General features: G+C 40.7%; 1 protein-coding gene across 14 annotated transcripts; it reads left to right on the forward strand.

Annotated features, from left to right (window-relative positions):
* The first annotated feature begins 55,415 nt into the window (after window positions 1-55,415).
* Window positions 55,416-113,777, forward strand: LOC148041825 (Ppx-GppA phosphatase). Of its 14 annotated transcripts, none has more exons than XR_015691599.1 (9): window positions 55,417-56,221; window positions 56,786-57,891; window positions 82,585-82,752; window positions 83,036-83,077; window positions 83,177-83,257; window positions 83,353-83,472; window positions 83,718-83,813; window positions 113,137-113,277; window positions 113,405-113,777. XR_015691599.1 is itself a non-coding variant. In XM_087682903.1 (9 exons), the coding sequence occupies exons 1-8, from the start codon at window positions 55,723-55,725 to the stop codon at window positions 113,231-113,233; spliced, it is 2,199 nt and encodes a 732-aa protein (XP_087539029.1). In that variant the 5' UTR covers window positions 55,417-55,722; the 3' UTR covers window positions 113,234-113,277; window positions 113,405-113,774. The 14 variants fall into 14 exon arrangements, 8 of the variants coding, with proteins under 8 accessions (XP_087539049.1, XP_087539029.1, XP_087539044.1 ...); XR_015691596.1 differs by lacking the exon at window positions 113,405-113,777 and adding an exon at window positions 91,841-92,147 and having other exon boundaries at window positions 113,147-113,278; XM_087682903.1 differs by having other exon boundaries at window positions 113,147-113,277; window positions 113,405-113,774.
* The last annotated feature ends 30,402 nt before the right edge of the window (window positions 113,778-144,179 follow it).

A 144,179-nucleotide genomic window follows, 5' to 3' on the forward strand; every position in this document is an offset into this window, starting at 1 on the left:
AGTTCTATGCCTAAAAACAATGTATCTACTATGAGAGATAGAGAAAGAACTATGAAGACATTGAAGATGAATACTATGTGATTATTTCCATTCAAAAATGGTGTATTATTTTGTGTTTCTTGTTCTATTGATGGATTTTGTGAAGATGTTGAAGATTATGGTTGATTTTATCAAATCCGTGGGAGATATCTACTATGATGCTGCGCGAAGATTTGTTCTTTTCCTTGTTGTGGTTCTCTAAAGAATGAAACAAAATCTTGTTGATGTTATAAGATATATTTTATTGCAGTAGAAACCCATTTTCCTTAGTGTCTTTCTTGGGGCTCCATGTTTAACAAGCTTTTATTTCATCCTTTAAAGAACCACAACCAGGAAAAGAAAAAATCTTCACGCAGCATCATAGTAGATATCTCCCACGAATTTGATAAAATCAACCATAACCTTCAACATCTTCACAGAATCCATCAATATAACAAGAAACACAAAATAATACACCATTTTTGAATGGAAATAAACACATAGTATTCATATTCATTGTCTTCATAGTTCTCTCTCTCTATCTCTCATAGAAGGATACATTGTTTTGATATATTTGGCTCTCCCTCTCTCTCTCTCTCTCTCTCTCTCTCTCTCTCTCTCTCTCTCTCTCTCTCTCTCTCTCTCTCAATCAATCAATCAATAGTACATCATCTCCTTACTACAAGGCTCAAGAATGGCACTTAATAATCCTTCTTAAGTCGTGGGTACACCTCCCAAGAGGTATGGGAGGTATGAAAGGGCACCAAAGCCGCTATAGTGTCTCTTCATAGCTCACTACTGTCACTGTCACTCTAGTCTTCTCTTCAATCTTCAGCAATTGCTTCTTCCATTTGTTTTAGCTCTTTTGAACTTAGGTTCATCCTTTCCAAAAGTTAGAAAAATTTCCCAAAGTCACACCCTCATTCCACATAACACTTACAGAAGATCTATAGAACATAACAGAACAGAAACAAAGCAGAGACAGAGGCTCTACAGAAGGTTTACAGAGGGTTACAGAAGGTTATCAGAGAATAACAAATCCTCATAACTCATACTAAAACCATTCCAAACTATAAAAAACTATTCAATAAGCTTTCAAAAGACCTCAACCTTCATCAATCATCAATCCATGCTTCATACAAAAAAAATTCAGAACAAAATAGAAGCTAAACAGAAGGTATCAGAACCAATCAAAATCTCAACAAAACCTACCAGAACATCACAAAGCTTCATCTTCGAGTTCAGCTTATGAAAGTCCACACATATTCGAAGTTTCCCATTCTTCTTGGGTACTACCACAATGGGCGAAATCCATTCACTGTTAGCCACAAGATAAATGAACTCTGCTTCAAGGCGCTTCAATAATTTGGCCTTCACCAGAGTAGAATAATTGGGATTTATACGCCTGTGTCTTTGTCTCATCAATTTGGCATCAGGCTCAAGATCAATGTGATATTGGCATACTATAGGGTCAATCCCCTTTAGGTCTTTGTACGACCAAGAAAACACATCTAAGTTCTCCTTTAGTAAGTCTCATAGGACCATTAGTTCTTCTTCTGGAAGATTGAGACCCACTTTTAGGTGATGTTCAGTACCATCAGTATCCAAGAACGTCATTTGCCTTTCACCCTCCACTTCGTAGATAAATGTCCCACGGATTGCTTCTGGATAGAGGTCTGACTCTTTCAAGGGAGTAGTGTCATCATCTGATATTCCACTAGAATCATTGTCCTCCTTCTGAACAATTGACTCATTTTTCTGGTGAGATTACTGAAAGGGTATCAGAGCTTTGTTTGTTTCTGCGTGAGTGGTGATTTCTTCTGGACTTAGGGATTCATCTTCAGAGGATGCGTCTAGGAATGTCACATAGCACGGACCTTCTATAAGTCGTGGCTCTGATGGCTCTGGCTTCTGTTGACAAGGGGCATCATCATCATCTTCTCTTCAGAATGAATGGTCAAGCCGACAAGAGTCATTGGTGAACTTAATTTTTATACTTTTGATCCATTGCTTATGCAGATTTTGCATACATTTGTGGTCCATTGGTCAATCCAAATGGAACCATGGTCATTCCATCCAACACCTCAAGATCTTCGACCTTTGAGATCTTTGTAGGGACATCAACAAGATCGTCCGCTATCAGAAGATCTTCTTCAACTGCACTTCCATAACTTGCTTATTTTTCTTCCTTATCATTTTCATCCTCTTCCTTTGTAGGCTCTGTCTCTACTTCTGTAGAGGCTCTATAGGAGAAGAACATGTCCTCCATCTCTGTGTTTGCTTCTACTTCTGCCTCTGTCTCTGCTTCCGACTTTGCTTCTGTCTCTGCGACTACCATGTAACAAGGAGAACAATACATCCATGCTTCTATCTTGTTGTCAGAGGTGATTTCAGAAGTCAATTCGGGTTGAGGTAGGAGGAATTCTCCCATGGACAAAGACTTTACTTCCTTTGAGAGTTGGCTTACAATGCCCACTATTAGGGACTGTGCCTTTGTTTTCTTGGGAAAGATCTGTTTAACAGTCTCTTCGTCTCCTGATGTACCATCTGCTACTTCATTGGAGGAGTCAGTTATGACTTCGATGGATATGGATCCATTGTCTTTATGCGATCCATACAATTTCAACACCACTTTATTGGGTCCTCTGCCTAGGGTTAGGGTTCCTTTGAACTAGTCCGTCTTGGCTCTTGCTTCAAAAAGCCAAGGTCTTCCCAATAGCAGAGGGTATGAGGTCCCATAATAATTTGGTGTGACCACCAAATATGTCAGCCAATAGTTTCTTCCTGCAAGGGTTGTTTTTATGTATGGGGGGATGCCCAACGGTTTAATTCAGCTTTGGTCTGCCAATCTGATAAGCCATTGTGTAGGTTGAATTCCTTGCAAACCTAGATCCTTCATTGTCACATTCATTATTATATTTACTGATGAGCCTCCATCAATCAATGCATCTAAAATAAAGCATCCTTCTATCCATACACTAATCTCTGGGGTTCAAGGATCTAGGAAGGCGTTAGCCACATCCACTTCCTTCGTAGGTTCTGAGGCTTTATTGGTCTTGGTCGTTGTTGAAGGAGCAATCCTTAATCCACTCTTCAAGTCAAGATGATTTTGAATTTCTTTTGGCAACTGGGAGACAACATCAGCAGCTGTCGGAACGATAAGTTTGGTTTAAAAGTGTCTAGGTCTTTTACCAAGTCATATTCTTTGATAGGATCAACGGGCTTCTCCAACTTGCTGGGGAATGAAGCTACACCCATTTTCATATTTTCTTTTTCTTCTAGCAATGGCAGCATCGGCACTTCCTTTGTTTATGGAGATGCTTCTGTATCGTCTATCTCCTGAGCTTGTGGTCTTATTTCTAGGACAGTCTCTGTGACTCTCTGTTGCATTGCAGTGCTCTGTACTGCACTATTATGTCCTGTACTGCTTTGTCCCTCTGTTGGCGAGTTGAACTTCACAGTCTTGGTAGGGGAGTTGTTCTAATTCTGGACAATTGGTTCCTTCTTCTTGGTGCATGTGATAGCGGCAACTTCCAACTCTACCAAATTGGAGGCAGGCTCTTGTGCCTTCTGCTGGCTATTAGTGGCATTGGCCTTGACAGGGGCTGGACTTGGATAGTCCTTTGTAGTGTGGCCTTCTCCTTTGCATCAACTGCATAAGGGCTTGTAATCCACAGATCTTCTAGGGTTTGGACAATTCGGGGAGATATGACCATTTTCTCCACATCTGTAACATTCCACCTCTGATCTCTGACCATCGCCAGACTGTTGTCCTCTGTAACTTTGAGAGGGAAACCTCCTTGGACCAAAATTAGGACCAAAATCTCTAGGCTTTGGTCCAATGTCCTGCGTTATCATTTTGGATTCTAGCAAGTTGAATCTTTCATTTTTATCTTTCTGTCTTCGTTCGTGCATCTCTTTCAAAGAGCAAGTATCCTCTGTATGGTTCTTTTGCAAACAATAGGAACAAAAGGCTCCAGGAATGGTTGGTTTTCGAGTACATTCAGTGGCTAAATGTCCCGCTTGATGGCACTTTTCGCACCATGTATTAGAACACATCACATCTCTCGCACCTTCCGCAGGAGTGGATATATTGGTAGTATTCACCTTCAGCGTAGCTGCTCTGTAATCACATCCATAAGCTCTTTCTTGATACTTGCGATTGAGTTGAATAAGTAGTCCTTCAGATTTTCACCTCCTGAAGTACTTATAGTAGGGTTTTGGGAAGCTTCTATAATTACTGCATATACAGGTTGGGTTGATCCAGAAGATCCTCTATTTTGGTTCTGATTCAAAGCTCCTGTTGAGACTTGGGGTTGTTGATTCCAGTTGGTAGGGTTCCACTGTTGTTGAGTCACAATTGGAGGAACTGTTTGAGGCCATTGTTGTTGTGGTTGAACCATCATTTGAGGCACTGTCGTTTGCAGCGACCACTATGGATAAGGTGCATTGTACTGTGGCATTGTTTGCATCTGAGGATAGGGGTAGGGAACTGTCCCTGGGACTGCATTTGGTGGGTATACTATTCCTGGCATGGGAGGAGGTAAGACTCCTCTTCTTGGAGTCATTGACAACCTTGCTTCAACTTCATCATACAATCTTGCACCTTCCATTGTAGCTTGCAGATTGACTGGTCTTCTCAATTCCACAAACTTGCAAACTCCTGGTTGTAGGCCTTTAAGGAACACTCCTTTCTGAATGCCTTCATCCAAAGGATGGTTGGTCTATCTCTTCAAGATGGATTCCATTCACGAGACATAAGCTTCTACTCTGTCTCTAGAGGACTGACTTAGGTTCATGAACTCCTCTCGCATCTGCTCTTCAAAACCTTCATGCCTGAATTTATTGAGGAATGCCAACTTCAGGCCATCCCATGTGCCAAAAGTTCTTGCTGCTTGTCTCTCATACCATTGAAACACCACGCCTTTGAAAGTGGCAAGGAAGATTACTAACCAATGCTTAGGGGTTCTGGCATTGTTAGCCACACATGTTACCATAAACTCTGCTACATGAAGATCAGGGTCTTCATTGTACTCTCCCTTAAAAATTGGCAATGGGACTACATTTGCTAGCCTGTCATCAATATTTCCAGGATGAATCTGACTAGGAAGGGGACCTTGAGTCGCCATGGGGACTTTTGTAAAGAGTGCTTTTAGGGCGTCAAAAGAGGCTTCTGGTGCAAGCTCGTTCTCGGCCTTGATTATTGCCTTCTCTCTTCTTATGTACCTTTGGACTCGTTCTAACGCTTGCCTCTTGATTGCGTTATTCATCAGGGGGTTGGCTCCAACCAGTTGGTCTATACTCAAACAGAATAGAATCAAAGAGGGGCTTCAGTCTTTGGAGGATTCTTTGGCCAACATCTCTTCTACTTCCTTCTTTTCAACATCTCTGAATTCAGCTTTCAAACCACTACAGAGGGAAAGATATTCCGTTCTGAAAGTATCAAAACTCATTCTTCTTAGGATCGTTGTTGTGCCATCATCATAATAATACTAGCTTTTGAGGGTTTCAATAGTGTATGTTGTGAAAAACACTCTATCTACCAACTTCCAGTCGGTTGTTAATTGAACAAACAGGAGGTTGTCACTGCACCAAGCATCCCACGTATCTTACTGTTGAGCATCCCCCGCGAACAAATTCCAACTCTTTTCTTTCTTGTTTTTGTGAACCTCCACAGACCACGACTCTTGAAGCTTCTTCACGATCTCCCACTTAATGTTGTATGGAAACTTCTCAATGAATGTCAAATCTTCCATGGATGGTCATTCTTTCTGTTTCTACCCTTCAATTTTTTCCCAAACAATTTGCCACCAAGATGCAAGTTTTTGCTGCTTCAATAGGAAGAGGAAATAGTCCACCACATAAAGCTTGCATCATGATGGTAATATATTTCCACCATTGTGGGATGAACTTCTTGTAGAAAGTGGCTTTGGCAATAAGAATCTCCAACTCTTCAATGCAAGAAGGAACTTTGCAAACATCCATTGAATTCTTCTCTTCTTGACAATGCCATTTCTTTCATTTTCAACCTCTTCTAATGCTTGTTGATGGCAAGTATTTCCCAGCTGCGCAGCAAAAATATGGAGCCCCAAGAAAGACACCAAGAAAAAGGGGTTTCTTCTACAAGAAAATCTATCTTGTAACATCAACAAGCTTTTGTTTCATTCTTTAGAGAACCACAACAAGGAAAAGAACAAATCTTCACGCAGCATCATAGTAGATATCTCCTATGAATTTGATAAATTCAACCATAATCTTCAACATCTTCACAAAATCCATCAATAGAACAAGAAACACAAAAGAATAAACCATTTTTTAATGAAAATAATCACATAGTATTCATCTTCAATATCTTCATAGTTCTTTCTCTATCTCTCATAGTAGATACATTGTTTTTAGGCATAGAACCGAGTTTCTCTCACTTATCTCTCACACATACTCTTACTCTCTCAATAACATATCATAGCCTCACTACAATGCTCAATAATGGAACTCAATAATCCTTCTTAGGTCGTGAATGCACCTCCCAAGAGGTATGGGAGGTATGAAAGGGCACCAGAGCCACTACAGTGTCTCTTCATAGCTCATTACTGTCACTATCACTCTAGTCTTCTCTTTGGTCTTCAGTAGCTGCTTCTTCCATTTGTTTTAGCTCTTTTGAACTTATATTCATCCTTTCCAAAAGTTAGAAAACTTTCCCAAAGCCACACCTTCATTCCACAGAACACTTACAAAAGATCTACAGAACATAACAGAACATGAGCTGAGCAGAGACAGAGGCTCTACAGAGGGTTACAAAAGGTCATCTGAGAACAAAAGATCCTCATAACTCATAGTAAAACCACTCCAAACTATTAAAAACTATTCAATAAGCTTTCAAAAGACCTCAACCTTCATCAATCATCAATCCATGCTTCATACAAAAGAAAATCGGAACAAAATAGAAGCTAAACAGAAGGTATTAGAACCAATCAAAACCTCAACAGAACCTACTATAATATCATAGCGCTTCATATTTCTACTAAGAATCATCATTTGCTTCCAAAACATAATCAATATCATCCAAAACACTCTCAAAATTTTCTAAAAATAACCAAACATCACTGAAAATCCATAACAAATCAACCATTCAGACCTCAAAAACAACAAAAATCAATCAAAAATTCAATCTTTTTCCACCCTCAACAAAGCAATACATTCAGGAGCATATATCCACAATAGACATTTAAACCTGTAAACGGGAAACCATAAGAGCAAATAGCCATTGCAAGTATGTATCCAAAAAAGCTCAAGTCTAAGGCTTAGAGTTCAATGTAAGTATTTATTGGCATAATAATCAATGCAAAGCATCAATACATCCATGTAGCATTCCCAAATCAATTGTAGACATCCAATACATAAGCCTTCAACCTATAAGCTTGATGTCCATAGGGTATAAGAGTAAAGAACCTTTCAATGATAGAGCTATTTAAGCTCTAATAAATACAAAAGCCTTTTCCAAGCATAAAAGCATCGATTGAGCATTAAAATATCATCACATAAGCATAAGTGAAGTAATATGCATCCAAATATATGCTGCTCAAACTGTATACAATATGTTTGTCCTGAATAGTAGGTCAATGACTGATCTTAACCACCCCAAAAAATACTCAAATGGAAGCCTTCAATGCCAAGGATGATGTCAAATAAGTGCCCAATGATCTTGAGCTTAAACAAGAGTTGGAAGAGATTATTCAATTAGAGATTGGGGGAAGCCAAACATGCAAAAATCACATTGGTTATCCTGGGGGTATTGTTAATGCTACTAAAGCACAATGATCACTTGTTGAAGCTTAAACCATCCAAAGAAAGGTCCAAATCAAGGCTAAAAGATGTGTGACTGATTTGGAAAGCAATGGGATTGATGCATACCTTAATGAGTGGCTGCTATGAAAATTGTGAATGAAGCTCTTTTCCTGGGTTGAAGTGGATATCAGTGAAGCTCCTCGAATGCTCGCTTTGATACTAGTTGAAAGGTAGAGTAAGATTGAGAGCATAAGTGGAGTCAAGAGCTATGGAGATTCAAGCAATAAAGAGTAGCAAGGTAGTATGTGGAAACTCCAACAATCACAATGTGTGACATGCATTTTCTTATTCTATTATCATAGAAAGAATAAAGAATAAAGTAATAGTGATGGGTGGCTATCACCTATAGTGTAAATGTATGTGGACATTGTGTACAATGTAAATGCTTTAACCCCTAACAATAAATTCATGGAAGAAGAAAAGGTTTTGAAGATTACACATCCAATGAGATTGTTATGTTTATGTTAAGTTTACATTTGATTATATGTTTTGTATTCGTAATGTTTTATTTTATTATTTACTTTGTGAGGATATTTTGTTACTAAAGGATGTTGAAAATGAGGATGAGGGACTTGATATGGAAAGAAATACAAGCTTTTCAAAGTTATTGTTACATTGTTTATTAAAAAGAGTATATTCAACTAAATATTAAAAAACCATGCAACAAAATATTGATAACTCAAGCAAAGATCATATATATGATTTGTTTTCTTGTGGATACGCATGTTTTCTCATTTGATTACTAAATTTTATTTTAGAATATAGGTTCATACATATAATGATAATTATGAGTATTACAAAAAAGTCAATAAAGCAAAATGTATTCCAAACATAGGTATTGGAATTGATATTTTCAATTATATACAAAGGATAATTTTCTACCTAACTTATGTTTTTATTTTATTGTTATTTTTTGAAATTCTACTATGTAATTTAATATATAGTTTTTAAATATTTTAATTATCTTTATTTAAAATTAGATTACATGAAGTAAATACTTTTTAAATATAGGTTGATATAATGAAAGAGAAAATGGAAACAAGACTCTTAAACTTTCTTGATATGCATGATATTGAAAGGTAGAGCTTGACTGTAAGCACACAAGCACAAGTAAGAGCAAAGCAAGAGCTATGATAGATGGGGCAAGAGAGAAAGAAACAATATACAAGTCACGGAAAGAATAAAGTGACAGTGATGTGTACCTACCACCTACAGTATACAAGTGTGCATGTACAATATATAGTGAGTAAATGTGGTTAGCTAAGAACAAGCACCTTTACCCCTAAATAATAATCTCCCACTTAAAGGTGAATGTGCCTTAGTTTGAGGAATAAAAGAAAAAGAGAAAAGTACAACATATGCATACAGTACAACAAGATGAGGAAATACATAATCTCATCTACACCCATCGACCTCCTAAGCCAAAATGTTCCATTGAGAGATTTTCAGTGAGTAGATCTACAAGTTTATCGTTAGTTGAGATCTTGACAAGTTTAACAAACTTATCCTCTACCACCTCTCTAATGAAGTGGTAGCGCACCTCAATATGCTTTGTCTTCACATTGAAGACCGGATTACAAGCCAACTAAATGGCACTCACACAGAAGTCGAATGTAGTATAGGGGTCATAGATATACCAAGATTTGTAACCAAATGGCCTAACCATAGGGCCTCCTTGCAATCTTTAGTGGTTATAATGCATTGAGCCTTGATAATAGATAAGTTCATGCATTTTTGTGCCACGAATATCCAAGAGATAGCTCTAGCATAGGTAAAGACATATCTAGAGATGGACTTTCTACTATCTGCATGTCTTGCATAAACTGAGTTAATGTAACCCATGACTCTTATATCCTGACTACTATAGCAAATGCACATATCTATTGCACCTTTTAGGTATCTCATGATACCCTTCATGGCATCCCAATGTCGCATGCCATGTGTAGCCATAAAACGTGCCATAACTCCCATTGCAAATGCTATGTCAGGTATTGAGTGGCTATCATAGCATACATCAAAGTGCCTACTGTGGATGAATACGGAACCTTGGCCATGTCAGCCCTCTCATCATCCGACTACAAAAAAAATCATCCTGACTAACCTTAACATGAGAAGATAAAATGATAGCCAATAGGCTTACCATCCTGCATATGAAATTGCTCAAGTACTATGCGTATGCACCTCGTTCGGGACAAGTAATTGCCACAAATAACTTCACACCACCTAATGAATGATAGGGTGTGGAACCACATACATTGGAATGCATAAGAGTTGGAGGCTTAGGCATACACATAGAGCCAGCCTTTTTATGAGCGTTATGTGTTTACTTGCCATAAAGATAATGATCACATGAATCAAAATGCAAGTAATCAAGAGGCAGAAGATACTGCAAACAAGTAAGTACTTTTATTCCTTTCAAAGTCATGTGCCCAAGGCAACAATTCCATAAAGATACATGTGGTAAATCGATATAGCCAATACACATGGTTAACATATCCATATACAAACAAAGGATAGAGGCTACCAACCTTTGCACCTTGAGCAAAAAATAAGGCGACCATGGGTAATCTTCTATGTATACATGATAATTTGCATCATACAATTGTCCAACAAAGAGAAGGCTTTTGGTCAAAGCCAGTATATGATGCACATTATGCAAAACAAAAGAGCCGCTTGAAGCAAATTGTAGTCTAACATTTCCAATACCAATGATATCCAATGAATATCATTTTCTAGTCTCACAGAACTTGTAATGTTGTGATAGGTATGAAACCAATCCCGATTTAAGAAAACATGGAATGAAGTCCCTCAAATCAAGTAGCCAACACTAAAAGCGAGTAGATGAAGCATCAATCAATTGATTAGCTTCAAGAGACAAAGCAACTAAGATATAGTCATTATCGAACTTAGTATGCACTACATTTATCTCTTTAATCTTCATGCTAGACTTACTAGCTATAATGCTATGATCATGAGAAGTTGTATTATCATGCCCTTTTCCCTTACCTTTCTACTCATTGCACCTATCATTACACATTTTATGGCATTATAGGACTTACATCCATGGGACTTACTGTGAGATTTCCCATGAGACTAAGACTTGCCCTTGTTGGCTATAAGTCTCTACCATCGTTATTATTGCCAGTACCACCATTATTGCCTCTAACCGTCAATGAATGAGAAGTGCAATCTACATCAATGTTCTTTTTATTTACGTCTTTTGTCAGTAGAGCACTCTCTACATCATTACATTTAAAACCACCCTCAAGGGTATAAGCACTCATAGTGATACGAAAAGTATCCCATGACTTATTCTATGTAACAAGCAAGAATAAAAACTTGATATTATCTTCAAAATGAATGCCCTGCGATACAAGCTGGCTGAAGATGGAATGAAACTATTTCAAATAAGTAACATCTATATCCTCCTTTATGCAAAGATCCACAAGTTTCTTTAGCTAATATAACTAAGATGTATGACTTTGTTTATCGTAAAGGTTACAAATCTTTCTCCATAATAAGCACCACCCTCAATATCAATGACATTTATGATAGAATGTTAATGGACTTGCATAGCTCATCAAGTTTTTCCCAACCTTTGCTCATAGAGCTTAACCTTTATACCCTCTAACTTCAATGGTTTAACCTATCTCTTCCACATCAAGACTTACGATTTTTGCATCTTTCAGTATTGGAAGTTATTGGCATCAAGCTTTTCAATATTGAAAATAGCACTATCGATTAACGAACTTGCCATAACGATTTCAAATATTTGCAAATGACAACAACATAGGCTATGGTAAATGCAGCAAAACAATCCCAAAACTAATCTAAAAGAGCGGGCAAAAGGAAGGGAATGAATGGGTGTATAGCTATTCACCACAAATTGCAATCAAAAGGAGTGGCGGTAATCGATAGGAGATTAATGAATATGATAGGATTTTATGAGGATCATAAGGATAAATGGAAAAATGGAAATCAAAGCTGAAAAGAAATCTTCATTGAATAAAGGGTTGTTAGCAATATGGTTTAACAATTGGAATCTCAAGGGCTGAAGAATATCTGCTTTGTGAAATACACTATGTCGATGGCAAGGCTCCAAAACATCATCCTCCAAAGGAGGATGCCAAACATAGCCTTTACACCACAATGTATGTTGATGATAATTCTTCATGCCATCAACCAAATTCATTTCAGCTGAATGGACTTACATGACTGCCTGCAAAATCACACCTCCTACATAAAAGTTCATATCCTCCTCACTAGGGATGTACAAATCTCCTCGGAGATATATAAGAGATAATGATTGAGCTTCATGAGAGATCAAGTCATCAACAAATCTATCAAATACTGCTTTAAGGAAATCTGCTAACCACATATTCTGCCACCTATCCCCTCTGGAGGTTCTAAATCCACATTACTCAATGAGATATACAAAGCAAAGCACTGCTACTGATACTGAATCCAAAAGGATGATGGAGGTGACACCAATTCAGCATAATGGGGCAAATCCTCCTGGACACAATTCATGCACTGCTAAAGGCATTTTACCTTTGAAGAAAATCCATCACATAGTTTAGACTTTTGTTGCAAATGATCTAGTTCTTCCGTAGACAACAAAGAGGACATCATGGGGGCTGGAGGAGGAACAAAAAGAATGGCAACTTTTTGATTAAGTTCATCAATAAACTTCTTTTGCGACTCTATAGTCTCTTGAGAATGCTGCAATCGGCCTTCACAAATACAAGCTTGCGAGCTGATTCAATCATTTCCTCAAGAGCAACATCCTTCTTTTTGGTTAAGGGCACATTTGATTCCTCTAGAGTGGCAACCTTAGATTCTAATTCTTTAATCATGGCATGCTATGAATCCATCAAAACCGTAGCTGCACTCATTTGGGTATGAATATCATTCAAAGCAGTCTTTTTCGAAGCTAAATCTGCAAGAGCTTTGCTAAGTTGACTAATCAAAGAATCCATCTTGTCTTGCAATGAAGTATACACTTCCATATAGATGGTCTGAAGGCATGAAGTCATGGAAGTCTCCAAAGCATTTTGAACACCCAAAACTAGCTGTGATAGCATAGATCCAAACAGTATTGCTTGTAAGGATGGAGGAATTTGTGGATCCAATTGTCCTTCCCTTTGTGTGGCAAAAAGATTTATAGATGATAGGAACGAGGGAAGGGGGCTACCAGACATCTCAGGGATCTGAATTTGTACCACAGGGGTTGGAACATGTAGAGGATTAGGACCTTGTGTGCGGTGCTTCTTTCGAACGATTCTGGTAGGGCGGGTTCATCTGCTAGATCTGAGTTGACTTCCATAGGAGGAGAAGGAATAGGTGAGAGGAGGCTGCCGTGGAAGAGGAACAAGATCACACACCGGAATGCCACATGGGGGAGGTGCCAACTAAATGATTTTATGTAGAAAAACTCCATAGGACACATTACTGAGTTGACCTTTTGTGACTCATTGAAAATGTTAATCCATGTTGGCCAACAAAAAGGTTATCGAATTAATTTTAACCCTTTCCAGGATCCTAACAGAGGCCGTGAAGAGTTCTCTAAACAAACACTTTGAAGTAGGCTTACCTGACATGAACCAGTCTTGGAGGAATTGTCATAATTGCTTCCATAAAGGAGAGGTAATATGTGCCATCATTGATACTCCTGAACTAGTAATAACTTTATGTGCTAGTAAACAAGTAGAGGTTTCCTTTTGCAACAAGGCAAGGATCTCTGTAGTGGATAATAATTGATTGCCACTAGGCACATGGAAACTTGCAAAAGGCAAGAACAATGTCTCATTGACAGTAACAGGGGATAGACAAAATCGACATCTATAAACCAAGCCTGATTGCTTCTTGTAAGTCTCTAGGAAAGAATGACAAAGCTTTGTATCCACCAGAGGAAACTTCAAGGCCACAAAAAGAAGAAGTCCAGTCTTTCAAATACATTCAGCATCCAAGAGAAGAGAATAGTCATGAACTGGTAATGGTACATGCTGGATAACAAGAGGGGGAGTAGAAGAAGATGCCATTTAGACCACACCCAAGTATCCATACACACACAAAACTAGGAAAAGAGGAAGAATTCATGCAAAACCCACACATAACACCACTGAGATAGATAAGAGGGGAAACGAAAATAGCAATAACAACACATTGATTGGACTCCACGCTTCCCCAAGCATTTTACATCCTACGAAAAATTCGACATGACCTACATATATATGTGACTGAAAACTTCATGCGATGCATACATTAAGGCACCCATAAACCTCATAAGCAACCACTCAAAAGGAAATAAAATTTAATGCATTCCGTAATCTACATACATTAAGGCACCCATAAATCTCGTAAGCAACCACTTAAAAGGAAATAAAATTTCACGCATTCTGTATCCTAAACATAATACAAAAATCAAGACTAAACCATCATAGACTTCGACCATCACAATAAATATAGACAAGATAAGATCTTTATCTTTGACCAAGAAAAATCCCAATCCCTGTAAACGTAAGGTGTATACCTATGGTGGAGTGAAGTGGGCAAGTGAAAATTACATGACTCATTTTATTAGATGATCAATTAAGCACGGTTCATTATTAAATTAATCTGTTAATGCATGGTGAGCTGTTTGTGTAGCCCAATCCCCCCAACTTATATTGACTTGACTGGATTGGGGGTCTCTACAAATGCAATTCATTATTAAAAATTTATATGATCTGTGCTGCAAAGTGTATGCATGCATGACTTTGGGAGATTCATTATTAATTACAAATTAAGTGTGTGTATAATGCGTGTGTGTATAACGCGTGCGTGTGTGTACATGTGAATGGATTTTAAGTTACCAAATTAAGTGGGTTATGGTGCTATATGCTCGTGCAACGGTAGGGTTCCTTTTATAAATTAACAACTAGTTCTTTTTAATTCAAAATTTAGGATGTGCATTCTGTTAATTTTGTGGATGCAAAGGTCGATTGATTTTTAATTACAATTACTTGTGTGTTATGGTGCATGTGAAGGAGGGAAAGAGGAAAACCTGGTAGCATGCGGACACCTGCAAGGTCCTCGTACAAAACCCCACTCCAAACAATCCAAAAGATAGAAAAATCCTCATACACAGCCAATAAGGCGACCAAGGGGTAGTCGGCCTCCTCGAAGTTACGAAAAACCAAATCCTAATATAAAAAAGAATGGGGACAAAAGAGGGTTGGCATTTGGATAATTATGTATTGGGTTTCTATTTTGTTTTATTTTTTTTGTTTGTTTTTTTTAATGGATTTTCATAAATGTATTGTCATGTGTGATAAGTTGTATTTGGTTTTGTTTTCATTGTTGTTTTTTTTTCTTGATAAATATGTGAAAAAGTCTTGTTTATCAATTTAGGGTTGCTGCTTTTGTTTTTTTTTTCTTAATTGATTTTGATATAGATCTGTGATTAATATTTTTTCTTTTGTCCATTTAGTAAAATATAGATTGAAAGCTAAGCACAAAATTCCAACATATTTTTCAAAAGTTTTCAAAAATTTTCTAGCTATTTTTTGGAGTTGATAAAGAATTTTCCAAGAATTTACGTGTTTAATAAGGATGGATTAATCAATTAATTGATTCTCGATTAATTTTGATGATTTCAGCATATGTGAATGATCCAAAAATGTAAAGGAAAGTTAGTATGATCTTTTGGGAATTTTGGGAATTTTTCTTACTTCTAAAACAAAATTTCAAGAATTTTTAGGTAAATTTTCATGAAAGTGGAGGTTTTAAAAATTTCTCTACTTTTTTGTTGGCATTTTGAGCTAAGAAAAATTTTGAAAATGTTCACAAAGTGTAAAATTATTTCAACAAAAATTTTAAAGATTTTTTATGTTTATTTGGAATTTTTATTTTTATTTTTTGGACTAAAAGAAAAGAGAAAGACTAGAAAAGGAGAGAGAAAGATAGGAAGAAGCCATGAAAACTTGGAGAGAGAGGTAAAGATGAAAGGAGACTTGTATTATTATATGATGGTCAAAAATCATGTTGCCAAGGTTCAATGGAGTGATACTCTGCATTATGACATGGTACATCATATCTATAAGCATTCACATGCTGTCTAGATGTACTTGCATATTGCTCGTGTTCGTTTGCATGTTGCTGCCGTCCATATTCAAAAGATGCATGCAGGTCATAGTATGTACCATCAGCATATACATGTTGGCCATAACCATAAGCATCGGGTGCATAATGCCCATGAGAATTTGCATTAACTAATGGGAAGGTGGTTCTTTCATCATGTACATGTGACTCATCTTCTTGCTATTTTCCCTTCATTTAAAATTCCATCCACTTAGTGAGCTGGGCAGCAAGGGTGCCCATAGTGGTCTTCCTTTGACCAATGCCTTCCATCAATTCTCTATGCCTATCAGCATGCCTTATCTCATGCGAACTGAGGGTGTTAGTGAGCATGCTGAGGCTCCCCATGTCATGAGAGTAATCTTCATCTTCCATTTTAGGGTTGTTCTTAGTCCTTGGTTCTTGTGCATCCTTGATTTATTGTTGAACATCTTCATTGGCCTTGGTTTTTCCCCTATTCCATGTCATGGCTAAGTGCAGTCCCATTAGACTCCTGCTCATTGTTTTGCTCGTAACTTGAGCTAGGGAGCTCCGATTGACCCATCTTTTGGTTCAAATCAAAGCTAAGGAGCCTCGCTTTGAATAAAGCACAAGCACATTGCTACAAGTTTAGTAGAGAAAATTTTGTAACAAAAAATCTGTAGTTGTTTTATGTAGTCATGCACCGTGTTTGAGAGCAGTAGGGGACTGTTTTGGCATGTAATAGAACAATGTACCCATGAGCTGCAAAACCAAGTACAAGAGGAATGAAAGACAAGAAGGATGAAATTGTGATAATGCCAAAGAATGATGCTACATTAGCACTTCTTGACTTTTTATACCAAACCCTAAGTCCTCTTTCTCTTGGCTCAAGTATTTACAAAGTTTTATACTTAGAATAGGCTTCAACTCTCATGTTGATAATTTGCTTCATTAGAGTATTTGTACAAACAAGGTGAGCACAAATTGAATCATGGCACAAGAGCAGGCCAAGGACTTTTGCTTTTGAATTGTGATTTTTGCCAAACTTCACATCAACCATATCACTCAAATTACACGTGTGTCAAACTAGTACGTTTGCACATTTGTAGAGTAATACTTGCACAGTTGTAAAGCTGCAAACAACACATCTCACAGCAAACAAAGATTGTGCCAAACATTCCATCGTGAAAAGTCATTCGCAAGGGTAATGCTCAACTAAAGTGCCAAATTGATAGGGGGGTTACTGAGGTCTACAAACACTCTTTGGGGTCTACTCTTCAATGCTGGTACTCACTCTTTATCTCTATAATTGACTAAAAATGTCTACAACTCTCTGTAGGAATTCAAGAGAGCTGAAATATGGTCCCCCATCTATTGTATGTCTACAACCACTTCTCCCATGGCACCATACATTGCTTCAGCATACATACACATGGTCTACACCATAACATCATTGCTGAGCATGAAAATGAGCGTTCCCAAGACCGTGCCACTCACATATGAGCATCATACATGCACTGTTTGTTGCATTCACTGTCATAATTGCATACATGACTACATGTGTATCTAAAGATACATTTTAGCATTGATTCTCAGTGATAATAATTGAAAGTACATCAATGGTACATTAATATGCCATATACATCAGTGCCATAATCCCACGTACATCAATATGTCATAGACATCAATGGCATCATCATGACATGCCAATTCCCAATGTCCCTAATATATATCTGCACTTGCAAACAAGTTTGGGCTCCGGATCACCGGGAGGTGGGCAAAGTGCCCCCCGGGCCGTTGTGCACCCCTTCAGGGTCTTTGATGGCAGGGGGGGGTTCACCCCTCTTTTGTCTTGCCACCTCACCTGGCATCGGGCTTTTTCCTCACCCGGAATGTACATGGCAGACATTTATTAATTAAACACCCAGCATGAGATGCATTTGGAAGTAGGAATTGAACCTTTTCATGAAATTCATGGAATGGAAAATTGGGGTCAAGGGTAGGGGCTTACCAAGATAGCAGTGACTCACTGTTATCTCACTTCATTTACAATGGATTTCAGAGATTAGTTTATGCTCAAACAATCATCACAAGTCAAGAGATTAGGGTGAGACAATCACTAAATAGGAGTGAAAAATTTCAGCATTCACACAAAGTGTGAGATGGAACTGCATCTAAATAAAGGAGTAAATGAGTCAACATTCCTATTGGTTCCTCAACATGTAGTTTCAAATCTAAGGAGAGCTATGCCAAATGATGGAGTTGTTTGTCTAGACAATGGAATGTACAAGATTTGGTTTGCTCATTGTTACAAGGTGTATGAACCCAACACTTTATTGCTTGACAATGCATTAGCAACCATGGGAGCTAGATTGCCTTCTGCTATTGCAGTGTCATTGCTGTAGCTGCAAAAGAAAGTTGTTGATGTGTGTGGTGATGGTGGAGATGAATTCTTAGGAAATGGAGACAGCTGTTTGCTTGCAGTTTAATCTGACAATCATTGTACTAAATGATAATGCTTTTGGTATGATCAAGTGGAAGTAAGACCATTCAGGCTTTCCCAAGTTTGGTTTGGATTGGAGCAACCCTGATTTTGTACAATATGGAAACAACTATGGAGGAAAAGGTGATCGTGTTACAAAAGCTGATGATTTGCTCAAACTCCTACATGAATGTCTTTTCTTGACTCCACCTGAGGTTAAACTTATTAAATTATGATTGGGTGAACACAATCTTGAACAAAGAGCTACCTAGAATTGTGGCGAAAAAAAATGGCAGCTACCAAAACAACAATATCACCAACCCTATCTCAAGGTTGTGCCTTGGCCATTGCTAAGAATATAGATGCTGCCATAGATGCAGCTAAGAAGGTGTTTCTTGCATTTGCTGTTGTGGCAAGCTTTGAACATAAAAAGGTATTGGAAACTGTTGTAACTGAAGTGCAGAGCCACTTCAATGAATTTGCACATGCTCTTTGTTTGGAGATTGGCAAACCAATAAGGGATGCTCATGGTCAAGTGCAAAGGCTGATCGATATAGAGGAGTGGAAAGTCCTCCTCTAAGCATCATCTATGTAGAGTCTTTGCTATGGTATGATTATTAAACAAGGCAATTTATGGCATTGGTCCACGAAACATGGCACAAATCATCCAAATCAAGTATTTGTCTTCATGAAAGTCCATCAGGCTGAATCTTCTAATAGAAGCTTTGGAAGCTCCCACTAGGGTTTTAGGATGATCTGCATCACCGATGTCACAAAAAGCTAGAGTAGTCGATCTAAAGCAAGGCAAAACAGCAAGGAGCTGTCCAGTCACTCTAGGGTGTTGGGGCAACAACACTTTCAAGCAAGGTGAATATTCTGATGATGAAGATGAGAGTGATGTATGTGCTCGTGAACACGGATGGCCAAAGACAAAGCTCTTTCTCCACAGGCAACCGAGAAAAAAGATAAAGCTGAAAGATGGAAGATGAACAAACACAAGGATGTTTCTTTCTTGTCTTCTTCTTCTTCTTCCTTTCTTTCTATTCAAGAAGACAAAAACCGTCTCTGGCAAAGTTGGAAGGCGCCCATAGTAATGCTGCTAAGGTCCCATCATTTTGTATGAGTGGTGCAGAAAATAAACTTATTGCATATAAAGAGATGGCTGCTAGAGCTTTCACATCATTGCAGAGTCAGTCAGGGACAACAAATGAGAATAGAACAAATGCTGCCGGATTTTGGATCATTCAATGAAACAACTTTGTTTGGACATGGCAGTCATAATGCAAGCAAGCTCTTCCATTTTCTTTGGTGTACCTTGCTCTCCAAGCAAGCGGGATGATGGCAACAGCATGGCCCTATTCCTATACGAGAATATCATCACTTCTTTTGGCAATCCCTTAAAGATCGTAAGTGAAAGAGATACTCACTTCCTTAACAAGATTATGACAGAGTTGACAGAGCTGTACAAGATACGCCATCATAAATCCACATCCTACTACCCCAGAGCCAATGGCCAAGTTGAAGTTACCTATCACATCATTTGCTTGATCTTTACAAGGACGATTGTTGCACATCATCTTGATAGGGACGATCAACTTACATAGGCCCTCTGGGAGTGCAAAACCTCTCATAAGGCTACTATGGAACAAACCCCTTTCTAGTTGGTGTATGGAATAGAAACGGTCTTCCATGTTGAGAACACGAGCTACCCTCTTTGTGCGTGGCTATCAAAGAATACTTGGGAGATGACGATTCCCTGCAACACTGTCTCTTGCACTTGGAGTGTCTAGATGGGACTTGTAGGCTGGCCCTTCAGTGCATGGAAGCCACGCAAGCTCGTAGAAAGGCCTATCATGGCAGCTTCATCAAGCAAAAAGAGTTCAAGGAAAGTGACTTAGTTCTAGCCTATCATTCACAATTTGGCAAGTTTCCAGGCAAGCTTCAACAATGATAGATGGGCCCCTATAAGGTACTTGTCGTTGACCCTAATAGCTCTATCCAAGTCTAGACAGTCGATGCTTTTGATGATCCCTTCCTGATTAATGGCTATTGTCTCAAGATGTATTAACCCTCCCTAGGGATCCTGACAATCACTGTCGATAGCTCCCTCATTCCTTGCACGATTGTCAGTACGACTTTACCTATTGCTCCTGATAGCCCTTTTATTGATCCTGATGAGGTGGCCTCATTCTCCTAACCCCTCATGGCCACCTTCCACCCCTCCATGGTTCCCTTTCAGTCTAATCCAACAAAGGTGGTGAGGATGGTTCTGATACATGGTGTTCCTGCCATTCTTTAAAAAAATAAGAAGTAACAGAACAAAAAGGAAAAAAGAAAAACATATATCAGTCATGGGAGAAAAGGACTTCAGGCGGTCCCTGTCATGCTGACCTATTCTTCAAGAAAAGGTGGAGACACCCTCGCAAGTAGGGTAAAAGAAAAGAAAAGAATACAATTAAAATAAAAAATATTATAGGAGAAAAGGACGAAATTCCCTATCATAATAGGCGGCACATACCCTTGGATGGGAAGGTGACCGTGGAAAGGGTGGCAACACCCTACAATCTAGGATAGCTGAATGACTAGCAGAACTCTTGTAGTAGAAGTTCCAAAGTTGCCTCTCTTGGTGCGTTAATCCTATAACCCCATTAGTGCTTCTGCTTCCTCCAACAGATGATATTTCCAATATGCAATCCAAGTACTGGTCATGTTGACTACCTCCCTGAGTACACTTATTCATCAACCAATCCAAGTTAATATCATCAACTAGACAAAAATGATCTTCATCGACAACCCTTAAGCAAAGAGAGCTATCATCCTAATCGGATGGGGATGTGAGTATGGGCTGCCCTCTGTATTCATTAACAGAGTGTGAGATAGAGGGTGGGGTGAGTGACTAGTCCTTGCCCTTTATATCCAACATAGAGGTGAGATGTATGATTAGAGTGTTGCACACATGGGATGGGCCTCTCAATGCACAAAGCACAAAGTTGTTCCTGTGCACAACACTATAAGGCTCCATTTCCTTTCCTCTCACACCGTATGTCGGCACAAGGTGGGATGCACTATTGCACCATCAATTGCACACAAGGCATACAAGCTTTGCACAAGTGGCAGTGAGGATTCAATCAACGGGATATGAGAAACTCTGTTGCCCTCCTATAATCATCAACAACACATGAGACAGAGGGGGTGCTAAGCGTGATTGATTTCCCTTTCATCAATTGAGAGGTAAGGATTGAGGGACGTTTCGACACTTGAAGACATATACATTCTTGTTTCCCTATGCACACACGGGACGAGCCATCTTTGCTATCACGATACATCTCATTCTATTTGGCACACTACACTATGAGGCTCCTTGGTCTTCCTTCTTACACCTATGCCGAATGGGTTATACCGATGTACCATCAACTGTGCACATTGGCATACTCCCTTTGAACCATTCCCTTTGTTGATTTCTAAATTGGATGTGAGCTATGGGTTTCAATCATTATTCTTCAAGCGATATGCGCCATGCAGTGAGTGATTGATCTATCGTTTCAACATGAATGACTATCGAGATTGAGGCTATATATCTTGCTATCAACAACCTAACCAATGCTTCATCAATAAAGTTACCTCCCTAGGTGCTACTGCATGGTCCTTGCCATGTTGGATGAGTGTAATGTAGTATGCCTTAGTACTTCTTGTCGAAGACTATGATCCTTCACGCGACAATGACGATTTCCCTTGACTATTGGGCAAATCGGGCCAAGTTTTTCAACCCTACCCCTTTTGATTTCACAATTCAGTCATGTTTTAAGTGTGGGAATGTACGTGTATGGGTTATGATCCCATGTTAGGCCCTAGTTGCATCGTCAATCTGATCTATCAAAGTTTTAAGTGTGGGGACGTATCCCTGCATGTCCGCTTTACATCCCGGGGGGTCCACCTTATAGGCCCGTAGGTGTAGCACGTGCACTCAACAGGAGGGGGTTTAATATCAGTTTCACCTACAGATTTAAAATGAAAGAAGGGGGTTAAATATTGTATACTGAGAAATTAAAATAAGGGGTATTTTTATCCATAAATCTTCAGAACTAGGTTGTTAGTATACACACACACACACACACACACACACACACACTACAAGGTATTATGGATATACCGACACGGCCTATCGATGCAAAAATCGGTATATGCCTCGGTATAAGTCTTTCTATACGTCTCGGTATGTGCGTCGGTATACAAAAATACTGAGGCGTATACCGAGACTTATACAGAGGCGTATACCAAGGCCAAAAAAAAGTCCTAACCTTAATCTTTTCCTTTTCTCTCCAGTGATGGGTTTCTACCAGTGTTCGAAATAAACTTATGTGCAAAAGCTTACAAAACCTATAAAAGCAAGAACTAGGATGTTTTTTTACTAAATTTCAAAGGCATTTTTTAAAAAATACACCAAACTCTCCCAACATCATATAACAAAAAGTACTATAAAATCAAGTCAAAAACAAACACGGCATCTTCATCATTATTGTAGTTAGAAAATTCATTTTATAAACCATACACAAATCCCTTTTTATAGAAAACCCCAGCCTGTGGTGTTACTCCAGGTCTTTGATTGCCTTTTTTTCTGTTTCATAAGAGGATTGATTTGGAATTTTGGACTGGAAACCATTTTGAGAGCTACCTGGATTTGGCGATTTTTGGTCACAAGGTGTTGATAACGGGCCTTTAGAAAGAGAGTCTGTACTTAATGTCTTGTGACTTCAGCAACCACACCATCCACACCTTCGACAACCCCCTCACCAACACTCCCTCACTCAACTCCACGCATGTGGGGAGGGTGCATCCTTTAGGGCTGGTATGCAAGGCCTAAAATTGACGGCTGTTTTTCCTATCAAGGGCCATTTTGCCTGTCAAAAAAAGCAATGGAAAAATTTCTCTGTCAAATAACAACTCATGTTTAAAAGTTTTCCTGTCACTTTGACAAGTGTTGAAAAACCTTGCATGTCAATTGACATGCTCAAATGTATCAATCTCCTGTCATTTTTTTGTGTTATTAGTAGTAGTAAAGATAACTAGTCTAAGGAGTGGAGAGCGGGGGGAATGTTATGAGTCACGACTCATTATCAAAGGATTGTCCGGTGCCCAATGTCCATTGCCCATTGTCCACTGGCCCCAGCTTTAGCCCAAAATGAAGATTTTTTTTCCTCCCGTGAGAAACCATCAACAACTAATAAATGTAGTGCCAGTAGGTACCTCCCTCCCTCTCTCTCTCTCTCTCTCTCTCGGTATCTATCGACCACCATACCCAATGGGAACATCTCCCACGACAAGAAGCCTCTCTTTCTTCAGAAAAGAAAGAAAAGAAACACGACAGACCAATTGCTCTCCCCACCCCCTCCCCTCTCCTCTCGTTAAAATTGCCCTCCTTTTATTTACATTTAAAATTTATTTTAATATTTACATTTAAAGTTTTTTTAAACCAAAGGGGGCTTGGTCGAGTGGTTAAAGTGAATGGGTGGGTGAGTAAAGGACTTAGGTTCAACCCCTGGAGGTATCGTCTGTCCTCTGTTGGGGAGGGTATTGCCAAAAAAAAAAAGTGAATGGGTGGGTGAGTTCAACCCCCGGAGGTATCGTCTGCCCTCTGTTGGGGAGGGTATTGCAAAAAAAAAAAATTGCCCTCCTTTCCCTCCTCACGAACACCAGAAGCAGAGACAGCTTATTGCCTCTAATTCGCATGCTACCCTCTTCATCCATTCTTGGCCCGCCTCGTCTCCCATTGCTCCACTTCGGCGCCTCTTACACCACCGCTCCGCCATTACGAGTCTCGCTCTCTCCCCTTCTGGAACCAGCGTCGCCTTCTGCTCTCTTGATCACTCTGTTAAGCTCTTCTCGTACCCAGGTAAGCTTTTTTTCTCTGATTGAAGTTCTCTTTTGGGCTCAGTGTCTCTTTCTACATGGAAACGATCCAGTGAATCAAGTGGACGTTCAGCGGCGCTACGCTCCTTTGCAATGCAGGAAATGTGCTCGCCTGAGTGCATCCTTTTCTCTGTTTTTCTCTCTGATTACTTGATGCTCTCGGTTATTTGTGATGAAAACTTGGATTTTTCTGTTACTGCTTGTCTTAACCAAGTTGCTGCCCTCGTTTATAACAAGTAGGGGGTCTTTTGGAAAAAGCTAGGGCACCATTTATCCTTTAGTAATGTCTCTCACCTTCATGCATAGTTTGGGTTTATGAATCTTTGGGTTCCCCTCATGGGAGACTACACTACAGCTTCCTAAACTTTTTGGATCGTTGAATTTTTATAGTTTGTGAGATGGCTCGTCTAATATTAGAAGGCCTAGCTCCATCAAGTACTATCTTCTTCTACTAACATGTCCAATGCCAGTTTCTGCAAAGCAGTGCCTGGCTACGTTATTGAGTAGGTGCTCATCTAGGTTTCTCCTGTTATGCACCTAACTATGTTCATATCGAGACATCTTGTGGTGCATTTCCTAAACTTCAACGTGTTGGAATAAAGCCATAGGTTGTTCGTTATTTAGCTATGAGTGTTGGCCTCAACTTTAGCAAAGGAGGTTGTGAGAGACTATTTGTCCCTCTCTGTGAGAATAGGCGATTGGAAGAAAGTCTTAGTAGCAATCACCAACTATACACACCCAATAAAATGCCACAAAACTGTTTGCTGATATCATTTTGTGTTATTTTTAAAAGCGAGAGAGGAGCACCATGTAACTCGTAGAACTTGGTAAGCATTTCTTCAATTGAAAAAAGTTGTGAAAAATTTAAGTGTGACACTGTTGTGGTTGGGTAGGCTTTCTTGTGACTCCATTTGTTATTGGATGACTAGTGGAAAAAGACTGGTGAGTGGTTTGAAATCTTTTCCTATTATAGGAATGCTTGAAGCATAGCTATTTGCTTGTCTCATGCTACATCAATAATTGTCGTTTTGTTTATTGGCATAATTACAAGCATAATTTGATGCCTTCTTCTCTTGAAGTTGGTACCTTAGCTTAGGACCAAACTTCATCTGCATCCTGTTTTCCCTCTCCAGGAAGGGTTCCTATATGTAGGCCGTTAGGCAACATATCAAGACGTACATCAAGTCATTTACTGGATTCTTACTGCATGGAAAGGTTTGGATTTAGTTTGTGATTTGTCACTTGTTTTTTATAGAGATATCAAGCCAGACAATCTATTACTAGATCGCCATGGGCACATGAAGCTTTTAGATTTTGGGCTACACAGGTATATTAAACATTATTCTTTTCTTTTATTGTTTTATACTGCATGTATTTGACAAATTGCAATGTCTCATATTTGTAAGGTTTTGTTGGTAATATGATTGCCCTATTTGTAAGGTTTCGTTGGTAATATGAGTGCTCTATTTTATGAGATCTTGTCATCATCTCTTGCTTTCTACATGATATGGTTTTATGGATTCCAGAGTAGATTTGTGCACATATCTGATCAAAAGACCATGGATCTTAACAAGAGAATAGAAAAATCTTCTTCTTCTCATAGGAAGAAGAGAAAGTCTCAGCGAAAGCTGGATGCTTTCTTATCTAAGCGTCCAGCCAGCAATGTGACTAGTATGTTGGATTTCTAATTCTTGATGATATGTTGGATTTCTAATTCTTGATGATATGGTGTACTGCTCGTGTTTGATGATATGCTGAATTGCTCTCTCGCTTTTTAATGCTCTGGTTTTATACCACTTGCATAATATGTTGGACCTCTACTTCTTGATGGTATGCTGCTGAACTGTGCATGTTTGCAGTAGTCCCCAACATCTGGTAAAGAAGTTTCCAATTCCTGAGAAAGAGCAGAGCTGGATTACATTCACCCTGCCATTCACCCGTCATAGCTTTGATTCCCATCTTGGCTGGTGGCAACGATCTCTGCATCCCCCGCATCTACTTCATGACCTCTTGAAAAGCTGGTAATCTTTGATTCTAACATGCACATATTATTTAGGTTCCAGTTTTCCAATTCCCATCATTAGTGTGTGTGAAATAGAGAGATTGAGAGAGAGAGAGAGAAAAAGAGAGAATAGTTTGTGTGTCAATGTCTTTTTTGTCTTTTTTTTTCTCTTCCTTCCTCATTCTCTCTTGTATGGTTGTTTTGATTAGAGATCTGATCATTCATGTCTCTTGTATGGTTATTTTGATTAGAGATCTGATCATTCATGGCATCAAAGACTCACATAAAGGTGTGTGATCATGGGAGTAACGAGAAGAAGGTGCTGGGCTACGTCAGAGTGATGGCAGATTGCACTTATAGTGATATACGTCAAGAGATCATCCAAGATGGCATTGTAAGTGAATCATTCGAGTTTGTTATTGAAGATGAAGACTGTGATGGAGTATGCATATTGAATGCATTACAAGAGGAGCGTTGGAAAATTGAGAATAGCAAGCGAGTTGGCATAAAGAGGTTATCAACCACGGTGGATGATGGAGGGTCCTCAAAGCGTGTTTGTAGAAGCTGAAATACTTCCATGGAAGCTACTGCTATGGATGGGATGGAAGAGGGCGATCAAATAAGGGAAGCGGGTGATCATGGTGGGAGAGTCAACATGCTCAAGAGTGTTTTAGTAACACAAGAAGCACTCAAAATTTGGGAGCTCCAATGTGAGAAGGTCCGCAAGAAGTTGAGTGAGAGAAAGCCATCTAGAGATGATAAATTTCAGCTCATCACGGAAGATGTCAATGACCAACCTTTGATTCGAGTGTGGTGCAATGAATGTGGGAGTGCTTATGGATCGGGAGTGACTAGTGGCAAGCAATCCGCATACTCATGCTTGTCAAACTTCATGAGATTTCACATTCTAGATGGTCAAGCACATCAAAAACGATACTTATCTAACCGAAGTTTGAGGTTTGATGCATTTTCTACTCATGGTTCTCATGGAAGTACTCCAAAAGACGAGAATGATTCTGATGATGCAATAATAATCTTGGCAGCTATTGAGGAGATGAATAATTTCAATAGAACTCATGAAGGTAAGAATCAACTTCTTGTTTTATGTTGTAAATTGTAATATTTTTTTGTAAAAGATATTTGTTGAATCATGTAAGACAATTCTTAGTCCCTTATTTTGGTTCCTTTTTTAAGGATTTTTGCTTGTGCATATCAGATTCAATTGTCAGCTACGTTTCTAAACTCTTATCAAAATTTTGTATCCTCATGTAGGGGCTGATTTTCAGTTGGTTGAAGCAACTTTACATGACTACAAAGATAAAAATAGTGTCAAAGTTGTGTGCAAATATGATGGGAAGTGGCTGCACCTATGTCCTCGAGGTTCAGATTTGCAGACCATCCTAACACAACATATCAATGCAAAATCTCACATCAATGCATGGAGCAAGAAGACCACAATAAAGCAATCATCTTCTCTCTTCACAGGAGCTAGTGGGCGACCTAAAAAGAATTTTGAAAAGGATCCATGTCAACAAACTTTGGGTGCATTCCTCGTATCAACCAAAGAGCATGCGGAGGTGGCTTCCATCCATGCAGGTGATTCAAGCTCTCATTTATTAAATCTGTGTTGGGGATTATGGCAGTGTAAACTTGATGTTAATGGTAGTGAGGTTGATATAAAACCTTTTCTCCAAGACCTAAAGATGGGTGAAGAGTGGTTTTGTGAGCCACATACAAAAGCTACTTTATATGATGGGGATGTTGAATACAGGATAGATGGATGCTTTAGGCATGTGTGCTGTCTTCGGATCTCAAGAATTGGAATTCCGTTTGAAAGTTTCACATGCGAGTATTGTAAGAAAATTCCATCTTGCGCTGATTTTCGTGGCAGAGTGTATCGGGAGGGTAGTGCAATTGAGAAAAGAGGAGAGAGGCAAACAGGTCGAGGAAGGCGATTGGATTACCTTTCTGGTGCAGAGCTTAAAAGCGTTGTAGTTGAGACAAAGAAAAACTTGCGAGAGGCCAAGAGAAAACTATGGTGGTTGAAGGCAAAGATTGTGGTGCTTTTAGTGAGAATCAGGTCTTTAAAAGAAGCAAACTATGAGGCTATTAATAGGAAGGATGTGCAACGTTTTTGCAATAACATTATTGAGGCTCATAGGCAAGGAAAGTTTGGTGGCAAATTAGCTTTATGGGCTTTTCTTCAAGACATTGCAAATAATGCATTAAGATCGAAAAAGGGGCAAAGATATGCAGAATCCTCAAAGACCATTTTTGAGGTTGCAAAGCTATGGGGTGGGCCGCGCTTGCATGATTTTCTAAGTGTAAACCTTGGAGGGCCATCTTTGTCAACCACAAGGAGGCAAGGAAGAAAGGCAACTCAATTTCAATCCGAAGAGCATGAGTATATCGTTGATATGGTTGGAAAGATATACAAGGATGTAAAGTCCAAACATGGAATAGCATCACGGGTGCCATTCATTATTGTTGAAGATGAAACAACCATCAAGCGTCGCATCAGGTAAAAACTTAGTTGAATTTCTCTTCGCTTCAGTTTTAAAATTTATTTATGTAACAAGTCCATGGAAATAAAGATGTTAAAGTGGAGCTTCATGTTTTTGCAGATGGAATGCGAAGGATGACACTCTAATTGGGTTTTGTGGAAGAAAGGGAGAGGATCATCAATGCTCCTCAAATGATGTTATCATTGTTGGAGATGGAGCACAAGGATATGAGACAATAGTGGATGCCTTCCAAAATCACGTAGTGGGACATTATGCAAGACTGCTCATTGTCAACCCGCTTCATGAGAGTCTTCCACGGTTAGCTCTTGTTGTGCATTGCACTTGTAATCGCTTTGATAGCGATTTCATCAAAGCTCAATGGAGTCTTGTGGAGCAAATGTGGAATGCAAAATGGAAGGATTGCCTAGGGCCAATAATTGGACATGCTTCAGATGGTGATAGTAGACGACGCAAGCTTATGCTTGAAGACTATTTAGGAAAAAGTGATAGAAAGTTTGGTATCAAATGGGATGGATGGAAACTCAAAGGCAGAATCATAGGAGACAATGTGTATGGACTACATGATCAAGATTTTGTGCATTGTATTCAGTCAATTATTCAGTCAATTATTGCATTGGCACATTTAACATACAATGAGGCTACTGATAGATAGAGAAATTCAACTAAGTTTTTACCTGATGCGACGCTTGATGGTTGTTTCATCTTCAACAATAATGAATGGCACCCGTGATGCTATTCCATGTTTGGACTTTACATCCTTGTATATCTTTCCAACCATATCAACGATATACTCATGCTCTCCGGATTGAAATTGAGTTGCCTTTCTTCCTTGCCTCCTTGTGGTTGACAAAGATGGCCCTCCAAGGTTTACACTTAGAAAATCATGCAAGCGCGGCCCACCCCATAGCTTTGCAACCTCAAAAATGGTCTTTGAGGATTCTGCATATCTTTGCCCCTTTTTCGATCTTAATGCATTATTTGCAATGTCTTGAAGAAAAGCCCATAAAGCTAATTTGCCACCAAACTTTCCTTGCCTATGAGCCTCAATAATGTTATTGCAAAAACGTTGCACATCCTTCCTATTAATAGCCTCATAGTTTGCTTCTTTTAAAGACCTGATTCTCACTGAAAGCACCACAATCTTTGCCTTCAACCACCATAGTTTTCTCTTGGCCTCTCGCAAGTTTTTCTTTGTCTCAACTACAACGCTTTTAAGCTCTGCACCAGAAAGGTAATCCAATCGCCTTCCTCGACCTGTTTGCCTCTCTCCTCTTTTCTCAATTGCACTACCCTCCCGATACACTCTGCCACGAAAATCAGCGCAAGATGGAATTTTCTTACAATACTCGCATGTGAAACTTTCAAACGGAATTCCAATTCTTGAGATCCGAAGACAGCACACGTGCCTAAAGCATCCATCTATCCTGTATTCAACATCCCCATCATATAAAGTAGCTTTTGTATGTGGCTCACAAAACCACTCTTCACCCATCTTTAGGTCTTGGAGAAAAGGTTTTATATCAACCTCACTACCATTAACATCAAGTTTACACTGCCATAATCCCCAACACAGATTTAATAAATGAGAGCTTGAATCACCTGCATGGATGGAAGCCACCTCCGCATGCTCTTTGGTTGATACGAGGAATGCACCCAAAGTTTGTTGACATGGATCCTTTTCAAAATTCTTTTTAGGTCGCCCACTAGCTCCTGTGAAGAGAGAAGATGATTGCTTTATTGTGGTCTTCTTGCTCTATGCATTGATGTGAGATTTTGCATTGATATGTTGTGTTAGGATGGTCTGCAAATCTGAACCTCGAGGACATAGGTGCAGCCACTTCCCATCATATTTGCACACAACTTTGACACTATTTTTATCTTTGTAGTCATGTAAAGTTGCTTCAACCAACTGAAAATCAGCCCCTACATGAGGATACAAAATTTTGATAAGAGTTTAGAAACGTAGCTGACAATTGAATCTGATATGCACAAGCAAAAATCCTTAAAAAAGGAACCAAAATAAGGGACTAAGAATTGTCTTACATGATTCAACAAATATCTTTTACAAAAAAATATTACAATTTACAACATAAAACAAGAAGTTGATTCTTACCTTCATGAGTTCTATTGAAATTATTCATCTCCTCAATAGCTGCCAAGATTATTATTGCATCATCAGAATCATTCTCGTCTTTTGGAGTACTTCCATGAGAACCATGAGTAGAAAATGCATCAAACCTCAAACTTCGGTTAGATAAGTATCGTTTTTTATGTGCTTGACCATCTAGAATGTGAAATCTCATGAAGTTTGACAAGCATGAGTATGCGGATTGCTTGCCACTAGTCACTCCCGATCCATAAGCACTCCCACATTCATTGCACCACACTCGAATCAAAGGTTGGTCATTGACATCTTCCGTGATGAGCTGAAATTTATCATCTCTAGATGGCTTTCTCTCACTCAACTTCTTGCGGACCTTCTCACATTGGAGCTCCCAAATTTTGAGCGCTTCTTGTGTTACTAAAACACTCTTGAGCATGTTGACTCTCCCACCATGATCACCCGCTTCCCTTATTTGATCGCCCTCTTCCATCCCATCCATAGCAGTAGCTTCCATGGAAGTATTTCAGCTTCTACAAACACGCTTTGAGGACCCTCCATCATCCACCGTGGTTGATAACCTCTTTATGCCAACTCGCTTGCTATTCTCAATTTTCCAACGCTCCTCTTGTAATGCATTCAATATGCATACTCCATCACAGTCTTCATCTTCAATAACAAACTCGAATGATTCACTTACAATGCCATCTTGGATGATCTCTTGACGTATATCACTATAAGTGCAATCTGCCATCACTCTAACGTAGCCCAGCACCTTCTTCTCGTTACTCCCATGATCACACACCTTTATGTGAGTCTTTGATGCCATGAATGATCAGATCTCTAATCAAAATAACCATACAAGAGACATGAATGATCAGATCTCTAATCAAAACAACCATACAAGAGAGAATGAGGAAGGAAGAGAAAAAAAAAGACAAAAAAGACATTGACACACAAACTATTCTCTCTTTTTCTCTCTCTCTCTCAATCTCTCTATTTCACACACACTAATGATGGGAATTGGAAAACTGGAACCTAAATAATATGTGCATGTTAGAATCAAAGATTACCAGCTTTTCAAGAGGTCATGAAGTAGATGCGGGGGATGCAGAGATCGTTGCCACCAGCCAAGATGGGAATCAAAGCTATGACGGGTGAATGGCAGGGTGAATGTAATCCAGCTCTGCTCTTTCTCAGGAATTGGAAACTTCTTTACCAGATGTTGGGGACTACTGCAAACATGCACAGTTCAGCAACATACCATCAAGAAGTAGAGGTCCAACATATTATGCAAGTGGTATAAAACCAGAGCATTAAAAAGCGAGAGAGCAATTCAGCATATCATCAAACACGAGCAGTACACCATATCATCAAGAATTAGAAATCCAACATACTAGTCACATTGCTGGCTGGACGCTTAGATAAGAAAGCATCCAGCTTTGGCTGAGACTTTCTCTTCTTCCTATGAGAAGAAGAAGATTTTTCTATTCTCTTGTTAAGATCCATGGTCTTTTGATCAGATATGTGCACAAATCTACTCTGGAATCCATAAAACCATATCATGTAGAAAGCAAGAGATGATGACAAGATCTCATAAAATAGAGCACTCATATTACCAACGAAACCTTACAAATAGGGCAATCATATTACCAACAAAACCTTACAAATATGAGACATTGCAATTTGTCAAATACATGCAGTACAAAACAATAAAAGAAAAGAATAATGTTTAATATACCTATGTAGCCCAAAATCTAAAAGCTTCATGTGCCCATGGCGATCTAGTAATAGATTGTCTGGCTTGATATCTCTATCAAAAACAAGTGACAAATCACAAACTAAATCCAAACCTTTCCATGCAGTAAGAATCCAGTAAATGACTTGATGTACGTCTTGATATGTTGCCTAACGGCCTACATACAGGAACCCTTCCTGGGGAGGGAAAACAGGATGCAGATGCAGTTTGGTCCTAAGCTAAGGTACCAACTTCAAGAGAAGAAGGCATCAAATTATGCTTGTAATTATGCCAATAAACAAAACGACAATTATTGATGTAGCATGAGACAAGCAAACAGCTATGCTTCAAGCATTCCTATAATAGGAAAAGATTTCAAACCACTCACCAGTCTTTTTCCAATAGTCATCCAATAACAAATGGAGTCACAAGAAAGCCTACCCGACCACAACAGTGTCACACTTAAATTTTTCACAACTTTTTTCAATTGAAGAAATGCTTACCAAGTTCTACGAGTTACATGGTGCTCCTCTCTCGCTTTTAAAAATAACACAAAATGATATCAGCAAATAGTTTTGTGGCATTTTATTGGGTGTGTATAGTTGGTGATTGTTACTAAGCCTTTCTTCCAATCGCCTATTCTCATAGAGAGGGACAAATAGTCTCTCACAACCTCCTTTGCTAAAGTTGAGGCCAACACTCATAGCTAAATAACGAACAACCTATGGCTTTATTCCAACACGTTGAAGCTTAGGAAATGCACCACAAGATGTCTCGATATGAACATAGTTAGGTGCATAACAGGAGAAACCTAGATGAGCACCTACTCAATAACGTAGCCAGGCACTGCTTTGCAGAAACTGGCATTGGACATGTTAGTAGAAGAAGATAGTACTTGATGGAGCTAGGCCTTCTAATATTAGACGAGCCACAAACTATAAAAATTCAACGATCCAAAAAGTTTAGGAAGCTGTAGTGTAGTCTCCCATGAGGGGAACCCAAAGATTCATAAACCCAAACTATGCATGAAGGTGAGAGACATTACTAAAGGATAAATGGTGCCCTAGCTTTTTCCAAAAGACCCCCTACTTGTTATAAACGAGGGCAGCAACTTGGTTAAGACAAGCAGTAACAGAAAAATCCAAGTTTTCATCACAAATAACCGAGAGCATCAAGTAATCAGAGAGAAAAACAAAGAAAAGGATGCACTCAGGCGAGCACATTTCTTGCATTGCAAAGGAGCGTAGCGCCGCTGAACGTCCACTTGATTCACTGGATCGTTTCCATGTAGAAAGAGACACTGAGCCCAAAAGAGAACTTCAATCAGAGAAAAAAAGCTTACCTGGGTACGAGAAGAGCTTAACAGAGTGATCAAGAGAGCAGAAGGCGACGCTGGTTCCAGAAGGGGAGAGAGCGAGACTCGTAATGGCAGAGCGGTGGTGTAAGAGGCGCCGAAGTGGAAAAATGGGAGACGAGGCGGGCCAAGAATGGATGAAGAGGGTAGCATGCGAATTAGAGGCAATAAGCTGTCTCTGCTTCTGGTGTTCGTGAGGAGGGAAAGGAGGGCAATTTTTTTTTTTTTTGCAATACCCTCCCCAACAGAGGGCAGACGATACCTCCGGGGGTTGAACTCACCCACCCATTCACTTTTTTTTTTTGGCAATACCCACCCCAACAGAGGACAGACGATACCTCCAGGGGTTGAACCTAAGTCCTTTACTCACCCACCCATTCACTTTAACCACTCGACCAAGCCCCCTTTGGTTTAAAAAAACTTTAAATGTAAATATTAAAATAAATTTTAAATGTAAATAAAAGGAGGGCAATTTTAACGAGAGGAGAGGGGAGGGGGTGGGGAGAGCAATTGGTCTGTCGTGTTTCTTTTCTTTCTTTTCTGAAGAAAGAGAGGCTTCTTGTCGTGGGAGACGTTCCCATTGGGTATGGTGGTCGATAGATACCGAGAGAGAGAGAGAGAGAGAGAGAGAGAGGGAGGGAGGTACCTACTGGCACTACATTTATTAGTTGTTGATGGTTTCTCACGAGAGGAAAAAAAATCTTCATTTTGGGCTAAAGCTGGGGCCAGTGGACAATGGGCAATGGACACTGGGCACCGGACAATCCTTTGATAATGAGTCATGACTCATAACATTCCCCCCGCTCTCCACTCCTTAGACTAGTTATCTTTACTACTACTAATAACACAAAAAAATGACAGGAGATTGATACATTTGAGCATGTCAATTGACATGCAAGGTTTTTCAACACTTGTCAAAGTGACAGGAAAACTTTTAAACATGAGTTGTTATTTGACAGAGAAATTTTTCCATTGCTTTTTTTGACAGGCAAAATGGCCCTTGATAGGAAAAACAGCCATCACTTTTAGGCCTTGCATACCAGCCCTAAAGGATGCACCCTCCCCACATGCGTGGAGTTGAGTGAGGGAGTGTTGGTGAGGGGGTTGTCGAAGGTGTGGATGGTGTGGTTGCTGAAGTCACAAGACATTAAGTACAGACTCTCTTTCTAAAGGCCCATTATCAACACCTTGTGACCAAAAATCGCCAAATCCAGGTAGCTCTCAAAATGGTTTCCAGTCCAAAATTCCAAATCAATCCTCTTATGAAACAGAAAAAAAGGCAATCAAAGACCTGGAGTAACACCACAGGCTGGGGTTTTCTATAAAAAGGGATTTGTGTATGGTTTATAAAATGAATTTTCTAACTACAATAATGATGAAGATGCCGTGTTTGTTTTTGACTTGATTTTATAGTACTTTTTGTTATATGATGTTGGGAGAGTTTGGTGTATTTTTTAAAAAATGCCTTTGAAATTTAGTAAAAAAACATCCTAGTTCTTGCTTTTATAGGTTTTGTAAGCTTTTGCACATAAGTTTATTTCGAACACTGGTAGAAACCCATCACTGGAGAGAAAAGGAAAAGATTAAGGTTAGGACTTTTTTTTGGCCTTGGTATACGCCTCTGTATAAGTCTCGGTATACGCCTCAGTATTTTTGTATACCGACACACATACCGAGACGTATAGAAAGACTTATACCGAGGCATATACCGATTTTTGCGTCGATAGGCCGTATCGGTATATCCATAATACCTTGTAGTGTGTGTGTGTGTGTGTGTGTGTGTGTGCGTGTGTGTGTGTGTGTGTGTGTGTGTGTGTGTGTGTGTGTGTGTGTGTGTGTGTGTGTGTACTAACAACCTAGTTTTGAAGATTTATGGATAAAAATACCCCTTATTTTAATTTCTCAGTATACAATATTTAACCCCCTTCTTTCATTTTAAATATGTAGGTGAAACTGATATTAAACCCCCTCCTGTTGAGTGCACGTGCTACACCTACGGGCCTATAAGGTGGACCCCCCGGGCATACCTAGGGAGCTTGTCTCGCCTATGGTTAGACCTGTCACCCTGACCCACTTGCACAATTCTCTCTTGCACCCTGCCATAATACCATTGCAATCAATTGTGGTAAGCACCGCATGATTGGCCATGAAAAGTACACCGTCTTCATCACACAAGCCCAATAGCTTCCAGCTCTCGAAAGTGCGGTGTCCCTGTATTCAATTATGCTCCGTCGTGCAGTCACAATGCAAAAGATGTCTCATATATCTTCACGTGTACTTATTCTCAATATGGACAACTTTGCTTCATCCACACATTGTTACGAGAAACTAGCCCATGGTCTTCTAACTACATAATATCTAAGTATGCACGAGCACTCACCCAATATCTGTACCAAAGTATATACACAGTTTGGGTCCTCAAGTGCAGGACAATACTCTCAGCTTGCTTAGAGTTGACCTGTCTCCCAAACTAATCAAATATGTCTTGTGCACGATAAAAGACTAGCACTACCCCTTAGGGAGAGACCACACGAGAGGTTTTCAAATTGCAGGTGTTGAAGACTCCAACAAAAGTGTCGTTCGATCTTCATCAACACCCAACTCTGAATGCTTATCCCTTACCATCCGACAAGCCCACAAAGGATCATCATGTGAAGAATCCCCAACAAACCAACACTTGTGCTGGCCATCAATGCAATCCCCAACACAAAATGGCCCTACCACCAACTCCAACAACCTTCCACCAGGCCCCCAGGACCTTCTGCCACACCACCACCAGCACTCCTCCACGAAAACCACAGGCGTCCTTGTCACCCACGTCTTTGGTGCATGCTACAGCCTGCTACCTACAACGGTGAGTGCCATGGGACTGGCACTCGTCTAGGAGAGGGGTAATGTTAACCCCAACACAAAGAAAGCGAAAGGAAGTGGAAAAGACGCAGGGCAAAGGTGGAAAAAAGGTAGCCCGACTAAAGAAAGAAAAGGAGAAAAGGCCAAAAGCGCAAGGGCAACCTTAAAAGTCCAAGGCAAAGGCAAAAGGGGAAAGGCGCATTTTAAAATAAAAAGGCGCACCCTGAAATCTTGTAAAAGAGCGCCGGGCTCTCACCTGTGAAATTTGTAAATGTAGACGGGCGGTGGACAGGAAGCTAGGAAGATAGAAGGACAATGGGAAAAAGGGCCTAGGCTACGGCCGGCCATGTAAAAAAGGGGAAAAGGGGATGACCGCCCAAAAGGGATTTAGGGTTTTGTATATAAAGTTGAAAAGTGAATGAGAAGCTCATTCTTGTGTGTGGCCAAAAGTGGCTCTCCTCTTCTTCTTCTCCTCCTTCTTCTTGCTTGCTTGAGCTTGTGCTTGAGAGAGGGAGTGTGAGAGTGTGAGGGAGTGAGTGTGTGAGGGTGAAGGACCAAGGAGGAGAAGCTCTCCATCTTCTCCTCTCTTCTTCTCTTCTCTTGTCTTGCTCGTGGCAATGGAGCTTGGAGTGTGGAGCTTGAGGATGGAGCTTGCTTGAAGCTTGCACTAGGATCGTGGAGCTACCGGAGTGCACGAGAGAGGAGGTAACTTGAACGGTATCAAGGTAAGCTCACTACACCCGTAAGGTATGCATTGTGCATCGGCTATGTGAGAGGTAGCCATTAGTGCTCGGCTTGGAACGCTTAAATCAATAAGCGGTCCGTGGGTCTTGGCGATTGAGCGAAAGCTCCTACACCTGTCTTTCTCTCTCTCAATCTAGTCTCTCTCTCCTCGTCACACTTCTTCTCTCTCTTCCTGCAGTCTTTCTCTCTCTTCTGCAATCTTCTCTCTCCTCTTTCTCTCTCCCTGGTTCTCTCTCTGACAGTATTTATGGCATGAGGGGGGTATATGGTCAACTAATTCATTTGAATTAAGAATTTATTTATTTTGCTACTTGTCAAGATCCAATTGAGCTTTATTAAATATTTATTTTGATTGCTCACCTATTAGATGATGGCATGGGAATTATTATTTAATGCTTTCTCTCTCTCCAATCGTAAAAAATGTCATGTATTTTGGCTTATTTTTTCAAAAACGTTTTTTTTCTCTTCAAGACGACTTCTTCTCATGGTTTTTGGCCTAGTTATTTCATGACTTATCTAGTATATAAAGTCATGTTGTTCTCTTTGACACTTAACTTACTCAATATCATGCTCCTTCTTGCACGTTCTTCGTTTACAGATTGAGCTTTTGTGAATTGTCTTATGGTTACGAAATCAATGTGATCCCCGACGCATTAAATGGAATGATCAAGAATGCCAAATCAAATATAATGTAAGGAAATTTATATGATCAAGCCATCATAATATTATTTATGAGATGTCTTTGCTTTTTGTTGGCTAGAAACATTGAGGCATCTTCTCATATCAGATTGCGGAATTGATTTAATACAAGACTCGATATCAAGAAAATTACATGTTGTCACTTATGTGACAACTCAACGAGTAAAATGCCTCAACCCCTCGAATTCATTTCTTGATATGAAGCATTGTAGTAGGAATATTACATCTTCTCCTCCTTAGAGGAATCGAGATGTCCTCATCTCGAAAAGAACTAGGGAAATTGTTTTTCTAGAGCTGTCTCTTCTATCCAGGTGACATCCTCCTCAGGATAGTCTTTCCATTGGATAAGATACTCTCTAATGGCTCTATTTCTCAGAGGTTTCTCTTTAACATCTAGAATCTTATCATGCTGGAGTTCAAGGACTCCTTGACTAGGCATTACAATTTGTTGGTCATCAAGAATATGATCTTGATTTTCCACATAAGCTTTCAAAAGACTAACGTGAAATACATTGTAGACTTTCACATAATCAAGAAGTTGTAGTTTTTTTAGGCATTCAATCCTAGGCATTTGAGAACCTTGTATGGTCCACAATACCTTACTTCATTTTAACATTAGCCACACCACAAATCTTGGTGGACGAAGCACTCTCAACCTTGACCTTAGCCTAGGTGCCAACCTACTCTAGATGGACCTCATCTATTGAGTAATATATAGTGTAATGGTGGATGTATGGTTCATCATTCAAATTATGTAAGGTATATGAATTTGGAAGTCTCATCATTTATCCTAGTTTGCATGTCTTAAGATTTACCAAAGGATGATATTTTCCTAGAACAAGATAATAGATGGGAGATGTTGTCCATAGCAAATCATCACATGAGATTGACACTTTAGATGAGATTGAAGATAAAGAGTTGGATCTAAACAATTACAAGATTCAAAAAGCATGATAGCATGGCCATGTGTGTGCATGAGAGAGAGAGAGAGAGAGAGAGGAATGAAAGTATGTGTATGGGCATGGGTGTGTGTGTATGATTGGTATGACTATAGGCACATGTTTTGGTGTTGTTAATACATGAGATTTACACCTCACCAAAAAAGAAGCATTGGTTTCACGAAAGAGAGTGTGTATGAGCACTAGTATTGAGTGCATACAAACTTATGATCTGCAAACTTTAACATTGATGAGGGTTGTCAAACGTTTGAGGATTAATCAAATATCCTCATTCATTCACACAAAGTTGATTTTATCAATTTCAATGAGATGGGTTGTCAAACACTTGAAGGTGGTGTCTTTTAATGTTATTACCTTCTCTTTTCATTGGTTTGATAAGGTTGTTGGTTGATATAGGTGGAAGCTAGGGTGGCAAAGGCAAAGGTGGTTAGGCACCAAGGGCAATCTTTGAGCGCGCAGAGAGAGGGAGAGAGAATGAGAAACAAGTCTAATGATCGTTGGCTGTGAGAGAGAGAGAGAGAGAGAGAGAGAGAGAGAGAGAGGAGAAGCCATCGTGCTGCTAGTATGACCAATATTCCTTGCAGTGCAGCATGTGGCTGTGAATTTCTTGTAGGCGCAATACCTGCAAAGGTCATTTCTGCAATATAGTACTCTGCTTATATCATCAATATCTGGTTTCTTAATTATATGGTTATGAATGCATGCATAGCTCGTCATCCGTTCCGTGGAGGGGGAGAGCGGCCGGCTTGCACTTCGAGGCAAAAAGCATCCAGTCCATTGGAATTTGGCAGTCGATTGGTGCTGCACGAGTGGGCGGAGCTGAGGGACTTACCTTGATCATCGGTGGTGCACGTCGCACCAGCGGCTGGAGCCGGGAGCGTGATGGCTCTCATGTGCACGAGCGAATCACAGCGCCTGCGCCAGGTACTAATTATATAATTAGATACTCTTAATATCTTGTGCTTATTAACATTTCTTCCTTAGATAATCAACCCGAATAACTTGCGCTTATTAACGTTTCGTAATTTTGATTATACAATTAATTAGATCAGAGCAGCAAGATGGATTAGGACTGGATGCATTGACATCTATCTGTGGATGAGATGAAATCTCCGTTGGATACATGGATGTGCACATTCTTGTGCTTATATGGAGCATGCAATGATGGCAAGCCATGAGACTTTGAGCGATATGTCATGTGGGTGAAGCCTTTCTTCGATGGCATGATGATTATGCTATTAAGTTAGTCGGTTGCAATAGAATGTGGCTTACTTACATGGCAATGATGATTATGTTATTAAGTGAGTTGTAATAAAATGTGGTTGACTTACATGGCGATGCAACTAAAGTTGCAGTTGGTGCTATTCTAAACTGAGTGGACGAGCATCGGAAGGCGAATGTTAACATGGAAGTGGTAGAGTCATTACCACAAAGAAGCCTTAGAGGTTTTGATAAAGCCTTAACTTAGACTTGTGACCATAAAATAGCACTCTCCCATTGCACTGTCCCATTTGAATATAGCACCTTTCAATCAAAGGCTAACTATAGCATTTATTTAACCTATTTCATACTCAAGCGTAAGCATGTTTGTCAGTTGCTGCCCTCTTGAAAGAAAACCCAACAAAAGTATGTGGAGGTTCACATTGTTGATCTTCTCTTCAAAGGCTTAGAGCACTTGAATATGCATATCAAGATATGCTCTGCCTTATTATTGCTTGACCACCAAAGCAATCATGTGCATAAAGGGATACAAAAACATTTTTACAAGCATATCATATTGTTTTTTTTTTTCATTTATGTAATATTAAAAAGCTACAAAACAGAGCCACAAGGTTGGATGGTCTTCCATTCCTATTAGGAGGCCTTTATAAAGCTCTACCTTTTTATTTTCTAAGTACCTTGCAGTATTTGTTAAGCAATCATGTTAATGCATAGATGCAATGATGAGATTTCTTAAAAGGTATCCAGAAACCTAACCTTTTCATCACAATATCTATAGTCAAGCATGTTCCTCATGTATTTCCCATCCCTCATTTCATGTTGAGCTACGTGGGTGGTATCCAAGGCATTACAGCCATTGTTCTTAGTACCGTGACTAGTTCTTTTAAGACATGCATGTAACGTCATGAAGGAAATTATCATAACATATGTACCTTAATTTCTTTTGAATATTCTACTATTCAAAGCTATTTGTTGGCCTTGATTTTAGTTTCCAAACCTTATGTTTATTTGATTAATTCACCTACTAACAACACTTGAATATTGATTGTACATCCACGAATATGATCTAGTTAGTTAGAGTTATTTCATCTAGTCTCGATATACTACAAGGTTGGTTAGACTTCCTTTCGTATTAGTAGGCCTTTATAAAGCTCTCCTTTTTATCTTGTAACTACATTGTATTATCTATTACGCTTGTCATGTTAATGCATAGATGCAATGATGACTTTTCTTATAAGACATCCAAAAACCTATTCTTGGATCCTATCATCACCATATTATCAATAGTCAACCATGGATTTGAATGGAAATAGTTTCCTATGTATATTTCATCTCTCATTTCAAAATAAGCTAGTTGGGTAGCATCCAAGGCACTACAAACATGGTTCTTAGTAGTATGACCGGCTCATTTAAGATATACATGTGGCGACGACTTTTCTTATAAGACATTGAGACATCATTTCTCACATAGGTTTAGTGATGCACATAGTTGTCAATATATAAATGCGAATCTGCATCCATCAATCATGACTTGTCAAATTGGTCACAAGTCTATCAATATGAATGCTCTTATGAGTGATGATAACCTTGCTATGTGCCACGTATCATCTTATTCATTACCTAGACATAAACGTTTATGGTGTACATGTAGAACATATTGTGGTGGTAGATGTTTGGTTTCTCCTTCAACTTATGTAAGACACATGAAATTTGAGGAGAGATTTGAGAGACTTACCACTCATATTGATTTCAATGGCTCTAAAGATTCTGCTAATTCAATTTGTATTGATAGTATAGATCACAAGCTTCTGCTAACTCAATTGTTTAAAGGAGTAAACCATGGTGGATCTCACTCATGTGATAGTACATCTCTAGGAGAGTTCAGATCTTGGGAAAGATTAATAGGTTAAAGAGTCTGAAAACAATATTTCAATGTTTTATATCTATTCATTTTTACATTTTTCTTGATGTACTTGTGATTAATAGTAATGGATGAGTTTATGTTAAAGGTTGAAAATTGTGATTGTATCTTCTATATTAGTTTCTTCTTTTCTTAATCTCTCTATGATTAATAGTTTAAAAAGGGTGAAGCAAGTCTTTTGTTTAAGATCATTGTATCATTTATCTTTCATAGAGACTTAAATAATTGCTAAATTGTTTTCTTCATAGACATGATCAAAGGTTTTCAAGTGTAAATGGCTAGGATTTGGAAAGAAGAGTTTTATTAAAGGGCTAGTTATATAAGGTGATGTGACCACCAATTTCTACTTACAATCATTCCCATTCATCTTAGTTTATATACTTCTCAAGATTTTCAACAAGATGTCGTTCTATAAGGGCAAGACAATGAATTGGATTACGAGGCCCATAACAAGTCTTCACATGAGATTGACAGCTCAAATGAGAGTGCGAATAATGACGTAGATCTAGATCATGATGACTTTGAGATGGATGATATTGAGCCATCATTTTTTGGCATGCCCTATGCCATAGTGATCACTTTGGTTGACAATTTTCCTTGTGACATAAAATTAAAAAATACATTTACAAATATTTTTTGAACAATGTGGTGATGAAAATTTCTATTTTCTCATTCATGTTGCCTCCTCGTATCCTTACAGCACCTTGATTGTGCATCATTGCACCCCTTCATATCCTCACACCTTCATTGTCTCTGTTGATACCATGTAACCATAATTTCCATTATTATCATAATCAATTTCTCCTCCACCTTACTCATCCATTGCATTGCAATTTCTAGTTGCCATACTTGCATTGCCATTTTCAGCTACTGTCGGTCTATATTGCACCCTCTCTATAGATCAAGTAGATATATATATATATATATATATATATATATATATATATATATATATATATATCTCATTGTTGTCTTCATCCGAGGTCTCATTGCCCTTGAGTCCTCATCTCATCATCTCAAGTCCCATCCCTCTTGTCCTTGTCGTGTCGCGTCACCTTGCCATTAAGGAAATGTATTGAAACGTTGTGGTTGCAGGAAGAGTGAAAATGTGTGCCAAAATTTCAATCACCTATCTAATGGGTGAGTCAATTTTGGATGAGAAATGTAGTATTCTCATCATGTTTTGATATCCTCCTATGCTTGCACAACTAGAACTTTTGTGCTACCTATAACAAGAATATGCATTTGTATGGGTATGCATGGAGGACCACTATGCCAACCTCCATACCAAAACTTTGTGAAAACAGTCAAGAAGCCTCCTTGCTAATTGGAAGAAGAATAAATAGAAACTCATTGTAGTGTGTACATGCTTTGAAGGCTACCTAAGGCAGCCTTTGAAGGCCCTCTAGCTAGTGAGATAGGAGAATGTCAAGTTTAACGAGTTTATGACCTTTAATGATATGAGATTTTTTATATTTCTCATAATAAATTCATCAAGTGTTACTCTAATGATCCTCTAGGTATGCGACCTTTAAAATCATACCGATGCCACATTGAATTGTTGGCATTGAGGAATTATTTGTCAAATAAGACTCATTCAAACATTTAGCTCGATGAGATAATCGATATGCATTGTCGTGAACCATGTTATCTACACGCAAAGTGAAGAGCAACAAAGAAGGGTGCATGAAACCAATCAAGTTGAGTTTTCACAATTGTCCCTCTAGTTTGTATTGCATGCTTGTTTATACATTGTATGACCATGATGAGAAAAATCTTGATAACTTTACATGATTGCCCAAGATTATGGATAGAGATTGTCCAAGCAAACACAAGGAAAGAGAAAGTTGTATCATTACTTAGAGGGGTACATAGAGTGTGTCGATTTCAAACTTCTCTCCCCACAATTATAGTAACCCTTCCACCATTTCATGCCTTACTATTCACACTGATGAAACTACACTAGTAAAGGTGCCTAATGTTAATTGTTAACAAGCTACTTTTTTTTGTGCATGAAAAAAAGAATAATAAATCACTCTATTTCCTACTATTGGGGATCATAAAGCCACTGCTTAAAGTAGGTTAAACATGGATATTAGGAGTGGAATGATACCCAAGAGGGGTTTCATTCCAAATGGGAGTAATGTTTTGAGAATGTTTCCTACTTCCTTGTAACCATGCCCAATTTGGCACATGTGAATGATGGTAACTCTACAATGTGGGCCTTAATGCAGCCCCATGTAATGGCAACTCTACAACCCCATGTGATGTATAGGTGTGTCGAACTAATGTTTATGAAAGGATTGAATGGTGAGCCTAATATTGTACAATGTAACTTTGTTGGAAAGATACGATGTCCCTTTGTCTACAACCCTACAACCCTACAACCCCATGCGATGTATAGGTGTGTCGAACTAATGTTTATAAAGCCTCGTTGGAAAGGATTGAATGGTGAGCCTAATATTGTACAATGTAACTTTGTTGGAAATATACGATGTCCCTTTGTCTAGTTGCATCATCAAACTTTCACTTTTCTAAGAGACATGGTTTAGTTTTCCAGTGTCATATGATGTTTATGCACTCTAATTTTCATCGCTCACAATATATTTAATACAATAGCACTAGGTTTCCATCACCTCAAAAGCAAGGTGAGTAAATTTGTGTGTTAGATCAAACTTTGGATTTTTTTGAGATTTTAGAATATGACAACAATTATTGGGGTTTAATGTCTATATATGTATGTTTGTTTGTGATGTGAGAAGGAATATTCTTTGGAGTAGGTATTTTTAAACTCAATGTCTTCTCTATGTTAGCATATTAAACTTCCTCTTGGATTTCAATCAATAGGATTTCACATTGGGATTGCTCTCACTACGTAACTATTGAAAATTTCTATGCCTATTTGGTGCGCTTAAGTTTGAAGGGTATGGAGGGAATACTAATTTTAGATCCACTATATAATCATGAGAAAAATTATTTGGAAATAATGATGCTAGAATCAAATATGAATGGTAGATTCAAGGCAACAAAGTTGTAGGGGTTCATCATCATAGAGTACACACAATAGCTTAATATTTACTCCTTTCTTGGGTGGAGTGGTGCAAAGTATTGGCATTATCTAGCCATTAGTAGAGCAAAGTATTAGCATTATATAGCCATTAGTAGAGAAAAAAATTTCCATGTATTGTAAAATTTACATGCACAATTTTTGTATCATTTACTAGAATGTCTATTCATGTCACCCTAAAATCTAGTTCCTACTAATGTTTGAGTCCATCCACGAGCATCATGTTACCCAACTAGATTCATGTCAGAATGCTTATTCATGTCACACTATACTCTAATTCCAGCTAATGTTTGAGTCCATCCATGAGCATCATTTTGAATATAGAATCTAGCACCTAGCTAGTAAGAGATTTCACTAACAATGTTTTCATAGGTAAAGTGGATTGAAACATGTTTGTATTTTATTTGTGTAAAGGATATTATCTTAATTGATGGCTCCAAGACTACAAAATTTTAAGTTTTTAAATTTTGCATAATGTTTGGGTGGTATTATCAAGGGAACTCAATGAGATTTAATTACTAATTTGCATGAAAGTAGTTGGAGAGAGAGAGAGAGAGAGAGAGAGAGAGAGAGAGAGAGAGAGAGAGAGGTGTCTATATGCATGTACATACATGTTTGTGCCTATGGATATGCATGTTGTCTTTGAGAGGAAGGAGGTAGTTTTGGCAATAATAGTGTTGGTCTTCACTATGTTTATTCATTCTTGTGACTCAACGTTGTTAGGAGTTAGTAGAGACAAGAAACTTGTACCCCTATAGCCGCACGCCTGTACCAGGTGACATATAGTCACAAAAACCCAAAGTCAAAATACTATACAAAGTCAAATTTCTTTACAAGGGACCTAAATCATGCATTACAAGGCTTCTTTTCTATCATGGTTTATTGCAAAGGAGAGGAGTAGGGCAACCCATTTACAATGCATCAACACAAACACAAAATCCATTCATAGGGCAAATTACTCTTCTACTACAATCTCAACACCATATACTGCATTAGGTAATTTGTTTGGAATCCTCACTCTTCACACAAGCCAAAAGCTCTAAGACGAGCATTCAAAGATTAAATAGTTGCATTGATATAGCCTCAGTATAAGGGCATTCTTACACGATAACAACTGCAACTATAGGTAATCACGACAAAATCAAATGCAATGTCATGAACAACAATACAACTTAAGTAGTTTCTAGATAGGGTAGGATGTCAATGATGCCCTTGGGAAAGCTCAAAGGAATTACAATTTTGGTAGAGATATACAACACACTAGACCTCTTGAAAGGAGTGGCTATTTCATACAAAAGTTTATAAGGATCATTCACCCCATGAACATTCTTCACCCTTAAAATAGAAAGGGACTTCTTGCTTTTATGCCTTGTGATGAGACTTCGAATACACCAAACCTTTGAGTCAATGGTTCATCTTCATAAATTTCTTTATTGGGTCCATTGTCTTTGAGCTTCAAGTGGTAGGTTTGAAAGGTGAGTAGATTAGGCATTTCAAGAATATGTTTGCCCATGTGAATGAGTTCATAAGTTTGATAAACATTAGACTTAAGCCTAGAGCTTGATTTTTTTAGAAGTAAATATATCTTCTCAATTCAATAAGGAGAAAGAGAGGAAGGTTTTTATGGCACATCGTCAACATGTTGGCCCTCTTTCCCCTTGTGCTTGCCATTGCCATGCCTATTTATTGGCAAATCCATCATTTGATGTAGTCGACTAGATCCTTGGATCTCAATAAGTGTATAGCATGTGACACCTCCATGTAGGCATTAGATTCATCAATGTCCCTTCCCTTGGTGTTGCAAAATTTAGGTTTTGGAGAATTCTTGGATGGCATTCTTCATCATGGCTTCCATGATACTTTTTGGTTCTATGTATATGAGCATATGATCTCAACATATGGCAATATCAAAACAAAGAACATAGATAATAATATTTATTATGCCAATGATCAAATATAAAGTTTCTTTACATGGATATCGATGCATATTACTAAAGATTAGCTTGATAAACACATGCCACATCAAAGGATGATAAGACAGTTTCACAAAGCTTTCTTACCATCCATAATGGATACTTAGTGGATCATGATAGGTGTGATCAATGTATAGAGTGACATGCATCCGATCTTACACATGTATCATGTGTTGATAGATCAAAAGGATTGTGGAGTTATTTTACAAAAGCCAATGATTGTGTATGCAATACAACTCTAGCAAAGGGAATAGCTGTAAGAGAAGAAATTAAAATATATGAATACAACTAGTGATGAAAAAATATGTATTCATGAGACTTTTAACATGAAGATAGAAAGAGTAATTGAACTTTAAAAAGTATTTCTCAAAGGAAAATTTTATAAAATGTGAGATAAAATAGTAGTAAGATGTGATGAAGGCACCATTGTAGCTATGGATGCTGGCTATTGGAAAGCATGCATATCATCACTTTTCTCATTCGATTGTAACAGTGAAGTGAGACTCTTCTTTGGAGCACATTACTACATGCAATGTATTATGGTTGAAGGTGGCCATGAAAAATTGGTTGTGGATACCATTTCATGCATTAGCATATTGTAAAATGACTTTGTGTCATTTTCATAATATTGTACTAGACCAACACAGTCTTTGTTACACACATTTATTCCATTTCAACATAGAAATTTTATTATCGCATATGAGATATGATTTGAGACTAAGATCATGATTAATCAAGGTAGATTGCATTGATTCATTTCTTCTCAACTATACAGGAGAATGAAATCATCTATATGTGTAAAGAGCTAAATTAGGGGCATATAAAAGGCAAAGGACATATGTATAGGACATCATTTTTTTACACAATAATACAACTTTTTCCTTCTTATTTCTAGCTCCTCTTGTCCTTTCATGGCTTCCAACCATCTCTCTCTCTCTTTCCTATATTTCTCTCTTCGTTTCTAGTCTTTCTCTCTCCTCTATACTCTTTTTTTCTCTTTCATGCAGTCTTCACTCTCCTCTTTATCTCCCCTCTCATGTCCCTTCATAACAAGTGGTATCAAAGCATTGGTCTTTGATCCATTTTCTCCTCTTTTTCTTCATATTCAATCCCAATTTTAATCATAAAAACCTATTTCAAACAAGTACTATAGGTAGAAGACATGGACAATGACTAGCAGTGACTTGCAAGGCACCTACACTTGGAGGAAGTCAAGTTTGGAGATCTTTAAAGTAAAAATGGATAGATATGGTGGTGGATGGCCAAAATAGCAGGTCATCATAAAATTTCATGCAAATTTTGGAGGTATTTGGTAAAAATTAGGGTTACAAGGGTTAGAGCAGACCTTAATCACTATTAGTTTTTTAGAGGAATAGGTTTCTTTCTTCTTCCTTATTCCTTCAAGGTTCCTTGAGGTTCCACGGAGGAAACTAGGCCTATTAGTTGAGAGCTTGTTTTTTCATTCAAATGGCATTTCCAGAAACCTTTTGTACTTCCTAAGCATCAACTCCATAACCTTTTTGTCTTGCAAGCGTTAGTGGTTGCAACATACTTAGCCTCTATAGTAGAAAGGGCCGTGCATTTTTGCACCTTGGACATCCATAAAACAACACCTCCAACAAAAGTGAACACATAGCCAGAATTGGACTTTCTACTATCTACATGTCTTGCATAGTCAAAATCAGTGTATCCCACAACTCATGTATCCTGGCTACCATAACATATGCACATATCATCAGTGCCCTTCAGATACCTCATGATACCCTTCACGGCATCCCAATGCCTCTTGCCAGCTGTAGCCATGTAACATACCACAACACCAACTGCAAATGCAATATCTGGACGGGTGACTATCACGGCATACATAAGACTGCCCACTGCGGATGCATAGGGAATCTTGGCCATCTTGGCCCTCTACTCATCTGAATCGACCTGTGATACTTTCACATGAGAAGGCAACTGATAGCCAATAGGCTTCACATCTTGCATACAGAAGCGCTCAAGGACTTTATGGCTGTACTCCTTCTATGATAGATAGAGTAGTCCTTGAGACCTATCACACGTAATGCGTATACCAAGCATATGAGAGGCCTATTCGAGATCTTTCATCTCAAAGCTCTTCTTGAGTTATACCTTAAGAGCATTTAGCTCATCATGAGCTTTCCTTGCTAAAAGCATGTCATCCACATAGAGTACCAAAATCAGTAATGAACCATTATGGGCTTTTCATCATGTATAAGCATGGATCCATAACACTATGGTTGTAGCCTTGTGACTACATGAATGTATCAAATTTGTGGTACCATTCCCTAGGTGCCTGCTTCAAGCCATAAAGACTCTTTGTCAATTTGCACACTAGGGGTTCACTGCTAGGCTTTGCAAAGCCCTCAGGCTACTCCATGTATATCTCATCATACAAGTCCCCATGTAAGAAAGTCATCTTGACATCCAACTACTTTTCCATAAGCTTATATAGTACTCTCTTGGTGTTGTATTGTATCCGAAGCATTGATATCCTTTTTGCTTTGACTCGTATTATCTATGTGGCTCTCAATGTTCTCAAGGGATCTCGTTTGGATAATTTGGACTTACGTATATGAATGCCATGTTTTTTCATTTTCAATGCCAATGCTATTGTGGTGATGAAACAAGGCCCAACATGCGAATGATAAAACATAGAGCAAAGCGACGAGTGCATTTTTGTATCATAAGGCATCCAAGAGCAGTCAATGTAATAATGAGTTCTTTAACCACTTAGAGTCTTCATAAATTTGAAGAGAATCTAGATAAATTGGTTAATCATACATAAATGACGAAATAAAGAGGCAGAGTGACAAAGCATCTCCTTACATCATAAAGTATCCAAGAGCAGTCGACATAGTGACAACTACATTGATTTTTCATAAAATTGGAGAAACTAGATTAATTGGCTAATCATGTTGGCTATACCCTTATTGTTTTTCGAAGGAAATACAAGCACAATCTACATGTCTACGTGATGTTGCTCAAGCAATAAAGAGTGCACATCTTGTTGTACATATGCCATTAACAAGTTGCACTATTGGGGGTTAAAGGACACCTATGCCTAGCCTTCTACATTTACTTGTATATAAAACCGAACATCTATGCACTATAGGTGGTGGTTGCCCATTACTATCACTTTATTCTTTATTGTTTTTGTGACAAATATAATAAGGGAAGGTAGTCACACATTGTGACTATTAGAGTTTCCACACACTAGTCTCTCTCTTCTTGCTTGAACCTCCATAGCCTTACTCCCTTCTTGCTTATGCTTATGCTTCCAGCTTTTGCTTACCTTTCAAAAAGTATTAGAACGAGTCTTTGAGGAGCTTCATCCATCTTTTACTTCAGCCTATGTCTGAGTAGGTGTATTTCAATGTTTTCTCTATTGAGGGTGGTGCATATGATTTATGGAAGAACATCCTTGATTTTTATGACAAGCATCTCAATTGTATTGATTGAAAAAGCTTATGGACCTTCACATGAAGGAGGGTGGGCCTATGCCTACTCATTTGAATGAGTTGCACTCTATTTTTAGCGAGCTTGTTTCGCAGCAGAACATCAAGTTTGAGAATAACATTAAGTATTTGTTCTTGCTTATCACATTGACTATGTCTTGGAATACTTTTCGCACTATTATGAGTGCTAATCCCCCTAAGGATGGTTTTAAATGCAATGATGTAGAGAGTGCTCTATTGATAGAAGAAGTAAATAGGAAGAATATTGATGCAGACCGCATTTCTCATGCATTAATTGTTAGAGGTAGAAAAATGGTAATAATAACCATAGTAGAGACTCGCAACCCAATAGGGGCAAGTCTCGGCCTCATGGGCAATCTTATAGTAAGTCCCGTGGTCGTAAGTCCTCTTTGAATATCATTATTGTAGGTAATAGGGTCACATGAGGCTGTGATATGCCATAAAATGAGCAATGATAGGAAATGAAAGTGTAATGTCCACTAATATTGTATCTAAGTCCAATGTGGATATAGAGGAGATAAATGTATTGGAGTATAGTTCTAATGATTATATTTTTGCAACTTCATCTCTTGATGCTACTCAATTGATTGATGCATCGTCCGCTTATTCTTAGTGTTGGCTTCTTGATTTGGGGGCTTCCATTTATTTTACTCCGTATCACCGTTGGTTTCATAGCTACCAAACTATTATAGGTTCAGTTAGACTAGGAGATGTCACTACATTGGATATTATTGGCATAGGTGATGTTAGAGTGTGTTTTGGTGCTATTCTATTTATGCTTTATGATGTATACCATGTCTCGGCTTTGACAAATTTATTTTAGCTAGACAATTTGATGATGTCAGGTACCATGTATCTTTTGGTGATTCTTCATGGAAAATTATATGTGGCAGTCTTTTTTTTGCTAGAGGTGCCAAGGTTGGCAGCCTCTACCCTTTACTTATTTTTGGGTTTGTTGACCATGTATTGGTTATGATTGATCTTTAGCATGTATCGTTACGGCATTGTCACCTTGTACATATGTCTTTGAAAGGAATGAAAGTATTGACCTGTTTGTAGTATCTCCCACCCTTGGATTACTCTTGTTTTCATTCATGTGATCATTGTATTTATGGCAGGAAAAGTCATAATTCGCATAAAAAGTCTGATTGTTCTATGCATGTGGGTGAGCCTTTGGCTCTTGTGTATTCAAATGTTTGTGGTCCCATGCCCTATCAATCCATAGGTGGTGTAAATAAGATTTGGGCTTCTTCCATTAAGCTGAAATCAGATGTTTTGCCTACATTTCAATGCTTTTTCACCATGATTGAGAACTAGTCAAGGTATGGTTTAACAATGGGAGTGAATATGTATCTAAGGCTTTTGAGTAGCTATGTGATGAGAGGGGTACTAAGCATCAGTTGACTACCCCATACACCCCACCCTAGAATGGTATTGCAGAGTACATGAACATGACCCTTCAAGAAAGTGTATGTAGTATGCTTAGTTAGGTAGGCTTACCATAGCACTTTTGGGCTAAGGCAATTGCTACAATTGTGCATCTCATTAATAGAATCTAGGCTTACCACAGTACTTTTGGGCTAAGGAAATTACTACAACTGTGCATCTCATTAATAGATCCCCATGTATTGCTTTTGGTGGTAGAGTTGTAGATAAGGTATGCTCTAGGAAACCTCCCTCATATTCATACTTGTGAGTCTTTTTGCCATATTCCCAAAGACAAGCGTAATAAGTTGGATTTGAAGTCTATCAAATGCATCTTTCTTTGATATGGGAATATAGGTGAGATGGGCTATCGTCTTTGGGATTCGTAAGCTTGAAAGGTTATCCACAATCACATGACGTTATTTTCCATTAGGATAAGATGCATATGAGACCAGAGTAGGTGAATGAAGTACACAGGGTCATCTTTCAGGAGGAGCTCGATGTTACAATCTAGCTAGCCCCAATGAGATAACTTGCTATAGTTGTTGATGATGTAGTGGCCCAGGATCTGCCTATTGTGCAGGATCATGATGTTGAATAGAGAGACTTGATCAATGGAGAATTATGTGATGTCTTTTTCTAAAATTTTGAACAAGTATCATTTATGCAATAGGAGATGTTGTCTCTAAAAATATATATTGCTAGATTCAATGGTTGTGTTGATCAAGGTGGGTTGGTGTCTCCATTTTACTTAAGTAATTATACAAGCTTGGTTGTTGATTTCGACAAACGACAATATGTACAAATGTCATGATGACTAGTGTATTTATTTGAAATTTAGTACTTTTGGTTGTCACATTGTGTTTTTGGAGCTTTCTATAAATTGGCTTACAAAATTATTGATGTTTTAATGAGTATATCCAAACTGGTTGTTTCTCTTTCAATTTGACCTTTCTTGCTCTCTTTTAAATCCTTAATGTATTCAATGTCTCTCCTTTTCCGATTGCTTTTTCAGATGTCTACCCTTGCATATGTATATTATCTCGCTTCAAGAATTCAGTTGCATCTATGTGATTAGTTCTCATTTATATTATTAGATCTCATCATGCAGAGGAGCCTTGCTTGCATTGTTGAGCACCTCCATGCACTCATGTACTTGGATTCTTCGAGTCTTGCATTTGTGGAGGTGAAGTATGGGAGTAATGTTCAATGCTTTCACTTGTTGGCCCCTTTGGATGCATTTGTGATATAAACAAACCATTCTTTGGACATCCCTCGATTTTGGGAGCATCATGAGTTCATGGATCCATCACGCTTGGTCAAGGTGCATCAATTGCACTGTGATGCAATTGTGGCAAATAAAATAGAGATTCACACACCTACTTCTAATTTAAATGTGTAAATTTATTTTCTATTTGATTTCATGTCTCTCCTAATGCAAATCTCCTACTGATAAGTGTTTCATGTGAATTTTCAAGTAAATAGAAGTCTATAAAAATGAATGGTGGCAATTGTTTATGTAAAGAAAATGTGCAGATATCACCATTACATAATGTTGTGGAGCTCTAATGCTAATCGATAAAGCCTATTTGCAAAAAAAAGGGGATTTTTTGAAGACGACTTTTATTGATTTGTATAAATACCATGAAGCTTTTTTAATGCTCCGCAAGAGTTTGCTTAGTATCGAAGTGCTTAGAATTGTAATGGTTTTTCATACATTCAACTTTATATGATTGCAATGCATCTATATTACCAAACAAACAGTTATTTGATATTGTTCACAATGGTATTCTTTGAGACATGGTTTGTTTTCCCATTGACAAAGTTGTAATGTCATTTTTATTTAAGATTGCATAGAAAGCTAAAATACATTAAAATATTGTACAGTTTCATTAACAATGGTTTGTTTTCGACTTGTGCAATGTGTGATTTAGTAGATTTTTACTGAGCAAAGGGAAACAATCACACCAATGCAAAGTTAGCGAGGCATAGCTATGTGAGCTTTGCAATGACACTAATTGTGGGAAGGGCAACTGGTGGGCATGGTTGGCAACATAGGCCATCATATCTAGTTTATATACTCCATGGACAAACAACTACAAACTTGCAACGGAAAGCATTAAAGAACTCACATGAATATACCAACAACAACAAAAAAATTTCTATTTATTGCTTTAGGTGATTTCAATAGAGACATTATTAGTTAGAGAAAATGCAAAACTACAAAAAAAGAACTAATAGCTTGTCACTCATCTTGTGTAGAGCACATATATATGAATGTCAAAATTGCTTTAAATCATATAAGAACTATACATTATACGTTTTCCGATCACTCAACAACATATATTTAATTTTCAATAGAAATTCAAAAAAATAGATATTGTAACTAAGAACTATACATTACCCATATTCGGATCATTGAAAATCATGCCTTTATTTTTCAAAATTCAATGAGGGAGGGTCTTGTGATTACATCACCTTCTCAACATATTGTATGGAGTTGAGGTTGTCATACAACAATTTGGACTTGTCGATAAGGAGATTGATTGGCTATAGGCTGACGGCTCCTTGGCCAACCTCCATTCTTCCCAAGGTGGTACATCCGACCAATTCTCTATTTACTAATCAAGGTAAGAAGCTTTGGGGTTGCAAAAAAGTAAGAGATGTTCGTGGCCCCATCTTCTCTATTTACTAATCAAGGTAAGAAGCTTTATTCCGTGTTCGATATAGGAGCCATGAAGAAGCAATGCTTCACTTATTCTAGGATTGTCCCTGTGTTAGGCCTATCTAGGCAAAGTTAAAGAGTTGGCTGCAGGGAGCAAACCTCTAGCGAGCCATCCCAATGAGAATGGCCCTATTTGGTGACATCATTGTCCTAGATGAAGCTACCATGAAACTATGAAATCCCCCGCAATCTATTGTTCTTAACTTTATTTGGTCATGGTAGGAATCAAACTGTCTTTGGTTCGAGAACTTGCGATGATATCGACCCTTAGACGCTATCCATACCTCTATGGATAGGGTATTTGCGAACTTGCGATGATATCGACCCTTAGACGCTGGATGGTGATGCCAGGCCAGCGTGTGAATCGGCCCTCAAAATTCCTACTGTGGACGACGACGCTTGGCTATGGCTCCCTGCATCTCCTTCAATTCTCCCTCCCGTCGATCGACAACTCACAAACCTGTACATGTCAGTCAGGCATTGAATCGAGGGCTGCTGACAGAAAGGCAGGCCTGTAGTACCATCACCATCACCATCACCATCATTGCCATTGCCATCACCACCACCCATCGTCATCATTGGTCGACATGCGCCCCCTGGTTCCGTCCCGGCCCCTTCCCCTTCCCCGTCCCCTTCCCTTTCCTCCTCCTCCTCTGTACCAGCCGGCTGGTTGCGCCAATGTCCTCCTGCGAGATCCCATCATGAAGCGCCACATGGAACACATCTGTGGCCGGCCCCCTCCTCTCCTTCCTGATCCTAAATCACCCGGCCCCCTCTCCTGCCCCCCCTCTTCTTATCCCCCTTCTAATCCACAGGGTCTTCTCCCATGCTATCACCGTCTCCCCGAACCCGGCACGTCTTCCTCAAGAGAGCTTCCGAGAGAGCCTTCGGCTGCTGGCGCTGGCGCTGCTTCTTCTTCTTCAGACTGGGAGAATCATAGCGGTTGCTCTTCTCATAGCTCGTCAGAGCACGAAGAAGAACATGATTGCCAATTCAACGACGCAAGCAGAGTGGCGAGTGAGGAACAGGGGACCTCAGCTGGCGACTCACTCTCGCATTACAATCTGAGATTTCAATGGAAGGATGGTGAGTTCTTAGTATTCAAAAATCAACTTCGCTCTTCATTGCAATGGCTGCGACATTGTCTTATGCTAACATGAGTGCTATCCCACAAGAAGTACTTGACATTTTCTCATGTGGGGAAAGGGGTCTTTTTTCCCTTGTTCTTCCCCATCGTGTTCAACATCATGAACTTCTGCTGTGGGAGGCACTGCACACCCAGCTAGGTGCGGTTGAGGGCAGGGGGCTGCAGGCCCCTGAACTGCACCTAGTGAGGTATGCGGTCCCTCCATCCGAGAGCTCACGATGTTGCCATAATTCACAATGTGGAATTATCATGGGAATTGGAGGCCCTTAGCCCCTGCCCCCAACTACACAAGCGAGGTATGCGGTCCCTCCCTTACAAAAAAGCTCATGATGTTTTCGTTGTTCACAATGTGGAAATTACGGAGGGAATGTATCTAAATTCTCTTGTGTCCCCACCAGTACAAAAGTGGATGTATGACAAGGAATTGGTTACATGCCGTCGCATCTTACCCATGAGGTTGTAATGGCTTGACTGACTGCACCTTGCGTTTCTCTGTGTTTCAGAGGTTTGCACTGGAGACCCCAGGATGTTGGCAGCAGTTGATATGGGCAGTAATTCATTCCATGTCATCGTGGCCAAGGCTGATTCACAGGGCCGATTCCAAGTTATAGATTCTGAAAAAGAGTATATACGGTTAGGTAGTGGTGGTGGGCTGTCTCTTATAACACCAGAGGCTGAAGCACATGCATTGGAAACATTAAAGAGATTCAAGGCTCTAGCATTAGCATACAAAGCTCCACTCAGAGTTGTTGCAACTGCAGCAGTCAGGGAAGCTGGAAACAGGGGAGCTTTTCTTGGAAACATCCTTGAGAAGGCAGGAATTGAGGTAGAGGTTCTTTCAGGGGAAGAAGAAGCCAATTTGATCTACCTTGGGATTCTACAAGGATTGCCAGTATATGACAAGCTTGTTTTGATAGTTGACATTGGTGGTGGATCAACAGAATTTGTGTTAGGTAGGGATGGATCACCTATTTTTGCTACTTCTGTGAAGCTGGGACATCTGCAGCTCACAGAACGCTTTTTGGGTGGTGGGAATGCCCCTCTTCAGAAAAGTCAGCTAGAAGCGCTTCGACAGCACATACGTCTTACATTAAACAAATCTGGTGTTGCAGATCAAGTATGTGCTGCTGGCTATGAACTTGCAATTGGTAGCTCTGGCACAATTGAATCCATTGAACAAATAGTCAATCAAGGGCATGCATGTGATTGCATCTCTACACTGAAGATGGAAGAGTCAGAGTTCGGCCTTTATGGTTTTCGTGATAGGGAATTTACCCAAGATGAGCTGTCAGTAGTGGTAACAAAAGTTTGTCAAGCAAAAAATAATGAGCAGCGTGCCAAGTCTTTTGGGCTTCCAGGCAAAAGAGCAGATGTTTTGGTGGGAGGGGCAGTACTTTTGGAGGAAATATTTGTTGCTTTGGGGGTTCAGAAAATGAGGGTTTCTCCTTATGCCCTTCGTGAGGGGGTTATTGCTGATACATTGAAAAGGTCTTGTGCTAGATACAGACCCTTGGAAAATGTCCGGAGGAGCTCTGTTGTCAGCTTAGCAAAAAGGTTTTACACCCAGCAAAGATTGGCCTCTGCTTCTCATTCAGCACGTCTAGCCAAGGTACTTGCTGGACTGGGTAGAAATTTGTTTTTATCAGTAGGTTCTATTTCGTTTTGTAAAATATCCTTGATGAAATAACATTAAGGCTTCCTTATTTTGCTTTTGTAACATTTTGTTTTTTATTGTTCTTCCAATGGTTTTGGAGAAAATAAGTATTGTATGGATCGGATCTCATTCAATGAAGCCCATTCATTACTGTAAGCTTGATGCTTTTTTTTGGTCATTGTCTCATATGAGTGATGCTTTGAAATTTATATGCTCCATAGGAAATGTTTTTGAGCATATCCATGAGTCCATCCTATAAGCTATTTGGCAATTGTGAAGGGAGTGATAGCTATGCCTTCCATCACTTCAGTAGGAATAAAAATGCTTGCTTTAGCCCTTGATTCTTTGTTTTGTCAAGTGTCACAATTAGGGGTTAGACAAAATACGTTCTTTGTGCATTCTCGTTCAGTAAATATAATTCTCTATTTTTGTATCTTAATCACATATCCTTAGTTTGAATAGAATTATACTCTAGAGCTGGCTTGTGGACCATCACTCCTGCCTAAGCATTTGAAACTTAAAATATACCAGGCTTATGTTTAGACATGTCTTGCGTGTGGCCGAAATCCAATAGATAATATTCTTACAATCAATGAGATGGTATGATCATACAGGCTATAGGGAAGCCTCAGTGTAGGTTTCAGATTATTTAGAAGACGTAAGGAAATAGTTTTCTTTTTGTACAAAGAGGTTCCTAAATTTAGGAATTATGAAATGAACTCAAAATGCCATTCCAAGAATAGGAATCCTATAAAATATTGACAGATAGCTACTATGTTTAGCAAGATTTTATTGATTTGGATGTTTGTGATACCTCACCTCAATATGTTTCGTCTTCGCATGGAAGACCGGATTCTTGGTCAACTGAATGGCACTCATAGAATTCGAATGCAGTGTAGGCATAGCATCTATCATACCAAGGTCTATAATCAAATGGCCTAACCAGATAGCCTCCTTGCAAGCCTCTGTGGTTGCAATATACTCGGCCTTTGTAGTAGAAAGGGCCGTACACTTTTGCGCCCTAGACATCCAAGAGATAGCCCCTCCAGTATAAGTGAACACATAGCTAGAAGTGGACTTCCTACTATCTGCATGTCCTACATAATCAGAGTCAGTGTATCCCATGACTCCTGTATCCTGGTTGCCTTAACAAAGACACATATATGCTATATCCTTTAGGTACCTCATGATACCCTTCACGGCATCCCAATGTTTCTTGCCAAGTGTAGCCATATAACGTGCCACAATCCCAACTGCAAAAGCAATATCTGGACGGGTGGCTATTATGCATACATAAGATTGCCCACGGCTGATGCATAGGGAATCTTGGCCATCTTGGCCCTCTGCTCATTTGTTTGCGGATAATCGGCTTGGAAAACCTTCACATGAGAAGGTAATGGACAGCCAATAGGCTTAACATTCTGCATACGAAGCGCTCAAGGACTTTATGAATGTACTCCCTTTGTGACAGATAGAGTAGTCCCTGAGATCGATCGCGCATAATGCGCATACCAAGTATATGAGAGGCCTGTCCCAGATCTTTCATTGTAAAGTTCTTCTTGAGCTGAGTCTTAAGAGCATCTAGCTCACGAGCTGTCTCTGCTAAAAGCATGTCATCCACATAGAGTACCAAAATCAGTAAAGAATCGTCACGGGCTTTCTTCATGTACTAGCACGGATCCATAGCACTGCGACTGTAGCCTTGCGACTACATGAATGCATCAAACTTATGGTACCATTCCCTAGGAGTCTGCTTCAAGCCATATAGACTTTTCTTTAGCTTGCACACTAGGTGTTCCTTGCCACGGTCTGCAAAGTCCTTAGGCTGCTCCATGTAAATCTCATTATGCAAGTCTCCATGTAAAAAAGCCGTCTTGACATCCATCTGGTACAAGTCCAGGTCAAGCTGTGCAACCAAGGCCAAGACTAAGCGTAGGGTCGTCATCTTGACCACATGAGAAAAGACTCATCAAAGTCAATACCATGCTCCTGCTTAAAACCCTTAGCAACCAATCGAGCCTTGTATGCCGGCTTGGGGTGTCCAAGGATATTTTTCAGCTTGTACACCCACTTGCATGGCAAAGCCTTTTTACCCTGAGGCAAGGAAACCAAATCCCAAGTCTGATTCTTATGTAATGAGTCAAGCTCAGACTGCATAGCTCTCTCCCAAGAGTGATAATCACCCCTGCGCATAGTCTCATCATAAGTGAGAGGCTCTTGTGCATCTGTAACCAGCACATAATCCATAGAGGGCGTCAAACGGTTAGGAGGTCGTCTATCTCTAGTAGAATGCCTCAACCCAGGCTCTGTTGCTTGACTGACATCCTGTCTAATATCAGCATGTCTAGCATTTGGGTCATGAGCATCAGGTGATGTCGCACGCTGTCTAGCTGGCCGTGGAGCGGGTTGAACGGGAGCAGGTGGCTCCTCTTGAAAGATAACTCTGTGTACCTCAACCACTTTCTCAGGCTGCATATGCATTTTGTCCTCATGAAAGATGACATCATGGCTGCGGATCACTTTCCGCGCCTGCAGATCCCATAGACAGTAACCCATCTCTCCTGCATCTCCATAGCCAATGAAAATGCATTTGACACTCTTAGGATCTAGCTTATTGCGTTTGTCCTTGGACACATGGCAGAATGCTTCACATCCAAAGACATGCAAATGATCATAAGAGGGGGGCTTGCCTGCCTATACCTCCTCTGTAACGTGAAAGTCAATGCCACTGCTAGGCGACCTGTTAATGAGATGCACTGCAGTAGTAACTGCCTCAGTCCAAAAGTGCTGCGGTAAGCCAGCCTGGCTAAGCATGCTATGGACCCTTTCCTGAATGGTCCTATTCATGCGTTTAGCCATACCATTCTGGGGTGGGATGTAAGGGGCGGTCAACTGACGCTTAATACCCTGCTCATCACAAAACTGCTCAAAAGCACGTGATACATACTCACCCTCATTATCTGACCTTAGGTATTTGAGCCTTTTCCCAGGCTGGTTCTCTGCCAATGCAAGCCAACGCTGAAATGTGTCTAAGACATCGGATTTTCTCTTTATGGGATAAGCCCAAACCTTACGTGAGTAATCATCTATGAAAGTAACAAAGTACTTTGCTCCACCAAGTGACTGACAGGGCATGGGATCACATACATCTGAGTGCACAAGAGTCAAGGGCTCACCCATGCGTTTCTTACCAGACTTTTTATGCGTTTTTCTAGTCTGCTTGCCATATAAACAATGATCACAAGAATCAAAATGCGAGGAGTCAAAAGGCGGAAGATACTGCAAAGCACAGAGCATTTTCATTTCTTTAAGAGACATATGTCCCAAACGAGCATGCCAAAGGGATACATGGGGGATAGAATCCACATGCAAAACATGATCCAATGTAGCTCCAGATACAAGTAAGGGATAGAGGCTGCCAGACTTGGCACCTCTTGCAAGCACAAGCCTGCTACGAGTAATCTACCATGCAGAGTCTCCAAAAGATACAAAATACCCTGCATTATCAAGCTGTCCAGTTGACATAAGGCTGCGAGTCAACGCAGGTACATGGCGTACATCATGCAAAACAAAAGAACAACCAGAAGGAAACTGCAGCCTAACATCTCCAATGCCCACAATGTCAAGAGACCTGTCGTCACCAAGGCGTATAGAACTAGACATGGTACGATAGGTATGAAACCAATCGCGACAGGGTGTCACATGAAGGGATGTACTCGAATCCAAGAGCCAACACTGCGCATACATAGAATGTATCTCAGAAGTCTGTAAGGCATCGCATGGAGAAGCTGCAAGTATGTAATCATCATCTGAATCAGTGGCCTGCATGACATTAACCTCTTCTATCTTCACATTGGACTTTGGAGGTACAATACTACGCTCAAAATACTTTTCCTGTACTTTTTCTTTTTCCTTTTTCTTGCGCTTATCATCGCGCATTTTATGGCATTGCGGCCTAATATGTCTTGCTTTTCCACAATAATGATAGGTAAGATCAGGCTTCCGTCCACGGGACTTACTGCGACCACGTGACTTGGACCTAGACTTCTGAGAGTCCCTGCCCTTATGATCATTATCATGCCTGCCATGTCTGCCACCTCTAACAGTCAATGCATGTGAAGAGCAGGAAGCATCATTGTTCCTCCTGTTGATTTCCTTAGTTAATAAAGCACTCTCAATATCTTTGATTTTCAGCTCATCAAGCTTGTTCGTGCATATGGCAGTACGGAAGACATCCCATGATTTAGGCAAGGTGCCAAGTAGAAACAACGGGTGCAAGTTGTCTTTGAAATCAATACCCTGTGACAACAGACTCTTCATGATAGCATGAAACTGACTGAAATGAGATGAAAGGGAGGTCCCCTCCATGCGAAGGTCCATTAATTGCTTCAGCCAATACATCTGTGACATAAGACTCTGCTGCGTATAGAGCTCCTGAATCTTCTCCCATAAATCCCATGCACTCTGATTCTCATCTTCAACAACATTATGATGGACCTCTTCTGAGAGTGACAAAATAATGGTAGCCTTGCATAGCTCATCAACTTCCATCCAAACATCATCATCCATATCCTCAAGCTTAACACCCTTGAAACGCAAGGGTTTAATCTGCAATTTCTGCACCAAAACTTGCCATATTTGGGACTTCCAATACCCATAGTTGGTACCATCCAACTTGGCAATGTTAAAGAGAGTTGTATCTTTTAGATGACCAATCATACTGTCCCAAATCAAAGTAAAAAAGTGAAATTGCTGGTTGCTGTAATTAGCAGAAAATGCACTAAAAACACTGCTAAAACTGGCTGAAAGAGTGGATTTCACCAAGAGAAGTGCCTGTCCACCAAATATGACCAAGATAACATCAAATAGTAAGTATTACCCTCATAGAAGTGCCCAAAATCTGCAGATTGCAGCTTGCTGTAATAAATGACAGCAGTATGTAAAACTGTCCCAAAATGAAGCAATCACTGATACATATGTCATTGCAACTGCTAGGTAGCAAGATACATCCAATAGTGAGTTTCTAGGGGCAAGAAGGTATCAAGAACTGTCAAATCAATCACCTGTTAGGCAAGAGACATCTCGTAGGTTTAGAAATCATGCGTGTAATGGGTCTCGGGTTAAGAGAAGAAACCAAGCACAAGCACAATTGATAGAGCAAGAAGCTCAATACATAACCATCCAAGATGCATACAAAACTGACAAACCTGTGACAGAAATAGGTGCCTGCCCCAATAGGCGTATCAAATCAGCCCACTATAGAGTAACTGCAGACATAAAGCTCTCAAGAGAGCAAATGCATGTAACTATCCCACAAGCTCAAGCTCAAGTGTAAATAAGACTCTGTGTACATCCGAATATACTAAGAGGCTCCCACTGGAAGTGAAGTCAGATGCAAAGAGAGCAAGCAACACTCTAATACATCGAATACATAGCATCAGACATGCCAAATCCCAGTAGGGTATATCCGAAGCATAAATCCCAAGCTATCTCAGACCCATAAAGCATAAGCTTGAAAGCATTGGTGCAATAGGAGCATCAAAGACTATGATCTTCAGGAGAAAGTGCATTAGTAGCAATTGCCAGCTTCCCAAGGTCAAGAATATGCAATCTCCATCACCAAAATGGTCTCCAATGGCTGGGAAATGGCCCCAAAAGCTGGCAGCAACAGTTCAACACCTCTTTTCAACAGCTCCAAAATGGAAAAACGAGATTTCCCTCTCCCTTCAGCCCTATTTAGCCTTTCCCCCACTTGCATGGGAAAGTTTTGCCAAGTGGCAACTTTCTTAATCCATTTTCAGCAATTTTCAGCCATTTTATTATTTTTCAAAATTAATTAATTCTGAAAATTAATTTAGCCCTTAATCCATGCCTAGAAAATTGACCTTGCCCATCCAAAAATTAATTGTTTAGGCCATTTGCAACCCAAAGTGGTCCCATGTATTAATTGACCCTTGGACAAGCATTAATCCATTAATTAATGCCTAGTCCCTAGTGTCACTATTGACACTTAATGGCCAATTAATGGTCCTAGAGGCAAACTAACACCAAAATTCACCTAGAATCTAACAAGTGTAACTTGTTACAACTATTGCCTTTGACACCCATCTTTTTCACAGGGTCCTTCGGCCTTCAACTGTGAAAAAGTAGCTTGCACCTCACATGTGCAACACATGTGCATATTTTAAGTGCACATTTGATTAATCCTTTAATCAAATGTCAATTAAACATAAGGAAAGCATCAATTTTTCACGTCCTCGTGACACAATCCAATGAGATATCCTAGATGCATTAAAATATTGACCAAGCAAACTAATTGAGTATGCAAAATCTGGCCTAGTATGTATTAACCAAAGTAGCTTTCCTACAACAGAGCAATAGGTGTAAGTATCAAAAGGCCAACTCAAGGTATCCTTATGTAGATGGATAGTGGGATCAAGAGGCGTGGCCATTGGCCATGTTTGATTTGTGCAATACTGTTCCACTAGCTGTAGGACGTATTTTTGTTGTGATAAATAGATACTTCACTCGGATCGAACAATTTTTATCCCCAAAAAATAAGACAACAAATCTAAGTTAGTCATCTCAAATGTAGCACAAAGCTTTGCCTTGATTTCTATTATGGCTGCAGAATTTGAGCTTGTGAGAAGTATATCATCAACGTATAGTAGGATAAAATTGACCCCCACGCTTGTGTGAACATAGGGGGTAGAATGGTATCCATGAGTTCGTAAGAACTTGCCTATCCTGTGGTACCAAGACCTTGCTGCTTGCTTCAGCCCATAAAGAGCTTTTGTGCAAATGAAATACCTTATTGTTTCGATCAGCTGAAGAAAAACTAGGAGGCTGCTCCACATAGACTTTCTCCTTTAAATAATCATTTAGAAAGTCACTTTTGACATCCATTTGATAGATCGGCCAATCGTTGTGAGCGGCAAGCGCAAGCAACAAACAAAACAGTGTCAACTGAGCGGTAGGTGTGAAGGTTTCTTCATAGTCAATGCCATGCTTTTGTGTGAAACCTTGCATTACAAGGTGAGCCTTGGATTTGTCTAAAGTAGCGTTAGCTTTTAGCTTGGTGCTAAAAATCCACTTTGTCCTGATGACTGTCTTGTGATGAGGACTATCCACCAAGGTCCAAGTCCCACTTCGATTGATACTATCTAGTTCCTTTTCCATGGTCTCATACCCTAGAGGGTCGTGGAGAGCCTTTTGCTAATTGTCCAGCTTGAAATGTGCAATGTAAAATCAACTATAAACAGTGATGTATAGGAAGCCTGAGGGGCGAGCCAAGCAGACCTTCTAGGGCCCTTTGGAGTAGAATCTAATGGAAGGATCTATGAATCCTGCATGGTTTCTTGGTACTAGCTGTTGAGCTAAAAATGCATTAGTTTTACTTAAATAGCCCCAAAACTTGCTTAATTAGTGAAGAAACCTTGTTTATTTAAAAGAAACGAGATCCTAGAGAGTTTCTGTGTCCCATAAGCACAAACCCGCTTGAGAGGGCCCAAACTTTCTATACGTATGCTACCCTCCATTCAGCCCTTAATCTCGTTTTTGCAAATTTCAGGTGTTTTAGCTTGCTGTCCACACTCCATTCGTAGAGGACATCTCAGCTGAAGCTATCCACTGCTGTCTACATCAGTTGGCACCTTATTTCCAGCCCTCTTCTCATAGTTTGGAGCTGATCCTAGTCAGGCGATTGCTGTTCTTGCACAGACCTGCTGTCGTATTGCCTGCCACATCACTGCAGCATGCGTTTGGCAGTTCTCTCTCTCCTCAAGCTATCGCTCAGCTTTTGTAGGCTGTCGCCATGTTGTCCTTTGGCAGTTTTCTCTCTTTTGCAGGTTGTTTTGCCTACGCTTTTAGTATTTCTCTCTCCTGCAGTTTGTCCTGCATGTGTTTGTAGTCTTTCTCTCTACTCACTGCTGTCTGCATTAGATCAAGCTTTTCATTGTTGCGTTTGCTGGTGTTCGACATCCGGAGGCTGCCTTTTGTTGCAATTCGGGATCCGTTCGAAGTACGACACTCTCTAGATGTTGGGAACAAAGGGCCCTCATGCCTTTTATATGTGCACGGGTGTGAACACACCCTTAGCACATTGTACTTTCATATATATATCTATCTAAAAACCTAAAGAGGTACACTCTCATTATTGTACTCACAAGTCGTGTTCACTCTTCCCACTACTTTACTCTCTCTCATTCTCTGTCTTTGTGCTGCTAACAATCACTGCGTGTCTTGATCCTAGAGAGTTTCTGTGTCCCATAAGCACAAACCCACTTGAGAGGGCTCGATCTTTCTATTAATACGTATGCTGCCCTCCATTCAGCCCTCGTTTTTGCAAATTTCAGGTGTTTCAGCTTGTTGTTCACACCCCGTTCGTAGAGGACATCTTAGCGGAAGCTATCCATTGCTGTCTACATCAGTTGGCGTCTAATTTCCAGCCCTCTTCTCATAGTTTGGAGCTGATCCCAGCTAGACAACTGCTGTTCTTGCACATACCTGCTGCCGTACTGCTTGCCACGTCATCTACAGTATGTGTTTGGCAGTTCTCTCTCTCCTCGAGCTGTCGCCTAGCTTCTGTAGGTTGTCGCTAGGCTGTCCTTTGGCAGTTTTCTCTCTTCTGCAGACTGTCTTGGCTACGTTTTTAGTATTTCTCTCTCCTGCAAGCTGTCCTGCATGTGTTTGTAGTCTTTCTCTCTACTCACTATTGTCTGCATTAGATCGAGCTTCTCACTATTGCGTTTGGTGGTGTTTGACATCTGGAGGCTGCCTTGCTGTAATTCGAGATCCGTTCGGAGTACGACATACTCTCCAGCTGTTGGGAATAAAGGGCCCTCGTGCCTTTTATATGTTCACGGGTGTGAACACACCCTTAGCACATTGTACTTTCATATATATATATCTATCTAAAAACCTAAAGAGGTACACTCGTTATTGTATCCACAAGTCGTGTTCACTTTTCCCACTACTTTGCTCTCTCTCACTCTCTGTCTTTATGCTGCTAACAATCACTACATGTCTTGATCCCTGCGCCTTCTAAGCTCAACAAGCTGGTATCAGAGCGTTGGTTACAACGTTCGTGTTTCCAAGGAGTGCCAGGTCGCAGCACTTGACAAGTGAGGCAGAATTGGTCACGTGCAAACGACATGTGTAGCACAGGTCGTGCAAAAGACTAGCAAGCAGTCGTGTAGAGGACCAATGGCGCCAGCAAGCAGTTGAGCGGAAGACTAGCGGACACCTGCTAGCGTGCGACCAGATTTGACAGGTCAACGTCAGTTAGATGGGACCAACGGGGCGGTCAGGTAGCTGTCGATAGGTCGCCAGCAAGCAGTTGAGCGGAAGACCAGCGAGCACCTGCTAGCGTGCAACCAGATTTGACAGGTCAACGTGTCAGACGGGACCAACAGGGCGGTCATGTAGCTGTTGATAGGTCGCAGCCCAGGCGGGAAGTTCGACGGACAGTTCGGTGACAGTTTGCAAGCTTGATGGGCTGCAGATGACCAGACCTGGTAACGGGACGAGTGGAGGCCATGCGACTGTCAGCAGGCGATGGGATGGGCAGGCGACCAGGCAGCGACCTGCACGGCGGGTCAACAACCCCCCTCGTCACGTTTCCTCTTTTTTTTTTTTTTTCAAAAAAGAAGAAAAGAAAATCAGTTTTTACCCCTCTTTCCTGGACGAGGGTTTGCGCACGTAAGCATAGTGCGCATATTTGTGCAGATTTAGGCCTAGAAACTTGGGGTTTTTCCAGATTGAGTGCTGTTCATGCAAAATTGAGGCATTTGCGTCAGAAATTGCAGACATTGTGCGTGTTTGAATTGGGGATTTCACCAAATTTATTGAAACTTTGCTCATTTGAGTGAAATTTCTCAACATTGGACCCATAAAATTTGGGGCTTTTATTGTATTGGTGAAATTTTGTTTATCTGAGTCAGATTGGCAACATTGGTGCACATTTGGACCGGAGAAATTTGGGGCTTTTGCAAAGTTTTGTGAAATTTTACTAATTTTGTCCATTTTATGCTTTCAGGAATATGCATTAATGCAATTGGGATAGATCGGTTAGTGAAATTTGGGGGTTTTGCTGAAATTGCTCTATTTTGGCAAAATTGGCTCGTTCTATGCATGGCAGAGATAGTGCAGATGTATGGTTGATACTTTGAGCACAAAAATTTTGGGGCTTTCTTTTGACCGTGCGTGTCAAATTTTATGCCCGTGGGTACATGTACAACAGAAATTGCAGCTAAAATTTGGGACTTCTTATGTAATATGATGTATTTACCCTTGGAACAACTGTAATCAGTTGTGGAATGTTGTAGCACATGGTTTGGTGTTTCTGAAAATTTACTTACAGATCTGAAATTTCCGCTTCTACGTGGTCATTTATTGTTGGTTGGTACTTGTTTGTACCTTGGTTACTTGTGTGACAATTTGGGCCTGCATTTGCTGAATTTCTGATCACATTTGGGCTGAAAATTATGGCTGGCAGCAGTGACAGCAGTAATCTCATGCACATTAAGAAGCTTGAAGGAGCACATAACTTTTCAATCTGGCAAAAACAGTGCTACAATATCCGGTTGCAGAAGAAGTAGGCAAAGCCGATTAAGGCCAAAGGGGCAAAGCCCGTAGATGTGGAACATGAAGATTTGGATGAGTTAAATCAGCTTGCACGCTCAACCATTGAGCTATTGATTTCTGATGCCTTGTTGTCTAACATTGAAGGTTTGAATTTTGCATATGCTGTTTGGACTCGACTGGAAGAATTGTATGCACAAAAGAGTGTTGCAAGCAAAGTGTATTGGTTGAAAAAGCTTATGGATTTGCGTATGAAAGAGGGTACTGCAATGCCTACTCAGTTGAGTGAGTTTAACTCCATTTTCAGCCAGGTGGTTGCCTTGAAGTTCTTGATTGATGAAGAATTTAAGGCTACATTCTTGCTTTGTACTCTGCCAAAGAGTTGGGATATATTCAGGATTGCTATGAGCAATTCTAATGCGATTCTTTTGTATGTTGATGTAGAGAGTGCTCTAAGGGATAAAGAGGGAGCTCATTGCCCCTCATAATCCACCCCAAAATGGAGTTGGAGAGTGTATGAATCGGACCATATAGGATAAGGTCCGTACGATGCTATCTCATGCTGCATTACCCCATGGTTTTTGGGCAGAGGCTGTTACGACAGCCATACACTTGATTAATCGATCACCAAACAGGTCTTTTTGGGGGGGGGGCGGGGGGGTTTCCCCAAGAAGCGTGTTTGGCCAAGCCACTTTCATATGCTCACTTAAAAGTCTTTGGCTGCGAGACTTTTGTGCACATTCGTAAAGAAAAACACAGTAAACTTGAGTCAAAGTCTTGTAAATGCATTTTCCTAGGATATGGTGACGAGGTGAAATGGGGTATAGATTATGGGATCCCGAGAAAAGGAAAGTAGTATGCAGCAATGATGTTATCTTCCGAGAAGATCGCATGCATAAACAATCGGAAAAGATAGAGTATAGGGTTGTATTCCGGAAAGAAATACCTTTTGGACAGTAAAATGTGCCTGCTGTACAGCAGCAAATACCTGCTGTAAATGAACCTGTAAATGCAGAAAATAATGTTGGAAATGATCAGCCAGCTATTGCCCATGATAATGAGCCACTACGTGTGTAGGAACTGCCAGGACAACGAGCTATTAATGCTGATTTGCAGGTTGAAATGCCAAGACACCAAGTTGAAAATGCTCAACAGCCAGCAAACAATGATCATTGGGTTAGGAGATTATCTAGGTCTACTAGACAATCTAATAGATTCATTCCTGGTGCAAACAATGTGGCTGATTATGTCATGTTGACAGACTGTGGTGAACTATCTTGCTTCAAGGAAGCAATGGACAGATAGGACAGCAAGAAATGGTATAAAGTCATGTTGTCACAAATGGAATCTCTTGAGAAAAATGACACTTGGGACTTGGTGCAGTGGCCTAAAGGGTAGAAAACACATCCATGCAAATGGATTTACAAGATGAAGGTCAGCTTTAGTTCCTCACCAAAGTACAAAGCAAGATTGGTTGGGAAGGGGTACAAGTAGGAATATGGAATTGACTTTGATAAGATATTCTCTCATGTAGTCAAGATGACTACATTGAGAACCATTTTGGGCTTGGTTGCAATTGAAGATATGGCAGATAGATGTAAAGATTGCATTCTTACATGGTGATCTACATGAATACATATATATGCAATAGCCTGAAGGGTTTGTGAAAAAAGTGAAAGAGAAGATGGTATGTAAACTTAAAAGGAGTTTGTATGGGTTGAAACAAGCACCAAGAGAATGATATGATAAGTTTGATACATTTATGCAGCCTCAAGGTTTCCATAGAAGTCAAGTGGATCATTGCTTGTACACCAAGAAGACAACAGATGGCAGCTTGATTATCTTGGTTCTGTATGTTGATGACATGCTGATTGCTGGTAGGGATACTCATGCCTTGGACTCACTGAAGCAAAGTTTTCATGGTAGCTTTGACATGAAGGATCTTGGTGATGCAAATCACATTCTTGGCATGCGAATACTCAAAGATAGGTCAAAAGGATTACTCTATCTATCTCAGCAGGAGTATTTCTCCAAGGTTTTGCAGTGTTTCAATATGGAGGGGGGGAGAAAAATAATTGGGGTTCCATTGCCTCCATATGTGAAACTCAGTGCAGAGGACAATCCTACATTTGATGATGAGAAGGCTGAAATGGCCAAGATACCATATGCTTCAGCTATTGGCAGTTTGATGTATGCTATGGTTGCTACAGTGGGAGTGGTTAGCAAATACATGGCAAACCCTGGTAAAAGTATTAGGAATCAATGAAAGGTATTATGAGATACCTCAAAGGCACAAAGGAGTTGTGCATCTGCTTTGGAAAGCAGAGGGCATTTGTCGTTGGCTTTATGGATACAGACTATGCTAGTCATGCGGATTGTAGAAAGTTCACTTCTGGATATGTGTTTACATTCACAGGAGGAGCAGTCTCTTGGATCTCCAGGCTACAAAAGTGTGTTGCATTGTCCACTACAGAGGCAGAGTATTGTGGCTGCCACTGAGGCATGCAAGGAGGCTTTATGGCTTTCATGTCTGGTGGGAGAGCTTGGCATTACAGAGTTATCTGTTCTTCATTGTGATAGTGAGAGTGTTATCATTCTAGCTCGGAATCCGGTCTTTCATGCAAAGACGAAGCACATATAGGTGAAGTACCACTTCATTAGAGATGTACTTGACAGCAAGAGCATTGAGCTTGTCAAAGTGCATACAGATGATAATCTTGTAAACCTTCTCACAAAGGGTCTTCAAGTAGAGCGGTTTGCTCATTACCGACAGATGATGGGAGTTGGATAGATATATTTATTTTAGCTTTGTACATACCTAGACACAGCTGATTTTTTTTTTCTCTTAAGGCACATTGCCTTTAGGTGGGAGGTTGTTGGGAATAAAGGGCCCTCGTGCCTTTTATATGTGCACGGGTGTGAGCACTGGGATGACTTGAAAGTCAAGTTGACTGAGTATGGGCGACTTCTTGTCGAATTCTCCACTACGGGGACTCCCAAGTCCTTTGATGATCAAATCACATTGTTTTTGAACAAACTTCCCAAGAAATACTTCAATTTTGTGGAAGGTATAGTTTCAAAGCCTACCATGTCTAGTTTCTATGAATTTGAGTGTCAATTGTTGCATTACATACTGTTGTTCGATTAATTTCATATGAATTTTTCCTCAAAGGGGGCTCTTGTTACTCATTCTCAGAAGGGGCAACAAGGGAAGGATAAGCAAAATCAAACCTCCACTCAAAATCCAAAACAAACTCAATTCGAGAAATCACATGGAAACTCCTAGTCACAACTCAAACAAGGGTGGCAGAATGTACCTAAAAAGAATAGGTATTGTCAACGTTGTCAAAAGTTGGTCATTTTGACGATGAGTGTCAATAAAAGGCCAGAGGCATAACACCTAAATGTAAGTCTCAGACCCCTGATCCTCATTCGGGCAATCCCCAGCAGGGGAGGGAGGGTGATGGCAAGGGGCAGTTTAAAGGTTAGACTCATACTGCCATTGCTTAGCCATCTCAGCCGACAAAACTCTAGAGGGCTTGTCTGACTGGTCTGTAGAGGCCCACATCGTCTCCATAGAGATATCAGATGCGAGTCTCATTCACATCTGTGAGTTGCCTCTCGACGAGATTGCCGCAGAGGCCCACTGGTCACAAACGAGCACTTCAACTCCTGTTTGGATTGTGGACAGTGGAGCTCTTCGGCACTTTCGCTTAGAGCATATTGGTTATGACTCTCTTTATGAGTTATCCCGCTGTCAGCTGGTTGAGGGCCTTCCCTGTCTTAAACTAGCTTGCGATATGTGTAAAGCTTGTCAACTCGGAAAGCAGCACCGTATCCAATTCCCTCAACAGTCCACACATCATGCTGAGGAGTCTCTTAGACTGAATCATGTTGATCTTTGTGGGTGGACATCCACTGCCGCCTCAAATGGTGCACTGTACTTTTTTTTGATAGTGGATGATCATTCTAGATATATGTGGGTATACTTTCTCAAGCATAAGTCAGATGCTTTCACATATTTTTTTGCTTGGGTGTTGCTGGTTTATAACTAGATTGGTTGTCGTGTTGGTTGCATGAGGAGCGATAGCGGTGGTGAGTTTATCTCCCACGAGTTTTCCGAGTTTCTATTGAAGCATGACATCTCTCGCTAACTCACCTCTACTAACTTCCCCTCTTAGAACCGAGTTGTTGAGTGTAGAAGCCGGGACAGTTATGGAAATGACACGTTCTATCTTGTTCGCAGCAGGGTTTCCTGAGCGCCTTTGGGTCGAGGCTGTTAACACTTCAGTGTACACCCTCAAACGGTGTCCAATTGTGGCTCTTCCTAAGAAGTCCCCGTATGAGGCATTTTTTGGCTCTCGGCTTGTCATTTTCCACTTCAGAGTCTTCGGGTGTCGTGTCTACACACATACACATACGCTTGATAATAAGATAGGACAGCTCTTCGATGCACATACCTATCACTCTGTTGTAGGAAAACTTATTTGGTTAATTCACACTCGGTTAGATTTAGCTTAGTTAGTTAGTATACTTAGTCAATATTTCACAACACCTAGGATGTCACATTGGATTGTATGTCTTCGTGTGTTGCGTTATTTACGGTGTACTTATTCTTATGGCTTGATATATGGTTCTGGTTTATGTTTGCAAGGGTACATTGATTTTGATTGGGCAGGAGATCCCGACATCGTGCGTTCTCATGGCTGCTACCTCTTTGCCTTGGGCAGGGCTCTTGTTTCTTGGTCAAGCCGTAAGCAGGAGATGGTGGTGGCTTCCATAGCGAACGCCGAGTACCGGGCTCTCTTTGATGGCACCACCGAGGCCATCTACCTGAGGAGTTTATTGGCGGCACTTCATTTTCCATGTGACTCTTCTACCGTTGTCTACTGTGACAACCAGAGTACCATTGCCCTTGCGAGCAATCCGATCATTACACCACGGACACGGCACATGGGAGTCCAGTTCCATTTTTCTAGAGAGCAGGTTGAGCTAGGCACGATCCGCTTAGAGTTTGTGCCTATATCCGACAATTTTGCAGATATTTTGATCAAAGTGGTCAACCGGCTAGTTCTTTAGTACCTGTTACCTAGGATCGGTTTGGATACACCCTCCCCTACTTCTTCAACTTGACGGCGGGGAGAGGGTGCTTTCCTCTTGCTTTCTCTTCTAGTTTGAGAGGGGGTGGCTTCCACTCTTGCTAGTGACAGTGATGATGCTTATAGTTTTTAGACATTCATTCATTTATTTTTTTGTATTGTATTATAGACATTTATAACTTCATTCGCACTGTCAGGATGACTTGATTGTAAAAGGGCACTTGGGCAAGTGAACAATTCTCTTGCGAGGGTACTGTCCAAGTGACACCGTTGCATTGCATCGTACATGGGCATGACATCTTGGATCACCCTTTGTATTACCCCATGCATTGGCATTCTGTTCATGTAAACATGCATCTGTGCACATTTATCCCTTTTCGGTCTTTTGGAGTGGTTGACTTTGGATCCACCATAGTCGTGGCATTTCCCATGGCAGTCTCCAAGGCAGTTTTTCCTTAGCTTGCTTGCTTGCTTTGCTTGTCTTGCTCGCTTCACATATTTGCTATACCCACAGCCATTTTTCTTTTCCATTGATACCCAGTAATGGTAGGGATAGTATACTTGTTTTGTGAAGGTCTTGGTCCGACCATCCTTTATCATTCTCTCATTTGGGGCACGGATAGGACGACAACTGATTTGACCCCACACTTAATGCTAAATCTATTAAAAAAAAATCCTTTAAAAAAAACGAGCAGTCCATAGCTGATTCCATTTGCCTTTGTAGGGCTTGGTAGGCCACTGGGCAGCTGACATGCACCCTTTGTCCGATCTCTTGTTCTCTCTGGGGTGATCACTTGGGCTCCCTTGGTAAGATAACCATCATCTCTGTAGTCTTAGTAGGCCATTGGGAGCTGATGCGCACCCTTTGTCCGATGCTCTTGTTGCTTTGGGGTGGGATGCCTTGGGGTAAAAGATATTTCTTCTGGCATCGTTGTTGGGCCTGAGAGGGGGTTTTGAGCTAAAAATGCATTAGCGTTACTTAAACAACCCCAAAACTTGCTTAATTAATTAAGAAACCTTGTTTATTTAAAAGAAACGCAATCCTACAAAGTTTTTGTGTCCCATAGGCACAAACCCACTTGGGAGGGCCCAAACTTTCTATAAATACGTATGCTGCCCTCCATTCAGTCCTTAATGTCGTTTTTGCAGATTTCAGGTGTTTCAGCTTGCTGCCCATACCCCGTTCGCGGAGGATATCTCAGCCGAAGCTGTTCATTGCTGTCTACATCAATTGGCGCCGGATTTTCAGCCGTCTTCTCGCAGTTTGGTGTTGATCCCAGCTAGGCGACTGTTGTTCTTGCACACATCTGTTGCTGTACTACTTGCCACGTCATGTGTAGCATGTGTTTGGCAATTTTCTCTTACCTTGAGCTGTCGCCCAGCTTCTGTAGGCTGTGGCCAGGCTGTCGAGCTTGCGTTTGCCAGTTTTCTCTCTCTTACAGGAGGTTACCTTGCTGTGATTCGGAATCCATTCGGAGTACGACACTCTCTCCAGTTCATTACCCCTGCCCCAATTCTTGAGATATAGGAGTTCGAGGTTCAATAGTTATTCACTGCATAGTGTGTTTGTTGCATGAGCATTGTATATTCAACAGTTATATCACTTCAGTTATTTTTTGTGTTCATTGTCTATGAGTTCCCTAGCCCTAACCGAGTTCTTTTATCAGTTTGTGCTTTGTCGTATGATTGTTATTTGTGTTTTTGCGTTAGAGTATTTCTTTACACTGGCAAGGTAATGGACCTCGCGAAGTGGGCCTGGGAGTTGAAGTGTTTGCAGGAAGGTCAGGAGCGGGCAGTAGACCTGGCTCAGAAGGCACAATCTCATGCGATGTGAGTGTAGGTGAGGACATTGAGTCCAGTTCAGTAGATTGCACTATGTCTTTCTCATCAAAGACGCATTCCTCCTAATGATCGCCTTGTTTGTTCGAGGATCAAACAAATGATAGGCTTTTGCTTTGGAAGTGCAGCCCACAAAGATCAAGAGATCATCTTGAGAGAGAAACTTTTCTATCTTGTTAGTAGGGGTGTGCATATAGGCACGACTATTGAAGACCATGAAGTGAGAAACAATAGGCCGAGAGCCAGAAAGTGCCTCATATGGAGTCTTCTTTGGGAACGTTGTAGTTGGATATCGGTTAAGGATGTACACCGAAGTGTTAATAGCCTCAACCCAAAGGTGATCAAGAAGCTTTGTTGCAAACAACATAGAGTGTGCCATGTTCATGACTGTCCGGTTTCTACTCTTTGATAGACATCATCCAATTAACCCAAATTCAGACCTTGGTCAGTGGCAAAACTAACGCGACCTTGGGCTTGATGAGTGGCTTCACTGTTCACAAGCCAAATAGGTGCTGATGTGCTTGATTGTGAAACGAGTGGGCTTCTGTAGCTACCTTGTCGAGAGGCAATTGACAGATGTGAACGAGACTTGTATCCGATGTCTTTAAGGAGATGATGTGGGCCTTTGCAAACTAGTTAGACAAACCCTTTGGAATGGAGAAGTTCGTTGACTGTGATGGCAAACTAGTGGCAGTGTGGGTTTGGCCTCGCCAATGCACTTATTGGGGGTTACTACCACCTTGCTTTCTGTATTGGGGGTTACGTGATTGGAGTGTGAGGGTCTAATTATTGGATTTTGGCTGCATGCCTCTTGCCTTAGATCGAGACTCATCGTCATGATGACTAGCTTTTTGACAAGGTTGACAATATCTATTTTTCTTAGATATATTCTGTCATCCAGGTTTGAAAGTTGATTGAGTGGTTCCTTGGAATTTACTAGCTTTGTTTTGATTTTGATTTTGATTTGAATTTGAATTTTGTTTGCCCTTGCCTTGTTGCCTCTTCTAAGAAGATGCAACGAGAGGCCTCTCTATTGAGGACGTTTTATGAAATTGATTGAATAACTATGCAAAATGTAACAACTGACATGTAAACTCATAAAAGGAGGGCATTTGAGGTTGTGAAATCACTTGCCACACAAAATGGAAATATCTTCACGGCAGTCTGTTAAGAATCATGGTAACGTGATCATTAGAGGACTTAGGGGCCTAAGTGGTTAAGAACTTAGTGAGGAGATGTTGATACTCAGCCAACTTGACTTTTAAGTCATCCTTGTTTATGATTTTAAAGTTTGGGAGCTCATTGTCTAAATTGATGGGACGAGTCCTATCCTAAGCCACATAGCGGTTTGTCAAGTATGCCGAAAGAATGGATAGTAAGTCGAAATGCTGAAGTTGAGAGTGAAACTCAGGTAATAAGACAATAGCGAAGGTGTCACGAGCCTTCCATGAGTGGATAACCTCATATGGAACAATTGCAGGATTAGGTTGGGATTCCAACCTTTGCACTAAATCCCATAGGTTTTGAGAGTCTAAGACATGCCTCATTAAGTTTGACCAAGTGGTGTAGTTTGACCTATTGAAACAAGTCTTGTCATTAAAAGCATGCTTGGCGGATGACAAGCTAGAACCATGAGGTGTCTATGAAGGTGGATAGGTGGGGTAGGATGGAGGATAAGATGGTGGTGGTGGTGGTGGATAATAAGGAGGAAGGGGTAATGGTGGATAGGCAGAAATAGGCTATTGATGTCCAAGAAGTGTTTTTTGATGCAAAGGTAATGAAATTGTCATAGTTTCACATGGTACTGTATGTGGAGGTAGAGTCATTGAGACACGATAGCCCCATCCAAATGTCTGCTGGGGCACAACATAACGATCGGATGGTGCTTTAGGCAATGCCATAGAGGCAAACTATGATACCAAGCAATCCATACTCGAGTGTGTCTAGGATGCCCTCCTAGAGGAATAACTTGAAACTGTGCGTGTGGGAGGTCTAGTCTCCGTCATAGGTACACCACTTGAAAATGGGCATGTAGGTCCTAAATGCTGTGCCTAAGTGTGCAAAACCTCCCCGGTGTGGTGTGTGGTGTTAGATGTGGTGCACTTAATGGAAGTGGAAAGGAAGGTCCAACAGAAGACGAGGGAGGAAGGGGTGGTAGCCCAAATGGATTAGTGACTGATTTTGTTGTGGGAAACATGGTTGGTTTCTTTTGTCCATGAAATGCATTAAATTGAGAATTGGATGAAGATGCACCTACTCCAAATTGACTATGAGAAATAAAATTGTTTAAAGGAAAAGGCAGGAAAGGAATACTTACAAGTTCTTTTAGCTTCTTATCTAGTTTTGAGTTTATAAAGAAATATCCATCTTTCTCATTACTTAGAAACCAAAGGTTATTTCGAAGAGTCTTTTCTTCATGAGTATCCCTTGATCCAAGAGAAAAGATAGAATTAGTTGGCATAGAATTTGACATAAGAGGGTTCATTCGCATAGAATTTGACATAAGAGGGTTCATTCATGGCATTGGAGAAAAATACTATGGAAGTGGAGTGTAATTCGAGCCATGGTCCACTTGTGGATGGCCAGTGCGTAGTGGAGATTTTGGAGGTCTTGCGAGATCATTAGTTTTGTGGATCGAATCTAAAGGAGATAACTTTGGCTTATCTTCAACCTCTTGTTGAGCCATAGTGGAGATTTTGAAGGTCCTGCAAGATCATTAGTTCTATGGATCGAATCTAAAGGAGATAACTTTGGCTTACCTTCAACCTCCTGCTGAGCCCTATACATAAGGATGAGATTATACTTAGTGGTAGAAATTTGATATGGTCTTTGGACTCCATAGTAGTTTGATGGTTCTCTGCTTATGTTAGATCAGGAAGTAGCAAGCTGAGAGGCCCACTCTTGATCATTTTTGTTCATGTTTAGTCGTGGAGACTGGAGTAGCAGTGTGAATGCATTCGAAGTGGTTTGACCCTTCTGTTGTTCTTGCTTCTGTAGATAAGCTTTTCGATCAAAGGCCAAGGTTTCTCAAAGAGTACCTAGCTTTGATACCATGTAAAGAAATGCTCTAAACTCAGAAATTACAATACCAATCATATGACAAAGCACAAACTGATAACATAAAACACAGTTAGGGTCAGGGTAACTTAGAGACAATGAATAATGAAGTGAATGACTACAGAATATACGATGCTCATGCAGCAAACACTCTATGCAATGAATATTAAATCTCAAACTCTTATATCTAGGATCAAGGCAGAGGTTATGAGCTAAAGGGTGCCGTATTCCAAAACGGATCTCAAAACGCAGCAAGGTAGCCTCCGTGTGTCGAACACCAACAAATGCAGTGTAGGAGGTTGGATTTGATGCAAACGGCAGTAGAGGAGAGAGAATATGCAGCAAATGAAAATAGAACAGTACCTAGCACTTGTGTAGAGGAAAGCAACAGGCCCATGTAAGTTGACTGATGTTGGGCGACATGTCCAGACTGACGACGATAGTGCAAATGATGATGATGATTGTTGGAGGAGAGAATCATTGCAAACGCAAGGTGTAGACACCAAATGGAGGCAAAAAAAAAGATGGTGATAGCTTCTACTAATGGCGAGAGGACGCAGATGATGGTGTTTGTGTGTGGATGCCTTGATAGTAGCAAACACAAGCACTCTGGTGATGGTGACAACTCCGAGGGGTAGGTGACGGTGAGAAGATGGTGGAAGAGGCTCGAATCAAACACTAGATGGATGGAGACTACAGTGGGAAGCTTTGATCACGATGTCCTGTGTGAATAGGGTGTGGGCAGTAGAGATACAGTTTTTGAAACTTACAAAAACGAGATTGAGGGAGAGTGGTGCACAACATGCCTATTTATAGAAAATTTGGGATCCCCCAAATTAGGGTTTGGCATGTGGGACATAGTTACTCTCTAGAATCTCAATTCTTATTAAAATAATAAGGTTTCTTCATTAATTAAGTGTGCTTTGGGGCTGTTTAAGTCAAGCTAATGCATCGTTAGCTCAATAGAATGCTCCCTGACGTACTAGTCACGATGTAAATGCAAATACTGTACCTTTCTTGTAGCCACTTGTTTGTGAGAATGTGGCATGTCAGGGAAAGAAAAAAAACTTTAACGAGGGTGGCAAAATAGTGAAGTTTGAGGTATTTAGTGGTATGCAGGACAAATTGAAAACCTTTATTTAGCAGTTTGGTGTTGCATACTTAAGGAGGGAACTCCATTGAGTCATTAAAGTGTGCAAGGCAACCACATTTTTGAAGGGTAATGCATTGCAGTGGTGGACATTACATGCAATGCAAGGTAGAGCACTGTCAAAATGGGTGCAGTTTAAGCAAGCGTTTGCTTTTGCATGTTGATGAGTTCAATAGAGCATAGAGGGTCTAGGGTATTGCTTGATGCTAAAGGGGAAGATTGCACCTCCACCTGCCTAGACAACTTGGTTATATAGTGGATCTCAGGATGCACTTTGTTTGCATTTAGGATACTGTACGTTGTCAATATTTCTGCCATTGCGATCACTATTTAGTGTACTAGTTGCTATGAGTTGGTATGCATATATATATATGGTTTGCACCTAGGCTTTGAAACTGTACATTTGTAGGGCATGTATACTATACATGGAATATGGGCTTGTTGTGAGTTTGAGTCTTAGGAGAGTGATGACTTGTCGGAGGAGTCCTTACCCTTCGTCTTATTCTTCTCCTTCTCCTTTCCCAATGCCGCTAGTTTCTTGCCATCCTTTTGGAAGTGCCTCTTCTTACCACAATAGTAGCATTGACGTTTCTTCTTATTTTGCTTGTCATCCTCCTTTGAAACAACAAGAGCATTTGATTTGCTGTCAGACCGAGATGGTATCCTCCCTTGTAATCGCAAAAGAATCTCATGCTCAAGTAGCATTGAGGTCATATAGGCGTTGTTGATGTGTGAGCTCATAAGGCGTTAGCCACACCCTCAAACTTTAGAGGTTGCTTGTAGAGTACAATTCTTACAAGATGAGCTTTGGAAAGGGTAGATTGCATGTTACGAAGATGATCTTGGACCTGTGCCACCTTGAGGTGAAATGATTGAATCATATTAGTTGCCTTGAACGGGATATCGTATAATTGTCCATAAAGGGTCACAACTTGTATGGGGATGGAGCCTTGTACATAAATTGTAGCCTCTCCCACACCTTTGAAGATGTCCTATACTATAGGAGGTGATTGTTGGAAGGACATCTTTCGAGATGCAACAAAGAAGAGCTTGGGCATTGTCATTATCCCAAGTAAGAACTGCTTTTGCATGGTTGTCTTATCCCAATTGTCTGGATTAGGAGAGGGATTTTTGGGACGCAAGGTTGATCTTGAACCGATATACTAGAGTGGCTTATGCACAAACCAAGCTTTCATAACAACACTCCAAATGAGATAGTCAGGTCGCCATTGAGGTGAGATGCAGAGATGATAAAGTAAGATAAGGGTAGGAGAAAGGGGGCACTTTTGGACCCACGGCCCAACACAAGGCCAACAGTTAAAGCATAGAGAGGAATAGATGTGAAGAATGTAGTGATAGAAGCAGACAATTGATGTGTGTGATCCTTCATTCAGAGTGTGTGCAAATTGAGCTGAAAATGCAAGCTGAAGATGCTGATGCCTGTGAATTGAAAGTTTGGGCAGCACAATAGATTGTTAAAAATATCCAAAAATCAGTATGGGATTTTTAAATGTAAGCATGGGAAATGAAAATTTCCATTTTAAATTTTTTGGTCCCCATCTAGGCTTCATGCAAGGTGGGAAATAGCATTCTGAAGCAAGAAGGTCAACCCTGGCTGTGTAGAGCTGAGGATCAGCATGAAGGCTGGCAGGAACAGCAGTTAGACCTTCAGGACAGCATTGTGATCAGTAGAGGACAGCATCTTGCAAGCATTTACTCTTTGTATTTCTTTCAGAGTTTAAAATTGGACATACGTGCAATGCTTTCAGGCCATGCAATCACTGATAGGGTTGTGCAGTGTGGGCTGAACGATGATGCATGTAGATTCCCCGTAGATGTTGATGAGAGAGCCACTAGATCGGCTTTGTTGAGTAAAAGCATTTTGCCAAGAATACAGCCCTGTTAAGCTACCTCAGAACTAGTGAAGTTAATCTCAAATTATGGGCTAATTCCCTCCAGCTCCCCTGGTGCCCAGTGTATGAGCATCCAACATCTTTCCCATGCTGGTACTTCCATTGTCTGCCACTTAAAGATAGGCTCCACGATCTTGGTTTCTATATATTTTTTATTTCATTGTTTGGAGGCAAGTTTTTCTATTTGAATTTCGAACTCGTCAGTCCCGCACTCTGGAGGTGAGGTTGCCTACATTGAGGCTACCTAGGATCAATTCTTCAATGTGCTAGAAATAATGCGAGCTCCAGTCCAAGATGCAAAGAGTAAACAACTGAGATGCAGGAGTAAGTTTCTTACACATGTTTCACATAAGAACATCAGTGACACAATGCAACAGAGAATTGCTCCTTAGAGTTTCAGAACTTTCAGTGAAGTTACAGTTGCACTTTGATGAGTTGCTTCTCATCCACCTTCCCAGCGAGTATAGGCTAAACTTGGTTATAAACAGACAAGCTTGACTAACCATGGGTTTCCTGTTTCATATAAAGAATGCCGATAATTGGACGCAATACAGCATCAGGCCTTAGAGCTTCATACTTTTCAGTTGAATATTCTGACTCCACTTGGATAAGTTGCTTCTCTATCCAGCTTCCCATTGGTACAGGCTAAACTTTCTTATAAATAGGGAAGCTCGACTAACCACAGGTTTCTGCTTGCATGATGGTGAGTCTATGACGAAGTATATGATGGAGGGCTCGAATTCATCTGAGTTTAAGATGGGCTTCCTAACTCTTGTCAATGCAATGCTTCATGCCATTGCATTTTGAAAAGGTTGGTGTCCCTGGTGTCTCTGTTTATCATATTGTCAAGCTAAGATTTTGTTCCATTGTATGGAATGTCCTGCCTGTTTTGGGGCCCTGGGCTTTTGCAGGGGAGTTTTTGCAGCACATACTTTATAGTTGGATTTAAAATGATCATATGTGGGAAATAACCTGGACTTAGTATGCTATGATTATTCTGCCTATGTAGGACATTTTTGCTGGCTTGAAGGCCAGTGCTCTTGGATCTGGTTCTGAAGTAATCTCTTTTTTGGATGAAAATGATAGAGAACTATTGGAAGCAGCTGCCACTTTACATGCTGTTGGCATGCTTGTTGGTTTCAAGAACTACCACAAACATTCTCAATACTTGATTAAGGTTGTTTCTATCCCCCAATATCTGGACCATGCATAATGAACAGTTGTTTAAAAGAGGGTTCATCTTTTGAGTGACATAACTTCTCGAGTATCATTTTCTTGCCAGGTTAATTTGTCTTCGAGGCTGTAGATGTCCATGATAGATTTAATGCTACTTTAAGCTGAATGCATAGTTTTAAGTTATTAATAATTGCAGCATGAAGGTTTGCATTTCATTCTTTATAAATGCTATTCTCAAATATTGTGTTTATTGTCAATCTGGTCATTTATGAAGTGGCTTGCAGAACAGTGACATTCTAGTTGGTTTCATCCCCATGGAACTACAGGTAAAGCCTGTTAATACTTCTTTTCACTACACTTGAAATCATGGTGAGTTCATAACGGAAGTTAATATGTGTAGGATTGTTTTATGAATTGTTGTGCAGATAATCTCTTTACTTGCAAAATATCATCGAAAGAAGGTTCCCAGTAAAAAGGATGAAGATTTTGCTCAGCTTCCTATAGAGGTGTAATGTTTTTCAAGTCTTTGTCTGTTATGGCCAAAGAGCTGGTCTTGTCTTGTGGGCATTTATGGTGTACCTTACAGCTGACTTTTGACCAGGTCCAAAAGAAAATAAGGGCATTGTGTGCAATTGTAAGAATTGCAGTTGCTCTGAACCGTTGTCATTGCAGTTCCATTGAAAGAGTACTGGTTGTCCAGGACATTGATAGATGCGTCTTTGTAAGATTCTTGTTTCTATATATTCTGTTGTGAAAGTAATTCTAAATAATGGAGGGAACATTGCATGCATGTGCCCGAACAGCAAACATTTAACCAAAGTTTTCTCTCATTCTATTGTGTTGCATGCATGTATCTGAACAGCAAGTGTTTAACCAGTCTGCTCTTATTCTATTCTACTGCATGCACGTGCCTGACAGCAAAAGGTTATCCAAAGTCTGCTCTTATTCTATTGCCTCTATACACAGGTGGCTGTGCCATCTCTTGATCCATCAACTCACAAGGCGCAGGATGTGTCTGTGGAGTTGTGGGCAGCACTTGACAAGCTTGAGTATTTTGATAAGGTATGCAATGCTATGAAGATAAGAAAGATTCCATTAATAAATCCCCTTAAGACAAAGTATCCTAAGGCAAAGTACAGAACAGCCTTGTAAGGGACTTTCAAAACAATAAATATACAACAAAGGGAAGTCTATTACAAGACGTACTTGAATAAGAAGTCAGGAGGTCTATAGTGCCAAACTAATACGAATCCCTTGGTTTCTGCTGCTTCTGTCATTGCCGCTGGATTAGCCGTAGGCCTCGCTTCATATATGGTTGACAATGAAAGAAAGTGCTAGATTTGCACACTTTGAGAGAAATATCCCTCAGAATCTTTGAAATCCTCTCCCATCTCCCTCGGAGAGAATGGATAATCTTTTTCCAAATCATGGGGAGTCTCTGCAATGGATATGCCCAATGAATCTATAGCATGGCCGTTAAGCTAAAAAAGATGCATTACACATTAAATCTTCATTAGCTCTTTAAATAGCCCCAAAACTGCTACCAAAGTTTCTGGTGCACACTTTTTTAGGTGGTATATTGCTTCATTTACCAGTTCCAGCCCTCCAGACTCCTGCCTTTTGGTTTCCAGCCTACTGTCCTTCCATTTTCAGCATCATCTCAACTCCGATGGTGGTTATAGCTCTTGGGATCCATCTCCGGTGGACATCCCTTTCTGACTACTCCCTCAGGCTGCTCCCACAAGAGTCATTGGCTGTCAGACAGCTTTGCATTTGAGCATCTTGTACACTCTCATCTTCATTTACAACATTTAGTTATTCAATTCAAAGTTACCTTTCTTCTTTGTTTGTGTTTTTGCATTTCATGCTTGTGTTTTGCACTTTTGTTGAAGCTATTGTGTTTTAGTCGTGTTTGTACATTTTGTGTTTTCTCTGTGTAAACCCTAGCATACCTCATACTGGCTGCATTTGGTGTATACTAAAACTCCTTTTTCTAGTTATGAATCTTTCAGAGAAAGGGTATTGACCCTTATCTTGGATTGATTGTGCATTGTATTTCTAAGTTGTGGCACCTTATTCTTTGTTTGGTCTTGGAGACTCAGTCCTGTTAAGATCTTCCTAGTTTGCACTTCATGTAGCAATAAATACTTCTCTATTGAATGGCAAAATTTAGGGTTTTCTTTCATGGACTGATTAATTCATGAATGGTCGCTTAAATATGGTCGTGGAAAGAATGATGGAACTTGTGATGAAGATTTTGTTGTTAAGGTCTCATCAGATTTTGTGATGTTAGACAAACTTTTTTACACTCAGTCCATTTGTGTTTGGATTCTAGCCTCCTTTTTGAGAATTTGCAGCAAGAATATACCCTTGAGGACCAAGGTATTATATCTTGAGGGTAGGATAAATGTATACATCAAAGACCCTAGCTTCACTCGTAGGGTGTTTTAGCTTATGCAAGCTTATCTACATCAAGATCCAAGAGTATTTGGAGCATTGCTTGACCTTGGTAGCATCTTAAACCCTCATCTATGTAGCCAAAAGGATAACAAATCTTGCTTAAACCTAGTAAGTTGACCACCTAGTCATAAGGACAACCACTTTAAGTAAAAGAGCTTATGAAGGATTCAGATAAATCTAGTCAAGATTGAAGTACAACCCAAAAGCCTAGCCTCGCAACTTGCACGGACATTGTTGAGATTAAAAAACCCCTTCACCTTTTCAAAAATGATAATGAGTCTTGTATTACCTTAAAGGTGGGCAAGGTAATTGTAACAACTTTATTTAACAATAATTATAGTAAGCAATTAATTCACATAAATTGAAATGCACACTTTACCCCTTAAATCTTGGACAATGGACAGCTTGTTGGTCCCAAAACTGGCATCCCTTTCGGTATTTCTTTATCTTTCAAGTGAAGTGCGACTTGTTGTCATTAATGATCAGCAAGCCTTCAAACCAATTTGCCTCTCGGTTTGATTGACGAATTGGCCTTTACCTTGCTCCTTGCAAGACAAATGTAACCCCAAATTGAAATTGGCTAGTTGGCCTCTCGAATCTCCTTGAAATTCTTTAAATTTAGTTGTTAGAATTCAAGTCTTAGGCCTTCAATTTCGAGCATACATCTTGAGGAAGCTATTAAAACCCTAATTTTTGTTGTAAATTAGGGTTTATAGCAGAGATTGATTGAGATATCTTCCTTTGATCACTCAAATTGTTGGAAGTGTTGAGAGGAGTTGAGAAAAGGCTGGATACTTGGTTAGGGTCGATTTTCACTGGTGATGAGCATGTGACTAAATATGTTTGCTTTTTCTATTCAACATCAACACCCAGACTTGATGATTTATATTGGATTGAGGTGTATGATTAATTGGTTTACTATGGTCGGCCTAAGCTTTGAGCAATTTGTTGAGAAGAGTATCATTGTTGGAGAATGAGAGAGAATAGAATGCTGTAAAGAGAGAACTTTTTGATTTTCTTCGTAAAAACCACCTCCAATCTACTATTGCCTTGATTAGGAGAATCCAACCTGCAGTTCCCTTTAGTTTGGGAGGCAAAAATGGATTTTGCCAGCCTCCAACTATTGTTGCCTCTCTTTTAGCCCTTCTAGGGTTATCACCTCCTACTATAGGCCTTCAAACAATTGTTTCTAGCCTTTGGACAAGTCTCCAATGTTGTAGAATAGTTCAGCAGCCTCTCCTTCCTTTCCAATAGCCTCTTCCTCTCTCACAATGTTTGGAATAGACTTCTACCAGCTCTACAATTTTTGCCTTTGGCACCAATTGATATCTCGGGGTGCTTGGATCACCCATTGTCAAATAATTGATGTGTATATCACATGTGCATGTCACATTTGATTAACTTTTAATCAAATGCTAAGCAAAGCAACAAAATTTCACGTCCTCATGATAGGCCACCTCCTTGAAATCTTTGAAAATCATCCTTGATTGCATTGCAATGTGCCAAAGTAGAACATACTGTATTGGAATTTGCCAAAAGGCATGGCCATTGCTATTGAACCATGCTAATGCCAAACACTCGCTGAATATTTTCCAGCCAGCATACATAAAACACAAGACTCGTAAAGAATCCAATATTGCTACCAAAAACTCATCGAATGTATTTCTTATTAGCATATCTCAGTGTTTTGGCAAAATAACCATAGCAAATCATAAACTAAGCTTAAACCATGGCTGAACTATCAATGGCATTCATAAAACATGTTGCTGTCCAAAAAACTAGTTGAATACCATTGGAAACTGATGATCATCTATTGAAAACTAGCAATCGATAATCAATCTTTGATGATCATAGAATGATGAAAAGGTATAGTTTTGGAGTTGCAGTGAAAACCGTACCCATTTGTATACCAACTATAGTGACTAGTACACTAAAATAGTGACCTCATGGTAGACATACTGTCAGCACAGTACCTTGGATGCATGCTGAATACATCCGAGATCCACTACACACCAGAGTTGTCCATCATTGGAGGAGTGAAAGTGCTACCTCTCCCTTGAGAATTAGGCAATTGCTCTAGACTCTTGCTCTGCTAAACCTAATAGAGCCTGATCCAAAGTCATCCTCCTCAATCCACTTTGCATCCATTGGTAAACAGTTTTTAAACTTTACCGAATACCTTTTGAAAACTTTACATTTGATCAGTCTCTCTTTATGTGTCAAAATTAGCCCGGGTACCAAGTTTCATCCAACTTCTCAACCTCTGGTTGAATTTTAGTAGATATATCCTGAGGCACATTGTTGTGAGAAGGCCTCAACAAGCTCACATGGAAGGCATTGTGTATTCGCTAGCGGGGAGGCAATTTTAGCCTATATGTAACATCATTGATCTCTCAAATGTTGAGCTAAAAATGCATTACCTTGAGTTAAGCAGCCGCAAAACATGCTTAATTAAGGAAAAATTTTCTCTCTCCTCTTAGTTGTCACTATTGTTTTCTCTCTTGCTGCATTTTGCAGTTTTCTCTCTCCTCGCTGTTGCACTCATCATCTCAACCTGTGTTTATAGCACACACTCTCTCTAGACTGCCGTTTGCATCAAGTCTAGCCACACATAGGTTGCATTTACTATTGTTCGATACTCCGAGGTTGCCTTGTTGCGAATCAGGATCTGTTTGGAGTACGACACACTCCATCTCATTACCCCTGTCTTGATAGATACAGGAGTTTGAGGTTCGGTATTCATTCACTGCATAGTGTGTTTGCTGGATAAACAATGTATATTCAATAGTCATATCACTTCATTCATTCTATGTGTTCATTTTCTTCGAGTTACCCTAACCCTAACTATGTTATTCTATCATTCTATGCTTTGTCATACGGTGTTGTTTGTGTTTTTGTGTTAGGGTATTTTTTTCACATGATATTAGAGCCGAGTTCTTTGAGAGAAACCTAGGCCTTGATCTGAAAGCTCTACACAAGAACCGGAAACAATAGGATAGATGACTTCGAACACTACTTTCGTATCAATTCTCACATCCAAGCTTCCGACATGGTCGGACGGACATTGAACTACCATGGAGTTCCACAATCTTACGAGATTATTGTAGGTGAGTATGATCTCATTTTGATGTATAGAGCCCAACAACAGATAGAAGGTAAGTCTAAATGTCACCCTTTAGATTCGGTGTATCGATCGAGTGACTATGCAAGAAGGACGAAATCTTCACTTAGGATTGGCTATCTTGAAAATCGGTATAGATTACACTCCATTGCCTTCATGCTTATTCTCTCCGGTGCCAGGTATGTCTATCATTTTAGATTCTGTTAATGATGATTTTCCTTCTTCTAATGGTATGGATGATTTTCATGATGAAGGACGTATGCAAACCAATTTCTGGTTTATAAGCAATGAGGAAGACAAATATTTCTTCATGAACTCAAGACTAGGTAAGCAGTTGAAACAAAAAACTGTGAGTACTTCTTTTTCTTCTTTTCCTTCAAACAATTTTGTTTTCAAAGGTTAAAATGAAGTAGGTATATCTTCATCATCATCATTTCAATTTAATGCATTTAATGGACAAAAGAAACCCACATTATTTTCCATATCTACACCTATCACAAATCCATTTCATCTCCCTCTCATTTTACCCTCTTATTCCATTACCACATCCTTTCAGCCTCCATTAAGTGCATTGCATGTTGCATCTCATGAAGGATCATGTATTTTCATTCACCACACCCAGAGGTTCTTCAAACTTAGGCATAGCCGTTAGGATCTAATCTCTTCCTTAGACAGGTGGTGTTCCATCTTTTTCTCACACACTTTCGGAATCATTGTAGCCTAGGTATTCCCCCCAAATTTGCGTCCGTGGCATTACCTAGTAGACCCTCTGGTCATTATATTGTGTCCCATCCAACATTTGAATAGGGCTTACGTGTCCGAGTGCCTCTACCTCCATGGGTACCTTATGAAAACATTTATGTTATAGTGCCTTTGCATCAATTGGCACTCATTGAACACTCTTAGTCTATTTTTGCCTACCAGCCTCTTTCCCCTCCTTATTAGACATAACCACCGCCACCACCACCACCATCTTATCCTCCACACCCATCTTATCCCATATTCTCAATACCTCATGATTCTACCTCATCTTTCGCCAAGCATGCATTCAATGACAAGACTCGTTTTAACAAGACAAACTTTACAACTTGGTTGAACTTGATGAGCCATATCATTGACTCATAGAACCTATGGGATCTTGTGCAAGGGTTAGGAATACCAACCCAATCTTGCACTTATTCCATACGAGGTCGTCCGCTCATGGAAGGCTAGGAATGTCTCTGATATTATCGAGCTGATACAGGGCTTATTGACTGAGTTTTATTCTTAGCTTTAGCATTTTGACTTAGTGTCATAATGATGGGTACACTTGATTGACCACTAAGTGACTTAGTCAAAGATTTTGAAGTTCTGAAACTCATGGTTAAGATTTGTTCGACAGGTCCTATTCTGAGCTTCAAAATTTCGAAATCTTTGACTAGGATGACTTGAAAATCAAGTTGACTGAGTATTGGCATCTCCTTGTCGAATTCTCCACTACAGAGATAAGTCCTCTGATGATCAGGCCACATTGTTTCTTAACAAGCTGCCATATAAGTATTTCAATTTTGTGTAGCTAGTGGTTTCTGTGCCCAATTTACCCACATTCTATGAATTTAAGTGTTAGCTATTGTGTTATGCGTGGTTGTTCAATCAGTTTCATATGAATAATCTCTCAGAGGGGGCTCTTATTGCTCATTCTCAAAAGGGGTAGCAAGGGAAGGGTAAACAAAATTAAACTTCAAATCAAACTCAAAATCAAGTAGGGGAATCACAAGGAAACTTTCAGTCTCAACTTAAACTCAGGTGGTAGCATGTATCTAAGAAGAGTAGGTATTGTCAACATTGTTAAAAGGTTGGCCATTTTGAGGAGTGTTGATCAAAGGCAAGAGGCACAACACCGAAACCCAAGTCACAAATCCCTGCCCCTTAGTCAAGTAATCCCCATCAAGGGAGGCAAGGTGATAGCAAAGGATAGTGGAAAGGTCAGACTCACACTGCCACTGGTCAGCCATGTTAATCGACAATGTTTTCAACTCTAGAGGGCTTGTTTGATTGATTTATAGAGGTCCACATTGTTTCCGTAGAGACATATGATGCGGGTGTTGTCCACACTTGTGAGTTGCCTCCCGACAAGGTACTGCAAAGGTCCACTCATCACAGCCGAGCACATTAGCACCTATTTGGATTGTGGACAGTGGGGCTACACATCATATGACTCTAATCGAGGACATCTTCTATACCTGAGCCCTTTCAATCGAGCGGGCTTGTATAGAAAACAACTCCTTGGTCAGGATGTTGGCTCAAGGTTGTGACAGTTTTGCCACTAACAAGGGTCCGAATTTGGCTTCAGTAGATAATGCATACCATGTCCCTCAGCTTGGGGTGAACTTGTTATTTGTTTAGTAGCTTTGTCGCTTGGAGCGAGCAGTTTTCTTTATAATGACCATAGTTGAGATTCTTGACTCTCAGACTGGTTTAGTGATTGCTCGTGGTGAGGCATAGCCTAATGGCCTATATCACATGACCGATTTTCTTACTGAGCCGACAGTTGAGGGCTCCGTGTTCCATAGCTTCGAGGCATTAGCCACATCTCGGGAGCCTACGAACAATGAGCGTCTTTGGCATTTCCGTCTAGGGCATCTTGGCTATGACTCTCTTTATGAGTTGTTTCGCCGTGAGATGGTTGAGGGCCTTTCTCGCCTTAAGCTAGCTCGAGATGTCTGTAGAGTATGTTAGCTCCAGAAGCAATACCGTATCCCATTCCCTTAGTAGTCTACACATAGAGCTAAGGCACCTCTTAGATTGATTTACATTGATCTTTGTGGGCCAACATCCACTGTTGCCTTGAACAACGCGTTGTACTTCTTTTTGATAGTGGATGATCATTCAAGATACATGTGGGTGTACTTCCTCAAGCATAAGTCCGATGCTTTCACATATTTCTCTGCTTAGATGCTGCTGGTTCATAACCAGATGGATCGTTGTGTTGGTTGCATGACGAGTGATAGTGGTGGTGAGTTTATCTCCCACGAGTTTTTTCGAGTTTCTACAGCAACATGACATCTCTCACCAGCTTACATCTACCGACTTTCCTTCTCAGAATGGAGCGTAGAGTGTAGGAACTGGTTAATTATGGAAATGACATGCTCTATGTTGTTTGCAATATAGCTCCTTAATTGCCTTTGGATTGAGGTTGCTAACACTACAGTATACATCCTCAACCAGTGTTTGACTGCGGCTCTTTCTTAGAAGACCATGTACGAGGCATTCTTTGGCTCTTGGCATGTCATATTTCACTTTAGAGTCTTTGGGTGTCGTGAATACATACACACACTTGATGATAAAATAGAGAAATTTCTTTGGTTAATTCATAATAGGCCAGACTTAGCTTACGCAGTTAGCATTCTTAATCAATATTTCATAGCATCTAGGATATCACATTGGAGTTGCATGTCTTCGTGTGTTGTGTTATTTATGGTGTACTTATTCTTATGGCCTCACTTATGGTTTTGGTTCATGCTTGTAGGGGTACATTGATTTTGATTAGGCAGAAGATCCTGACACCCAGTGTTCCCGTGGTGGCTACCTTTCACCTTGGGCACGACTTCCATTTCTTGGTCCAGCCGTAAGCAAGAGATGGTGGCGGCTTCCAACGGCTCTCTCTATCTACATGAGGAGCTTACTGATGGTGCTTCACTTCCCTTGTGACTCTTCCACCGTTGTCTACTGTGACAATCAAAGTGCCATTACCCTTGCGGATAATCGGATCATCACATCACGGACGCGGCATGTGGAAGTCCACTTCCACTTTTCCGAAGAGCAGGTTGAGTTAGGTACTATCCGCTTAGAGTTTGTGCTTTTAATCTGACAATTTTGCAGACATTTTGACCAAAGTGGACAATTGCCCGGTTCTTTAGTACCTTCTACCCAATATCGACTTGGGTACATCCTTCTCTACTTCAGATTGACGGAGAGAGGGTGCTTTCCTCTTGCTTTCCCTTTTAGTTTGAGAGGGAACGACTACTTCTCTTGATAGTCACAGTGATGATGCTTAGCATTTTTAGACATTCATTAATTCATTTATTTTTTTGTATTATACTTATGGACATTTGTAACTTCATTTGCATTGTTAGGATGACATGATTGTAAAAGGATACTTAGGCAAGTGAACAATTCTCTTGCGAGGGCACTATCCAAGTGGTATCGTTGCATTACATTTTGTGTGAGCATGACATCTTGCATCTACCTTTGCATTACCCCATGCATTGATATTTTCTTCATGTAAATATGCATTTGTGTACATTTATTCCTTTTTGGTCTTTTGGAGTGGTCAACTCTAGATCCACCATATTCGTGGCATTACATATGACAGTCTGCGAGGCAGTTTTTCTTAGCTTGTTTTGCTTGCTTCATATCTTTGCTATATTTTTATTACCTACATCTTAGCCATTTTTCTTCTTCATCGACACCTAGTAATGGTAGGGATAGTATGCTTTGTTTTGTGAAGAACTTGGGTTTGGCCATCCCTTATCACTCTCTCATTTGGGGCACTAATACTCAATAGGATGATAACTGATCTAAATCCCTCACTTAATGTTAAATCTATCAAAACTACAAAGCCCTTTCAAAAAAAAGTCCATAATTAACTCAATTCGCCTTTGTAAGACTTGGTAGGCCACTGAATAGTCGATGTGCACCCTTTGTCCAATGCCTTGGCTTCTCTAGGGTGATCACTTGGGCTCCCTTGGTAAGATAACCATTATCTTTGTAGTCTTAGTAGGCCACTAGGTAGCTGACGTGGACCTTTTGTCTGATACTTTGGTTGCTTTGGGGTGGGACGCCTTGGGGTAAAAGATAAATAAAAAAGGGCTTGGCTGGCCTATTTCTCGTGGCATCATTATTGGGCATGAGAGGGGATGTTGAGCTAAAAATGCATTACTTCACTTAAACAGCCCCAAAACATACTTAATTAAGGAAGAAACCTTATTTATTTAAAAGAAATGCGTTCCTAGAGAGTGTCTGTATTCCATAAGCACAAAGCCACTTGAAAGGTCCCAAACTTTCTATTAATAGGTGTGCTGCCCTCCATTTAGCCCTAATCTCCATTTAGAGAGTGTCTGTATTCCATAAGCACAAACCCACTTGGGAGGTCCCAAACTTTCTATTAATAGGTGTGCTGCCCTTCATTTAGCCCTAATCTCGTTTTTACAGATTTTAGGTTTTTTTCAGCTTGTTGCCCTCACCCTGTTCATAGAGGACATTGTAGTCCAAGCTGTCCATTGCAGTCTTTACTCATTTGGCGTATGTTTTCAACCCTCCATCATCATTTTGCTAGTGTTTTCAGCTAGGCAACTGTTGCTATCTACCCATCCAATTGTTGTATAGCTTGCCACGTCAGCATACTACTGTGTTTGTAAGCCCTAGCTGTAGCCATACTAGTTTTTCTCTCTCCTCTCAATTGTCACTACTTTCTCTCTTCTTATTACGTTTTGCAGTTTCCTCTCTTCTCTAGCTGTCGCCATCATCATCTTAGCTTGTGTTTGCAGTTTTTCTCTCTCATCTTGTATTTACAGCACACACTCTCTCTAGATTGCCGTCTATACCAGGTACAACAACGCACATGTTGTGTTTACTGTTGTTCGAGACTCGGAGGCTGCCTTGCTGCGATTTGGGATCTGTTCGGAGTATGATACACCCTTCAGCTCATTACCCCTGCCCTAATCCTTGAGATACAAGAGTTTGAGGTTCAATATTCATTCACTGCATAGTGTGTTTGTTGCATGAGCATTGTATATTTTGTAGTCATATCACTTTATTTATTCTCTGTGTACATTGTCTTTGAGTTACCCTAACCCTATTTATGTGCTTCTATCAGTCTGTGCTTTGTTGTATGATGTTATTTGTGTTTCTGTGTTAGGATATTTCTTCACATCAAGCACATGAAAGTACCCATAGTATCTCATACTAAGCTTTGGATACAACTTCTCTCTATCTTTCATATTTTTGAGCCTTGCTTTTTTAAAACGCGTTAACATTGTTCTCTGCAAATTGAAAGCATATCTATTGTGATCAACTGTCTTCTTTTGCTTCTCTTGAGATCTCTGAAGACCATATTTGGCCTTTGCATATATTGCATCCATGTTTTCTACATATCGATTAGCCTCAAAGATCTTGTCCTTTGTGTGTGAAATAGGGGGCACTTTCTTGCCACCTTTCATAACGTCAAATAGAGCTTTGCCAGTAGAACTATGTATTGTATTATTGAATGAAAACTCTATCAAAGGCAAATACTACTTCCACTGTGACTTATACTTAGTTACATAGTATCTCAAGAGATTAAACACTATAGAATGTGTCTCTTTTGATTGACCATTTGTTTACAGATAGAAGGATAAATAAAATTTCAGTGTGGTATCTATATTTTTAGACATGCCTTTCCAAAATAAATTGGCCTTCTGAGAGTCTTGAATAAAATAAAACCATAATGGCTTAATCGTAATAGGAAACTGTTAATGAAACCCTAACCCTAGTGTTAATTAGTGCCTTAGGACATTGGGGACAACAATTGTATTTATTGACAATTTAAATGTCTAGGGAGCCGTGATCATGGATCAAAGGGTATCAACATGTAGCCCATGAGATGGCCTACAAATGCCCTCCATGAAATGGGCGGATTGACTTAGGAACAATGAAAAATGAAAGAAAATATAAGGTTATGGTTACACAAGTTCATCCAAGTAGATATAGCAACTTATAATAGTACAAATTATTGTTGGAATAAAGGCCCGGTTTAACCCCCCATGTATAGTACACGCACATTGTACATGTGATTACACCCTTTACGTGCCCTAAGTGTAAACACGTTTTATTCTTTGTGTACCAACACATTGTTGGTACACTCTAAACGAATTCTACTTGACTCTGTTTTCACTCTTGCTCTCTAGCCGTCACACTCACGCTCACTTCTGCTCGACTTCCATCTCTCTCAGCTGTGCTCTTCACTTAACAACTGGTATCAGAGCCAAGATTTTGCACGCTTCCTGAGACTAGGCGACGACTGCTGGGCTTGTAGTAGCACGCGTGTGGCAACAGGCGTACAGCAGAGCTGGCAGTAGGCGTGTAGCAGCAACAACTAGACAATGGGGATGTTCGGCAGGCGACGTGTCCAACAAAGAGTGCCAACGTCAGCAGTTAGGTAGGCGACACTAGCTGGCAAAAGGCCCGCGTGACATTCAGCGGGCAACACAGAGGCAACGACGGCTGACGAATTGGTGCCAGCGGGGCCAACGACAGGCAGGCGGCGTCATGCAACGTGACACTTGACGGGGTAACGATACACCCCCCCTTGGTTTTCTTTTATTAGAAATCTTTTTTTTTTTGAAATCTCTTTAATTTCTGAAATTTTCCCTTGTCTTAATGGGGGTTTGCGCATTAGAAGCACACTTGGCAATTTTGTGCAAAATCGAGAGAAAAATTTGGGGCTTTTTCCAGATTTGACATCGTTTATGCTTGCCAGCAATTTTCGAGTCAGAAATTGTAGACATTGCAAGCGGTGACCTCAATTAATTTGGGGATTTTGCCAAATTAGTCAGAATTTTACTCTTTTGAGTAAAATTTCTTGACATTGGAACTTAGAAATTTGGGGTTTTTCATGTATTGGCAAAATTTTGCTCAGCTGTGTCAGATTGTTTGACATTTATGCAACATTGGACTTGAAATTTTGGGGGTTTGTATAGAATTTGGTAAATTTCTGCATTTTTACCCGTGTGGTGGCTGATTCATGTACAAACAGCAGAGATTTATTCTTGGTTGAGAAAAACAACAGTGTATCTTGCTGGTTCAGCTCGTGCTTCTATAATTTAGTGCATTTACTCTTGTGTTCGTGATAAAATGGGTGCAACTTCTTCCAGTTCAGATATCAAGAGTTTGATGGAAATCAAACGGTTTGATGGTCATAGCTTTGACCTTTGGAAAGACCATATGCAGGGCATTTTGTTCCTCAAGGATTGTGAGGATGCTTTGCAGGAAGATAAATCCGCACTAATGTCTGATGCAGATTGGGCCAAAGTAAATAAAAAGACTGTGGCTTACATAAAGATGGGTGTCACTGATGACATCTTGACAGACATTAAGAGTCTAGATACAGGTTATGCAATATGGGAGAAGCTGACAACTACTTATGAGATCACCACACGTGTTAATCAGGTGCACTTAATGCGCAAGTTGGTGAATATGCAACTGGATGAGTCAAAGCCTATAGCTGAGCACTTGAGTGCATTTACAGGGATTCTAAATCAGCTCAAAGATGCAAATTTGGACTTTGATGATAAGTTAAGGGCGATCTTTTTGATCATGACACTACTTGACTCTTGGGAGACCTTGGTGGTTTCACTCAGCAATAACCCCAATCTCTCATATGATGGGGTGAGGGGTTTTATCTTAAATGAAGAAATTAGACATATGTCTAGTGGAGGAGGCAACAACTCAGCTTACAATGTAAGAGGCAGGGCTGAAAAGAAAAATGCAAATGTGGGACAGAGAAACAAGAGCAAGAGCAAAGAAAAGGATAAGAGTGACATTAGTTGCTATCACTGTGGTTAGAAGGGCCACAGGAAACCTGATTGCAGGTATTACAAGAAGGAACAAGAGAGAAAGAAGAATGTAGGAGATAAAAAGAAGAAGGAAGATAAGACAGATTCGTCTATGGCAACCAAAGGCAAAGAAAAGGCCAATGTGGCCTCTAGTGTGGTCATAGAGGAGCTTTCAGATATAGAGGTTGATGTATTGGAAAGTAAAAAAGGGTTCCATATTGATTGCAAAAGGAACCAAGAAGGGCACTTTGTATTGTTTATAGTGTAAAGCTTTGAATGGCAAGTTTCTTACAGTGTCTGAAATTTGCAGCCACTTGGAGTTATGGCATAAGAGATTAGGCCATATGAGTCAAAAAGGACTTGATGTCCTTACCTCTTTGAAGAGGGTTGATGGAAAAGGCTCTAAATTTGATTTTTGTAATGAGTGTCAGTTTAGAAAGCAAATAAAAAATTCCTTTTACTTTGGTGTCTCTCGTAAGTCCAATGTCTTGGACTTTGCATTCTGATGTATATAGTATGCTCGTGAAATCGTTGGGTGGTGTTGCATATTTTATCTCCTTTATTGATGACTATTCCAAGAAGATTTGGGTATACTTGCTGAAAAAGAAAAGTGAAGTGTTTGCTGTTTTTAAAACTTTTCATGCATTTGTGACCACTCAGACAGGTAGAAAGCTGAAATGCTTGAGAACTGATAATGGGAGTGAGTTCACATCGACTGAATTCAAGTGCTTTTGTGACTTGCATGGTATTAAGAGGGAGCCTACAGCCCCTTACAGCCCTTCTTCAAATGGGGTGGCTGAAAGATATATTAGTACTTTATGTGAAAGACTGCGGTGCATGCTATCCACTGCTAATCTCCCTCATGAATTTTGGGGAGAGACACTCAAAACCGTAGTTCACATTTGCAACTGCTCTCCAAACAAGTCCTTAAATAATGGCATCCCTAAGGAGGTTTGGTCTGAAAAATTGGCCTCATATGATCATTTACGCATATTTGGCTGTGATGCTTTTGTGCATATTAGGGATGACCTGAGGAACAAACTTGACCCAAAATACACCAAAGGCATTTCATGGGCTATGGTGATGATGGTGAATTTGGCTATAGAGTGTGGTTACCTCAGTCCAAGAAAATTATTCGCAGCCGTAATGTTGTGTTTAATGAGGCAAAATTGTTGAAAGGTACTTTAGCCTCTGATGAAGATATGAAAAATGTGAAATTTCAGAATTTGCAGCCACCTATTACTTCAGAAAATAAGCCTTATGGTGCTGTATCACAAGCTGAAATTGATGATCAGCGAGTTATTTTTGAGCCAGATGATGATGGACAGCAAATAGGAGCACAAAGGGGCCACAGACAGCAACATAGGCTTGCTGATTATGAAAATGCAGGTGCTGGTAATGAAAGTGAAGGTGCTGTACAGCATGACTAGCATGCTGAAAATGTCTTACAGCAGCTAATAAATTCTGAAAATAATATATCTCCAGATGTAGACCCAATCCTTGAAAATGTCGATCATTGGGTATGCAGGTCTACATGCGTAAGAAGGCAACCACATAGACTTGATCCCTCCTTGCATTATGTGATAATTACAGATGAGGCTGAGTCTCTTACATACAAAGAGGCCAAGTCATGTGAATTCAGCAGTAAGTGGGAGCTTGCTATGCAGGAGGAGATTAAATCTCTTCATACAAATGATACTTGGGATCTCGTGTCTCTGCCCAAGGGAAGGAAGCCACTTCCAAATAAATGGGTGTACAAAGTAAAGACTGTTGATGGGAAACCCAAGTACAAAGCAAGGCTAGTTGCCAAAGGGTATGCACAAAAGGAAGGGATTGACCTCCAAGAGATCTTCTCACCTGTTGTGAAGATGACCACTCTACGTGTGTTTTTTGATCTCACTGCTGTACTGGACTTAGAGTTGTATCAAATGGATGTAAAAACAACTTTCTTGCATGGTGACATTGATGAGGAAATCTACACGAAACAGCCCGAGAGCTTTGTAGTTCCTGGAAAAAAGCAAACGGTGTGTAAACTAAAACACAGCCTATATGGGTTGAAGCAAGCACCACAGCAGTGGTACAAAAGTTTGACACCTTTATGCTATCTCATGAGTTTAGACACAGCCATCAGATCATTGCTTGTACATGAAAAAGGATATAGATGGCAGCCCCATCATCCTTGTTTTGTATGTGGATGATATGTTGCTAGCTGGGAAAAGAAAGACTAGCTTGGATGCTCTCAAAAATCAGCTGAAATCAGTCTTCTCCATGAAAAATTTGGGGAATGCAGAGCATATTTTGGGCATGAGGATTTGTAGAGATAGAATGCAAAAATTGTTGTTTTTGTCTCAAGAAAAGTACATTGAAAAGGTACTGGACAGATTTAACATGGCTGAAGCTAAGCCTTTTGGGATACCCTTATCTCCTTATCTCAAGCTTAGCAAAGCCAACAGCCCAAAAAATGACATGGAAGCAAATGCTATGAAGGGAGTTCCTTATGGGAGTTTTTAGCAGGTTAATGTCAAATCTTGGCAAATCATATTGGGAGGCTGTCAAGTGTATTCTTCGATATCTTAAGGGTACACAAAGAAATTGTATTTGCTATGGGTAGGGTGCACTTAGTTTGTAGGGATATTGTGATGCAGACATGGCAGGTGACTTGGACACTCGTAGGTCCATCAAGGAGTATGTCTTCACAGTTGCTGGTGGAGTTGTTTCTTGGTGTTCCAGGTTGCAGAACATCGTTGCACTGAGTACCACTAAAGCTGAATACATATCAGCTATTGAAGCTTCTAAGGAAGCTATATGATTGAGCAAACTTACAGAAGATCTCAGCATGTCTATGGGTACTGCAGTTTTGGGATGTGATAGCCAAAGTGTTATGTATCTGGCTAAGAATGCCATGTATCATTTACGCACAAAGCATATAGATATGCGATATCACTCCATCAGACAGATTTTGGAAGATGGTCAAATCACATTGACCAAGATTAAAACACAAGATAACCTTGCAGATGTTCTCACTAAAAGTCTAAGCAAAGCCCAGCACGAGCATTGCATTCGACTAGTGGGAGTTGGTTAGCTAGAGGTTCACATAGGACCTTTAAGTGGGAGGTTGTTGGGATAAAGGCCTGGTTTAACCCCCCATGTATAGTACATGCACATTGTACATGTGAATGCACCCTTTACGTGCCCTAAGTATAAATACATTTTATTCTTTGTGTATCAACATATTGTTGGTATACTCTAAACGAATTGTACTTGACTTTGTTCTCACTCTTGCTCTCCAGCCATCACACTCTCACACTCACTTCTGCTTGACTTCCATCTCTCTTAGCTGTGCTCTTCGCCCAACAAGTATGACAGATCATGGAACAAATGGAATCAAGTTCAAGGTTTGTCGAAAAGCTTGGAAATTTGATCGAGGAAGAGCCTTCGTGAAAAGATCTACCGAGTTGTCTTTGGTGGGTACGTAAGAAAATTCTATTTCTCCAGCTCACATCTACTGAAAAACATAATGATAATAAACTTCTATATGCTTTGTGTAGGCATGGAACATTGGGTTTTGCACGATGGTCAAAGCACTCTGGTTGTTAATGTAGATAAGTGTCAAAGCTATCTGATGCACATGAAGATTGGCAAGTAACTTGTAGAGTCAAACACACTCCATTGCGATTGTGAACACTTTTATGTACTGAGCTCCACAATTGGAAGTAGGAACTATGGTTTGTTTCTTGTTGAACCAAGAAACAAGAGATGTATCTAAAGAAGAAGTAGTTGCCATATGAGAGAGATGAGAATCTGAATTGAACATCCAACCGTATCACTGTTAGAATATCCAACCTTAGAAGAAAAGGCCAAGATCTTGGGTGCCTTTAGGATACCGAAAGGCACGCTTCATTGCTCGCCAATAAAGTACTGAAGGTTTGTGCATAAATCTGGTCAATTGGAAGATAGCAAACTAAAGATCGGGCCTCATGTGTCATGAGGACGTAAGCTTTGCTTAGCATTTAATTAGAGGTTTTTCAAATATACTAATGTGACTTACACATATGAGATGCAAGTTATTTATTTCATAATGTGGGATCCAAGTCCCCAAGTTATCAGTAGGTGCCAAAGGGAAAAGTTGTAATAAGTTAGTGGGTGACATTAGAGACTCGACATTAATTAATTAATTAATACTGGTCTAAGTGTTAATAATTGCTTAAGGATACTTGGAAGACAAACTAGCCTAGCCGATTTAATTCTTGACTGGTGGAATTTTATTTTTTCAAATACTAGATTAATTATTAAATTAATTTTTAGAAGTAATATTTAAAAATTAATTTAATAAGCTAGATAATGTTGAAAAATGAGATTAGAAGGTTTCCACTTTGCAAAACTTGTCCTTGCAAGTGAAAAAAACGTTTTTGGGGGGTGGGTGGAAGTCTATTTCAACCATTGTAAGAGAGAAGGCGGCTATTAGAAAGCAAGGAGGTGGTGTTGATGTGATTTGCAGCCACTAGGGACCAAGTACAGTAGGTGGCAGTAATTTGGACCCCTCCGGGTGCAGGTGATAGCAGTCCAAAGTCCTTTTAGTGTAGATGACAACATACAAGAGGGCGTGCAACAACCTTTCTGGTAGTTCTAAGTTGTAGATGACAGCTTTTATGGCTATTTGAGCAAGGCAATAACAAATTTTCAGTCTTTCTTGTGTTGAAACTTTGAAATTTTTCCCTATAGCGTTCTCTCTCATCATGCAACCATCTCTTAAGTTATCTCAACAAAATCTAGCCATTTGAGCCGTTAGAGGTGGAGATATTGGAAAATCTCTTTCGTTATAAATCCTAATTTACAGTAGAAATTAGGGTTTAACAACCATCTCAGGATGTGTGCTTAGAGTTGAGAACCTTGGACTTAAATTCCAGTAGCTGAAATTAAAGAATTTTAGGGGGATTCAGGAGGCTAGCTAGCGAATGTCAAATTTGGGGTTAAATTTGTCTTGTAAGGAGCAAAGTGAAGGCCAATCCTTGAGCAAACCAAGGGGCAAATTTGTTTGAAGGCTTGTTGGTCATTTATGACAACAAGAGGCAATTGGAGAGCGAAAGAGATACAATGAATTCATTGTATTCCATCTAGATTGCAATTCAAGACAAAGAAATATCACAAGGGGTGCTAGTTTTGGGGCCAACAGGCTATCCATTGTCCAAGATTAAGTGGTAACATTTGGATTTTCAGTTTATGTGAGTTTCATGCTTGTTGCAATTAGTAATTAATTAGGTTATTAACCACACTCTCCGAGGAGGAAGGTTGGTTTTATCATGTGACAAATAAATCAAGCATCCAACAAGCTGCTGATATAAAGTAGTCAAAGGATTAACTACTATCATTAGAATCGAATTTGAAACTAGGCTCCAAGGGAGTAGACATGGGCTTGCAATCCTCAAATTGAAAGCGTTGAAGAAGCTGCCCAAAATACTTGGACTGTGTTATGATGATGCCCCCCTCAATGGTGGCAAATTGGATACCCAAATTATAGTGAAGTAGACTAAGATTTGTCACGGCAAGTGGTTGCTGTAAAGCATCCTTAATGCTGCAATTTGACCATCATTGGTCCCCATGACAAGCATGTCATTAACATGAAGTACACAATAAAATCAAATCCTTGATGTTGAATGTAAAGAGTAGCCTTAGTAGGACTATTTTGAAATCCAAGATGCAATAGATGAGAATATATGTGGGTATACCAAGCCCATGGACCTTGCTTTAAACCATACAAAGCCTTCTTGAGATGGCAGACTTTGTCTTAGAGCCTTTGGCTGCAAATCCTAGAGATCGAGAAACATATACCTCTTCTGTGGAGGCTTCTCATCATCAAGTGTGCTTGCACCTACTCTTGTCGCGTTGCAACGCTACCCCCCGCCCCGACTGGTCGCGCCTGATCGTTAGCTCGCCCACCACGCTAAGTTCCCCTCCCCCCCGCCCCGTTTGCCCATGCCTGCCCCCGACTATTTGGGCCCGCCCTGTCGGCTGCTGCCATTGAGCATCCTTTCCCTCTCCCGTTGCCCTCTCCCCGGAGCTGCCCCCCCTCGGGCACACTGCCTCTGCCCTGCAATTTTGGCTCTGTCTGGCAGGCCTAATACCCCTCGCATGGCACCTGTCATATCCTGACCATCTGTGGCGTTCGACACCTCCCCCATTGCCAAAAAACAGCAGCCCTCTTCCCTCGCTACCATTCCCCCCGACCTTGTAGTTGCTCCCTCCATTTGCAACAACTCCCCCTCAGGTAGTACCGCCATGTGATTGGTAGTTTTTTTCAGAAGGGACACTCAATGGAAACTTTTGGTCAGACGCCGGCACATTCAGTGAGTGCCCCCAGTCAAACACCTTGCGTGTTGTCCTCTCTGAAGAGCAGCTCTTAGCCGTCCGAGCTAAAGAGCTGGGGCTAAAGGAAACAACGATTTATAGTCAAGTAATAGGACATTTTCCAGCCAGGGTGGCCTAGCTTCAGGACTGGCTTCACTCCACGTTGCGTATCGGCACAGTGCAGATCGTGGAGGCGGTCCTAATGGGCCAAGGGATCTTTATGGTTTGGCCTAGTTCGGCAGACGAAGCACGTGAGTTACTTGCTAGTTCACCATAGGCATCCACGAAGGGGGTCATATACATGGTCCCTTGGTACAATGGCTTCACTGTGGAGGCATTTGCACTCCACAACAGGTTTCTTCGGCACCCGGTCACCCTTCTTTTCTCTGGCTTGGCGATAGAGTATCGCCAGTTGGTGGAAGACTTTGAATGGCTCTTTGGCACTGTTCTTTTTGCGTCTTTCATGGACACTGTGACAACCGCAGAAGTCCCAAAGGTACGGGTGGCAGTGAAAGAGGTCAAGAATATTCCACAGTTTCTAGAGATTGAGGCAGTCGGACATTCCTTTAGGTAGTAGATCATTGTGATTGGGCAGCCGAGGTAGTCCTTGCGCTAGCATGACTTCGGGCACCAGGCAGCAGAGTCCACGCGCTTCGTTGCGAGGGTGGCTCTGCCGATGGGCCCACAGGTGGATGCGGATGGTTTCACACGAGTACAGAGATGACAGAGAAGGAGACGGCAAGGGAGACCGCAGGGAGCTTCTTAGACACAACTACGGCGAGGTGATGGAGAGCGCGTGCCCGCCGCACTCCCACCCCCCCCCCCCCCCCCCCGCGCGGTCCTCACCTTGCCGGACAGGTCGACAAATCTTCATATCCACCCCTTCCCCACCCATCCCCCATGCCTGCCAAGTGCCTTCGACCCCCCTACCGTCTCTTGACCCTCCCCCCCCTTGATCCCCACCCAACTCAGGTGACCTCCCCCCCCCCCCCCCCCCCCCAAAAGAGATGGTGCCCTAGACACCGACATCCTCCACCCGTCGGCTCTCTAGCCCCTTCTCCCTTCCTCACACAGCCACTAGTTCATCTGCCCATGCCGCACACCACACTTACCTGAGATAGACGCAGCTGCTACCGCATGAGTTTTTTTGCAATGGACGGTGGTCTTATTTGAGAGTTGCGGAGCACGGAGTTTTCCCACTATCCCTAGAGGTGGGAATCTTCGTGGTATGCAAGGCTAGGAGCGGCAAGGTCCATCTACTAGCACCACCAGATGGACCAAATTATGCCTTCTTCTGTCAGACCTCTCACACAGGAGGATGGACGACGACTCAGGTAGAGGAGGTAAAGAGCCAGGTGGCAAGCCACATCTCCCAGTGGATGGGAGAAGGAGGATTTGACACTTTTCTCCCAACAGTGGCCGAGTTGCATGATGGACATCAACTGGTGGGCAGGGACCGAGGTTCTTCATTTGAGCATTATCTTTCGATCCCCCTCTCAGTGGAGAGCGCCAGTAGATGTGATTGAGTTGCCCTTGGCACAGGCGTCTTGTTTCTACCAGTGTACGGAGTCTTGCCTCTCAGCTTGGTTGATTGATGCCTTGGTGATACCACCAGGTGCATCCATCACACCCATGGTATGTCCGAGGGCTACCATAGGGAAATGAAGTTCACCATCCAGGCTGATAGCGAAGCGCATCCGCATGCCTCATAGCTCCTCTTCTTCGTCTGCAACTTCCACACCGAACAGATGCTTGTTCGATCAGTCAGAGATTTCCCCATGAGTTCACACCTTGCATCTTGGAACGAGAATAGCCTCCACTATAGTGGGGCACGTGGTTTCGGGAAGTTGATTGTTCGGCAGGAGCTACAGCCTGCCCTTGCTGGTTGGATCGACATCTTACTTCTACAGGAGCACAAACTCACTCCCACCCAGGCTTAGAGGGTAGGGAAGGTACTCCTGGGCAGCTCCCACACTTACTGGGAGCACACCATGGGTGTCCACGGCAGGAGAGAAGGCGTATGCACCTCTATTGGCCCGAGTCTCACCGCCCGTGTACAAGACCACTGGACGATAGTGGCAGGGAGGGTTCTATGGATTAGATTGGATATTGAGGACTCCTGCCTTGGAGACCTCAATGTCTATGCCCCTACTGAGGTTAGGGCACGCAACAGGTTCTGGGTGGAGATCGCGGATGGACTTCCAAAGGTGGACTCTTGGATCGTTGGAGGAGACTTCAACAACCTGGAGGCTTTAGAGGACCAGCAAGGCAGAGGTAGAAACTACCAGGGCATGATTGAGGAGGAGTAGGAGGCATGGGAGGCCTTTCCACTAGCAATAGGAGCATGTGATGCCTGGAGAGATCCTGCCTTTCACAGGAGGGAGAGGTTGCTGGATTTCTCTTGGGGATATAGGCAGCTAGGTGGTGTCTTGCTGGAGCGGTTGGACATGTTTTATTTGGGAGAGTGGGGATGCTCTCACGGAGGCTAGATCGGGCAATTGGTGGGCACCACGCTGTCCAATCACTACCCGGTTCTCTTGACACTTGATCCTCCAACATCTGCCCTTGACGCATGATCCTGTCGGATCTTGGACTCGATCTATAGGAGGGAGGAGGTGATGAGACAGATCAAGTAGATCTGGACCAGGGAGTGGTGGGGCATGAGGGACCGGATCGCAGAGGAGATTGAAGAGATCCTAGCCAAGTCGAGCAATATCTGCCAAGAGGCAGCCATACAGGCTAGGTAGCAGAGCTGGGAGGAGGAGAGAGCACTTCGGCGGGACCTTGCAGCCACGTGGAGATTATTACAGGAGGCACCAGGGGATCCCACCGTCTAGGCATAGGAGGTGCTCTTGCAAGCTGCCATTACTGGCCTTGAGGACAGACGCTCAGAGTTTTCCTTCTGCACATCAGCAACTTTCTGGGCGCAGAAAGGGGACACAATATGCAGGGAGTTTATCGGTGCACTAGACTCGCACCTCAGGAGAGCAGTTATACAGCCTTCGAGATCAGTATGGGAGGACTCATTCTAGCCTAGACGAGGTGATGGAGATTGGCACCGACTACTACAAGCGCGTGTTCCAGCAGGAGACAGCCTCAGCTAGAGGACAGCGATGTAGATAGCAGATTTGGGATCATATCCCATCCCTCATCATAGAGGAGATGGGATGCTTCCTCCTAGCCCCCTTCACAGAGAAGGAACTCGAGGAGGCCTTCCACACATAGGACAGGTAGAAATGCCCGGGATAGGATGGCCTCTCTAAGGCCTTCTTCACTATATTCTAGGAGGTGGTGAAGGACCCCCTACTGATGGCATTTCAAGAGATTTTCACTTCAGGACAAATGCCAGGGAGTCTCTCGGCAGGCCTTATCAGTCTTCTTCCCAAAGGGGGGGACAGGTTGGAGCCTTCCTAGTGGAGACCGATCACCTTATTTGCAGTGGCCTATAAGGCACTGGCAAATATGATCGGTAGGCGACTACGCCTTGTGCTTCTAGACATTATCCATGACACACAGACAGGCTTTGTCCAGGATAGGAGCATCCTCGACAATGTATTCACCTTCTTTGAGGCAACAGAGTGGGCCCAACACAGTGGGCAGAGCCTGGTCGTACTACTCTTGGATTTCGAGAAAGCTTATGACAGGGTGGACTGGGATTTCCTTGAGGGCACCATGGTGAGGTTAGGTTTCCCCCAGGCTTGGATTCGTGGGGTCTCCACACTCTACAGATCGGCCACCAGCAAGGTTCTCATAGGTGGTAGGTGGGGGGAGTTTCGCGGTTGGAGAGATCGGTCCGACAAGGCTGCCCCCTGGCCTCGTACCTGTTCCTACTCTTTGCAGAGGCGTCGTCCCACTTCCTCAGGTCTCGGGTGACCGGATTACGCAGCCTCCGCCTTCCCATACGGGAGGAGATTGAGTTGCTAGACTCAGAGTATGCAGATGATACAACACTCTACATTGAGGATGATGCGTTGATGCTGGAGAGAGTAAGGCTGGCTCTGGAGGTGTTCTGTTCTACAACGGTAGCAAAAATCAATTGGCGAAAGTCGGTTGGTTTTCTCACAGATCTGGACTCTAGCACAGAGTGGGGCATCCACCTAGGATTCAGATGGGTGAGCAGAGGGTAGCAGACTGTCCGTTATCTAGGGTTCCAAGTGGGACTCAACATCACTCTTGCCTAGCAGTTTTTTCTAATCCTCGATTTTATTCGGAGGAAGCTGACCTACTGGAGCATGGCTTGCCTCTCATTGGCAGGCCGACCCCTAGTGGTTAATCAAGTCCTTCTAGCGATGGCCTGGTACATCTCCTCGTGTTGGTATTTCTCTTCATCTTGTGTAGGGCAGCTTCGCTGCTTGGTGCAGAACTTCTTCTGGTCCGGGTCAGACAACTACAGGGATTCCAGGGCCAAGGTGGCGTGGGCGATCATCATACGACATCGCTCAGAGGGAGGGTCGGGATCATAGACCCAGAGTATTAAAGTATGGCGCTCTTGGGCAAGCTAGTTGTCCGTGGCCTCACACCAAGAGGGCAGACCTGGAAGGTCCTATTGCAGGAGGGTCTTCAGAAGTGTAGATCGAGGCTCGGTGGTGAGTGGAGGCTGTCCTTGAGATGGATCTTCACGTCAGCCTATATATCCCCCCCCCCCCCCCCCACCAAATCTCCTTTCCTACGCAGCTTGCTCCATGTGTGGCAGGGCCTCTGTAAGGCCCTGATCCAAAGCCCCCCAGGCTGCTAGGAAGAGATAGACCGTCAGCTAGTGATTTGAAACCCCTAGGTCAAAGATCGGGATGGGACACAGATTAGCGAGCGCCCCCACATCCAGTGGGCCGGGTGGAATCCTGCTGGCCTGGCTCGTACCATCAGGATATGACAGGAGGTGTACAGGTTGGTGGCCGAGGAGGTGTTGTAGCGAGGATTAGGCTGCGAGAGAGGAGTGGAGCTGAGAGAAGGGAGATAGATGCAGTAGTTTCTCAGGACTGGCTTGCTTCCCTGATATGAGAGTCGATCGAGCCCGGGGAGGTATGGCCTACTAGGTTTTCTCCAGTAGGCATCCCCCTCCAGGTGGCAAGTAGAGTGGGCAGTGCTCCACCTGGGACTTTCTTCACCATGCAGGAGGGGGGATGTTTGGCTCTTGACAAGGGGCAGTAGGATGAGGGGATTGCTATCCTTTCATGGAGGAGGATCCGAGTGATTGGCCTATAGGTGAAGACATGGCGGCTGGACCCCTTTGTCTTTTGGGAGGAGTTCAGGGAGTGGGGCCTTTGGATCTGGGAGGGCAGGCCACTTGATGAGCTGGAATGGGATCCAAGGGAGTGGCTATGGCTGGCCACTATAGTGGCCAAGAAGCCACCGAGGCTCTTGGAGTACATTGCCAGGATTGGCAAACACGTACTGATGCAAGAGGATATGGATTGGGCGCCGTCGCTTAGCAGGCACTGGGCGGAGCACGGCATCATGGAGCCTTCTAGACGGACCTTTCGACACCGCCTATGGGATAGTTGGAGACCGAGGAGGGTATCATATTTCTTATGGCTGGTGGCACATGGAGGCTTGGCAGTGGGAAGTTGGCTTGCCCAGATGTAGGAGGGAGTTTGTAAGCGATGCACACAACAGCCTTTGGAAACCCCAAAACACAGCCTCTGGTTGTGCGAGGCGGCGCAGCTAGTGTGGAGAGGAGCATGCCGCATGGCTCCCAGCCTTGGATGCATCTCTTGGGGTGCTTTCTGCTGGTAGGTAGTCCGCCAGGGCCGTCAAATCTAAAGGGGAATGACCATTATTACCTTCAAGTTGTTGTTGGGCTTGATGCATGAGAATCATGTTGAACCCGGCCTGTGAGATCTCATAAGGTTTGTAGCATGATAGTCAAATGTCTCTCCACTAGTGTTTGAAACTTGCTAGGGAAGTTGTGAAGCCCATTGTTGGTTGGTTCTTGGCATAGGATGTTGTGGAGACTGAAGTGGTGTGGAAGTGTTCAAAGTCACCTTTCCTTTGATAGTTCTTGTTTTTGGTGAGAAACTTTCTCGATCAAGGACCTAAGTTTCTTCAGAGCTGTCTATGCTTTGATACCATGTAAAGAAATACTCGAACATAGTATACAAAACAAAATTATACAACAAAGCACTGACTAATAAAAGAACTTAGTAGGGTTAGGGTAACTCAGAGATAATGAACACAGAAGATGAAAGAATAATGAATGAATAGATATGATGCTCAATGTAGTAAATGCACTGTGGAGTGAATATAGAACTTTGAACTCTCGTGTCTTCGAAGGAGTGAGGCGAAGAGTATGAGCTGGAGGGCATGTTGTACTCTGTATGGATTTGGAAACGCAACAAATAGACTCGGCATGTGATCAGCAGCAGTAAAGGCAGCTCTGGAAAGTGTGTATTAGGTTGGACACGACTATAGCAGCTTGTTCAATGGGCAGCAGGCTGAGAAGTTTCAAGAAAGTGCAGGCGTCAGCTGAAAACTAGAAACACAGTAGTAGGCTGCCCTTGGAGAGGCTGGCGACTGCTAGAAGCGGCAAATGCAAGAAGGGAGAGGCTCTTAGACAGTAGGTGATGGCTGGAAACTGATATATGCAGGCTGGGAACTGTGGCCAATCAGCAAATGCAAGTTGGGGGGTCTACAATCAGTGATCATGAGCTGATGAGAGCTGGTCACCACCACAAACTGAATTATTTGCCAAGAAGGGGTGCAGACAACAATCGAGAAGTAGGCTCCAACAGATGGACGATTTGTGAACAGGCTGCCTACTACTTATAGATGGGTGGATCCTCCCAAATTAGGGTTTGTCTCATGGGATAGAGACGCTTTCTAGGAAATTTTGGTAATAATTAAGTTTTGGGTGTAATTAAGAGCTAATCAGTATGTAATGCATTTATTAACTCAACATTCCACCCTTGGGTTTTGTTTTCTTTTCTTTTAGTTGTGCATTTAGGACTTGATCTCTTACAAAAAGAGAGATTAAATTAGCAACTTGTGAGATCAAATGGCACAACCTATTCACACTATCTTGTTGTGGATGAACAAAATGAACAAAAAAGGTAGTTTCATTAGATTGTCTCCAAAGATCTAGATCTAGCATAGGGTTATGTTGGAAGGATCCCAATATCACCATAGATGGTATTTGCTGAGTCTCCTTGAAAATGTCTAATGTGGTGATGCGAAATGAGAGCTTGAATCCTCAAAATGGTCTTGTAGACATTGCATGGCGCTAGCGGAGTGACACAAAACTGAACCGTCACTAATGACAATTTATCACATGGCTTTAAGCATCTTATTAAGTTGATGTAATTTCTTATAGACATGTTAGGAGCTTCTTGTCATCACTAGAGCCTTGTCCTAGTGGGTAATGCTAGCTAAGGACAATTAATGAAGACAAAGCTACATATCCTACTCAAGGAAGAATAAAGAACCATTTATAGGCTAGGGGGTAGTCCTGAACTTGCTACTTTCCCAATAGATTGATGAATTTTTAACAATGGAAAATGATGTACACTTTTGACATTTTGTTGTGAATTTATGAATAGAAACAAGAGTTCTTGTGTAGAATAAATGTTATAGAATCGATTATTGGATAGAAAATTTTGCAATCATAGAAATTCCTTGTGCAAAAAAGTTTTACATGACTATTTATTTCATAAGATTGGGTAAGCAGCCATATAAATAGGATATTGAAAATAATAGTTTTACACAATAAATGTTACGAAGATGGGCTCACCTTTGTGTGAAATGGGGAAAGAGTGGTGGAGGGGTTATCATTAGCCTTTGCAACAGCACTACTACAAAGAAGCTAGTATAATGGAAGAAAAAGACCAATTTTATGGAGGGCTACTTTCTAGGCAAAAATGTTGCATGAAAGAGGCCTCCAACACAAATTTTGTGATAGTTGATATCATCACTCAAATCACGAGAGTGAAGCAACAGTTATCTTTAGAAAAAACATGGTAGTATATTTAATTACTAAAGTAACTTAATATGCCATTGTCACCAAAATGAATCTAATGATTTGATTGAAATGAATTGTAATTTTCCTACCCCTAGCTCTTGGCACAGTGATTGTTGCACCAATAGTGAAGGATTTGATACGGAGGCATGTAGTGGGCAAGTGTATAGGCTATGTCATACAAGGGCGATGTGAAACTTTTATTGAGTTGAAGTTTGCACCTTAGAATTCATGATCATTTGAAAGTTTTGCCTAGTAAGCAGCTCGCTTAAGTTATAGACCTTAAATTTAAGTTTGGTCCAATGAGTAGTAGCTCACTTACGATCAAGGATCCAAGTATTAATCAGCTGTTAGAGTCTTATCTCTTGCTTCTTGCTTGCTTGTGTGGTGAGAGTGAGGGAGAGAGAGGAGTGAGAGAGAGATTGAGTGAGAGTGAGTGTGATGAAGAGTGAGAGACCGGTTGTGGGGAAGCTCTTTCCCTTTTCTATCTTCTTCTTCTTCTTCTTTTTATTCCTTTTCATTTTTTCATTGTGGAGTGTGCACAGATCCACTTGAGAGCAATGGAAAGAGAGCATGCTTGAGGTGCTATGTTTGATTGTGGAGCCATTGGTGCATCTTCTAGCCTTGACTACAACGAGGAGCGTCGATGAGTTCACTACATTGATCATCATTCAATCTTTCGTGCTTTTGGGGATGATGGATGGGAAACTAGATTGATGAGAAAGAGGTCGTAATGGTTAGGTTAGAGATAGCCATAGCCGCATTGATCAAAGCTCTTATAAGAATAGAGTTGTGTCAAGTCCCTCGTTAACCTTGCAAAGGGATTAATACATAGTCCTCATGAACTATCGATCCATACCCATCATGATGTTAGGGCAAGAAAGGGGAAGAGCTCCAGCTCAACCCACGGACCTTATCGAGCATTGGAACTGTGGGCGACCAGGGCATTTATCCTTAGTGTGTCCACAAAAAACAAAACTATACAATGATAGTCAAGTAGAATTGATAAACATGATGTTGGTTTCACTAAGGGGCAGAGAGACATTCTTAAAGGCCCGAGATAGCATAAGAAAAATTAAGTTAGGGGAGTACATTGCAAATATTTTATGCAAGATTATTGAAGAGATAGGGCATCCTTAGGTCATTCCTCTGACCCTAATCTAGTATGTTTTTTGGCTGAAGATAGGCAGTATCATTCATGATTGACGGCTCATGCTGTCGCAAAAAAATATGCAATTGATAATCTGCCAGTCTCATTTTATAGACCAGAGCAGTAATTTTGTTGTCATACTATGTAAGCAAGAGGGACTCCCTCATCACTGTAAGAGCCTGCATTGTACAGATTGCATTGCTCCAACCTCTTGTAAATGTCCAAACCTGTTGTTATGGTCAGCTTGACCTCCATGATTTGCCAGCATTATGCCTTTAGCTCTCTTGTACTTCTACTTCTTGGGAAGTTTCTGGTGTTCCCTGGTTCATTTCCTGTTTCGTGGGCTTTTATTACTGTTGCAGACAGTTCAATCTTGGGATTGTAAATACAGGGCTGTTTATAAGGTTCAATGGCTTGGATACTGCTGTAACTTTTCCCCCCAGACTTTTCGATCACAAAAGATTCGTAAAAGACAGCATATCAATTTAATCTCATTAAAGCTGGGAGGCACCTGCTGCGAGATGGTTTTAAGCAATTTGGGTGTCTCTATCTTTGAAAGCTTGTAGCCTTCAAAAAGAAGAATATTGACTACAATCTCAAGATAAGGGAGTGCTTTAAATCGTTTTGCTTCTAGTCTACCTCACTAGTCCTGACAGTGCGTTTGACCTGTAATGACCCCATAAATTAGTGGGTTGAGTCAATTTATTTGGAGTTATTCCCCAAGTGGCATTGTCTGGTTTGATATTTGATTTTATTGACTTGTTTCATTATTCATCAATCATACTCAGTTGCGTGCAGGTGTTTAAAATGAAGTCATCTATTGTGACAGCGGATCAAAATGATGAGAGGTCTCTCAAAGCTGGCACTTTTAGGAGAACTACTTAAAAGAGTGTTGCATGGGTTTGAACATTGAACTGTATAATAGGCAGGTGTGTTGACTTCTCATGCAATATTCACTCTTTTTTTCATCTGTTGACTTCACCTACAGTAGTCACCCTTTTTTAATTGCTTTTCATGGTGGAGAATGATTTTTTCGTCTTTTCTTGGTTCTGAAAGGCTTCTTGGAGACAATTTGGAGATAATTGGCAGCATTGCTATTTGAATGGTCACGCCCAAGTAGTCTCGAAATTGGAATGCTACTTTCTAACCACCTTCTTTATTGTAAGAAATGTATGTATAAGCTATTTTAGTTAAAAGCTTTTCTTTTCAGAAAAAGCACAAAGTTTTTCTTGTGCTGAAAAAACTTGTCCCTCGCCTTAAAAGCAGCTTGAAGATAAGAGCTGTATATTGACCTCAGACTAAAACAGGCTGGGACCAAGTTTGGTTTATAGTGTCTATTTCATGCCTTAGAGGTGGAGAATCTTTGGCGATAATCTTGTCCAGCTACAAATTTGCAGTTGAATGAATTTTGTGGAATTTCAGATTTGAAAACATCCCCTCTCTTTGTTGCAAGAGCTCTCTCTCTCTTTTTTTTTTTTTTTTTTTTCGTAAAAGGTAATTGTATTAATTACGAAAAAAAATACAAGATTACTTGATTACAAGATACATGACGACAATACAAGTCATCATGCGAAGAGGTGCTAAGTACTACAAGTTACAATTTCATGGCAAGGATGCGGAGGAAATTGCCATATGCCAAGGACGGAAGTCCTCCGTAGAGAGCAAATCAGAACGATGGAGAAGAGCTAACTGCCAATACAAGAGGCCCTTAAGCCTCACAATATGTCGCTGAACATTATGGGCGGAGTCAAACAGAAAAGCATTCCGAATGGTCCAGTTATGCCAGCAGCCCCAGTAGCGAAGAAAGTGATACATGAGCTTCATATGTGGCTGTGCGGGAGAAGGGTATTTGGGCTGGCCCAAAACCCAATCAAAGGGGCGCAGTGTGATACCAACCACCCCTCGCCAAATGGCCGACAAAAATAACCAGACCTTCTTAGCGACGGGGCAGGATATAAATCGGTGGCGGGCGGATTCCATAGTAGTGGTGCAAAAGAAACAGGTGCCATTGGAGATTCGTCGCTTGGAAAGAGCCGAAGCAAGCGGAAGACCCCCAATTATCACTCTCCAAAGAAAGACTTTGTATTTAAAGGGTGTCTTGTTAACCCAGCCCTCCATCACAGTGACCCTCCACCACGAGCGGGATTTACGCAATCCCCATAAAGCATTTGCTTTAGTAACTAGCCATTGATTGTCTTTAATCAGGAGATGATACACTTGATTAGCAGAAGCTTTGCTGAAAGGCAGCCGGCCTTGTAGGTCCCAATCCTGCCAGGGATGATCCAAAGCAAGAGCAGGGAAGGGTTGTCTGTTCTGAAGCACCGTCGCGAGCTGTTCCCATAAAGGCCTATATCCACGGGGGATCCGGAAAATCCTCCTAGCAGTACGAAACGAGATAAGCACATTGCGACTGGCAAGGGTGGCATCCGCAACTGAAGACAAGCCCAACCGTGCCATCCGGTTGAATTGTGGTCTAAGCTCATGTTTACCTTCCCACGAAAGTAGACGCGAGACTGCCAGTAATTCCAATTGAAAAGAGTTAGTAGCCAGGCGATCCTCCGTTGGGTGCCACTGAGCCTTTCGAAGGACGTGTTTCCAGGAACACACCAAATGAGTAAGCAATGATGAAGAAGAACTGGAAAACCGCGAATCCGCATTAAGAACGTGCCACCAAGAACTCCGGAGTCGGGTATTGCCATGCCGAAGCCCAAGACCCTCAAGGAAAGAACGGGCGATAGCGACCCACGGATGATGATCATCCGAGCACATGGCGCGGAAAAGGGACCAACGGAGTGCCTGCATGTGGGTTTGGGCATCTAATATAGCTCCGCCACCCATGCTTTTGGGGGTGCACGCATGCGACCACGAGACCCAGGAAATACCTGCATTCAATGAGTCCTTCTTCCAGAGCATGAAGCGAATAGACTGAGTGAGAGCATTCAGAGTCGTAGGAGTCCATGGCAACAATGGCAAGAAATATGTGATCATTGGCAACATAATTATCTGGGCTACTTTGAGGCGAACATGAAAAGGCCAGGCCTGAGACTTTCAGTACATAAACTTGGCCATCATCTTCTGAGAAATCCACTGCAGGAACTGCTTTGGGGGAACATCAACCCCCAATGGGTATCCAAGATGCCTGACAATAGAACCTCGAGGAACAACCAGACCTTGCCAGTCCAAGGACTGCAAATCCGACTCCGTGCAGCTTAGAATGGCTGATTTGAGCGGATTGATACGAAGGCCTGACGCCTGGCCAAAGAGACCCCAAACATCCAATGCTTTTTGAAGGTTATCCTTGTCATCCTTGTCCGCACGCAAAATCATAAAGGAATCATCCGCCAGGGATTGGCTAATGAAATGTTGCCTTGTAGGAAGCGACAGTCCGGCCAGTTGGGAAGAGGCGGCCATATGTGATAACATGGAAAGAACTGGATGTGTCGCAAGGGCAAAGAATAAAGGGCTCAAAGGGCACCCCTGTCTGACAGAACGGGCAAGGACAAAAGGCTCAGTAACACCTCCGTTCAGCATGACTCGCGAAGACGCCGCAGCACTAATGGTGTAGATCAGACGAGACATTCGAGCACCAAAGCCCATAGCGGACATAAGGTCAGCAACAAAAGACCAGTCCAGATAGTCAAAAGCCTTTTCCAGGTCCAGTTGAACCAACACCACCTCCTGATTAGAATGCCGGGCATAATCAATGGCCAATTGGGCATTTAAGACATTGTGTAGAATATTTCGGCCCTTAATGAAACCGTACTGGAGAGGGTGCACAAGGGCAGGGAGATGCTTATGGAGCCGATTCGCCATTACTTTGGAAAAGATTTTGTACATGGAACCCATCAAAGAAATGGGGCGCCAGTGTGTCAACTTAGATGGCGAAGGAACTTTTGGAAGCAGTTTAATAAGACCTTGTTTCCATGAGGGAGGCATGATCCCCGTTTCCCACACCTGCTGAAACAGAGCCTGCAATGGTTTCGCCAGTTGGGTAGCGAAAGCTTCAAAGAACTCATTGGTGAGACCATCCCAACCCGGACTTTTATCTTTGGGCAAGTGTAACAAGACATCCATAACCTCTGCTTCACCAATATCTGACTCCAGAGTAGCTTGCATGTCCTGCGGTAACTGATTGCGGACCAGGTCATAAAAGACCGAACGGGCCTGAGTAGTTTGGGCTGACGGAGGAGAAGCAGAACCGAGAAGGTCACGGAAATAATTCCTGCACATATGCACAATAGTCTGTGGATCCAGGATAAGGTGGCCTTGTGCATCCTCGAGTCTGGTCAAATTCTCACGAGCAGGAGAGGCATGGAGAGCTCGAAAGAACTTATGGGTCTGACATGCACTATCTTGCAAGGTCTCTGTTAGATGTTGCAATTTGGCCTGCTGATACGATTTTAACTGGAATTCTTTAATATGATCGGCCACCCGCAGGGCCAGTGCAAGCAGAAATGCATCATCCGGAGTGTCCATCAACAGGGAGCGAACCAAAAGCAGCAAGTCCTCCGCTGCCTGTCGACGGCGTCGACAAAGAGAGGCATGATAGATCCCATATTGCCGAGCAACCCGCTGCACATTAGAGAGCAATCGGTCAAATGACGCAGTGCCCTGAGAGGAAAAGTCCAAGGAGAATCTGTCAAGGATTTGCTGCATATAGCCCTGAAAAACTGTATGCTTTAAGTAGGAGGAGTTGAAACGCAAAGGGAGTCTCTCCAGAAAGTGCTTGAATGGGGCAATGGGTTGTGCAAGTAACTCGAACTGCAGAGGGAAATGGTCCGACAAGACATATTGCTGCAACACTTTTATTTCGAGCATCTCAGGCAGAAAATCATCATTCTGCATGATATATATGCGGTCCAACCGCGACCATGTTGTGGCATACTGAGCCGAATGGAAAGTAAAGCCTGGAGAAGACGGGTGTAGCCAGGACCAAAGATCTTGCTTAAGAACAGCAAGAGCCAAGTCGTGCCACATACGACTTTCCGGCGCATCCATGACCGAGTGCTCCGATGTAGACTGGGAAGAGTCAACACACACATTGAAATCCCCCATGAAGAAGCCACGTCTGCCAAGTGACAAGGAAGTCTGTAAAGTCTGCCAAAGCTCCCGACGAGATAACGAATCATTCGGAGCATAGAGGCCAAGTAACCATAGGATTTCCCCTTCGAATAAGATTTCAACCACCAAAAAGCGGCCATGAACATCATTTTTAATAAGAACCGGCCGATATTTGGCATGTACAATCATGAGCACACCCGAATAACGCTTGGCCTGTGTTCCTGCATAGAACAAACGAAAGCCATGGCAATCCACAACTTTACCGGCGTCACTGTGACTCTTGTGCTCAAGAGCGCACAGGACATCCCACTGATTCTCATACAATGCCGTCCACATGGCATGTTGCTTGTGACGAGAACAAATTCCTCGCATATTCCACGTGGCAATTTTCATGTGTATACAAAACACAATCAGGTACGAGGCACAGCTTGCCTCGATTTGACTTTGTCGGCGAGAATGTCCAGGACTCCCTCATCCAAGAAATCTGCCAACGCCGCAAACGAGTTGTGAGGACCAGATTTGGAAGTTGACGGCATATCGGCTTGCTTGAGGTTGGAACGTGGGTAACGACGGTCCCACGGAGTAATGACGTTGCCTCTGGTATCAAAGGCCAGCTGTGCAGGTGGACCCTTGAGACGATCCGAATACATTTTCCTGGCGGGCTGATGGCGGGGGGCTGAAGAAACCATAGCAGGAGCAGAGCGCTCTGACGACATCATTTCCTTCCTGCGCATATATGTTCGCATGGAATCGTGTGAGGTAGACGGCCCAGTACTCTCCATGCCTGCACCAATCCTGTTGCCTTTTTTGGCGCGTACTTCAACCCAATCAGTAGCACGGGAATCCATACCCGAAATCTGTTGTTTACCTTTAACCAGAACTTGGGGCGGATGGGTAGGATCCAGCGACGGAGCATCACACACCATATCTTCCATGGGCGGAGCAACATGAGCTGTATCTGAAACGTGTTGTTGCTCGGGGCATTCAGCCATAAAGTGCCCCAACTGTCCACAGGAAAAACAATGGCCAGCAAAATTGCCCCATTTCAAACGAAAATGTAACGGATGCATGTCGGCGCAGTTGAGGCGTAACCATGCAGGCCGTTTCCGTGCAGTATCCCATAACATGCACAAGCGGTTGCGATTCACAGCCCTGAGACTGGGAGGGACCAAAACCGTGCCCACAGCGGCCATAGCATCCTTTAATAGCGGCCAATAAACAGCCGGACAATTTTCCACTTCTACCCACACAGGGCATTCACGTTGCAGGAGGCGCTGGAAATCTGCCATCGGGCGCCATGGAACCACATGAACCAACCGACGATCAAAAAACAAAGGCAGTTTAGACAGAATAGCAGCACGGTGCGTCTCCGTTTTCAAAAGGACCTCAAAAAAACCCCGGGGTCCAACAAAAATCTCTTCAACACATTCCCCTTGTAGCAGACTCTGCAGCCATTGGTGAATACGGGAAATCAGCGGGATGCGACCAGTGAAGAAGAGTATCACCGCGCGATCATAAAATACCGAAAAGGAGCGTAGGACAGTTTTTGGCTCAACGGTAGCTTCCAGAACATCGTCTGGAGCAGAGGTAGAGAAGGCTTCCTGGTTGTGTTGAACATATTCACCAAGTAGAGTGTTGGCAAATTCCAACAGATGCTCCCAGTCCACCTCCTGAGAGTCCACCGGATCCAAAGCAACCTGCGCATAGGAACGATCCGGAGTAACGCCTATCTCTTCCGGGGTGTGCTTGGTACGTTTGCCCGCAGGCTGGATGTCAGGACCCGAGGGCAATTCTTCAGTGCACGGAACCATATCCTCGGGTTCCTCAACATCAGAGTCCGGGCCAAGTGCGGCCACCGTTTGGTCTAGGAAGTCCAGATCCAAACCAGCCATCGTGTGTGACGAACTGATCTCACAGAAGGACTGACCGACACACACTCTCTCTCTCTTTCTGTGTACAAAGCAGAGGGCACGCAATCCCGGACGCTGCCTCTCTGACGAAGGTCAGGTTTAGGGTTTCACAGGAGCTGGGCGCCTCGAACCGCGGCAGAGGTTAAGTTGACAGGGCGGCGAGGGTAGGGCGGCAGGGCGACAGGGCGACAAGGCGGCAGAAACAGGTGAATCTGGAAAGGCGCACCTCTGCAGGATGTGGGGGCGGGACTGGGGCAGGGAGGGTACTCGGGCGAGGAGTATTTCAGCGGGGCCTGCAGGCGACGGCGGCGGGGCCTGCGGGCGAGGGCGGCAGGGCGTGCAGGCGAGGGCGACGGGGCGCAGGCGACAACGATGGTGAACAGGTAACAGGGTCACGCTTTCCCTCGACGATGATGACGGCACTCAAACGCCCGACGAACGAGGCTGAGGCGAACAGGGGGTGGCGCCAGGGAGGGCTTCAGGCGGCGACGACGCTGATGAAAGCAACCGCAGGGCGCGCCTGACCTAACGATGGCAGGGCGGCACGGAGCAGGAGCAACATCGCGATCCCGTCAAGCCTGAAATCTCTCTTCTCTCTCTCTCTCTCTCCGCTCTCTCTCTCTCTCTCTCTCTCTCTCTCTCTTTTTGTAATTCATAAGTGTATCAATCACGAAAAAGGTATAGGGTTACAAGATGTAGGATGGCTCTATGCCATCAAGCATAACGCAGATACAATAGACTCAACAGATTCTCTTTGGGACATCACAATCAAGTACGAAGAAAGTAAACAGATTGGAGGGGGCAAAAGAAATTGTAGCGTGCCAAGAAAGTAAATTGTGTCTAGGGACAATATTTGCCAACTCAATCAAGTCAAGTTGCTAATGAAGAAGTCCCTTTGAGCGGACTATATTACTCCACTCTTTTGATGAAGCACCAAAGATGAATGTATTTCTTATAGTCCGTATATGCCAACAATCCTAGAAACATAAGAAATGAAAGAGCACTTTCATATCGGCATTAATAGCTCACTCTTTTGGAAACATTTATAGCCCAACCACTTGGTGGCCAATAGTAGTGACCAAGCCTTCTGTGCCACCGGGCAAGTAAAGAATCGATAGTAGGGGGTTTTAATAGACGTCCAAGGCCTTTGGATTAGAAAGGTGCTTTGTTGTGCCAATTTGTCATTATTCCAAATTTTAATTATGCTTGACCTTTTTGTAGACTCGAAGTGGTGCTATCCTTTTGGGCAAGTTAGCCCTTACCATGGAAAAGCAAATGATATATTTGATTGCTTGAAGCATGGCTCAAATGCATTTAACCATTAATCGTCCAATCTTGTGAAGGGCCTATTGGTCCAAATAGGAGAGAGGTTGCATGGCTTGTAAGAGATTGAGACGGTGTTCCACAAATTGTGATAGCCCAGGGAACAATAAGGTAGTGTCAAAATGATTTGAAAGATGTGACAATCCCAATTGCGAGTAGAATAGCATTAGCAATAGTGACTAGTCCTAAGTGAGCCATACTATTTAACATTGGCTTTTATTATTGTTTGCCTTGCCATGTGAGAAGCTTTGAAACAACCAATACTTTAGCTCTCAGGGAGTTTGTTGTTTTCTAATCTAAAGGTGGGTGCTAAGAAGATTTAACAAGGATTGATTTCTAAGAGTAGACCAAGTGATTCAAGAGCATGGAAGGTTTCAAGTGAAAAGGTGGTTCAACATTAACCATGTGTCACCAGGAGATAAAAATATTAGTATTCCCATGCTTAGTACCCTACGTCTCAAGGAAAAACTTGGCAATCAAAGATGAAGGTTGCCTACTCTTGCACAAAGCTTGGAACGGATCAACAAAGAGCAATTATGTGTGTTTCCACGTTTAGAACATCCCCGTCATCAATTCTTTCGGGAGTGCAAACATGGTGCTAGGAGATCTAGAATATACCCATTCGTGTAGTCTTTTTTCCAAAGCAAGAATTGATTGGATTAAGTAATTTGAAAGCAAGGGAAGATAATATGAAATCATATACACAATCTGATGATTTCCAAGGAAGTAAGGGAAGATAATATGAAATAATCAGATTGTGTATATGTGGAAAGACCAAGCTTGTGATTTCCAATACACAAACTTATCCATAATGCTCGAGGAGATCCAATCCATTGGCACTCAAGGGTGAAACTTGCACCCCCGAAGGATAGCCTAGTTGCTTTGAAACAAAGCCTTTAAGCCCAATTCTCTCTTTTGTGCATATGTACATCTCATTTGGCATGTTATGCTTTATTTTGTATTGCATGATAGCATTCTACTCTATGGACTCAACTTTTGCCATTTTTGCATATAAAACAAGAAAATTTCAAGCAAGTGACCACACATGAAATAAGCATCATAAGGTCAAGTATAACTATTTCTCATTTAAAGGAGCAATGAATATGTGCACCTTAAAAGATGGTTGTATATTGCATTATAGATATTTCCTTTTTGAGGAGATTAAATGTGGCCATCATAGTGAATTTTCAAACATGTATGAAACTTTTTATATGTTAGCTTGCACACGCACATGCACACATCTCCCCACCTCAAAAAAAGGGGAAAAAAAAGTTTTCCCAACAATCCCTTTGGTAGTCCAAAAATGACATAATCATAGACTATTGTATGAGAGCCATCATTTGTGAACAAGTTTTGAAGTCTCTAATAAGTCTTAAACAATGGATGATTTGAATGTGCTTAACAAGATAAATGCCAATATATGAACCCTCCCTTTTTTCAAACTTATAAGAGGAGTATAGATACCAACAAGATGGAAAACTCGAGAGAGAATTACAAGAGAAGATGAATAATACAATGGGTAATTGGTCCTTGCAAGATGGATGGAAATTGTTGTTTGTGAATAATTTTTGAAGATTACAATAAGTTCGAGACAATGGATGATTTGAATGTGTTGAGGGAGGTAAATGCCAATATATGAATCCTCACTTTTTGTGAACTTATAAGAGTAGTAATATCTATGAGATTACTTGCCATGAACAACTACTTGTTTGAATGAGGATTGATAATGAATAGTTGAAGTATTTCTAGCATATTAAATTCACAAAGTACTTGATTTTGTGATGAAATAATCCCATGTTTCAAGAATGGTACTTGTTGTATATGCCTTTTGCATTGTAATGTAGGTTTTGCATGTGAATTTTATTTTAAATGTTGAGAAGCATATTGACCGAAAGTGGTGAAATATTACGTGTAAGTGAACATTATTTAGTATGTTTATATAAAAGGCTTAGCCAATGTGATAATCTGTCACTATGTCTTGTTTGATCAGATGCATTGAGAAATTGTAATTTAAGTGTTTAGAATGTGAATGCCATAACTTAATGTAATGTACTATAGGACTAATAATAACAAGACATACATTATGCATGATCCTCTCATAGACATTCGTCTTGTGAAGTCCTGATATACGGTTTCAGAGTGTGCCAATAATGATGCCACTATTGTGATGTTGCATTACACATCCAATATTCTTTGTCATAATTGCAAAAAAATAGCTTTTGCAATTGTGGAATTCAATTAGTCTCTCCTTGATACCAAGTATGCAAAACAATTTGAGAGAGTAAGTGTACCACCATTTGTTCTCATAAGTTGTATCTAACCCAAACCATGAATAAGATATAAGTTGTTGTTGACACACTGAACAAATTTCTTTTGTCAAGACTTCCACAAAGCAAAATAAATCATTTTGATGAGCACTATGCTTGCTAGCACTACTATCAAAATATAAATATTTGAATTAGAAACTACCATATATGGGTCATGCATAGAAGGATCATAATTGCACTAAATGTGATTGGACAAAATGCACATCTACCATATTCTCTTCACTAGAATTAGATATGCTAGCAAATAAACTCCTCTTTCTTACTTTTACTCTTTGCTCGTGCAACCTTTATGTTTGCAATATCAACACAAAAGTTCTCTCTTCTCACCACCTTGGTCACTAGTTTTTTCGTAATGTTATGTAGTGGTAGCATTATGCTTTGAGAATCTAGCTACAAATGTCTCTCTTTCCTTTCTAAGATCTATTATAAGTAGATGATCAACCAAACACATTTATTTAGACTAATTGTTTGATGTATATAATTAAACTCTCATCCATTGAATGTCATATATCTTGTCCTTCATGACTCTAAGCATATTGCACCTCAAGATGAAATGGAATTGCAATGTGCAATTATTTACTAATGGTGCCAAAAAATGGGACAATTGAGACCTAAGAGAATACGAATTGTAGTTATACAAGTAGAAGATGTAATTTTGAGAAGCCAAATGATAGATATTGGAGCACCAAGAGAGTGAAGTAATAGTTATGGTGGATGAAACTTGATATGAGAGAGAGAGAGAGAGAGAGAGAGAGAGAGAGAGAGAGAGAGAGAGTAGATTGATAACTTGAATATCGAGTGTTCAAGCTAGGGCCTTCCATAGGCCAAAGTACACTACCTTACCTTGACCTCATAAATGTAGGTAGAGGCAATGGGTATTCATGCTCACATAGTTTGAACATTCTATAATGTCTATTCACACATGAGAGCTACAAAATATCCAAAGAGCAAAGATGGGCGAGACTTTATCCACAAAATAATTAGTATTTTATCACAACTCCCTTGCCTTGGAGCATAATTTAACCATCCCCTCTTGTGCAATTGTGGCTTCTCCTTACAAAAAAAGGCTTGGGTCTATACTTGATACCACCTACCTTTGAGCTACAATGTACAATTTAAGTGTTAAGAAGGATTATTTTATTCCTAGAAATAACTTCTTGATTGCTCCAATCTTATCGTGTAGTAAATCTAAGGTTGATGTGATGGATAAGGCAATCAACAACTCCCATACTAGTGATACCAATCAACTATTGATTCTGTTTTTTAAAGCTTTCAACTCAACAATTTTTGTTGGATATTCAGGCCAATGATACTTTACTCTTGGATACAATGCCCTTTTAGGCATGACATTTCTCCTATTTTTTTTCTTTGCCTTCATGAAATGGGGTTGTTCTAAAAGATACAACTATGGATTTATTACACCTTATTATACAAAGCAACAACATAGAGTAAGAATATTCATACTCAAATAGATATTGGAGCATGGGAAGAATGGGACAAGAGCTATGGTGGATGCAATATTCATGAAAAACACTTTTGGTAATAAATATAAAAACCTCACTCAAAATTTTGGAGGGATTCTTGAATCGAATAGCATGTATCTTCCATTTTTATCATTGAATATTTTGAAGGGTTCACGGTTTTAAACCTTCTTCAAATTTTGAAGGATTTTTTTTAAATTGCAATTCATTTTATATTAAACCTTGATTTTTCGTAAACATTGTGGATGGGACTTTTTGGGGGCCTAGGGTCATGAAAGAAATAGACTAATAAACGTAAATATGGAGAGTAGAAGCTAGGACCTTATATAGGCCAAAGTACACACACACATCCTCAATGCTCATTAAATGTAAGTCTATGTAAAGGTTGTTCATACCCACATACTCTCTTCACATACCTAATGTGTTGCAAGAGCTAACAATACCCAACACTTAGTGCATGGATCACCCCACTCCATATATGAGGAAAGCACAAAGAGAACCTCCTTCTTTTCCAAATGAGCATAGATGCACTCACCTCAATTCATAGGCCATGAACTTTATGTCATTGGATGAGACAAGCTCTTAGCTTCGGAAGCCAAAATAATTCACCATCATTCCATTCATTCTAAAATGGACACATAGGTTCCAAGCATCAAAGTAAGAAAAAAACCTACATCCATGGATGATACAAGCTTATCTCTCACTTGATTGTGAGTTTAACATGCATAAATCAAGAATAGGGATGGTGCTATCAAGGTTGACTTGGAAATTTGAAAGACTTTGCCTTGTCCATGGCATCCTATAATGCAAGCATAGTAGTGCTTCAGGCAATTGATCATCTGCACTTACAAAATCTTTACTTAAGTGTTCCTTAGTACTACTTTTTAAGTCTAGAAAAAGATTATAGGTGCATGCAAGTCATAGCAACCCTAGATCTCCCTTGAGTATGGACTAGGAGAGAGCATGGGAAGACAGTGACCACCCAATTGGATCTCCACATGCACTCATGTTTCTAAGTTCAACTTTATCATTCCCATTTGTGTGTTAGAAGTGGTAATCATGTCAAATGAGTTAGTAGATTCACCTTAGGAGGATGAAAAAGTTTAGGCTCAATAGTTTACAATCCAAAGAATGGCCTAGGTCCCACCTTTGGACAACTCCAAACTAGAAACATCTCAAGGTAGACTCAAACAATCAATCATCTAGGATGTAATAAGTGGGTGAGGAAGATGAAAATGCCCATCCATTGATCAAGGTCCTCGAGAACTTGTGTTCAAATGAGTCTCTATACACAAATCTAGAAGAGGAGAGGATTTACTACTTAAATATAAAATACTAAAGGATCAAACTCATGGGGTGGTGAACTTGGTTGTGAAATAAGGGGCATAAAATATGCCACTTGCACAATATCAACACAACCTATGATTTCTTTGTAAGCTCCTTGTGAAGTAAGATTTGATTAGCCACAACATTGCAACAAAGAAGGACAAAAATCCTCTTCCATACACAAACTGTGTGCTCAAGAGAGTAGTTGGAGAAGAAGCTTATAACTTCTTACATGGTTTTCTAGTGTACAGAAAAATTCATCCACAAGACTAGCGTAACACAGCTTTTGCCACTAAGTGGAATGCTTGCTATGATGTTGTACCATTTAGTTCAACCAACTCTTAGTGGATGATGTATACCATCTTTAGGCACATGCTTTGAGATATCTAGATGCATTCTATTGATGATTTTGTGTTTTCACCAAGTGGTAGAAATATCTTAAGCATATTAGGATGGTCTTCATGAGATGAAAGAGGTTCAGAGTCTCTCATAGTCTTTGGAGTGTAAGTTTTGGGTATGACATAGGTGATCATGGAATATATTGTATCAAGTCGAAAACATCCAATGACATGTCTAAGTTCAATGTTATTGATGATTCTCCCCTACCAATGCAATGGTGGCTATTGTTCATGACTAATTTTATACATAGATATAGATATTGTTGGACACTAGGAATTAGAATTGCCATCAACCCCGAGGTCCACAACATATTGCATACATACAGGAGGAGATTGTGGGAATATCTTGAAATTTGATCATGCTATTTGTATAGATGCAAGTAAATTATATGTAAAAAACCTTCATCTAGGAGAAATTGATTTTAATTAGTGTTTCATGTATGGCTTGATGAAATATGAATTTGGAATATACTTTTATTGTGTCCTGCTCATGGAATTGGATCACACTATTCATTTGAATGCAAGTTAATTGTATGTGAAGAACGTTCCCCTAAAGGTCATTGGTTTCAAGTAGTGTTTCATGTATGACCTAATGGAATATGAAATTATGATACACTCTTATTGTAGCATAAATTCCAATCATTAGTTGCTTCCTTAACTATGTAAGCCTCATCTTGGCTATGTGCAATATGTTGATTTTCCCATATACCAAAAACAGGTCCACTAGTTCCTAGCTAATGCAATAACAACTATCGATCGCTCTTCGAGCACTTTTGGTAATGGCACAATGGTCCACAAAGTCCCTCCAAAAGTTAGTTACATGGAGATTGTGTTGGACATTCCTTATTGTATAGATCACTTCACCAACATGCCTCAACCTCGCCATAAAGAAGCTTGAAAACACAAGATAGGAAATCCTTGGAGAAGATTCAAAATCTAGAGTGGAGGAGAAGGCCAAGGTCTTTAATGCTTAGACATAAACCATAAACATGCTTCATCTGGAGTGCAATGCTCGACCTAGAAAACTTGGTGAAATCCATATACAGAAGAAATCTACAATGGATTGCATGTAGTCTATCAAGGTAGTCACACAAAATGAAGAAACTACTAACCATAATATCGTGCATTACCTTAAATACTATGTAGTGGTTGCTTGTCAACAAGAGTAAAATTATCTTCATGTAAATTTCAAAAATTATGCTTGGGGGTCATACTTGATTTGCATACAACATGAAGAACAATAAATGAAAGATGATGGAGAAAAAAAAAAGCATGGTAAAGAACAAGGCCGACATGATTGAGAGCACATCAAAAGGGCTAAAGAATGTAGCAAAGCATCAAATGACACAAATAAGTAGAAAAAAGGAAAAAAGAGCAAAGAGATAAGAGATAAGAGTAAGAGCACTTGAAGAAAGCAATTGAGAAGCACATAATGGCTGGCTGGTTACACACCAAGAGAGGGGTCACCTTGCACAATGTCAACCAATCAAAGTGTTTACTTGGAGATTGGGTGTTTGCTCTCCTTTACACAATGAAGATGACATAACCTATTTTGTACTTAACTAGTAAACTCCCCCACTTTTGGATGAGTCTTCGATAACCAACCAAAAGAATTATATACTTATGTTATTTTTCTATATTGCAATCTGTGTCCTTTTGATCCGTAAAGTTATTGCATCCATGTCCATGCCCACTTTCAAAAAGTGCATGCCCACTCTCAAGGGAGAGGTTAGGCATGTGTCACCCAGTGTGTAATCATCTTGAGAAAAAACAAAAGAGTCACATGAGAGTTGAATTTTAGAGCCGACTTTAAAGTGCAAAAGTGGCATGAGAGCAGTAAAAGAGGTTTTTTTGGTGAAAAATGGAACGATTACGAATCAAGGAGATGGAGTTTTCCTAGATGCATTTTGATGCCAGGAATCCAAGCAAATGTCCATTCGTATTGGAGTCCATTTGACCCTCATTTAATGGCCGCAAGGTTTGACATTATGAAGTAGCTATTGGATCTGAAAGCCGAAAAGCAAGTGATGGAGGCCAAGCTAATAGATTTTGATGCCAAGAAGCTACCCCTTCAGTCGGATTGTGAATTCAAAGTCATTTACCCCTTCATCCAAGTCGAAACCACTTGTAGACAAGTGTGGACATGCAAGATTGAACCGGTTTTTTTGGTGTTTAAGCTCTAATAAGAAGTTTAAGAGCTAAAAAGCTCAAAATTTCACATGAGAGGGGGAGGGGGCATTTTTGAAGTGTGCGGATCAAAGAGAGAACATAGCTTCAATGGTGGATGCTATGCAGGTGAGAGAGAGAGAGAGAGAGAGAGATGATGATGCAGTGTATGGGTACAATAGTGTACCTCTTTTGGTTTTCTGGATAGGTATATAGTACATAGAGTACAATGTCAAGTGGCCGGCAAACCTAGTGGTCAGGTACATTGCCCTTTATTCCCAACAACCTCCCCCGTAAAGGCAATATGCCCAAAGGTAGAGAAAAAAGAATCAGCTAAGTCTAAGTATGTACAAAGCTAAAGAGGCTATACCTATCCAATTCCCGTCATCTATTCAGCAATGAACAAAATGCTCTGTTGGAAGACCCTTCGTGAGAAGGTCTACAAGGTTATCATCAGTGTGTACCTTGACCAACTGAATGCTCTTGCTGTCAAGTATCTCCTTGATGAAATGATACTCCACATGTATGTTCTTTGTCTTTGCATAAAAGATAGGGTTCTATACTAGCATGATAGCACTTTGACTATCATAATGGAGGACTAGAACCTCGGTAATACGAAGCTCAGCTCAAACGTGATAGCCATAAGGCCTCTTTGTATGCCCTCAATGGCAGCCGCATACTTTGCCTCTGTAGTAGACAATGCAACACACTTCTGCAACTTGGATATCCAAGTGATTGATACCTCGTGAAGGTAAATACATACCCTGAGGTGGACTTTTTGCAGTCCACATGTCCAGCATAGTCTGCATCTGTAAAGGCAATGACATATGCCTTCTACTTACCAAAGTAGATGTAGAAATCCTTTGTGGCTTTGAGATATCTCATAATATATTTCACTGCTTCATAGTGCTTCTTGCCATGGTTTTTCATGTACCTACTAACCACTCCCATTGCAAAGGCAATGTCAAGACGTGTAGCAACCATAGCATACATCAAACTACCAATAGCTAAAGCATATTGAATCTTGGCCATTTCAGCCTTCTCATCATCAAATGTAGGACTATCCTCTGCACTAAGTTTCACATATGGAGGCAATGGAACCCCAATCGCTTCCCCCCCCCTCCATATTGAAATGCTACAAAACCTTGGATACATACTCCTACTGGGATAAATAGAGAAGCTGCTTTGGTCTATCCCTGAGTATCTGCATCCCAAGAGAATATGATTTACATCATCAAGATCCTTCATGACAAAGCTACTATGTAGACTTTGCTTCAAAGAGTCCAAGGCATGAACATCCCTGCCTACAATCAGCATGTCATCCTCATACAATACCAAGATAATCAGGCTGCCATCCGTTGCCTTCTTGGTATATAAGTAGCGATCCACTTAACTCCTGTGAAAGCCCTGAGATTGCATGAATGTATCAAACTTGTGATACCATTCTCAAGGTGCCTCTTTCAGCCCATACAAACTCCTCTTGAGTTTACATACCATCTTCTCTTTGCCCTTTGCCACAAAACCCTCAGGCTACTACATATATATGTCCTCATGCAGATCACCATGTAAGAATGCAGTCTTTACATCCATCTAGATGAGTTCCATATCCTTGGATGCAATCAAGCCCAAGATGGTTCTCAAAGTAGTCATCTTGACTATAGAAGAGAAGATCTCATCAAAGTCAATCCCATGTTACTGCTTGTACCCCTTTGCAACTAGCCATGCTTTGTGCTTTGGCGAGGAACCAGAAGTGACTTTCATCTTATAAACCCACTTGCATGGAAGAATCTTCTTCCCTTTAGGTAGATGCACCAAATCCCAAGTACCATTCTTTTCAAGAGATTCCATCTCTAACAACATAGCTTTGAACCACTTCTTGTTGTCCTATCTAGTCATTGCCTCCTTGAAGCACGACGACTCATGACAGTCAGTTACCATGACATAATAAGTAGCATACTGAGCATTAGGAACAAACCTATAAGGTGGTCTTGAAGGTCAGGTCAACCTGCGAAGTGAAGGTTTAGCATTTGCGGGCTGTGGGGCCTACAAATATGCATTTACAGCTTACTATCTTGAAATTTTAGCATGCTATCCTACCACATCTGATTGTCCAAACTGGATGTTTCATGCTGAGACTGTGGGGCATCATGGGCAATACTTTGCCGACCATTTTCAGCATCATAGCCTGCATTTTTAGAGTCATTTATAGTAGGTATTTGTTGTTGTCTACTACTGGGCACAATCTACAATCCAACATGTATATCTTCCCTAAAAACAACCCTTCTGACCTCCTCTATCTTTTCGAGCTGCTTATGCATGCGATCTTCATGGAAGATTACATCATTGCTATGTACTATTTTCCTTTTTTGGAGATCCCATGACCTATATCCCATTTCACCCTTGTCACCATATCCTAGGAAAATTCATTTACAAGACTTTTACTAAAGTTTGTTGCATTCCTCCTTATGGACATGCACAAAGGCCTTGTAGCCAAACACTGTCAAATGAGAATATGAAGGTGGCTTGCCCCACCACTCTTCTTGAGGGACTTCCCCCCCCCCAAAGCCCTGTTCAGTGAATCAATTAATCAAGTGAACTGTTGTCATAAGAGTCTCTGCCCAAAAACCATGGGTAATGCAACATGAGACAACATAGTGACCTTATCTTGAATGGTCTAATTCATATGCTCTGCAACTCCATTTTGGGGTGGATTGTAAGGGGGAGTGAGCTCCCTCTTTATCCCTTTGTTGTCACAAAAGTCTTGAAACGCATTGGATACGTATTCCCCACCATTGTTAAAGCAAATACAATTAAGTGTCTTACTAGTCATGTTCTCAACCAATGCTAGAAATTTCTTAAATTTGACAAGAACCTCAGTCTTACTACCAATAGGGTACACCTAGACTTTCCGTGTAGCATCATTGACAAAGGTGACAAAGTATTTCGTTCCCCCTAGAGATAACCCTGGCATCTGACATACATTTGAATATACTAACTCTAAATGCAAAGATTTCAATGAAAGAGACTTTCTATGTGAAGTTTGTGCATGTTTCCCATAAACACAACGATTAGAGTGCTCAAAATCATTATATCGAAGACATAGCAAATAACCCAAACGAGTAAGTACTTTCTAACTCATGTATCCCAACCGGCCATGCCACAAGAAAACACTTGGATGCTCAGTCACGTCAACAACATGGTCACGCACACTCGATACATGTAGCAAATACAAAGCATCCCTCTTTGAGCCTCTGGCAATAACCCTAGTTCCCTTATAGATCTTCCATTTTCCATCACCAAAGGTGGCATGAAAACCATCATCATCTAGCTACCCAATATTGATCAAGCTCTTATTAAGTTGGGGTACATGCCATACATTCTGAAGAGTAAAGACAAATCCATGTTGAAACTATAGTTGCACACTGCCAGTGCCTGCAATGTCACATGCATAGTTGTCCCCCAAGTGGACAACACCATGTCTACCCCCAATGTAGTCTAAGAACCACTAACAAGATAAGGAGTGACATGAAATGAGGCACTTGATTCCAAGATCCAGGTATGCATGTCATCATCTGTATCTACTACCAAGGCATGTAACAAAAAGAGACAAGAAGAGACAAGGAGTACATCATGACCACTATCACTCTCATGGCTGACTATATTCACTTCTTCAATCTTGACACTAGTTTTCTTAGCTGGCTGAATATCCTTCTTCTCATCCTTGCTATCATCAGTCTTTTTACTCTTTTCTTTCTCTTTCTTCCACTTAAAGTATTCCCGCTTAAAGTGTCCTTTCTTGCCACAATGGTGGCACTCCACATCTTTCCCATGAGATTTACTATGTCCTTTGCTTTTAGATTTCCCCCTCTACTCAGACTTGTCTCTAGTATGCAAAGCACTAGATGACTTGTTAGATGCATTGTTCTACTGACGACTTGTTAGATGCATTGTTCTACTAATTCATCTCTTCCATAAGTAGAGAACTCTCTACATCAGAGTATAGCAACATAGCATTTGAGTTTCTCGTGGCTATCCTGAAAGTATCCCATCTTTCAGGTAGAGTACATAACAAAAAAGTAGCCTTCAACTCATCATTGATATTGAACTTCAAGGTAACCAGCTGGCTGAAAATGGAATTAAACTCACTGAGGTGTACAAACATGGTTGTCCCCTCCATGCATAAATCCATCAATTTCTTCAACCAATAGACTTTACTTGCAACATTCTTCTGAGTATACAATTCCTCCACTCACTTCCATATGGCATAGGCAGAATTGAACCCTTCTATGTTGAACAACAAAGCATCAGAAATTGAAAGCTCAATGGTAGAACAAGCCAGCTCATTTAGCTCATCCCAATCCTCTTGCTCTATGTCCACTGGTCGTGCTCCTTTCAACTTGATAGGCTTCACCTGTTTCTTTTGCACCAAGACATTGTAGCACTTCTTTTGCCAAATTGCAAAGTTATATGCCCCTTCAAGCTCCTTGATGTGCATAAGATGACTACTATCACTGTTCTAGCCATAATTGCAGCTCAAATGACAAAAAGACAAGCCAATTTTAGCAAAAAACAAGAGACCAAGAAGAGATGCAACTGACCCAACAAGATTTGTTGTTCACTATAAAAAACACCAAAATGCCTGCATAGCCTAATATGTTTCAGCCTAAAAATGAGGTATAAAGCATGTGCACCCAATGTCCAAGCATATGTCAACAATCTCAGTAACAAATCAGTACATAAGGACCTCAATGGGAACCATCCAACTATCCAAAATACCCTCTTTGTTATGGTACTTTCAAATTATAATTTTCCAGCCAAGAAAAACTATCCCAAGATCAAAGCATCCCCAAAATTATTCCTAGGTATATGACATCTAAGATAAGCATCTAGACATCACTTTGAGTACCCGAGAAAGTGCCTGCAACCAATAGGCATGTCATTCACTGACAAAATTACATTTAGCCCCTATTATTACAGTAGTGAATTCACTGTCAAAATAAGCAATGATAATGCCAAAGTGGTAGGCATAACATCCCATGACAAGTAGGCATCCATTTGGGCATGTATAAGCATCAAACAACCAATGTTATTCAAGCATATGCATGAACTATCAATGATGCCTTGCAAACTATTATGAACAGTCCAAGAAACTAAGTAAAACACTCCCAATCTCAATGCCAAGCTCAAGAGTGAGGTCTTAAGTATCCAATGATGGTCCTGGAGTTGCCAATGATGAAGGAGATGACCAAGATAGTGGGCCAATCTGCTTGGAGCCAAGATCTGTATACATTGTCCTCTTAGAAAATAGCCTTCGTGTTTTCAATTTAAGACATACCTACACTCCAAATCAGCTCACAATCTCTTAATAAAGTCATAAGCTCAAAGCGAGCTTTGTTTTCATTAAAAGTTTTTGAATCCAAGTTTTCTAGCTCAAGTTATGAGCAAAATAGTGACATGTGGTCAATCTGTCCAGAACTGAGACAGACTCATGGATGTTGACGTGATGGCACTTGGCTGGTTGGGAAATGGTTAAAATATGTTTATTGATGTCTGCAATTTCAAAAACTCAATCATTTTCTATTACGCATGTTAAAAATAATAAAACCATGAAATCTGAAACAAGAGATTTAATGAAAAATAGTATTATTCTTAGATTTGGGGAAATAAATGATGTTTACATGGCATAAAAATGAGTACATTGATGGACCACACTTCACATAAGTCATACAAATTAAAAAACTCAAAAAATCAATAATTTATGTTGAAATAAAAGGAAAAACTCATGGAAATAAATGATGTTTACATGGCATAAAAATGAGTACATTGATGGACCACACTTCACATAAGTCATACAAATTAAAAAACTCAAAAACTTAATAATTTATGGTGAAATAAAAGGAAAATCTCATGGAAAATAGTCAAATGAAGGAAAAAACTAAGAAAAGTTTTTGCATATTAAAAATTACAAAAAATAAGGGAATATTTGTGATTGTGTAATGAAGATAAAGCTCATGGGTTTATCTAAATTTACCTTTATTTATATGTTAATGTGTGTGTTTAGAGCTTGTTCCTATGGAAAATTATCACAAAATCTCCCTACATTTGTGCAAGCAAGCAAGCAAAATGTAAAAAATAGGGAGTGTGGGGCTGAAATGAAAAGATATTTGATTAAGTTGTTGATTTCTTTACATGCCTTAGTATATAGGCTGTGGTTTATTTAAGTTTTAAGGGTTTTAGTAGCACGAGTTAGTTGGGTGCTATTCTTTAGCAACACACATGACGTTAATAGAAAGAAAATCATGAAAATATTGTTTGTGCACTTCATGTTAGCTGGTTTTTGGTTAAGTTGTTTGAGCATAGAGTATCATACAATTTGCATATGCAACCTAAATATGGTATGAGAAGATAAACTCATGGATGCACTGTAATTGTATGTCTAGGTGACGATCAACGTTGAGAGTGTAAGTTCACCTTTCCTATAGGGTAGTACAATATCTTGGAAAATTGATTGAGTAAGGGATGTATACAGTCTCTTGATCCTTACATTTATATTATGAGGACTCTGTCATGCTTGTGTTTTATATTAGAGATGATGCATCTTAGGGCTAATCCTTGGGGTGTAGGAGAGTCACAAGAGCTAGAGCACTATGTTGGGAAGGAGCTCTTTGTGTATGTGAAAACGACCCGAATCTGCAGGAATTCGGGAAGGTTGAAGCACTAGCTGCCCAAATGTTTGGATGCTCCTTCTATTGGAGTTGAGATCATTGGATTATAAATTGATACAAATGCATGATTAGCTAAAGTAGTGTATAGTCTCTAGATGCTCATGGTCGTCTTGCAAGGCCATGAGGGGGTCTAAAGTGTCAGATTGCTAATCCGTTGTCCGGTTTAAAAAAGATTCAATCTTTCCATGTGTTAGTTTGGTGAGCATAGGAGGCCAGCTAGAGCCCTAGAGCTAGTATCGGGCCTGTTTTACATCCTAATATAGGTGGTGTGTTTGTTGGGAGTTGCTAATGAGTGATGGTTTCTAAATCTTGGTTAATAAGGTACTAGTTGTTCATTGTATGCCAAAGAGCATTGAAATAGATTCATTATTCCCTGATAGACACCATCAAGCCGAGATTCAATGTCACGAAAGAGCTAAAAGGGGATAGATGGTGAGTTGAGATCATTAGGAGGTATTCTCCTAAGCATAGTAGTTCGACATCCTTGAGAAAGAGAGGTCTTGTTGACCTAATTAATATCCCAAGCAGTCCATTATTAGGAGGGGGAGGAAGCTCTAGTGTTTCCCTTTCTCTGAAAAGTCAATCTACTTTTAGTGGGAGTATAACCCCTCCGATACAAATCCCTATAGCAAACCCAATTGTCATGATGGTGCAACCCATTACAATACCTATAAGAATGTCAAATTTGCTAGCCATAGGTTTTCCTCTACCCATCTTTAATGGGTTAGTGGAGGAGAATGTGGAGCACCATACCAGTGAGTTCCAAAAATTAATGTTCAATTGTTACCGAATTCAGGATAAAGGACATCTCATGATGTTTTTCAACATGACTCTGAAAGGAAGAGCTACAATGTGGTATCATGGCTTGGAAGCCATGACCATAACCACGATTGACTTATTCTTTGCAGCCTTTCGAAGAGAGTTTGCCCTTGAGAGAGGTGGTCAGTATTGGTTGCATGTTTTGAATGTGATATATCAAAAGCCCCATGAGAATGCTCAAGTATACGCCAAGAAACTAAAAGAGGTGTTTTGCAATTTGCAAGTCTCTATTCCTATTCCACTTTGCTACCCAATTGCAATACCTTTTACATGGATTAGACTTCAATATCTAAGTGCAATTGAGTAGCGTTGTTCTTGTTGATATAGACACTAAGTGTGAAGAAAACAAGAAAACGGTGACAAAGTACAATGTGCAAATATAAGTACAATAGGATGAGGAATAGATATCATCTCACCTTACCTTCGCCATCTTCTATTTGTTTGTCTTTAATCACCTCTTCAATGAAGTGATAACAAACCTCAATGTGCTTGTTTTCACATAAAAGACCAGGTTTCATACCAATTGATGGCATGCGTGAGTCTGAATATAATGTAGGATTTATAATCATACCAAGATCTACAAGCATGGGGCCTCCTTACAAGGCTAAATGGTGGCTACAATATACTCAACCTCAATAGTAGACAAGGTTGTGCATTTCTATACCCTTGATATCCATGAAACAACACCTCTAGCAAAGTTGAAGATATAGCCAGAGGTGGACTTCCTACTGTTTGCATGTCCTACCACAATCAAAGTTTGTGTAGCCCACAATTCTAGTGTCTTGGCCACCATAACAAATGGATATATTTACAATGCCTTAAGGTATCTCTTGATACCCTTAATAGCATCCCAATATTGTTAGCCATCCACAACTCCCACTACAAATGTTGTGTCAGGTGTAGTGGCTATCATGGTATAAATCAAGGTACCTACCACGAATGCATACAAGATCTTGGCCATCTCGGCCTTCTCATCATCTGATTGGAGACAATCAACCTAACTGATCTTCATATGAGAAGGTACTAGGCAGCTAATACCTACACATGGAATCACTCAAGTACTTTGTGGATATACTCCTTTTAGGATAAGCAGAGAACTCCCTTAGAGTGATTATGCATAATGTGTATACCAAGTATGTGAGAGATATGCCCCATGTCCTTCATCTTAAAGCTTTTCTTAAGCTATCTTCAAAGCATCTAGCTCAACATGAGCACTCCCAATAATCAACATATCATTAACAGGCTACCATCGTGAGCCTTCTTTGTGTAGAGACAAAAATCCATAACACTAGTGAAAAACCCGAAGGATGCATAAAAGCATTAAATTTGTATTACTATTTCCTAGGCGCCAACTTAAGTCCATAGAGACTCTTTCTTAACTTGCACACTAGTTGTTCCCTTCCCTTTTCCACAAAGCCCTTAGGCTACTACATATAAATGTCCTCATGCAAGTCCCCATATAAGAATGTCGTTTTCACAACCATTTGATAAAGCTCTAGATCTAGCCATTTATATCAAAGTTAACCCTGTTTTCCTATTTAAAACCCTTCGCAACCAAATGAACCCTTTATATTGGCTTAGAGGAGCAAGGGATGCTCTTCAACTTATAGATCCACTTGCATGGCAATTCATGTTTACCATTTGACAAGGAAATCAAGTCCCATGTGTGATTTAAGTAAGTATGGGGCTCATTCGAATAGTAAAAAGTAAGTTTGTTGTGAACAAGGTCAATGGGCTGACCTCAAACTCTCAAGATAATGCTCAAAATGGAAACCTTCAATGCCAGGGAGAATGTCAATCAAGTGGCCAATGTTGGAGCAATGCCTAGAGATTATTGGACTAGAGATGACTAAGAAGGGACAACCAAGACCATAGACACAATTCACATTGGGTGTCATAGGCATGTTGTAGTCTGCTTTAAGGCTCATTGATCATTAGAGGATACTAAAGTGATCCAAGGGAAGGCCCTAAGCATTGTTGGAAGGTATGGAGTTGATCAGAGAAGCTACTTCACCAAGTGGCTACCATGAGAACTAAGAATGAAGCCCTCTTCCCAAGCTAAAGTGAATGTCAATGAAGCTCCTTGAATGCCCACTCTGATACCAATTGAAAGGTGGAGCAAGAGTGAGAGCACAAGTGGAAGCAAGAGCTACAGAGGTTCAAGCAAGAGAGAGCAAGACAATATGTGGGAACTCCAACAGTCACAATGTGTGACCTGCCTTACCTTATTCTATTGTCATAGAAAGAATAAAAAACAAAGTGGCATTGATGGTCAACCCCCACCTACAGTGTACATGTGTGTAGGCATTGAGTACAAAGTAAATGTAGGCAGCTAGGCACAAGCAGCCTTTAACCCCCAATAAGAACAAGGATGAGTTGTAAGGTGAGAAGGCAAGGGTGAGAGTTTTAACTAAATTTGGGTATTACACCTAGGACAATAAACTCTTACTTCTAAATGGTATTGGTTGCAAGAAAACCATTCTATGCTACACTTGAAGCATTTCAATGAGCAGCAATACCCAACACATCGATGTTCAAAAAAATAGTATTCTTAACAAATGAATGTACCTACAATCTTTGAGCATCAAGCTTCTCATTGTACCTATGATAATTAAAATAATGCAAGGACATCTCAAATGCAAAGATGTAGTACACATTGAGATGCCTATCAATCTCATCAATGATCTCCACTTGGATATCTACATATGTGGCTATTGTTCTCATAGTTGAAATTCTACTTGTAGCTCTATCATAGATATAAAGATACTTCACAACCACAATGGTGGAACATAGTTTCCACATTAATACATGCATTGTATTTCTTTGTAAGGTAAGGATTGTAGGGCACAACCCATCTATATCAATATTATTAACCTTGAGATTTATGCATTATATTTCTCTATAAGGTAAGGCCCAATGACTATCAATATCAATACCCTTGAGGTTCATACTCTTACCATAATCATGTCTCTTATAAATGGGATAACTAGGATCATAAATATTGGTCACAAGGATTAACTTCTTTTGATATCCCTTTGTACTCTTGTTATCATTTATGCATGGACTATGTGTACATGACCAAAGTATTTTGCATCTTACCATAGTAGCATGTAATAAAGACAATCTTTATTTCTCTAGAAGCCCAACACGAGTTAACTTATCATAGCTGCCACTAATCAATAGTTTAAATGGATATTTCATTATCCATACACACAAATGTCTCTAGAAACTTCTTTAAAAAGTGCATATTTAATAAGTGTATTTTTCGAGGTGCTTTGCATTGTGTTGAGGATTAAAGGTGAGTTGTGACTAGCTACTTATATTTACCTTATACTCAATGCATGCACATCTATACAATGTAGGTAGTGGCCACCCATCACTCATCTTTATTCCTTATTCTTTCATAATAAATAATAATAAGGGAAGACATGTTACACATTATGACTGTTGCATGTTTCCACACACCAATATTATTCAAACCTCCATAACTCTTGATGTTGCTTCCTCTTGTACTATTTCTCTCTTACTTCTAGTCACCCCTTTCAATTGGTATCAAAGTGGACATTTGAGGAGCCTTCGATCATTTCATTTCAACCTAGGAAAGAGAGATTCAACTCTAGCTTCCATGGTAGCCATGTCTTCAATCATTTGAGGTAAAAATCTCCTCCATTAGCTTATTATTCAGCTTGAGGAGGACCTTTGCTTAGTGCTAAGTAACCCATGAGGGTTAGTAATAGTAGGAGAAGACCCAAACAATGACCCGCAATTTTTGATGCATTTTTTGGGGCATGTCTTGCTTCTTTTGTGTTAAACATTTTGCTCCAACACTTCTTCCTAGTCTTTGCTCAACTATTGAGCACTTCTTTTGACACTGTTGGCTCCATCTTTGGCAATTCAAGGAATAAATCATCAGCCATTGACTTTCATTTGTGGATAGACCTATTGTTCACAGTTTGGGACAACAAGTATTTGAAGATTTATGCTTTGTTGATACTTATTCATTGAGATTTTAATTGCTAGGATGATATATTGATGCTTGAGGATTCTATAGATTGATTAGAGCTCATTTTACTTAGCCATTAGAAGGATCTTTACTATCATAAATAGTATACAACAAGCATATACTTTGAATGTCAATGCAAACTATTCTTACCTACCATTTGGAAATGCTCTTTGATTGTATGTATGCCTGACATAACTGGTAATGTGTGGATATGCTCTCCTTTGAGACTATAGCTTTAATTCTAAGCTCTCTTACATCCATATTTGCGAAGGTTGCATGGTCTAGTGATTTCTTATATATGGGCTTGGATGATTATGCTATTTATATACTCTCGAATGTATTATTTGGTATCTTTGGGCTTCTAGATGTTATGACATGCATATATTGACCTTACTTTTCTCTTGTATACTTCAATTTGCTTGCAATAAGAGAACTTTAAAACTTTATTATAGAGCTTTGATTTTAGAGACTATGGGAGTCTCTCATCTATGCTCATTGGTTTATGCAAACATTGTCTTTGTAGTTACTAATCACTATGTACTAGGCTGTGGACTAATTTTCATTGGATATTTTGGTTACCCAATACTTATTCCTATCAAATGGGTTGTCAATTATGGATAGATGCTTTGTTATGTATTGGGTTTCATTTTTCATGAGTAGTGAGTTGGTTGCAGCTTGGTAGATCTATTTGTTACTTGGAGATCTCTTATGTTTAATTAACTCATATACTTCATTATCCCTTGGTTTGGGATGCATCTATATATCTAACACTTTTTTGGTTCTTTAATAGTATTTGGTACTTGGAGTTATATGCTCTTCACTAGTCCACTACCAGTTGCATTGTAAGTTTGATTGTTATCTGGACTTTTCTAGTAGTGGGAGTAGTCTATTTTGGACAGTTGCCTATATTTGAGTTCCCAGTTTGTAATATTGCTTTCACATACACTTTTAGCTCATTTTTGGGGCTATTTTGTTGAAATTATAGTAGCCCATCTTCTCTTTATTTTGCAGTTGTTATGGTAGATCCTTCTAGTGCTTCTAGTGATAGTGCTATCTTTAACATTGGCAAGTTAGATAGCAACAACTAACTATTAGATGACATGGATTTTGCCAGTCTTGGTTCAAAAGAAGTAAGTTAAACCATTGAAACGTCAAGATATAAATCTAGAAGACTTTAATATTAAATGATTGGTATGAACTTGACGAACTATGTAAGTCCATGATTATTTTGTCTTTGTCTAAGCAAGTCTATTTTAATGTCATTGAGACTACTAGTGGTGCATGGAAGTGTAGAAATTACACAACACAATGGACAAAATTCAATCAAGGAGTAGATAACATACACCAAATATATGAGAAGAACAAAGACTACTTTAATTTCAAACGAATTGATACAAAGATGGCTCTATGCACTCATGTACTTCCACTGTGAAGCTTAGATGGCAATCTGGTTAAATGATATGCGAAGAGCTTAGGGTAGCTGAAATAACTCTGACTAGGTGAAAGATAGATTGACCATGGCTTTAGAGGGATCTTCCTTTTAATATCTCAGGAAGGTAGTCTGGTTGGAATGTTCAACCACATTATGAATTTTTTATTGTCAACTATATGAAATATTCTAGAGAATATACCCTAAACCGTTAGGCTGAGGAGGAGGGCACTACCCCCAGACCCCCATTAGGAGAGTCGTTGGTTCCCCTTGAGACCCCCCAAACCAAGGGCTGCTTCCGCGGCCCCCAGACCCCAAAATGGGGGCCCCTAATAACTCCCATACCCTGCAACTCAATGCATTGTGCCTCAAGTTGCTACCAGCATAACTACTCTATCTAACCCAAAGGCTAGATCCACAAAGATCACCTTTTTGCCATTTGGTCACATAGACCTCATTTGACATATACAAGTCAAGACCCACCCATCCATCCAATGTCCATGTTCACACATGGCTTCTCCTCATAATGGGGGCCTTACAACTTTGAGCACCATGGATTTTTGGTGGCATCTTATAAGGATGGGGCATTGAGTATATCTAACACCCTCCCTTAATATCCACCCACAGGTGAACTACATTCTCAGCCCAATGCCAAATCTCTGAAAATAAATTCAGAGGAGATCCTTTATAAGAGATTTGGTGAAGATATCTACTCTATTCTCCTTTGTTGATCCATCTTTGGTCAAGTCATGTACATAATGATACTGGATCTCAATATGTTTGGTGTGTGCATGAAAAACTAGATTTTTGGCAATGGCGATGCAACTCTAATTGTCACATCTTAGCACTGTTGAATCTTCATCATGTACTTCCATATGCCATAGGATCCTCCTTAGCTATACTGCTTCACATGTAGCAACGCAAGCTGCCTTGTACTTTGCTTCGGTAGAAGATAATGTCACAATTGATTGCTTCTTACTAATCCAAGTGAAAATTCTTGAACCTAAAGAGAGACAATATCTAGAAACTGATTTCGTGGAATCACTGTCACCTACCCAATTTGGGTCACAATGCCCCATAAGAGCACTTCCAAAACTATATGCGATACCGTAGTCAAGAGTTCCCTTCAAGTATATGAGCACCTGCATCCCAACTTTCCAATGATTTTCTCGTGGTTTGTTTGAGAAGTTGCTCAAAACACCAACAATAAAACTGATATCTGGCGTCCTGGTGTTACATAAGTAGATGAGGTTGTCAACCAACCTATTGTACCTCCCAATGTTTGCTAGTGCTGATGTATCCTCAATGGATAGCTTCACATTGACCTCCATAAGTGTAGCTATCTCCTTATACTCGGTCGTGCCAAATGCTTTTAAGATCTCCCATGCAAACTTCTTTTGAGAGATGAAGATTTTGCAAGGCACTTGCCAGACTTCAATCCCCAAAAAAAATTCTTATGGGTAGCCATTGCAAGTACTGTGCGAATAGTGGTCATTCTAGTAGTTGGAGAAAATGATTCTTGAAAATCAAATCCTTCAACCTATAAAAATACCTATGCAAGTAATTTGGCTTTTTACTTTTCTAAGCTACCATCAACCTTGTACTTTACCTTCTAGATCCACTTGGTGCCAATAATCTTCCTCTTTTTTTGTCAATCCACTAGCTCTCAAGTGTCATTCTTCATGATGTTGTCATAGTCATCTTGCATAGTTGCTCTCCATGCTGGATCAACAAGTGCTTCTTCCAGGTCTACTGGCTTCTTTACTTCTCACATAATCTCAACCATCAAGGCCATATTGACTATGTGAGTAGAAGCCTTTCTTTGCTTATCTATTCTCACTGATCTCGTTGGTTAATCTGCCTTTTCCTCAATTGTGATAGGCACAAGATTGTTGTGATCATATAGCTGCTTCACCCATCATGGCAATGGCTTTTCCAATAGCATGATTGCAAGTTGGTAAACTGTATTCTCATCATCTAAACACAATGTTTACTCCTCCTTGAGAGTAGGGACATCTCTTGGGATAGGTTCATAGTGGACTACTTCACTAGATGGTAAAGTGGAAGAACTTATATTCTCCTCCTCCATTGTATGTGGCTGCTCCTTGAACACCACATCACGGCTCGCTACGATCTTCTTTGCCTCTTGGTCATACAATTTCTAAGCCTTTTGCTTATCACTATAACCCAAGAAGATATGTTTTGTGCTTTTTGGATTTAACTTGTTTCTCCTATTCTTTGGAACATGTGCATAGTATTCAAATCCAAAAGTTCTAAAATGTGAGACAAATGGTTTCTTACCAGAATAGACCTCCTGAGGAGTTTTTCCCTTGAGAGCCTTTGTGTAACTAATGGTTCCCTTGCCCTTAAGCGTGCACCTTGCCATTTTTACAATTGTGTGATTTTGACATTCAACAATGTGATTTTGCTTAGGTATATGAGGCATTGTCAATTGACGCTTAATCCCTTTGCCCTTGCAAAATTCTTCAAACTCCTTTGAGTTGAACTCACCACTACCATCTGTTCTAAACTTATTCACGCTTTGCGCTTTTTCATTCTCAACAAGTTTTAGCCATTCTTTAAACTTACCAAAAGCTTGATCCTTATCACAAAGAAAGTACACCCACATCTTCCTACTGTAGTCGTCGATGATCAACATAAAATAAGAAGATCATCCAGAGACTTTTATAGGCATTTTACCGCACAAGTCAACATGCACCAACTATAGAGAAGCCTTCGCTCTATTCTTGCTTTCTTGTGGAAATGTCTTTCTCTATTTCTTGCCCATCATATAAGCTTCACATGGTTCCTTCATTTCGATTACTACAGGTAGATGAGCAACCATACCTAGCTTATGCACCTC

This window comes from Lygodium microphyllum, chromosome 1 (genome assembly GCF_053477565.2).
Source record: "Lygodium microphyllum isolate KBCC chromosome 1, Lygodium_microphyllum_v1.1.10, whole genome shotgun sequence".
NCBI classification, from domain to species: Eukaryota; Viridiplantae; Streptophyta; class Polypodiopsida; order Schizaeales; family Lygodiaceae; genus Lygodium; species Lygodium microphyllum.

Bases quoted from the DNA above. Each gene is read 5' to 3' on its own strand.
- LOC148041825 (XM_087682894.1), top strand. From the start codon at position 55,723: ATGCGCCCCCTGGTTCCGTCCCGGCCCCTTCCCCTTCCCCGTCCCCTT. The intron at 83,258-83,352 runs GTGTAATGTTTT...ACTTTTGACCAG, and splicing joins TTGCTCAGCTTCCTATAGAG to GTCCAAAAGAAAATAAGGGC. The intron at 83,814-84,322 runs GTATGCAATGCT...ACACTTTTTTAG, and splicing joins AGCTTGAGTATTTTGATAAG to GTGGTATATTGCTTCATTTA.